At 41.9% G+C, this 144179-nt stretch overlaps 5 protein-coding genes across 14 annotated transcripts in view; all 5 read right to left on the bottom strand.

The window, feature by feature from the left end:
- Nucleotides 1-1967: 1967 nt before the first annotated feature.
- Nucleotides 1968-10384, bottom strand: LOC132973323 (probable polypeptide N-acetylgalactosaminyltransferase 8). Of its 2 annotated transcripts, none has more exons than XM_061036740.1 (11): nt 9923-10384; nt 7662-7911; nt 5986-6152; nt 5617-5800; nt 4708-4905; nt 4326-4440; nt 4047-4232; nt 3370-3507; nt 2984-3079; nt 2725-2892; nt 1968-2538 (listed from the first exon to the last, which is right to left on the bottom strand). In XM_061036740.1, exons 1-11 carry the CDS (start codon nt 10098-10100, stop codon nt 2404-2406), a joined length of 1815 nt encoding a protein of 604 aa, XP_060892723.1. In that variant the 5' UTR covers nt 10101-10384; the 3' UTR covers nt 1968-2403. The 2 variants fall into 2 exon arrangements, 1 of the variants encoding a protein (XP_060892723.1); XR_009672981.1 differs by having other exon boundaries at nt 2400-2538; nt 2725-2873.
- A 1550-nt stretch (nt 10385-11934) lies between these two features.
- On the bottom strand, nt 11935-19307 carry ndufa9a (NADH:ubiquinone oxidoreductase subunit A9a). The gene is made up of 11 exons (XM_061036754.1): nt 19201-19307; nt 17517-17690; nt 15813-15910; nt 15580-15671; nt 15284-15425; nt 14648-14750; nt 14482-14552; nt 13547-13623; nt 13036-13131; nt 12318-12384; nt 11935-12210 (listed from the first exon to the last, which is right to left on the bottom strand). The coding sequence occupies exons 1-11, from the start codon at nt 19253-19255 to the stop codon at nt 12040-12042; spliced, it is 1146 nt and encodes a 381-aa protein (XP_060892737.1). The 5' UTR covers nt 19256-19307; the 3' UTR covers nt 11935-12039.
- Nucleotides 19308-66944: 47637 nt separating this feature from the next.
- On the bottom strand, nt 66945-106594 carry dyrk4 (dual-specificity tyrosine-(Y)-phosphorylation regulated kinase 4). 8 transcript variants are annotated; one of them, XM_061036714.1, is made up of 15 exons: nt 106449-106594; nt 105822-105891; nt 78080-78163; nt 75980-76132; nt 75605-75755; nt 75215-75378; nt 73896-74032; nt 72706-72846; nt 71137-71275; nt 70902-70983; nt 70258-70430; nt 69696-69756; nt 69393-69522; nt 69036-69217; nt 66945-68645 (listed from the first exon to the last, which is right to left on the bottom strand). In XM_061036714.1, exons 1-15 carry the CDS (start codon nt 106478-106480, stop codon nt 68365-68367), a joined length of 1980 nt encoding a protein of 659 aa, XP_060892697.1. In that variant the 5' UTR covers nt 106481-106594; the 3' UTR covers nt 66945-68364. The 8 variants fall into 8 exon arrangements, with proteins under 8 accessions (XP_060892697.1, XP_060892702.1, XP_060892700.1 ...); XM_061036719.1 differs by lacking the exon at nt 75980-76132 and having other exon boundaries at nt 106449-106593; XM_061036717.1 differs by lacking the exons at nt 105822-105891; nt 106449-106594 and adding an exon at nt 95613-95769.
- Nucleotides 106595-108926: 2332 nt separating this feature from the next.
- Nucleotides 108927-124998, bottom strand: wfdc1 (WAP four-disulfide core domain 1). 2 transcript variants are annotated; one of them, XR_009672982.1, is made up of 7 exons: nt 124488-124998; nt 113181-113376; nt 112925-113008; nt 111747-111887; nt 111252-111311; nt 111097-111159; nt 108927-111011 (listed from the first exon to the last, which is right to left on the bottom strand). XR_009672982.1 is itself a non-coding variant. In XM_061036761.1 (7 exons), exons 1-6 carry the CDS (start codon nt 124581-124583, stop codon nt 111098-111100), a joined length of 630 nt encoding a protein of 209 aa, XP_060892744.1. In that variant the 5' UTR covers nt 124584-124998; the 3' UTR covers nt 108927-111011; nt 111097. The 2 variants fall into 2 exon arrangements, 1 of the variants encoding a protein (XP_060892744.1); XM_061036761.1 differs by having other exon boundaries at nt 111261-111311.
- Nucleotides 124999-134556: 9558 nt separating this feature from the next.
- The window catches only part of si:dkey-246g23.4 (uncharacterized protein LOC559426 homolog), a 20456-nt gene continuing 10833 nt past the window's right edge, over nt 134557-144179 (bottom strand). Inside the window, exons 2-6 of the mRNA XM_061036751.1 lie at nt 141505-141774; nt 140763-140906; nt 139985-140673; nt 139138-139378; nt 134557-135102 (exon numbers count right to left, since the gene is read on the bottom strand). Coding sequence (XP_060892734.1) covers nt 134924-135102; nt 139138-139378; nt 139985-140673; nt 140763-140906; nt 141505-141739 — 1488 coding nt within the window. The 5' untranslated portion in view covers nt 141740-141774 and the 3' untranslated portion in view covers nt 134557-134923. The remainder of the gene's footprint in view (nt 135103-139137; nt 139379-139984; nt 140674-140762; nt 140907-141504; nt 141775-144179) is intronic.

Raw genomic sequence — 144179 nt, 5'->3', positions numbered from 1 at the left:
CATTTCCTTTTTTCCAGATTTTAACCTCGTGTATTCATTCCTCATCTTTCCTTCATCTTTCAGTTTTTCTGTCAAACCCTTGACCTGCTGCTGCACAACAAAGTTATTTTGGCTCAGGACCTGGTTGATACTCTGCTTGGTCGCACATTTCTGCTCAAGTTGGTCTTGATTTGAGATGATCAGACTCAGTTCCTTTGCCTTCTTCTCGAGCGCAGTATTTTGCTGACTAAAGGTTTTGTTCTCATTTTTTGTCGTCTCATATTCCTCTTCCAGTTGTTTACTGTCCTTAAGTTTACTCTGCATTTCTGTAATTTCTTGATGCAAAGCAGTATTATTATTCTTAAGGAGTTCCTTTTCTTTCCGAGCAGCCCTGCATTTTTCCTCCAAGTCGTTTTGAGCCTGGAGTTGACGGCTCAGGCTCTTCACTCTGCTTTCAAGGAACTTGTTCAAATTGAGGGCTGTTTTTCTATCGGCTTTGAGTACTCTATATTCCTCATCTAAGTCTTGGCCGTTTGTAAGCTTCATGGTGAGCTCGCTTATTTGGGAAGTCAACAAGCTCCCGTGTTGATTTATGGCCTCCCACAAGATAATAATCATTTGCTTATAATTCCACTTGATTGTTTTTTTATTTTTGTTTATCCTACATAAATGTATTAAAACTAAGTGTTATAATCATAAGCTGATCCATCTATTTGACAAAAGACATACTGTATAATTCCAGACAGTTAAATTGTAATTATTGGAAAACGGTTGTTAAACTGTCTGCACAAATTGCTTAACATTTGCTTTGATTTTATGCAGTAGGCCCTAGCGGAAATCAAAAAATCTGTAGGACACTGATTATGACTTCAGTAGAAATGTAATAATTTTGAGGTGTGCTTTTAATGGAGATACAGTGGATTCTGTTAAAGTGTCACTGTCCCATATTATTCATTGTTAATTGCCCTCCAATGCTGTTACAATTTCCCCAAAAATCAAAAGAATAATGCTGAAAATCAAGTCATATATATGTTAGGCAAGCAGCAACTTCCGGTGTTGAAAAATGAAGCCAATGTCATGTGGAAGTGCAAAATCCTGCAGTTCATTGAGTGTCAGCTTCAGGCTGGCTTCAGGAACACCGGAAGCCACATACACACCACAGGCAAAACAGCTGTTTTTACAGCATAAATAAACATGTTTACAGCCTGGTACAAAAAACAAAATAGGTCTGATTAGTTATTGTCATCACTGGCACACACTGTACGGGGGGTGCAGGTCGATACCATGGACTTACAGTCTATGGTTGATACTGGGTGGTGCTGGGGCTAAAAGTATGACTGCAGTATTGGTGTAGCAGCATAGCTTTGATTGATATTCTTTATTTCCAACATGTAAAAAAACAACAAAAACAATAGCTGTAGTTAAAAATATGTAGAAAACAAATACAATAAGTACACAACAAAAGAAGGAAAAGTCAGTCGTACTCGTTCATTTGCTCATACATTTTAAATGACTGAAAAGGAGTAGGAAGAAGTTAAAACTGATTTAATAATTTTAACTCAACTTGATTGTAATTAATTATACAACATACAATAATACATAAGTAGTATCAAATAAACCCACAACTAATATATGAAACTGAATAATTACAGACGAATCTGCAGTGTATATGATGATCCTTCCTCATCCCTGTACCTCATCTACATGATTTATTTATATTCCTTTTTGAACTGGATGACATTCCTTCTTTGCTTCAGATCTTCACTCAGTTTGTTCCACAGTTTCACATCACATCTTGACAAACACAAACTTTTCAGTGTCGGGCAGATACTAAATTTGAATGCCCCCTTAACTTGAATCCCTTTTCTCTTTGACATGGGAGTGACTGTAAAGATTGCAGCTCCTCTGTGAACTCAGTGCAGCCTGCCTGAACTCCCAGGTGTCCCTCCATTAACCAGAAGCCTAGCAGTTCACACTTTGACTGTCTGTTAGCCAGCACCAAAAGTTTATTTCCATCCATCCATCCATCCATAATTTACCGCTTTTCCTGTTTGAAACAGCGGGGGCTGGAGCCGATCCCAGATGTCACTGGGCGAGAGGCGGGGTACACCCTGGACTATTCGCCAGTCAATCTGAAATATAGAGACAGACAACCAGCCACACTCACATTCACACCTATACGGGCAATTTAGAGTCACCAATTACGAGCATGTCTTTGGACTGTGGGAGGAAGCTGGAGTACCCGGAGAGAACCCACACATGCACGGGGAGAACATGCAAACTCCACACTGAGAGGGTCCTGTCAGACGGGGATTCAAACCAGGAACCTCCTCTCTGTGAGGCAACAGAACTGATCACTGTTCCACCAAAAGTTTCTATTTCATCATGTTGTCAATACCTTGTTCAGTGTTCAGTTTACTTGAGCTAAAAACTTGTGAAGAGATGCTGGATCCTCCAGCTCTGTCCGCTGCACTGCTGAATTATGAGAGCATAAAAAAGGTTTTCTCCCTGAGCGACCTCAAGACATCTCTGGGTCGCTTTGTTTCTGATGGCTTCACCCTGCAAATGTGTCATCAAGAGAGAGCAGCTTTTAGATGGATGCATACGATGATCTATAACATTTGAGCCTGTGTATGGGTTTAACTTTTCTAACTTTTTTTTTTACTTATAAGCACTTGTACCTGCAAAGATGCAGCAAAAAAATAACTGAAATAACAACTTAATTGCTGCCAGCTGACATCTTACCTGTTTGAAGTCCCAATGCATGTGAAGCTGGTTTTGTTTGGCCACCTGGCAGTCCTGCAGGGTGGGATAGCTGCCTGAGCCTGGATCCACCAGGCAACGGTTGTTGTTGTATTTGTGAGATTTCAGTCCCCCGATGATGATTTCACTTTCTGTGTTGTAGTAACAGAGCTGGTGAGAATGAAAAGTTAGAATTCAATCGTCTGATTTATTGTTATCATAATTTGAAGGCTCACTTATTCTGCTCATCTTCATGAGTTACCTGTGGCTGCATGAAGTTGCATTCATACAGGATGGGGATGTTTCCTGGAACAGCTCCCTGGTCCACACAATACTTCTTAAGAAGATTGTTCTGCAGCTGTACAGATCAGGACGGTGTTAAGAGAGGGATTGAATGACGCGTGTGATCTTTATTGAGGACTCAGTAGTAGGACGTTGTATTGCTAAATGTATTATACTCATGAAACATAGAACTCATTTATTATTGTAGATCTTTGAAACCTGATTCATGATCCTGAAATCACTGCACAAATAAGTCAGGTTCACTTATCTAACACTTTTAAATACATACACAAATACATATTTAAAGTTTTTTTAATTTATTAAAGTATTGCATCAGCAAATTAGTGATGTGAAAATGGCCCTTACCATACCATACCCTAAGATGTTATCCCATTTTTCCAGACTGGGATAAACATTGTCCCGGTACCACTGGAAGGGTTTACATTTCATCTTCTCGTTGAGCTCCTTCCTCTCCGACACGTCTCCGATGTCAATGCCATGATTCTACGTGTCATAAACCAGAAGGTGGAATAAACAGTACAACATCTGAGTCAATACGTTTGGTAATGCTCGCTCGAATGGCAGCTTTTCATGTTAAACTTGCTGATGTTTCATTTGCTGCTTTGCCACACATCGGATTGAGAGGAGTGAACTGCAGGGCTGAATATCTTAAAATAAACTGTGTATTTGTGGGTTGTTATTTGTACATTTTATTTAAGTGTGCTGTTTAATCATCATGTTTCTGCTGTCTGGCTTTTGCGTCTGAACAAATCTTTCAATGACTTTATTTAGCTGTATTTATTTTTGCCACAAAAAAACGATTAGGTGGGGCCCCTGATAGGCTAGCCGTTATGTAGTGCTCCACATGTACAGAGGCTTAAGTCCACATCACTGAGGCCGTGCGTTGGAATCCGACCTCGGCCCTTTGCTGCATTTCGTCCCCCACTCTGTGCACCTGACGCTCTTCAGCTGTCCTATCCAAGGGAGGCAAAAAGGCCCAAAAGAAACTTAAATTCATTCAGGAAATAAATCATTATGCCAACCTTGAGAGGAAGGTTCCAGGCAATGATCACATTCTTCTTGTAATCATCCATCCAGATTTCTGCAGCCCTTAAGGCATTTCTCCTCATCGCAGAGTCCAGATCAGGTGCATACGGTTTATATGCCCTCTCAACGTGGGCGACCCTGGAGCAAGGCACGACCTCGACACTTCCTCCACACAGCCACACCTGTGCAGTCAAAGCAGAGGTCAGGGGATTGTTAGTGAAGAAGCAGATCTTTAACCTTTTACTCCTCAAGATGTGTTTTTAACAACTACTCACACGAATCCCAAGTTCAACATTTTCTCCCCCGTAAACTGTCATCCCTCCATCAAGCCCGCCAATTTCTCCAAGGAAGACTCTGTCTGCGGCAAAAATGCCCATAACAGAGGGGCTCCTGAGAAAGAAGGTTTTAGTTTGGGATAAGATCAGGTGACGGCCTTTTTATATTATTGATAAAATCAAGATTAAGATAAATCTCAAGAGTAAAGTTAAACCAAATTGATGAACATAACATCACTGCAAAAACTCAAATCTTAACAACTATATTTGTTTAATTTTCAGAACAAAACAATGCTTTCTTCCTCCCTCACAAATCTAAAATACCTTTTGTCAAAGTTTATTTTTTTAGGACCAAATTCTAATGAGAATGTATTCAACATACTTCCCAGGCCGAGATTCGTCATCCATCTTATACCACTCTTTGCCAAAGCTCTCATACATGCACCACAAAGCCCAGTCAAAGCCATGAGACGCTGGGATGTATCTTTCCACATGAAGGTCATCAAAATGGACCTTGTCAAACACAGGGGACACCACCACTGTCCTGTCCGCTTTGATCCTGGCCAGCAAAGGTTCTGCCCTGGAGAGGACGCCAGAGAGTAAACAAGAGTTATAACCTTCGGGGGACGTGCTGAAATGAATCTGTTAGAGAATTGTTTTAGTATTTAACCCATGTAAGAAGTACACAACATTTTGAGTAGCAGTAACCAGGGAATATAATGAGGAAAGAGCTAAAGCTAGATCATGAGTGTGATAGTCTGTGAATAATGAGCTCACCAGTACTTGACAGTAACAATTAATTATTTTTTTACTTGCCCACTTTCTATTCTTGTTTGTCCTTAAATAAAGTGATGCATCATACTCGTACTACTTATTTGCAACCTATTTGGTGCAACTTCTCCAGACGACTTAAAAAAAAAAAAAACATCCATGCATTTTTTTCTTCCTGGCTCGACTATTCTAATGCAATAAAGTTCAGGCATTGAAAGGCTTTCAGGAGCAATGGTAAATGGACTTGAGCTTATATAGTGCTTTTCTAGTCTTCTGACTACTCAAAGCACTTTTACACTGCATGTCACACCTACACATTCACACACTGATGGTAGTGATCACCATGTAGTATCATCCATCAGAAGTAACTAATCCCATTCATAGCAGCGGGAGCAATTGGGGCACATCGGACATGTTGCCCAGCTGGGGATCGAACCCTCGACTTTCCGGTTGAGAGGTGACAACTGAGCCACAGCCGCCCCCATTATAAAGTAAAGTCATTGTATTATTTGACCCATACCATCCCTCTGCGACTTCAATATGGGCATCCAAGATGGCAACAACATCCCCTGAAGCGTGCTCACAACCCGTGAGCCTGGACTGGGACAGGCCCATTTGACGGTTATGTCGGACTTTCTTAATGAGGCCAGGCTGCTCCTTGTGAATCTCGCCTATGTAGTTTTCTAAACCTTCTCCAAGGTCATCTGAAAGAATAGATCACAGTCAAATCTGTGAATTAAGGTCTACAGATGACTTCTTAGATAACATTTACAAACATCTACAAATGCAAAGTAGCAGAGTGATTAACTGAACAGAAGTGATCGGTGCTGATCAAAATTATTCTGACATTTTAAATCATGCTTAATTAAAAGTTCTTTATTATACTTACTGTAAGTGCTGTAGTCATCCACCAGGATGATTTCCTTCAGCAGGTGATTTGGAGTGCGGTTGATAATACTTCTTATAGCTCTTTGAATGACAGAGAGAGCCTCGTTTACGTAGATCAGCACCACGCTGACATTCGGCAGGGTCTTCGGGTATTTCTTTGTCCAACATCTAAAATGGTGTGAAACGTTAAAAAAAAAAAAGTCACTCTTCTACGGTGGTTGACAAGCACAAACACGTTGCAACGGTCCAAAAGTTTTGCATTTGAAGAGATGGGGTGCAAATTCAGAAGTTATGCAAATTCAAAAACACATAAATTACAGGTTTGAAGATGCTCTGAGAGCTTTCTTTCCTCTGTTTTGGCACATGTTCAAGTCTTTAGCCTCTTTTTAAAGCAAGCTTTAAACAATTGCTTGAAAACAGCCTCCATACATGCGCACACACCTACCACCGCGCCACCAGCTACACCATACTTTAAATCAGTAACACCCCAGAAGTTTTCTGATTGAGAGTTGGTCTGTGGTCAACACCTGCAAACACACTGGAACTATCCAAAAGACGTGAGTGAGGAGAAATGGGCTGCACATTCATAAACATTGCCAAATTAAAAGCATGATCATTAGTCCAACACTTAGGCAATCATGCTGCAACTGAAACAAATCCAGATAAGAACATGCAACAGCAAAATGCTGCATATCCTATCATCACAATGGAAAAGCTGACGGCCTGCAGAGATTCTACTTGGAACTGTATTTTAAACATAAATTACTAGAAAATAATTGATCACAGGGGACGTAGTATTGAGGTGATTAACTTGCTAGGTTTGGCTCCAGAGATCCAAGGGATCTTGAACTCCCACTCAAGGAGAACATCTATTCTAATTCTACCATCACTGTCGTCACTGTAGTCCCAGGTACGCCCACCTTTGCCCTGATCGGGAAAACATGGAACTCCCTTCCGTCTAAACAGAACATCTAGTTAGAGGAGTAAACACACCACTAGTTTTTAGTTTTGCTAGTTGTGCAGCTAACTGAGCTAACAGCATCCACACTGAGCATGGATGTTTAATTTTACAAAGCTACCTGTCCATCAGAAAACAGTTCTCCATAAAATATGAGCTGGTTTGAACAAAGTCAGGAACATAAGTTGTGTATCTTTTTGTGCATGTTGTGTTTTTGCACAGCAGTCAGAGAAATTCTGCTCTGGTGGTGTTTCTGATCTTAATGTCTGATAATCAATAACCACTTAGTGATCCCATCAGGCCCTGAGTTCTTGTGTGGTCATGCAGACTTTTCCTGTTGCACACACTGTTTGCTTATTTGCAGTGCTTGCTGGTAATGCATTTGTTTGGGCTTTTTTTTTGCTGCAGGTTTAAAAACCCAGCCCGATTCTAACGATGCACTTGTTTTGGATGGAGGTGGCACTTTTGCATTTGCAACGTTTCTTAATATGCAGCTTGTTTCTCTTAAAGAATATATTTTTTACAGTTCGGTGAGATTGCAGCCATCGTACAATTCTTAAGCAGCGAACAACCAGGGTTGTATAAATTGTTTAAAAAAAAATAGGAATCTTGAGCAAATTGTAATGTTTGTTTAAAGAGGGTTTTAAAGAGACCTAAAATGTGCCAAAAAGCAAATGAAGCCACGAAGAGCATTTTTTAACCCGTGTGAAAAAACTTACCTGCTATCCCTTGTCTCTGGAAGCTTCCTGTCGAGTGGCAGCTGATTACTTAGGAAGACGTTGTATCCATAGAGATGAAACAGAGCTTCAGCCTCTTTCTGCTCCTGCTCTGACAGGCCGTCACCCCACTTTTCAAACAGGATGGAGTCGGGATATAACTTCGGAATCACAATCTTCTGTTTTTCTTGGCCCACACTTTTAACAAGTTCTTTGGTGGAGCTCTTTTTATCAGATTCTTCTATCAGCTTTGCTTTGGTGGCAATGTTCATAAAAAGAGAGAGAAATGAAATGATTTAATGGATGTATGGATGAATGGATGGATGGATGGATGTGCTCTCTCTCTATCCATGACAGATTATAAATGTTGTTCGCTTTATGTTTTTCTATTTAAATCACTGAATTGTTTCATTCTACAAATGCTGGACTCAATACACCAAATATTTAGGACATCGATATCGGCTCCCTCTGCATGCCAGATATCCAACTTAAACTAACAAAAGAACTCAACAAACGTATCTGACAGTTCGACCAGGCAATTTGTGGAAATTAAAATAGATTACTCAGAGATACTTTTAGTGTACCTCCTTTCACTAAAGGTGCATAAATTGTAGCTGCGCTGAACTTGTTTGCCAACAACATGACAGAATATGTCAGCTATAGTATTGTTAGAAATATGTAGAGTTGGAGGAAAACTGTGATTACACAGAGTTCTGGTTCAAAGGAAACATTTTTTAAAGCTGAATTAATGAAATAAAGCACTGCAGCGATGTCCGGTTTAATCCCCTTATCGGTTAAATGAGGACAGTCAATCTGACAGTTGTAAATGGTAAATGGACTTTTCTAGAGTCTTTTCTAGTCTTCAGACTACTCAAAGCGCTTTTACTCCGCATGTCACACCTACCCTTTCATATCCATTCACACACTGATGGTTGCTATGTTGTGAGACCATAGAAGTGCCCACGTTCAGAGTCCCCACGTGTGCCAAGTCTGATCTGATTGGTCGGCCTGTCGGCTCTGCCGTAATTGGTCAGTCGCTCAGCCACTCTGGCTCCGAGGGCCGGGGAGCAAAAACATTAGCACCTTAGCACTACTGTGCTACGGCATATCATGGGCGTGCTACAGAAGTTAATGGGCGTGCAACATGAGCTGCTGGGCTTGCCACAACGAGCCAATGGGCTTAGATCAGTGATATCACACTGACAATTTTTTTTCGAGGGGGGCTAGAACCGAGCGTTACATGCAGCCAGCTAATGCTACAGCTAACAGGAGGAGGTAGGAGAAGCCGCGTTTGAAATTTTGCAAATAGATGTGCCTAAACATGCACAGGACACTTGGAAAACACACTAAAGAGCATATAAAACCAGAAAAGGCATAATATGTGTCTTGCCCAAGGACACATCGGACATGCAGCTGCAGGAGCTGGGGATCAAACCCTTGACCTTCTGGTTGAGAGACGACGACTCTACCAACTGAGCCACAGCTGCCCCTTGTTGTAAAATGTTCTTTGAGATAAAAATGTTCCTTGTGAATGTATCATTTATTAAAATTTTCCAGCTTTGTATACAGTATGTATGCAACTGAACTTACAATGTGGAGCTCATTTATTTCAACTTGGATATTTTAGGACAAAAGAGGTCCGACACCTGTATCTATTTCGCTAGGATGTGCGCACACTCTTTTAGCCGAGTGACTCTTGCTTGTAGACGTAGCCCCAAACTGCAGGGGCCCCATAAAATGCCCTAAAAAAATTCAAGTTTAATAATTGTTCATCTTTTTATTATTTAACTTTGTGGTAAGTTATTATGTTTTAAAAAAGAAACACCTACGCAAAAAATATAATCATAAGAAAGGCTAATTCATCTATAACTCTTGTCTCGGGGCCCCCTCCCCCCTCCGGCTGCACTACATGAGCTATTCCATGATGCACAGCGTGTTTAAGGAAATGATTGACACGGCATCAAAGGTGACAGAGAGAAAAGAGACGAGAGTGAGAGAGGAAGATAGTGACTTAAAAACAACAGTATACATTCAGTACCCACTGAAGAAGGCTCCCCAACCCACTTTTGGGTCCCGACCCATCAGTTGAGAACCATTACATCAGCCCAACAAATGCAGGAGGGCCACCAAATGACTGAATGTGAGTGTTCAGTACTTTCTGTTTAAGGTTCAATCAATCGAATTCATGTTGAAAACATCACTGAGTCAGAACTTTGAAGAACACCCTCGACTCTTATTGAGGTTACTTCTGAACATGTACTCACCCAGCTTCTTCAGGGTGCGTTCAACCCTGTCCAGTTTCCTCTCCAAAACGTCATGACGGCTGGAGTCCGCTTCTGGAGAGGAGCTGCCTGATTTCCAACTTGCAGTGGTGAAGATGATGATGTATACAACGATTAGAAGGGATCCAACAATTCCACCTTTTAGCAAATACGTCTTCATCGTGAATCACTTCACTGTCACTCTGTCTTTTATGGCGACAACTTTACCTTTCCACACTTTACAGCTTGAGCTGCATGAGAGGGAGCGTCGTCTTATCTGAAAGATAACACTTTTTACGTCTACCTAATGCTGCTTTAGTAATTATTTCAGTTTTCATCTGCTTAATGCCTGAGCACAGTTCAATGAGGCTTAAATAGAAATGGCATCAATACCTCTTTTTTCTTTAAATTGCACTACATTACTGAGATATAACCAGTTACTGTACCTCACTTAAGGGTAAAGAGGCAGACACACAGACACTATCGTCTAACAATATAACAGAGGTTTCAAAGTACACATCTGTATTTGCAGTGCCTCCAAACCACCCTTTGAGCATGTCTTATTGTTTTATGACCTTTGATATTATTAGCCCATCTATCTTCAATGGCAGGTATATTAAAAAAAGTATCTGTACCATGACTGCCACTGCCCTTGGACACATTTAAAGCAAGTTAAAGTCAAGCCTCTTACCTCTGTTTATCTACACATAGTCAAGTCTCTTAGTTATTGTTATTTACTTCTTACTTCAATCGTAAAAGGGCTTTATGTTTATCGGCTGCAGTTTTCTGTTGGGAGTACTCAAGGAGCTTTTCACAACTGGAAACCGAGTTTTGCTCATTTTTCCATGCAACACTTATCCATGCTCTTTCAGCCTTTAGTTTGATTTCTACATCTTTTTCTTTAAGTTTGGAATAGTTTTAATGGAGAATAAATATTCCCCAAGCAGCAGCATGACACCCCAACTCCACACTTCTTGATGGTTTCTTTTTCCTACCTATTACTTAAAACTCTGATTTAAAACTTTAACTTTAAAAAAAGTGACAATGCACGCGGTAAAGGAAGTGTGAAGGTAACATTTTATCTGAAGGAGTGCAGCGTGAGTCCACGCAGGGAGAATGTTTCATACTCATCCGTTCATGTCACTCCCTCCGTCTCTCGCTCAGGTGATCAGCAGGAGCGTTTCGTCTTTAAGAACATAAAGGCTTTATATGTGATTTTTTGATCCAGCAGATGTCGCCCTTGAGCACCAGCATGAAACCAAAACAACTTGCGGTGCTTTGTTGTGTTAGCATGCTAATGCTAGCGATCTTAATTATGCTCGTATCTTCACACTGCATGTAAATTTACCTGAAATGAGCGTGATCTAGAAACACAGTTAAGCAGTGAGTACAGTATGTTATTCTTCTTTTCTCTAGTCCCTCAATTAAACAACTTTTATACGTGAGGGGAGGAGTCAGCCAGCCGTCCCGGCGATGTAAACAAAGTGAAGATAGGACTCTGAAAACTCTGAAAACATCACAGACAGTGGGACTCGGGTGTTACACTCATTGTAGACAGTCATGACTCAGAGTTATTTTCAGAGGATATACTTGATTTCTATTACATTTAAGTGTGAAAAATCACATATTAAGCCTTTAACCAACCACATTCTGCCACGACCGACCTCTATCGACCAATCATCCTGCTGCTGACATTATAAAAATCTGTACTCTCTTTCGCTGTCAGTTTGATCGCTGTGAACCTCCTACTTCACCCCAGTAACCTCCATTCCATCTCTACAATGCTGTAGTCCAGCACCTCAGAAACCCACTCCTCATTACATCCTGCATACTTCCATCACACCCACCACTAGTGTCTAGACTACATCAGGGGGGTCCCCTATCCTGCAGTGAAGACGTATTGATGGAGTCTAATCGACAAAGACATTTCGCTGTTATTGTTGTTTAATTGTTCTCTCATAATTAGGTCTCTGATGTTTGAAATATATGAAACAAAAATAAAAACAAGAAAACTCTTAGAGGATATTTTTTTCATTTATTTACAGAATATAGTTTAAGAGGAGTTGGACATACTGACATCCTCTGGCTGCCAATGTGATGTTGGGAGGTTGTTACAGGGTTTAATAATTGACGGTCTTGGCTGGCTTTGTCTCGTCCAGGTCAGCCTCCAGGTAACGGAATCTGCGGTGGCGGCGCAGAATCTCAATGGCTCTTTGCTCTACAGTGGTAGGAGTGATGCCAAGATCCTCCAGACCAGGAAGTCCCGGGTACTTCATGTCTGTAAGGTGAAACTGTAAAACAAAAACACAATACAGAACAATGATCTACTTGGTATCTTTAAAGGTTAGATCACGTGATCGTGTTTTTTATTGTTGTACTAAAGTCTTGTTTTTATTACCCTTTCGATTTTGTCGGGGGTCGTCCATGGCTCAAACGGGTTCATTGCGAAAAATTGAGCGACAATGCTGGGGGGAAAAACCAGATCACATTAATTCATAAATTATTGTAATGGACCAATTTTGTATTTTTTTTTTTTGGATCAATGCTGATGTTGATCACTCTCTGTCCTTATTTGTGTCAGGTTCAAGTACATCCCTGAATTCTGTGTTTTATATGTTCCATCAGCACATAAACAACAAACATGAGGTGACAAGATACACATTTCTGCAGAACATGAAAAAGTATCAACTCCAGAAACTAATCAGACCCTGTGTGTTTCTCTTAAAGGAACAATCCATAAAATATCTACTGGATTACATCAGAAAATGACCTACTCATCAGACATTAAGGAAACATGCTGGCTTCTCTGACAACAATGCAGCAGCCATTATGTCCTCCTTCTAAGTTCAGATTCTGGTCTGGATTTGTTTTTACCAGAGAAGGTAGGTGGTTTAAGGCACCCCCACAAGGCCGATTTGGAGGAGAAGGGGCGGGGGGAGACAGCTCTCTCCAATATTTGAAATGTGGACTGCAGTACCCATTTCAAACACTAGGTGTCAGAGTTACATATTGCTCCTTTAGCCATTTTTGTAGTTCAGAGCTCGACAGAGTGATCCATTCAAGTCAGTTTTATCTAAAAGATGTAACTAAAAAAACAAACATGTAAATGCACTTACTGATAGAGTGGGCGGGGCAGGGGGTAGGGCAGAAAAGACCTGTGTGCCACAGCGTAGATGTACTCTACCAGGTCATAGAGGAGGTAACGGTTGGGACTAGAAAACAAGAGGAAAAGTTAGAACTTACCATAATGAATGCATCCAATAGAAAATACAAGTTTTATTCAATTTACATTTTATCACAGATAAATATACAGTGCCCATTAACCTAAGACATAACAGTAGTTATTCATGTAACTTAGAGAGTAAAGGACCCTGACGCCTGATTCTACTGCATTTTTGTAAATACAGTCATTTAAATAAAAGTTAAATTTACTTTTAGTGTGGATGGTTTTCTAACTGATAAACCTGTAAAAGCAAAACTATTTAAATCACATCATCTTTATCCTGAGGGTCATCCCGACCTCGACAATATTTGCTCCAACTCTGAATAACTTAGTTATCTATGCTTTTGCAATGTCAATGTTTACTGAACTTTATGGCATACATTAATAATATGCTAACCACCTACCCAACTAATGCGTATGTCTTTCCATTAGCGTCAGGATCTCTGACAGCGTTGATAATGGCCTTGGCCACATCCACCACCTGTGGGAGAAAAGAGACAGCTCAGTTGATTTCATGTTGTTCTGTAGAAACGTGTTGTTTTCTTGAGATAAAATGGGACTGGTGTAAACACAGAGATTGAACACTGTGGCCACTGTAAAAGTTTTAAAACTTACAATGGAACTCTAAACTTTGAATCGGACACAAGTAAACATGTTTGAGGCTTGTTATCTTGCAACACTACAACTACTGAGAGTAGTAGTTTTTTGTCTTTGCAATCAGTTTCTCTTCTGCAGGCAAGGATGGCTTCATTATAGAATCAAAACAAATAACCTCTGTGATTTTACAACCAGCAAACCTCTAATTGTGTTGAGTTATTTCTAGAAGTTTACACTTCTTTAAAGGAGATTTATCATGCTCACTTTCACCATTAATCATGTCAGAATGGGACACTTGTTGAGTAGTGTTGGGAGATGTGCAGCCCAAAAATCTCTTCAGTTATCTGATACTGGCGTCAGCAAAATCCCTAAATTCATCCTCCGCCTGAAGCGGTTCATTTCAGCTGCCGTCTCTTAAGGCCCCCCTCTCCACCTCCCCACTTCCCTCCAATATGCCAGCTCTGTTTGCAGTTGCAGGGAAATTTAAATGAGCTTCCGGGTGAGTGTGTCTTTGAAAGAGCTGCCAGGGTGAGCGTGTCCAATAACTTTGCTCTATGCTTTGCTCTGATACGTCGGCAGAACCTGACGTCACTTTCTGGCCATGTCTCGCAAAGTTCATAACATCTCGCTCAGAGCAGCAGGAGACCACAGCAAGGGATTTCGCCAACAACTGTGGCCGGGGTTTAGTTTGGACATGCAACATCATAACATTATATGTATGTCTTCCTCCCAGAAAACTTACATAAACAGGCTGCTTCACAGTCTTCTTCCCCATGCCCATGAGTGGAACAGCATTCCCAAACCAGCGCATGTCTGAAAAAGATTTCAAGTTAAATATTAGCATTAGTGTACCAGGCATGTGATTGTCAAAGGATGACAAAAAAACAAACACACACAAACTGTCTTACTTGCGTAATAGTTGAAGAATCGGTCCTCCCTCCCAAAGACCTCAGAGGGCTTCATGATGATGGCATCAGGAAACTCATCCCGCACTGCTTGCTCTCCTACAGCCTATGGTTAAAGGAGAATTATACACAATGCTGAGCTGAGTTCTTTAAGATGAACCTTCCTTACCCTTTAAGATACACTATAGCGCAGTGACGACAATGACAAACCAATGAAACTCTGGACAGATACTTGTGGTAAAAATTATAAATATATGGTGATAACGATTTAAATTTACAGTCCCACATCACACGATCTAACATCACAGGCAGCAGAAAATGTATGAGGAAAACAATGTGAAATTGGGAGCTTATCTGCAAAGTGATGGCATGGTAACTATAATCTGTCCCATAGACACACAGTTCTGAAGACTGGCACACTGCGGTCAGCACACTGACCCACTTCAGAGCAGCAGCTGAAGATCCGAGGCTTGTTGGAGCTGCTTTTGTACTTGGATAACCTTTAATAATCAAATGCCAGTACTCAATGTGAAAACTACTTAAAATAGCCAACCTTAGTATGCTTATAACAAACTAACACCCAATTGTTTCTGTGAGTGAGTAAGAAAGATCTGCATTGCATCATAAAAACAGTCATACCTTATTCCTCAGGTATTTGGATGTGCTGCGGATATCAGCATTGAGGTGAGACATGTGAATTAACTTTGTGACGCCGGCCCCTCTAGCTGCCTTGGCGATCTGCTGTGGGATGTTCACAAAGACATCCTCAAAGCTGTAGTTCCTACAAACAAAGAGAAACATATTTGCATGTCATCTTACAAAGCTGTTCAGCAACATCTGCAAAAACCAAGCCACCTTGAAATTATATTATATGCAAAAGACAAAATATAAATGTCTAAGATGCTTTCAGACATTTTTCGAGCCTTCAGGTATACCTCGTCTCCCACTCTCTGCCCACAAGATTGATGACAACATTGGAGTTCTCCAGCGCCTGCTTGATGGAGTCTTTGTTCCTGGCATCCCACTCCTGCGGCAATGAGGCAACACCAACAGAACATTTTAACTCCATTAAAGGCTCTTAATGTGTATTTACATGTCGACTGGCGATCTATCATCAACAATTGTTGTAACATTTCTGCAAGACGCTTTGTGTCTGTCTGGAGCTTACCATGAAAATGATTTGCCCCAGATCACCCATGGGCCTGAAGTACATGATGTCATACTGATCATTGCGGTGAGGGATTATGATCTGAGAGCCCATACGACCTGAAAATTAAGTAAAGAAACAACTTTAAACCACATCTTTTAATCACAAGGAAAAGGCTACACAAGGCTGGCTTTCAATAGCAGTGATCAAACTACTGATGTCAGTCATTGAGTTCTATAACCAATATCTTCACCTATGTATACCATCTTCCACTTTAACTACTATATTTATCGACATACATATAAATGAACATCATTAACTGAATACAAATGAAGGTACGACAGTGGCAATGCCATCTAACATGCTTGCTTGCTTCACTTGTTAAACTGTGTGGATAAATCGAGTTTCTAATAATTTTGTGAAAAAGGTTCCATAAGTCCTGGCTGGGCTGCTGACTACCCTTTGAACATGATTTATTAACATCCTTTATGTATGAAAGTAAGTAAGTAAAGTTTATTTATGAAGCCCTTTTTACAGACAAAGGTCTCAAAGTGCTTTACATCAACAAAATACTACATACATATAATTTAAAAAAAGGAACAAACGAGGAGTTCATGGACCGACACAGAATAAAATCTGGCTATGACCAGGAATGATATTTGGCAAAGTAATACATAGATTAATGGGTAGACTGGGTGGACATGATTACCAATATGCCTGTCTAAATATTGACATTTTTAGCGGCTTTTTGAAGGACTCAGTCAGTAAAAACGTAACTAGATAGGCAGGGAATTCCAGAGAACTGGTGCTATGATCACCACGAGTCATAAAATGTGTCTGTGGGACAGACAGCAGGTGTAAGGTGTTGGACCTTAGCGAACAGTTTGGTGAATACAGGTGAATGAGTTCTGAAAAATCTTCTAGGGCTTGACTATGAAGAGCTCTGAAAGTGAGGGTGAGATTTTAAAACTTTATCCTACAAGCAGCAGGGAGCCAGTGCAGAGATTTCAGTAAGGGAGTGATGTGAGACCGTTTGTTTGACCTGGTGAGTCCTCGAGAAGCAGCATTCTGGATTAACTGGAGACGATGTTGGGATATCATGTTGACATCATCCGAGACCACACTTATTAAAGGAAGAATGTGCAACATTTTACGCATAAATATCCCATATATATCCTCTGTAACAGTCTCTCTGAGTCATGACTGTCTACAATGAGTGAGAAGCGTGAGTCGTGCCAGCTGTTCTGTTGTCAGTGCAGTGTTTACATCATATTTATGAGTTAACCAAAGTGTGCTAACATTAGCCTGCTAACACAACAATGCAGGAAACAGGCAGGTGCAGGTCGAGCAAAGGACGATTTTGTTCGCCCCTTGCGCTTAATGGTCAGTGTAATTTATAACTCCTTCGTGCGAATGCGAGTGGAGAGGGGTTGGAGGTGTGCCACTGGAGGAGAGCGGAGGCTTCAGAATAGTTATGGTAAATTTGGTTTCATGCTGGTGCTCAAGGGCGAGTCGACATCTACTGGATCGAAAAGTTGCACATTCTTCCTTTAATCAATAAACATAACATAATGAAATGTTTAATTCCTAAGATAACCTTTTCATGGAAATTGGAAACAGGATGTGATTTTAGCCAACTGTAGCTTGTAAGAAAAATACACACGTTGACTGAAAAATATTAAATAAAAAATAGCATAGATGTATAGGATAGATTTATTTTCCCACCCAGCCTGTTGACGACATATCGACCCAGAAATCCTGTGGCACCAAACACTGTTGCTGCTATTCCACTGGAGGAGGAGCGTCCTCCTTTCCCTTTGGGGACGACAGCATGGTGCAGTTTCCTCTGCTGGACTGTGGAGACAGAGGCCGCTGACAGAACAGCAGGGCAGCAGCTACCTGTAGAGAAGAGAGGAACCCAAGCAGCATTTGATCAGCGCCATGCAAGAAGTGCTAATTTGCTGCATGCTGAAACTTCTAAAACAATATATCCCCCCTTCAGTATTGTTAACACTGTATTTTTTTTTGTAGAGGTATTTATTGCTATAGAACAGGGAACGACCTTGTGATTAGTGTGGCATCAGTGTATGAATGAATGTGCAAGAATATGAATGATATGCAGCATAAAAACTCTACATACAACATGTTTTAAAAGGATACAATCTCTGAAATGTTAAAGATCAATAGTACTGAAAAGTAACAAAGTTTTAAAAATTACATTTGCACTGTTTAGGTATCAGTCATTTGTACAATTGAGTCAGTGTGCAGGAGTTTAACAATTAAAAGCAAGAGACATTAGGCAATGATGTGCATACAAAATGATGAGAATGGAGGGAAAGCTCCTGTTATTTCCAATTCCATCTCTATAAAAAGGAAATAATCTTCAGAAAATGTAAAGGGGTAATGATGGTTTTGAAGTGTCTAAAAATATAAATTCTTGTTGGTGTTTTTTGTTTTGGATTTTGAAAATTTCAACAAAAACAAATCAGAGAATCAAAAAACAGAGTACTTTGAGTTTTCTGATGTATCTTTCATCACTAGAAGTACACTGGTTTACAAGAGCATTTTATGGGCTAAAAATGTTCTGGGGGAGACCTCCCAGAACAAATTGTAAATTGTTATCACCTCCTGATAAAATCGTGATTGTGATATTTTTTCCTCATGACAGAGAATAAAGTATTTCCACTTGTCAGAGGACTGAGAGGGAGCTGGCTGTGGGCTTTTCTTCTACTATTGACTGGTGGATAGAAATGTAAAACAAAACAACAGGAGCATGAGGGCATGTAAAGGATGAATGCATCTTAATAAATCTTGAAAGGAGACCTCGAGCTGTGAGAGTGGATAAACTCTGCATGATATTAGATTTTAAAATCAGTAAGGTTCATGTTATTGAGTAAAATATAGGACATAACGTTATTTGAATGGTATCAGATCAGTCAGTGACACAACTAAGAGACCGTTCTTTTATCAATTCACAGTGACAACCTTTCAAAGCTTTATTTACATTTCTTTTAAAGCAGAAAGCGTTGAAAGCTAAGACTGTCAAAGACGAGAACTGGAGAAATGACAGCCAAAGCTCAGCTCAGCTCCCATATTTCACTATACTTTAATTATTAACGCATACACTAACAACTATATTCAGGTGTTTGGATGTCCAGGTAACATATTTAGAAGAATTCATGAACACTTTAGTGAGTTATAGCTCAAATTTTGAGCTATAACTCGCTAAAGCCCTTGCTAGCAGTGACTAGCTAGCCGAGCCTGTTAGCAAGGTCACTGGAGCAGAGTGTGCGGTCTAACTTTGCGCCTGCGCAGAAATTACACGCATGTAAAGATTAATAACATATAAACAGTTTGGACTAAGACGTTTTTGTTATTATGAAATGTCCGCTGTGTTGACGGTACTCACTTGAAATCTTTGGAAGGGCACTCACAGGACGGCTAACCAGCGCCAGGGCCGCCATCTTTCCAACTACGGCATTACGTGATGGCCAAAATACATGTCTGTCAAATCACCGTGCTTGGCTTGTGGCGCACACATCATGGCGAAATAAAGAAGAAAAAAGGTCAAATTAATACAATTAGCCTATACAACACCTAACTTATATGAAAGACTTTCGAATTAAATAAAATGTATTTTTTATTTTTTATTTTTTTAATCTCTTTTATTAGGCAATTTATTGAACATGTTAATATAATACAAACACAAAATAAAAAGTATAAGCAATAAGAAAGGAAAAAAAAACCTTAGCAACAAATAAATAACTAAAATAACACGTTCATGTTCAAAAGGGATAGGAAGAAGTTAAAAACGTTTCTGGTCCTACCCCCTCTTATTTTATGCATTATTCACAGAAAAATAAAAAAATATTTTTTCATCCATCAGTGTATGATGTTAAAAAAATTAATTTTTGGACAAAATAATAAGAAAATAATGGGAATAAATGAGCCAAAACCGTCAGACAAGAAATAACAAAACAGAAAACAGAAAAACAAAAAATCACTGCTCCAGTTCATATTCAATATCTTATTCCTGAAGAGTTTTTTGTTTGTTTGAATATAGTGTTGCATTTTTTCAGCTCATCATCACAGTTGTTCCACAGACTAACACCCTTTGTTGTTTACTTACCTGGCCCTTTCTTAATAACACAAAATAGGCTACTGTTGAAACAGAATAACCTGCTAACCTGTTGTCGTTGTTTTTTTTTCATTTTTTCCTTCACAAATCAAAAATAAATCAACAATACCAAAGAAAACAGTCAAATACAATCATCACAGTGTTAGAGTAACTCAATAAATTAATAATTTCCCATAACTTTTTCTTTATACATCCTTTTAAATTTAGTAATAGTTGAGCAGCATTTTAAGTGAATATCTAGAGAATTAAATAACTTAACTCCATTTACTGAAAAACCCATTTGTTTTAATGAAGTGCGGCTATATTATGAAGCTATATCCAGTGGCGATTCTAGAGTCTGTTGGGGCCCTATAGGAAAAAAAATATTGGGGCCCCCTCAAACCATTATTATGTCTGCCAGTGTCCCGACACTCTTCCTCTTTCTTTTTTCACACCCAGACAGATCATTCCTTTTTATTTCACTAACTTTTGTTGGGAAACTTTGATTTGAACTTATGCATGAGATGCTAAGCAAGGCAAGACAGTCGGTGCTGTCAGATGGGGCCCCTTAGGGAGGTTTCCTACTGTCATTCCAAACTTGAACATTTTGAGCCACTGCTGTGGTTTAAAGTTTGTTAGCCCTTGGGGGCCACCTACTGGCCTGGCGTCCCAAGCAGTTACTCACCCTGTTTTGTTGACAAGCAGCCCCTCTTCACATATTTGTGCTCACAGTTAGGGTATTTTATTCATGGCGGTAACACATCTTGGCTAATTGTATTTGTATTTTATTATTTATTTATTGAGTAATACAGGAAATAACAAAAGACAGTAACAACATTATCATGTTATTAGAAAAGAATACATCAAAAAGAAAAACAACAACAACAAATGCTGTAAGTACCTTGAAAAAAATCATTAGACAAAAAAAAAATACATAGAGTCCACTCAATAAACCCATAATTTAAACAAAATTACCAGAAAACAAAATACTTTTAAGGGTTATTTAATCACACTTTTCAAACATTTTTTTTTCCATTCTGTATCATCTCGTGCTACTTTATTTGAGCTTGTGGCGATTATTTTTTCCCACTTTATTTTTCAACAAAGACTGGATATCGATTTATTGATATGCAGAATGATGGTATTTGGCTTCATTTGTCAATAGATGTCTTGGTGATGTGGAAAGGGTTACAATTTGTGTCTAGGGCCTACTTTGTTCTTTTGAATTTATTTAAACTAATCATATTTTATTTGTAATACAACTCACTAGCCTATTTGCTGTTTTGTTTGGGCTGTTTCACTGCACCTTTAACGACACAAATGTCTTATTCCTTGATTACTTGCACAAGTGGCTTTATGCCAGCGATCATAATAGGGATGAGCCCAACTATTGAGCTACACATATCTGCCTCACAGTTTTTCAGCTGACTTTGAATGATCAGTCTGTGGTTCTCAACTGGTGTAGCCTATAGGACCCAACTTCTTCATGTTAAACGCCCCACAAAGTTCTGACATTTTTTAACCAATTACATTTATTTAATGTGTGAGTGCAACGTGTACGTCAGATGGTACACAGCAATGTGACAAAAAAAAAACTAAAATGTTTAAAAGCTCATCCAAAAGTGGAAGCCCTGTCTGTCAGTAGTATATCATGGTGCAATTGATGGCTGGAAACATCATCTTGACAGCAAATGAGAAAATTCATAATGTGATGATATTTAGAATAAAAAACATAATATAGTGTGAAATGTAATGTTTGATGATTTCTAGTTGTATACAAGATGTTACGACTTGGCACAAAAGTAAGGACCCAAAAGCAAGACTCCGAACACAGAAGCACAATTTAAACAGTTATTTAATTGTGCAACAAAACTAATAAAGGAGCAAGGGGAAGGAGTGTTCAAATCCTCTTGGAGAGACGGTGAGTGAGCAGGCAGGCAGGCTAGCGATCAGGCAGACAGACACGAGCATGTAACACAGGATCACTAAGGAAGAGAACACAGAGGTTAGTGTTTGGGCAAACAAGCACCACACAAGCATGAGTTCACACAGAACTATAAGTTATACGGAGAGATATACTCAGGAGACGAGTGGTGAAAGACCAGGGTAGATACAGTTTGATGATGAGGGGTAGATTGTCTGCACCTGGGCTGCCTGTAGAGATAACCACGCCCACCTGCACTCACTCACACACAGCCCTCCAGACACACAGGGCAGGAGAACAGAAGAACTTCTGACATTGAGGCATGATGAAGCCATGTGGGAAAAACATGTACTTTGTTTGAGTATGTCATTTAATATAAAAGTAATCAGCACTCTTGTGTGCGGTGAATCTTCTCATTTGCTGTCAAGTTGTTTAAAAAGGTATTCACTGACTCTTTGACAGGTTTTTTCCAGCACAAATTCGCGACCCAATGAAAACAGCTCCTTGACCAACTTTTGGGTCCCCACCCATATGTTCAGAACCACTGGTAAAGAGTTGTCTCAACAGGTGCTTTATAGTCTGTCAATCTTGTATCATGATGCTTTATTATTTATTTTACTTTATTATTATTATTTATTTTTTAAATAATTAGTATTTGGAAATATTAATGTACAATAACAATGATAGATATACATATGTGTATTTTACATTTAGATTTTTTTTTGTGTAACAAACACACACCTCCCTCTCTCCCACTTCACCTACCAGGAACAAAGGACCCATCTATTGAGGAAGTATGAGGATAGAACAGAAGACAACCACGAGTGAGGTTCTACTGAGGCTAGAGCCTCCACCACCAGTCTCTGCTACACACCACAAGCAATCACTTGCTGCCCTAGCCAAGGAAGTACTAATCCTCCTTCAACTTGGACTTTCTGGCAGCATGGTGTAGTACCAGCCTATACATCCAGCCACATCCACTCCACACGTTTTGTCTCAGGCCGAGCTAAACAAACTGGTAGCCAGGTATGTTGTGGAGGATATGCTGCCATTATCGGTTGAGTCGGAGTCATTCAGAGCACTAGTTGCCAAAATACCGGTCAGAGCAGGGGTTGGCCTGCCATGTAGAAAGACGTTCGCGAACTACATAGACTCCCAATATGCTCAAATGAATGTCGAGCTCAAACAGACATTTGAGAAATTGGAATATTTGTCTACCACAGCAGACATCTGGACTGCATGTAATAAGAGTTATCTCGGCGTAACGGCACATTGGATAAATCTGCAAAGCATGGAGCGAGGTAAGGCAGCACTGGCATGCAGGAGGTTCAAGGGACGCCATACACATGACAAAATTGCAACGGAGCTTGACAATGTCCACTCTTCCTATGGCATATCACACAAGATCACGACAACAGTCACAGATAATGGCTCAAATTTTGTCAAGGCCTTCAAAAGGTACCAGCCAGTCGAGCAGGATGACTCTGATGATGACGAGGATGAGGTGATGTTTACCAACATCAGTGATGCCTTGCAAACCCCTGTTGTGTTTGATGATGATGATAATGAAGTTGTGATCACTTTGCCGCCACATCAGAGATGTGCGTCACACACCCTGAACCTGGTTTCATGCACTGATGTTGACAAGTGGTTACTGTCAACACCAGGAACAAAAGCGGTTTACAGAAGTGCTACCACAAAATGCACAGGGTTATGGAATAAGGCTAGTCGGTCAACGGTGGCCGCAGAGACTGTGCATGATGTTATTTCAAAGAAGCTGTTAGTCCCATGCACCACAAGATGGAACTAATTTTATGATGCCCTGGCTCGTATATGTGGGATTCCTATGGTTGAGCTGAACACCATCTCGTCCAAGTTCGGATTGACAGCCATCACAGAGCGAGAACACCAGTTCATTAGGGAGTACTGTACGGTCATTGCCTTAGACATTCTTCAGGGAGAAGATCATTGTTACCATAGCACACTCCTACCCACACTGGAGACACTGATATTCAAGACCATGCAACTGAAGAGTGGCCTGCACATCCTAATTGACCTTCCAGAGGCAATTGTCACAGTAAGAACTTTAATTTATTTTAGATCTTTAACAAATTGCCCAATAATTTAATTTTATTGATATAGATGGATGGGAAAAGTTAACTCTATTCTATTCTAGCCTAGCTTTTACAGTTATGATACCGGTATTAGGACTATAAATGATGGACCTTCAAAGCCTTGTTGTAAAGAAATAGAATGTATAGGCATTATTTCAAAATGTATTTAACATATATGGAAAGAAATATAGGCTAATGTAAAATTAAATATATATAAATATGCTCATAATCTATTATGCTCTCTCTCTCTTTCTCTCTCTCTGGATAAAGAGATACAGATAATATAATATGGACTTTGCCTCCTTATGTATCATTTCAGGCAATCAAAACAAGATTTGCAGAGGTGCTGGAAAGCGAGGATGCTGTCTTGGCTGCTGTGACTCTGCCCAAGTTCAAACTACGTTGGCTGCGGACACAGGACAGGAAGGACAAGGCCAAGGCAAGTCTGCTGGAAGAGTGTCGGAAAATTGTCCTGTACCAAGACCAGCAAGCAGGTACCAGCCCACCAACACGCCACCTCACCACAGACTCTGCCATAGAGGATGAGTTCTTTTCCTTTGAGGATGAGGATGACACCTCTGCTACTGCTGAAAGTCAAGTCGCAGATTATTTCAAATCAGGAGAACAAGGGATAGACTCTCTTAATGGATTTGCACTGATAAAGAAAATTTCACTGCAGCATAATGCAGCCACTCCATCCAGTGCCCCAGTAGAGAGACTTTTTAGCCTGGGGAAGCTAGTCTTGACTCCAAAGAGGAACAGGCTCTCTGACCAGAAGTTTGAGAAGCTTTTGGTTTTGAGATACAACCACTGGTTCAATGGCAAGAATGGATGGATGGATAGGTAGATAGGGTGGCTTGGATGGACGGGGAGAATGGAATGATGGTTGGATGACTTGGTTGGATGGATAGATTAATGGATAGATGAATGAATGAATGTTCAGGAGCTAAAGTTGGATACAGTATGTCTACCTGTTGTCTGAAGTTGTGTTGCATCTTATTACATTTGCACTAAAAAGAGTGTATATATTTTTTTGAATACATTTATGGTACATTGCTTAAAGAGCATAATTTAATTTAGATTTATTTGTTGGCTGGCTGCGGCCTCTTGAGGTGAGATTGTCAATGAGAAAGTCATAGAGATTTATTTTTAATGTATTTTTTGTTGTTCATGTATTACCTGTTTATATTTGGATGCCTTAGTTTTGCTATACATTGCACTTTTCAGTAATATTGAAAGCACTTCATATTGTTACAATGTTCTACTTTTTCGAGGAAGAAAATACTTGAAGTACAGTATGTCTTCCAGTTGTCTGAAGTTTTTTTAATTTGCACTACAAAGAGTGAATATATTTGTTATTTATTTTTGGTACATTGCAACAAATATAATTTAATTTTGCCTAGTTGTGGCCTGTTGAGGTGCAATAAATATTAAAAGTTCCAAAACATCTATTATGTCATTTTTACAGATCCACTATATAAACATAGTAATTATAATATCTACAATAATACATGACATTTGATTGGAGGCTAGTCTCACTTTGTCCCACAGCAACATAAAATAGTTTAGATTTGTGTAGACTGTTTCTGTTAATTATTGATTGTATTAAGTGTCCATTTCATTATAATATTCAGATTTATCATAAATAATTGAACATGCACATGTATTTTAAATTCTGTTAAAGAGGGGTGGAGGTGGGGTCCACATTCTTTGACACATTTGAGCATTTAAAAATGTACTTGAAAGTAACGCAATAGTTACTTTCCAAAGTAACTAGTTACTTTTATAATTTGTTACTCAGTAACTACTTTAGTTACTTTTTGGGAGAAGAAACTAGTAACTGTAACTAATTACTTTTTTAAAGTAACTTGCCCAACACTGATGAGCAGCAGCTGTCATTACAATTCTGCAGATTAAAGCAGAAGCTGTAGGTGTCTTGCAGAGGCTAAAGTTGAACGTTTTGGCCACATTTGCCAGGAAGAACTGCCTTTGGTCAAGGAGACTCCAGGTTTGTTGCAAGCACAGCCTGAACCTCCATCTTTAAATGGCCAAAATCTCTGGTTGCAGGCAGTAGCAGTCTATTGTTGGCAGGGGCTGGAGGTGGATTTCTTGACACTGTTATCCACAATCCATGAGTGGCGGTGGTTTGCTGTACTTTGGAGGCAGGGAATGGAGGTGTGGATTCTGGCTAGAGCTGTCAGGCAAGAACTTGTAGCCACTTCCATTCAAAGGTTGTGGCCCACAGCTTTAGCTAGAGCCTCCACCACCAGTCTCTGCTAAACACCACAAGCAATCACTTGCTGCCCTAGCCAAGGAAGTACTGCTCCTGCTTCAACTTGGACTTTCTGGCAGCATGGTGTAGTACCAGCCTATACATCCAGCCACTCACAGTCACTCCAAACATCAGCTCTCCCGCAGACGATTTGTGGATGTAGCAGTGTGTCCATTTACAGTCTCTGTCAACAACTTACCGCTACCACCTTTACAGACGGCTATAGATTTTGGAAAAAAAGCTGCTGTCAAATCCCCCTTTTGAAGCCTCAGTGACGCATGTGCAGTCTGCACACTTCCTCTTCTAACCTGCACACTTACCTTCAATTTGTGCCAGAGACACCAGCTGTTTGTTTGTGTCAAGCTGGACATGAGCAGCAGCTGTCGTTACAGTTCTGCAGTTTAAAGCAGAAGCTGTGTCTTGCGGAGGCTAAAGTTGAACGTTTTGGCCACATTTGCCAGGAAGAACTGCCTTTGGTCAAGGAGACTCCAGGTTTGTTGCAAGCACAGCCTGAACCTCCATCTTTAAATGGCCAAAATCTCTGGTTGCAGGCAGTAGCAGTCTATTGCTGGCAGGGGCTGGAGGTGGATTTCTTGACACTGTTATCCACAATCCATGAGTGGCGGTGGTTTGCTGTACTTTGGAGGCAGGGAATGGAGGTGTGGATTCTGGCTAGAGCTGTCAGGCAAGAACTTGTAGCCACTTCCATTCAAAGGTTGTGGCCCACAGCTTTAGCTAGAGCCTCCACCACCAGTCTCTGCTAAACACCACAAGCAATCACCTGCTGCCCTAGCCAAGGAAGTACTGCTCCTGCTTCAACTTGGACTTTCTGGCAGCATGGTGTAGTACCAGCCTATACATCCAGCCACTCACAGTCACTCCAAACATCAGCTCTCCCGCAGACGATTTGTGGATGTAGCAGTGTGTCCATTTACAGTCTCTGTCAACAACTTACCGCTACCACCTTTACAGACGGCTATAGATTTTGGAAAAAAAGCTGCTGTCAAATCCCCCTTTTGAAGCCACAGTGACGCATGTGCAGTCTGCACACTTCCTCTTCTAACCTGCACACTTACCTTCAATTTGTGCCAGAGACACCAGCTGTTTGTTTGTGTCAAGCTGGACATGAGCAGCAGCTGTCGTTACAGTTCTGCAGTTTAAAGCAGAAGATGTGTCTTGCGGAGGCTAAAGTTGAACGTTTTGGCCACATTTGCCAGGAAGAACTGCCTTTGGTCAAGGAGACTCCAGGTTTGTTGCAAGCACAGCCTGAACCTCCATCTTTAAATGGCCAAAATCTCTGGTTGCAGGCAGTAGCAATGTATTGCTGGCAGGGGCTGGAGGTGGATTTCTTGACACTGTTATCCACAATCCATGAGTGGCGGTGGTTTGCTGTACTTTGGAGGCAGGGAATGGAGGTGTGGATTCTGGCTAGAGCTGTCAGGCAAGAACTTGTAGCCACTTCCATTCAAAGGTTGTGGCCCACAGCTTTAGCTAGAGCCTCCACCACCAGTCTCTGCTAAACACCACAAGCAATCACTTGCTGCCCTAGCCAAGGAAGTACTGCTCCTGCTTCAACTTGGACTTTCTGGCAGCATGGTGTAGTACCAGCCTATACATCCAGCCACTCACAGTCACTCCAAACATCAGCTCTCCCGCAGACGATTTGTGGATGTAGCAGTGTGTCCATTTACAGTCTCTGTCAACAACTTACCGCTACCACCTTTACAGATGGCTATAGATTTTGGAAAAAAAGCTGCTGTCAAATCCCCCTTTTGAAGCCTCAGTGACGCATGTGCAGTCTGCACACTTCCTCTTCTAACCTGCACACTTACCTTCAATTTGTGCCAGAGACACCAGCTGTTTGTTTGTGTCAAGCTGGACATGAGCAGCAGCTGTCCTTACAGTTCTGCAGTTTAAAGCAGAAGCTGTGTCTTGCGGAGGCTAAAGTTGAACGTTTTGGCCACATTTGCCAGGAAGAACTGCCTTTGGTCAAGGAGACTCCAGGTTTGTTGCAAGCAGAGCCTGAACCTCCATCTTTAAATGGCCAAAATCTCTGGTTGCAGGCAGTAGCAGTCTATTGCTGGCAGGGGCTGGAGGTGGATTTCTTGACACTGTTATCCACAATCCATGAGTGGCGGTGGTTTGCTGTACTTTGGAGGCAGGGAATGGAGGTGTGGATTCTGGCTAGAGCTGTCAGGCAAGAACTTGTAGCCACTTCCATTCAAAGGTTGTGGCCCACAGCTTTAGCTAGAGCCTCCACCACCAGTCTCTGCTAAACACCACAAGCAATCACTTGCTGCCCTAGCCAAGGAAGTACTGCTCCTGCTTCAACTTGGACTTTCTGGCAGCATGGTGTAGTACCAGCCTATACATCCAGCCACTCACAGTCACTCCAAACATCAGCTCTCCCGCAGACGATTTGTGGATGTAGCAGCGTGTCCATTTACAGTCTCTGTCAACAACTTACCGCTACCACCTTTACAGACGGCTATAGATTTTGGAAAAAAAGCTGCTGTCAAATCCCCCTTTTGAAGCCTCAGTGACGCATGTGCAGTCTGCACACTTCCTCTTCTAACCTGCACACTTACCTTCAATTTGTGCCAGAGACACCAGCTGTTTGTTTGTGTCAAGCTGGACATGAGCAGCAGCTGTCGTTACAGTTCTGCAGTTTAAAGCAGAAGCTGTGTCTTGCGGAGGCTAAAGTTGAATGTTTTGGCCACATTTGCCAGGAAGAACTGCCTTTGGTCAAGGAGACTCCAGGTTTGTTGCAAGCACAGCCTGAACCTCCATCTTTAAATGGCCAAAATCTCTGGTTGCAGGCAGTAGCAGTCTATTGCTGGCAGGGGCTGGAGGTGGATTTCTTGACACTGTTATCCACAATCCATGAGTGGCGGTGGTTTGCTGTACTTTGGAGGCAGGGAATGGAGGTGTGGATTCTGGCTAGAGCTGTCAGGCAAGAACTTGTAGCCACTTCCATTCAAAGGTTGTGGCCCACAGCTTTAGCTAGAGCCTCCACCACCAGTCTCTGCTAAACACCACAAGCAATCACTTGCTGCCCTAGCCAAGGAAGTACTGCTCCTGCTTCAACTTGGACTTTCTGGCAGCATGGTGTAGTACCAGCCTATACATCCAGCCACTCACAGTCACTCCAAACATCAGCTCTCCCGCAGACGATTTGTGGATGTAGCAGTGTGTCCATTTACAGTCTCTGTCAACAACTTACCGCTACCACCTTTACAGACGGCTATAGATTTTGGAAAAAAAGCTGCTGTCAAATCCCCCTTTTGAAGCCACAGTGACGCATGTGCAGTCTGCACACTTCCTCTTCTAACCTGCACACTTACCTTCAATTTGTGCCAGAGACACCAGCTGTTTGTTTGTGTCAAGCTGGACATGAGCAGCAGCTGTCGTTACAGTTCTGCAGTTTAAAGCAGAAGATGTGTCTTGCGGAGGCTAAAGTTGAACGTTTTGGCCACATTTGCCAGGAAGAACTGCCTTTGGTCAAGGAGACTCCAGGTTTGTTGCAAGCACAGCCTGAACCTCCATCTTTAAATGGCCAAAATCTCTGGTTGCAGGCAGTAGCAATGTATTGCTGGCAGGGGCTGGAGGTGGATTTCTTGACACTGTTATCCACAATCCATGAGTGGCGGTGGTTTGCTGTACTTTGGAGGCAGGGAATGGAGGTGTGGATTCTGGCTAGAGCTGTCAGGCAAGAACTTGTAGCCACTTCCATTCAAAGGTTGTGGCCCACAGCTTTAGCTAGAGCCTCCACCACCAGTCTCTGCTAAACACCACAAGCAATCACTTGCTGCCCTAGCCAAGGAAGTACTGCTCCTGCTTCAACTTGGACTTTCTGGCAGCATGGTGTAGTACCAGCCTATACATCCAGCCACTCACAGTCACTCCAAACATCAGCTCTCCCGCAGACGATTTGTGGATGTAGCAGTGTGTCCATTTACAGTCTCTGTCAACAACTTACCGCTACCACCTTTACAGATGGCTATAGATTTTGGAAAAAAAGCTGCTGTCAAATCCCCCTTTTGAAGCCTCAGTGACGCATGTGCAGTCTGCACACTTCCTCTTCTAACCTGCACACTTACCTTCAATTTGTGCCAGAGACACCAGCTGTTTGTTTGTGTCAAGCTGGACATGAGCAGCAGCTGTCGTTACAGTTCTGCAGTTTAAAGCAGAAGCTGTGTCTTGCGGAGGCTAAAGTTGAACGTTTTGGCCACATTTGCCAGGAAGAACTGCCTTTGGTCAAGGAGACTCCAGGTTTGTTGCAAGCACAGCCTGAACCTCCATCTTTAAATGGCCAAAATCTCTGGTTGCAGGCAGTAGCAGTCTATTGCTGGCAGGGGCTGGAGGTGGATTTCTTGACACTGTTATCCACAATCCATGAGTGGCGGTGGTTTGCTGTACTTTGGAGGCAGGGAATGGAGGTGTGGATTCTGGCTAGAGCTGTCAGGCAAGAACTTGTAGCCACTTCCATTCAAAGGTTGTGGCCCACAGCTTTAGCTAGAGCCTCCACCACCAGTCTCTGCTAAACACCACAAGCAATCACTTGCTGCCCTAGCCAAGGAAGTACTGCTCCTGCTTCAACTTGGACTTTCTGGCAGCATGGTGTAGTACCAGCCTATACATCCAGCCACTCACAGTCACTCCAAACATCAGCTCTCCCGCAGACGATTTGTGGATGTAGCAGTGTGTCCATTTACAGTCTCTGTCAACAACTTACCGCTACCACCTTTACAGACGGCTATAGATTTTGGAAAAAAAGCTGCTGTCAAATCCCCCTTTTGAAGCCACAGTGACGCATGTGCAGTCTGCACACTTCCTCTTCTAACCTGCACACTTACCTTCAATTTGTGCCAGAGACACCAGCTGTTTGTTTGTGTCAAGCTGGACATGAGCAGCAGCTGTCGTTACAGTTCTGCAGTTTAAAGCAGAAGATGTGTCTTGCGGAGGCTAAAGTTGAACGTTTTGGCCACATTTGCCAGGAAGAACTGCCTTTGGTCAAGGAGACTCCAGGTTTGTTGCAAGCACAGCCTGAACCTCCATCTTTAAATGGCCAAAATCTCTGGTTGCAGGCAGTAGCAATGTATTGCTGGCAGGGGCTGGAGGTGGATTTCTTGACACTGTTATCCACAATCCATGAGTGGTGGTGGTTTGCTGTACTTTGGAGGCAGGGAATGGAGGTGTGGATTCTGGCTAGAGCTGTCAGGCAAGAACTTGTAGCCACTTCCATTCAAAGGTTGTGGCCCACAGCTTTAGCTAGAGCCTCCACCACCAATCTCTGCTAAACACCACAAGCAATCACTTGCTGCCCTAGCCAAGGAAGTACTGCTCCTGCTTCAACTTGGACTTTCTGGCAGCATGGTGTAGTACCAGCCTATACATCCAGCCACTCACAGTCACTCCAAACATCAGCTCTCCCGCAGACGATTTGTGGATGTAGCAGTGTGTCCATTTACAGTCTCTGTCAACAACTTACCGCTACCACCTTTACAGATGGCTATAGATTTTGGAAAAAAAGCTGCTGTCAAATCCCCCTTTTGAAGCCTCAGTGACGCATGTGCAGTCTGCACACTTCCTCTTCTAACCTGCACACTTACCTTCAATTTGTGCCAGAGACACCAGCTGTTTGTTTGTGTCAAGCTGGACATGAGCAGCAGCTGTCCTTACAGTTCTGCAGTTTAAAGCAGAAGCTGTGTCTTGCGGAGGCTAAAGTTGAACGTTTTGGCCACATTTGCCAGGAAGAACTGCCTTTGGTCAAGGAGACTCCAGGTTTGTTGCAAGCAGAGCCTGAACCTCCATCTTTAAATGGCCAAAATCTCTGGTTGCAGGCAGTAGCAGTCTATTGCTGGCAGGGGCTGGAGGTGGATTTCTTGACACTGTTATCCACAATCCATGAGTGGCGGTGGTTTGCTGTACTTTGGAGGCAGGGAATGGAGGTGTGGATTCTGGCTAGAGCTGTCAGGCAAGAACTTGTAGCCACTTCCATTCAAAGGTTGTGGCCCACAGCTTTAGCTAGAGCCTCCACCACCAGTCTCTGCTAAACACCACAAGCAATCACTTGCTGCCCTAGCCAAGGAAGTACTGCTCCTGCTTCAACTTGGACTTTCTGGCAGCATGGTGTAGTACCAGCCTATACATCCAGCCACTCACAGTCACTCCAAACATCAGCTCTCCCGCAGACGATTTGTGGATGTAGCAGTGTGTCCATTTACAGTCTCTGTCAACAACTTACCGCTACCACCTTTACAGACGGCTATAGATTTTGGAAAAAAAGCTGCTGTCAAATCCCCCTTTTGAAGCCACAGTGACGCATGTGCAGTCTGCACACTTCCTCTTCTAACCTGCACACTTACCTTCAATTTGTGCCAGAGACACCAGCTGTTTGTTTGTGTCAAGCTGGACATGAGCAGCAGCTGTCGTTACAGTTCTGCAGTTTAAAGCAGAAGCTGTGTCTTGCGGAGGCTAAAGTTGAACGTTTTGGCCACATTTGCCAGGAAGAACTGCCTTTGGTCAAGGAGACTCCAGGTTTGTTGCAAGCACAGCCTGAACCTCCATCTTTAAATGGCCAAAATCTCTGGTTGCAGGCAGTAGCAGTCTATTGCTGGCAGGGGCTGGAGGTGGATTTCTTGACACTGTTATCCACAATCCATGAGTGGCGGTGGTTTGCTGTACTTTGGAGGCAGGGAATGGAGGTGTGGATTCTGGCTAGAGCTGTCAGGCAAGAACTTGTAGCCACTTCCATTCAAAGGTTGTGGCCCACAGCTTTAGCTAGAGCCTCCACCACCAGTCTCTGCTAAACACCACAAGCAATCACTTGCTGCCCTAGCCAAGGAAGTACTGCTCCTGCTTCAACTTGGACTTTCTGGCAGCATGGTGTAGTACCAGCCTATACATCCAGCCACTCACAGTCACTCCAAACATCAGCTCTCCCGCAGACGATTTGTGGATGTAGCAGTGTGTCCATTTACAGTCTCTGTCAACAACTTACCGCTACCACCTTTACAGACGGCTATAGATTTTGGAAAAAAAGCTGCTGTCAAATCCCCCTTTTGAAGCCACAGTGACGCATGTGCAGTCTGCACACTTCCTCTTCTAACCTGCACACTTACCTTCAATTTGTGCCAGAGACACCAGCTGTTTGTTTGTGTCAAGCTGGACATGAGCAGCAGCTGTCGTTACAGTTCTGCAGTTTAAAGCAGAAGCTGTGTCTTGCGGAGGCTAAAGTTGAACGTTTTGGCCACATTTGCCAGGAAGAACTGCCTTTGGTCAAGGAGACTCCAGGTTTGTTGCAAGCACAGCCTGAACCTCCATCTTTAAATGGCCAAAATCTCTGGTTGCAGGCAGTAGCAGTCTATTGCTGGCAGGGGCTGGAGGTGGATTTCTTGACACTGTTATCCACAATCCATGAGTGGCGGTGGTTTGCTGTACTTTGGAGGCAGGGAATGGAGGTGTGGATTCTGGCTAGAGCTGTCAGGCAAGAACTTGTAGCCACTTCCATTCAAAGGTTGTGGCCCACAGCTTTAGCTAGAGCCTCCACCACCAGTCTCTGCTAAACACCACAAGCAATCACTTGCTGCCCTAGCCAAGGAAGTACTGCTCCTGCTTCAACTTGGACTTTCTGGCAGCATGGTGTAGTACCAGCCTATACATCCAGCCACTCACAGTCACTCCAAACATCAGCTCTCCCGCAGACGATTTGTGGATGTAGCAGTGTGTCCATTTACAGTCTCTGTCAACAACTTACCGCTACCACCTTTACAGACGGCTATAGATTTTGGAAAAAAAGCTGCTGTCAAATCCCCCTTTTGAAGCCTCAGTGACGCATGTGCAGTCTGCACACTTCCTCTTCTAACCTGCACACTTACCTTCAATTTGTGCCAGAGACACCAGCTGTTTGTTTGTGTCAAGCTGGACATGAGCAGCAGCTGTCGTTACAGTTCTGCAGTTTAAAGCAGAAGCTGTGTCTTGCGGAGGCTAAAGTTGAACGTTTTGGCCACATTTGCCAGGAAGAACTGCCTTTGGTCAAGGAGACTCCAGGTTTGTTGCAAGCACAGCCTGAACCTCCATCTTTAAATGGCCAAAATCTCTGGTTGCAGGCAGTAGCAGTCTATTGCTGGCAGGGGCTGGAGGTGGATTTCTTGACACTGTTATCCACAATCCATGAGTGGTGGTGGTTTGCTGTACTTTGGAGGCAGGGAATGGAGGTGTGGATTCTGGCTAGAGCTGTCAGGCAAGAACTTGTAGCCACTTCCATTCAAAGGTTGTGGCCCACAGCTTTAGCTAGAGCCTCCACCACCAGTCTCTGATAAACACCACAAGCAATCACTTGCTGCCCTAGCCAAGGAAGTACTGCTCCTGCTTCAACTTGGACTTTCTGGCAGCATGGTGTAGTACCAGCCTATACATCCAGCCACTCACAGTCACTCCAAACATCAGCTCTCCCGCAGACGATTTGTGGATGTAGCAGTGTGTCCATTTACAGTCTCTGTCAACAACTTACCGCTACCACCTTTACAGACGGCTATAGATTTTGGAAAAAAAGCTGCTGTCAAATCCCCCTTTTGAAGCCACAGTGACGCATGTGCAGTCTGCACACTTCCTCTTCTAACCTGCACACTTACCTTCAATTTGTGCCAGAGACACCAGCTGTTTGTTTGTGTCAAGCTGGACATGAGCAGCAGCTGTCGTTACAGTTCTGCAGTTTAAAGCAGAAGATGTGTCTTGCGGAGGCTAAAGTTGAACGTTTTGGCCACATTTGCCAGGAAGAACTGCCTTTGGTCAAGGAGACTCCAGGTTTGTTGCAAGCACAGCCTGAACCTCCATCTTTAAATGGCCAAAATCTCTGGTTGCAGGCAGTAGCAATGTATTGCTGGCAGGGGCTGGAGGTGGATTTCTTGACACTGTTATCCACAATCCATGAGTGGCGGTGGTTTGCTGTACTTTGGAGGCAGGGAATGGAGGTGTGGATTCTGGCTAGAGCTGTCAGGCAAGAACTTGTAGCCACTTCCATTCAAAGGTTGTGGCCCACAGCTTTAGCTAGAGCCTCCACCACCAATCTCTGCTAAACACCACAAGCAATCACTTGCTGCCCTAGCCAAGGAAGTACTGCTCCTGCTTCAACTTGGACTTTCTGGCAGCATGGTGTAGTACCAGCCTATACATCCAGCCACTCACAGTCACTCCAAACATCAGCTCTCCCGCAGACGATTTGTGGATGTAGCAGTGTGTCCATTTACAGTCTCTGTCAACAACTTACCGCTACCACCTTTACAGATGGCTATAGATTTTGGAAAAAAAGCTGCTGTCAAATCCCCCTTTTGAAGCCTCAGTGACGCATGTGCAGTCTGCACACTTCCTCTTCTAACCTGCACACTTACCTTCAATTTGTGCCAGAGACACCAGCTGTTTGTTTGTGTCAAGCTGGACATGAGCAGCAGCTGTCCTTACAGTTCTGCAGTTTAAAGCAGAAGCTGTGTCTTGCGGAGGCTAAAGTTGAACGTTTTGGCCACATTTGCCAGGAAGAACTGCCTTTGGTCAAGGAGACTCCAGGTTTGTTGCAAGCAGAGCCTGAACCTCCATCTTTAAATGGCCAAAATCTCTGGTTGCAGGCAGTAGCAGTCTATTGCTGGCAGGGGCTGGAGGTGGATTTCTTGACACTGTTATCCACAATCCATGAGTGGCGGTGGTTTGCTGTACTTTGGAGGCAGGGAATGGAGGTGTGGATTCTGGCTAGAGCTGTCAGGCAAGAACTTGTAGCCACTTCCATTCAAAGGTTGTGGCCCACAGCTTTAGCTAGAGCCTCCACCACCAGTCTCTGCTAAACACCACAAGCAATCACTTGCTGCCCTAGCCAAGGAAGTACTGCTCCTGCTTCAACTTGGACTTTCTGGCAGCATGGTGTAGTACCAGCCTATACATCCAGCCACTCACAGTCACTCCAAACATCAGCTCTCCCGCAGACGATTTGTGGATGTAGCAGCGTGTCCATTTACAGTCTCTGTCAACAACTTACCGCTACCACCTTTACAGACGGCTATAGATTTTGGAAAAAAAGCTGCTGTCAAATCCCCCTTTTGAAGCCTCAGTGACGCATGTGCAGTCTGCACACTTCCTCTTCTAACCTGCACACTTACCTTCAATTTGTGCCAGAGACACCAGCTGTTTGTTTGTGTCAAGCTGGACATGAGCAGCAGCTGTCGTTACAGTTCTGCAGTTTAAAGCAGAAGCTGTGTCTTGCGGAGGCTAAAGTTGAATGTTTTGGCCACATTTGCCAGGAAGAACTGCCTTTGGTCAAGGAGACTCCAGGTTTGTTGCAAGCACAGCCTGAACCTCCATCTTTAAATGGCCAAAATCTCTGGTTGCAGGCAGTAGCAGTCTATTGCTGGCAGGGGCTGGAGGTGGATTTCTTGACACTGTTATCCACAATCCATGAGTGGCGGTGGTTTGCTGTACTTTGGAGGCAGGGAATGGAGGTGTGGATTCTGGCTAGAGCTGTCAGGCAAGAACTTGTAGCCACTTCCATTCAAAGGTTGTGGCCCACAGCTTTAGCTAGAGCCTCCACCACCAGTCTCTGCTAAACACCACAAGCAATCACTTGCTGCCCTAGCCAAGGAAGTACTGCTCCTGCTTCAACTTGGACTTTCTGGCAGCATGGTGTAGTACCAGCCTATACATCCAGCCACTCACAGTCACTCCAAACATCAGCTCTCCCGCAGACGATTTGTGGATGTAGCAGTGTGTCCATTTACAGTCTCTGTCAACAACTTACCGCTACCACCTTTACAGACGGCTATAGATTTTGGAAAAAAAGCTGCTGTCAAATCCCCCTTTTGAAGCCACAGTGACGCATGTGCAGTCTGCACACTTCCTCTTCTAACCTGCACACTTACCTTCAATTTGTGCCAGAGACACCAGCTGTTTGTTTGTGTCAAGCTGGACATGAGCAGCAGCTGTCGTTACAGTTCTGCAGTTTAAAGCAGAAGATGTGTCTTGCGGAGGCTAAAGTTGAACGTTTTGGCCACATTTGCCAGGAAGAACTGCCTTTGGTCAAGGAGACTCCAGGTTTGTTGCAAGCACAGCCTGAACCTCCATCTTTAAATGGCCAAAATCTCTGGTTGCAGGCAGTAGCAATGTATTGCTGGCAGGGGCTGGAGGTGGATTTCTTGACACTGTTATCCACAATCCATGAGTGGCGGTGGTTTGCTGTACTTTGGAGGCAGGGAATGGAGGTGTGGATTCTGGCTAGAGCTGTCAGGCAAGAACTTGTAGCCACTTCCATTCAAAGGTTGTGGCCCACAGCTTTAGCTAGAGCCTCCACCACCAGTCTCTGCTAAACACCACAAGCAATCACTTGCTGCCCTAGCCAAGGAAGTACTGCTCCTGCTTCAACTTGGACTTTCTGGCAGCATGGTGTAGTACCAGCCTATACATCCAGCCACTCACAGTCACTCCAAACATCAGCTCTCCCGCAGACGATTTGTGGATGTAGCAGTGTGTCCATTTACAGTCTCTGTCAACAACTTACCGCTACCACCTTTACAGATGGCTATAGATTTTGGAAAAAAAGCTGCTGTCAAATCCCCCTTTTGAAGCCTCAGTGACGCATGTGCAGTCTGCACACTTCCTCTTCTAACCTGCACACTTACCTTCAATTTGTGCCAGAGACACCAGCTGTTTGTTTGTGTCAAGCTGGACATGAGCAGCAGCTGTCGTTACAGTTCTGCAGTTTAAAGCAGAAGCTGTGTCTTGCGGAGGCTAAAGTTGAACGTTTTGGCCACATTTGCCAGGAAGAACTGCCTTTGGTCAAGGAGACTCCAGGTTTGTTGCAAGCACAGCCTGAACCTCCATCTTTAAATGGCCAAAATCTCTGGTTGCAGGCAGTAGCAGTCTATTGCTGGCAGGGGCTGGAGGTGGATTTCTTGACACTGTTATCCACAATCCATGAGTGGCGGTGGTTTGCTGTACTTTGGAGGCAGGGAATGGAGGTGTGGATTCTGGCTAGAGCTGTCAGGCAAGAACTTGTAGCCACTTCCATTCAAAGGTTGTGGCCCACAGCTTTAGCTAGAGCCTCCACCACCAGTCTCTGCTAAACACCACAAGCAATCACTTGCTGCCCTAGCCAAGGAAGTACTGCTCCTGCTTCAACTTGGACTTTCTGGCAGCATGGTGTAGTACCAGCCTATACATCCAGCCACTCACAGTCACTCCAAACATCAGCTCTCCCGCAGACGATTTGTGGATGTAGCAGTGTGTCCATTTACAGTCTCTGTCAACAACTTACCGCTACCACCTTTACAGACGGCTATAGATTTTGGAAAAAAAGCTGCTGTCAAATCCCCCTTTTGAAGCCACAGTGACGCATGTGCAGTCTGCACACTTCCTCTTCTAACCTGCACACTTACCTTCAATTTGTGCCAGAGACACCAGCTGTTTGTTTGTGTCAAGCTGGACATGAGCAGCAGCTGTCGTTACAGTTCTGCAGTTTAAAGCAGAAGATGTGTCTTGCGGAGGCTAAAGTTGAACGTTTTGGCCACATTTGCCAGGAAGAACTGCCTTTGGTCAAGGAGACTCCAGGTTTGTTGCAAGCACAGCCTGAACCTCCATCTTTAAATGGCCAAAATCTCTGGTTGCAGGCAGTAGCAATGTATTGCTGGCAGGGGCTGGAGGTGGATTTCTTGACACTGTTATCCACAATCCATGAGTGGTGGTGGTTTGCTGTACTTTGGAGGCAGGGAATGGAGGTGTGGATTCTGGCTAGAGCTGTCAGGCAAGAACTTGTAGCCACTTCCATTCAAAGGTTGTGGCCCACAGCTTTAGCTAGAGCCTCCACCACCAATCTCTGCTAAACACCACAAGCAATCACTTGCTGCCCTAGCCAAGGAAGTACTGCTCCTGCTTCAACTTGGACTTTCTGGCAGCATGGTGTAGTACCAGCCTATACATCCAGCCACTCACAGTCACTCCAAACATCAGCTCTCCCGCAGACGATTTGTGGATGTAGCAGTGTGTCCATTTACAGTCTCTGTCAACAACTTACCGCTACCACCTTTACAGATGGCTATAGATTTTGGAAAAAAAGCTGCTGTCAAATCCCCCTTTTGAAGCCTCAGTGACGCATGTGCAGTCTGCACACTTCCTCTTCTAACCTGCACACTTACCTTCAATTTGTGCCAGAGACACCAGCTGTTTGTTTGTGTCAAGCTGGACATGAGCAGCAGCTGTCCTTACAGTTCTGCAGTTTAAAGCAGAAGCTGTGTCTTGCGGAGGCTAAAGTTGAACGTTTTGGCCACATTTGCCAGGAAGAACTGCCTTTGGTCAAGGAGACTCCAGGTTTGTTGCAAGCAGAGCCTGAACCTCCATCTTTAAATGGCCAAAATCTCTGGTTGCAGGCAGTAGCAGTCTATTGCTGGCAGGGGCTGGAGGTGGATTTCTTGACACTGTTATCCACAATCCATGAGTGGCGGTGGTTTGCTGTACTTTGGAGGCAGGGAATGGAGGTGTGGATTCTGGCTAGAGCTGTCAGGCAAGAACTTGTAGCCACTTCCATTCAAAGGTTGTGGCCCACAGCTTTAGCTAGAGCCTCCACCACCAGTCTCTGCTAAACACCACAAGCAATCACTTGCTGCCCTAGCCAAGGAAGTACTGCTCCTGCTTCAACTTGGACTTTCTGGCAGCATGGTGTAGTACCAGCCTATACATCCAGCCACTCACAGTCACTCCAAACATCAGCTCTCCCGCAGACGATTTGTGGATGTAGCAGTGTGTCCATTTACAGTCTCTGTCAACAACTTACCGCTACCACCTTTACAGACGGCTATAGATTTTGGAAAAAAAGCTGCTGTCAAATCCCCCTTTTGAAGCCACAGTGACGCATGTGCAGTCTGCACACTTCCTCTTCTAACCTGCACACTTACCTTCAATTTGTGCCAGAGACACCAGCTGTTTGTTTGTGTCAAGCTGGACATGAGCAGCAGCTGTCGTTACAGTTCTGCAGTTTAAAGCAGAAGCTGTGTCTTGCGGAGGCTAAAGTTGAACGTTTTGGCCACATTTGCCAGGAAGAACTGCCTTTGGTCAAGGAGACTCCAGGTTTGTTGCAAGCACAGCCTGAACCTCCATCTTTAAATGGCCAAAATCTCTGGTTGCAGGCAGTAGCAGTCTATTGCTGGCAGGGGCTGGAGGTGGATTTCTTGACACTGTTATCCACAATCCATGAGTGGCGGTGGTTTGCTGTACTTTGGAGGCAGGGAATGGAGGTGTGGATTCTGGCTAGAGCTGTCAGGCAAGAACTTGTAGCCACTTCCATTCAAAGGTTGTGGCCCACAGCTTTAGCTAGAGCCTCCACCACCAGTCTCTGCTAAACACCACAAGCAATCACTTGCTGCCCTAGCCAAGGAAGTACTGCTCCTGCTTCAACTTGGACTTTCTGGCAGCATGGTGTAGTACCAGCCTATACATCCAGCCACTCACAGTCACTCCAAACATCAGCTCTCCCGCAGACGATTTGTGGATGTAGCAGTGTGTCCATTTACAGTCTCTGTCAACAACTTACCGCTACCACCTTTACAGACGGCTATAGATTTTGGAAAAAAAGCTGCTGTCAAATCCCCCTTTTGAAGCCACAGTGACGCATGTGCAGTCTGCACACTTCCTCTTCTAACCTGCACACTTACCTTCAATTTGTGCCAGAGACACCAGCTGTTTGTTTGTGTCAAGCTGGACATGAGCAGCAGCTGTCGTTACAGTTCTGCAGTTTAAAGCAGAAGCTGTGTCTTGCGGAGGCTAAAGTTGAACGTTTTGGCCACATTTGCCAGGAAGAACTGCCTTTGGTCAAGGAGACTCCAGGTTTGTTGCAAGCACAGCCTGAACCTCCATCTTTAAATGGCCAAAATCTCTGGTTGCAGGCAGTAGCAGTCTATTGCTGGCAGGGGCTGGAGGTGGATTTCTTGACACTGTTATCCACAATCCATGAGTGGCGGTGGTTTGCTGTACTTTGGAGGCAGGGAATGGAGGTGTGGATTCTGGCTAGAGCTGTCAGGCAAGAACTTGTAGCCACTTCCATTCAAAGGTTGTGGCCCACAGCTTTAGCTAGAGCCTCCACCACCAGTCTCTGCTAAACACCACAAGCAATCACTTGCTGCCCTAGCCAAGGAAGTACTGCTCCTGCTTCAACTTGGACTTTCTGGCAGCATGGTGTAGTACCAGCCTATACATCCAGCCACTCACAGTCACTCCAAACATCAGCTCTCCCGCAGACGATTTGTGGATGTAGCAGTGTGTCCATTTACAGTCTCTGTCAACAACTTACCGCTACCACCTTTACAGACGGCTATAGATTTTGGAAAAAAAGCTGCTGTCAAATCCCCCTTTTGAAGCCTCAGTGACGCATGTGCAGTCTGCACACTTCCTCTTCTAACCTGCACACTTACCTTCAATTTGTGCCAGAGACACCAGCTGTTTGTTTGTGTCAAGCTGGACATGAGCAGCAGCTGTCGTTACAGTTCTGCAGTTTAAAGCAGAAGCTGTGTCTTGCGGAGGCTAAAGTTGAACGTTTTGGCCACATTTGCCAGGAAGAACTGCCTTTGGTCAAGGAGACTCCAGGTTTGTTGCAAGCACAGCCTGAACCTCCATCTTTAAATGGCCAAAATCTCTGGTTGCAGGCAGTAGCAGTCTATTGCTGGCAGGGGCTGGAGGTGGATTTCTTGACACTGTTATCCACAATCCATGAGTGGTGGTGGTTTGCTGTACTTTGGAGGCAGGGAATGGAGGTGTGGATTCTGGCTAGAGCTGTCAGGCAAGAACTTGTAGCCACTTCCATTCAAAGGTTGTGGCCCACAGCTTTAGCTAGAGCCTCCACCACCAGTCTCTGATAAACACCACAAGCAATCACTTGCTGCCCTAGCCAAGGAAGTACTGCTCCTGCTTCAACTTGGACTTTCTGGCAGCATGGTGTAGTACCAGCCTATACATCCAGCCACTCACAGTCACTCCAAACATCAGCTCTCCCGCAGACGATTTGTGGATGTAGCAGTGTGTCCATTTACAGTCTCTGTCAACAACTTACCGCTACCACCTTTACAGACGGCTATAGATTTTGGAAAAAAAGCTGCTGTCAAATCCCCCTTTTGAAGCCACAGTGACGCATGTGCAGTCTGCACACTTCCTCTTCTAACCTGCACACTTACCTTCAATTTGTGCCAGAGACACCAGCTGTTTGTTTGTGTCAAGCTGGACATGAGCAGCAGCTGTCGTTACAGTTCTGCAGTTTAAAGCAGAAGATGTGTCTTGCGGAGGCTAAAGTTGAACGTTTTGGCCACATTTGCCAGGAAGAACTGCCTTTGGTCAAGGAGACTCCAGGTTTGTTGCAAGCACAGCCTGAACCTCCATCTTTAAATGGCCAAAATCTCTGGTTGCAGGCAGTAGCAATGTATTGCTGGCAGGGGCTGGAGGTGGATTTCTTGACACTGTTATCCACAATCCATGAGTGGCGGTGGTTTGCTGTACTTTGGAGGCAGGGAATGGAGGTGTGGATTCTGGCTAGAGCTGTCAGGCAAGAACTTGTAGCCACTTCCATTCAAAGGTTGTGGCCCACAGCTTTAGCTAGAGCCTCCACCACCAATCTCTGCTAAACACCACAAGCAATCACTTGCTGCCCTAGCCAAGGAAGTACTGCTCCTGCTTCAACTTGGACTTTCTGGCAGCATGGTGTAGTACCAGCCTATACATCCAGCCACTCACAGTCACTCCAAACATCAGCTCTCCCGCAGACGATTTGTGGATGTAGCAGTGTGTCCATTTACAGTCTCTGTCAACAACTTACCGCTACCACCTTTACAGATGGCTATAGATTTTGGAAAAAAAGCTGCTGTCAAATCCCCCTTTTGAAGCCTCAGTGACGCATGTGCAGTCTGCACACTTCCTCTTCTAACCTGCACACTTACCTTCAATTTGTGCCAGAGACACCAGCTGTTTGTTTGTGTCAAGCTGGACATGAGCAGCAGCTGTCCTTACAGTTCTGCAGTTTAAAGCAGAAGCTGTGTCTTGCGGAGGCTAAAGTTGAACGTTTTGGCCACATTTGCCAGGAAGAACTGCCTTTGGTCAAGGAGACTCCAGGTTTGTTGCAAGCAGAGCCTGAACCTCCATCTTTAAATGGCCAAAATCTCTGGTTGCAGGCAGTAGCAGTCTATTGCTGGCAGGGGCTGGAGGTGGATTTCTTGACACTGTTATCCACAATCCATGAGTGGCGGTGGTTTGCTGTACTTTGGAGGCAGGGAATGGAGGTGTGGATTCTGGCTAGAGCTGTCAGGCAAGAACTTGTAGCCACTTCCATTCAAAGGTTGTGGCCCACAGCTTTAGCTAGAGCCTCCACCACCAGTCTCTGCTAAACACCACAAGCAATCACTTGCTGCCCTAGCCAAGGAAGTACTGCTCCTGCTTCAACTTGGACTTTCTGGCAGCATGGTGTAGTACCAGCCTATACATCCAGCCACTCACAGTCACTCCAAACATCAGCTCTCCCGCAGACGATTTGTGGATGTAGCAGCGTGTCCATTTACAGTCTCTGTCAACAACTTACCGCTACCACCTTTACAGACGGCTATAGATTTTGGAAAAAAAGCTGCTGTCAAATCCCCCTTTTGAAGCCTCAGTGACGCATGTGCAGTCTGCACACTTCCTCTTCTAACCTGCACACTTACCTTCAATTTGTGCCAGAGACACCAGCTGTTTGTTTGTGTCAAGCTGGACATGAGCAGCAGCTGTCGTTACAGTTCTGCAGTTTAAAGCAGAAGCTGTGTCTTGCGGAGGCTAAAGTTGAACGTTTTGGCCACATTTGCCAGGAAGAACTGCCTTTGGTCAAGGAGACTCCAGGTTTGTTGCAAGCACAGCCTGAACCTCCATCTTTAAATGGCCAAAATCTCTGGTTGCAGGCAGTAGCAGTCTATTGCTGGCAGGGGCTGGAGGTGGATTTCTTGACACTGTTATCCACAATCCATGAGTGGCGGTGGTTTGCTGTACTTTGGAGGCAGGGAATGGAGGTGTGGATTCTGGCTAGAGCTGTCAGGCAAGAACTTGTAGCCACTTCCATTCAAAGGTTGTGGCCCACAGCTTTAGCTAGAGCCTCCACCACCAGTCTCTGCTAAACACCACAAGCAATCACTTGCTGCCCTAGCCAAGGAAGTACTGCTCCTGCTTCAACTTGGACTTTCTGGCAGCATGGTGTAGTACCAGCCTATACATCCAGCCACTCACAGTCACTCCAAACATCAGCTCTCCCGCAGACGATTTGTGGATGTAGCAGTGTGTCCATTTACAGTCTCTGTCAACAACTTACCGCTACCACCTTTACAGATGGCTATAGATTTTGGAAAAAAAGCTGCTGTCAAATCCCCCTTTTGAAGCCACAGTGACGCATGTGCAGTCTGCACACTTCCTCTTCTAACCTGCACACTTACCTTCAATTTGTGCCAGAGACACCAGCTGTTTGTTTGTGTCAAGCTGGACATGAGCAGCAGCTGTCGTTACAGTTCTGCAGTTTAAAGCAGAAGCTGTGTCTTGCGGAGGCTAAAGTTGAACGTTTTGGCCACATTTGCCAGGAAGAACTGCCTTTGGTCAAGGAGACTCCAGGTTTGTTGCAAGCACAGCCTGAACCTCCATCTTTAAATGGCCAAAATCTCTGGTTGCAGGCAGTAGCAGTCTATTGCTGGCAGGGGCTGGAGGTGGATTTCTTGACACTGTTATCCACAATCCATGAGTGGCGGTGGTTTGCTGTACTTTGGAGGCAGGGAATGGAGGTGTGGATTCTGGCTAGAGCTGTCAGGCAAGAACTTGTAGCCACTTCCATTCAAAGGTTGTGGCCCACAGCTTTAGCTAGAGCCTCCACCACCAGTCTCTGCTAAACACCACAAGCAATCACTTGCTGCCCTAGCCAAGGAAGTACTGCTCCTGCTTCAACTTGGACTTTCTGGCAGCATGGTGTAGTACCAGCCTATACATCCAGCCACTCACAGTCACTCCAAACATCAGCTCTCCCGCAGACGATTTGTGGATGTAGCAGTGTGTCCATTTACAGTCTCTGTCAACAACTTACCGCTACCACCTTTACAGACGGCTATAGATTTTGGAAAAAAAGCTGCTGTCAAATCCCCCTTTTGAAGCCTCAGTGACGCATGTGCAGTCTGCACACTTCCTCTTCTAACCTGCACACTTACCTTCAATTTGTGCCAGAGACACCAGCTGTTTGTTTGTGTCAAGCTGGACATGAGCAGCAGCTGTCGTTACAGTTCTGCAGTTTAAAGCAGAAGCTGTGTCTTGCGGAGGCTAAAGTTGAACGTTTTGGCCACATTTGCCAGGAAGAACTGCCTTTGGTCAAGGAGACTCCAGGTTTGTTGCAAGCACAGCCTGAACCTCCATCTTTAAATGGCCAAAATCTCTGGTTGCAGGCAGTAGCAGTCTATTGCTGGCAGGGGCTGGAGGTGGATTTCTTGACACTGTTATCCACAATCCATGAGTGGTGGTGGTTTGCTGTACTTTGGAGGCAGGGAATGGAGGTGTGGATTCTGGCTAGAGCTGTCAGGCAAGAACTTGTAGCCACTTCCATTCAAAGGTTGTGGCCCACAGCTTTAGCTAGAGCCTCCACCACCAGTCTCTGCTAAACACCACAAGCAATCACTTGCTGCCCTAGCCAAGGAAGTACTGCTCCTGCTTCAACTTGGACTTTCTGGCAGCATGGTGTAGTACCAGCCTATACATCCAGCCACTCACAGTCACTCCAAACATCAGCTCTCCCGCAGACGATTTGTGGATGTAGCAGTGTGTCCATTTACGTTCCCTGTCAACAACTTACCGCTACCACCTTTACAGACGGCTATAGATGTTGGAAAAAAAGCTGCTGTCAAATCCCCCTTTTGAAGCCTCAGTGACGCATGTGCAGTCTGCACACTTCCTCTTCTAACCTGCACACTTACCTTCAATTTGTGCCAGAGACACCAGCTGTTTGTTTGTGTCAAGCTGGACATGAGCAGCAGCTGTCGTTACAGTTCTGCAGTTTAAAGCAGAAGCTGTGTCTTGCGGAGGCTAAAGTTGAACGTTTTGGCCACATTTGCCAGGAAGAACTGCCTTTGGTCAAGGAGACTCCAGGTTTGTTGCAAGCACAGCCTGAACCTCCATCTTTAAATGGCCAAAATCTCTGGTTGCAGGCAGTAGCAGTCTATTGCTGGCAGGGGCTGGAGGTGGATTTCTTGACACTGTTATCCACAATCCATGAGTGGCGGTGGTTTGCTGTACTTTGGAGGCAGGGAATGAAGGTGTGGATTCTGGCTAGAGCTGTCAGGCAAGAACTTGTAGCCACTTCCATTCAAAGGTTGTGGCCCACAGCTTTAGCTAGAGCCTCCACCACCAGTCTCTGCTAAACACCACAAGCAATCACTTGCTGCCCTAGCCAAGGAAGTACTGCTCCTGCTTCAACTTGGACTTTCTGGCAGCATGGTGTAGTACCAGCCTATACATCCAGCCACTCACAGTCACTCCAAACATCAGCTCTCCCGCAGACGATTTGTGGATGTAGCAGTGTGTCCATTTACAGTCTCTGTCAACAACTTACCGCTACCAACTTTACAGATGGCTATAGATGTTAGAAAAAAAGCTGCTGTCAAATCCCCCTTTTGAAGCCACAGTGACGCATGTGCAGTCTGCACACTTCCTCTTCTAACCTGCACACTTACCTTCAATTTGTGCCAGAGACACCAGCTGTTTGTTTGTGTCAAGCTGGACATGAGCAGCAGCTGTCGTTACAGTTCTGCAGTTTAAAGCAGAAGCTGTGTCTTGCGGAGGCTAAAGTTGAACGTTTTGGCCACATTTGCCAGGAAGAACTGCCTTTGGTCAAGGAGACTCCAGGTTTGTTGCAAGCACAGCCTGAACCTCCATCTTTAAATGGCCAAAATCTCTGGTTGCAGGCAGTAGCAGTCTATTGCTGGCAGGGGCTGGAGGTGGATTTCTTGACACTGTTATCCACAATCCATGAGTGGCGGTGGTTTGCTGTACTTTGGAGGCAGGGAATGAAGGTGTGGATTCTGGCTAGAGCTGTCAGGCAAGAACTTGTAGCCACTTCCATTCAAAGGTTGTGGCCCACAGCTTTAGCTAGAGCCTCCACCACCAGTCTCTGCTAAACACCACAAGCAATCACTTGCTGCCCTAGCCAAGGAAGTACTGCTCCTGCTTCAACTTGGACTTTCTGGCAGCATGGTGTAGTACCAGCCTATACATCCAGCCACTCACAGTCACTCCAAACATCAGCTCTCCCGCAGACAATTTGTGGATGTAGCAGTGTGTCCATTTACAGTCTCTGTCAACAACTTACCGCTACCACCTTTACAGACGGCTATAGATTTTGGAAAAAAAGCTGCTGTCAAATCCCCCTTTTGAAGCCTCAGTGACGCATGTGCAGTCTGCACACTTCCTCTTCTAACCTGCACACTTACCTTCAATTTGTGCCAGAGACACCAGCTGTTTGTTTGTGTCAAGCTGGACATGAGCAGCAGCTGTCCTTACAGTTCTGCAGTTTAAAGCAGAAGCTGTGTCTTGCGGAGGCTAAAGTTGAACGTTTTGGCCACATTTGCCAGGAAGAACTGCCTTTGGTCAAGGAGACTCCAGGTTTGTTGCAAGCACAGCCTGAACCTCCATCTTTAAATGGCCAAAATCTCTGGTTGCAGGCAGTAGCAGTCTATTGCTGGCAGGGGCTGGAGGTGGATTTCTTGACACTGTTATCCACAATCCATGAGTGGCGGTGGTTTGCTGTACTTTGGAGGCAGGGAATGGAGGTGTGGATTATGGCTAGAGCTGTCAGGCAAGAACTTGTAGCCACTTCCATTCAAAGGTTGTGGCCCACAGCTTTAGCTAGAGCCTCCACCACCAGTCTCTGCTAAACACCACAAGCAATCACTTGCTGCCCTAGCCAAGGAAGTACTGCTCCTGCTTCAACTTGGACTTTCTGGCAGCATGGTGTAGTACCAGCCTATACATCCAGCCACTCACAGTCACTCCAAACATCAGCTCTCCCGCAGACGATTTGTGGATGTAGCAGTGTGTCCATTTACAGTCTCTGTCAACAACTTACCGCTACCACCTTTACAGACGGCTATAGATTTTGGAAAAAAAGCTGCTGTCAAATCCCCCTTTTGAAGCCTCAGTGACGCATGTGCAGTCTGCACACTTCCTCTTCTAACCTGCACACTTACCTTCAATTTGTGCCAGAGACACCAGCTGTTTGTTTGTGTCAAGCTGGACATGAGCAGCAGCTGTCCTTACAGTTCTGCAGTTTAAAGCAGAAGCTGTGTCTTGCGGAGGCTAAAGTTGAACGTTTTGGCCACATTTGCCAGGAAGAACTGCCTTTGGTCAAGGAGACTCCAGGTTTGTTGCAAGCACAGCCTGAACCTCCATCTTTAAATGGCCAAAATCTCTGGTTGCAGGCAGTAGCAGTCTATTGCTGGCAGGGGCTGTTATCCACAATCCATGAGTGGCGGTGGTTTGCTGTACTTTGGAGGCAGGGAATGGAGGTGTGGATTCTGGCTAGAGCTGTCAGGCAAGAACTTGTAGCCACTTCCATTCAAAGGTTGTGGCCCACAGCTTTAGCTAGAGCCTCCACCACCAGTCTCTGCTAAACACCACAAGCAATCACTTGCTGCCCTAGCCAAGGAAGTACTGCTCCTGCTTCAACTTGGACTTTCTGGCAGCATGGTGTAGTACCAGCCTATACATCCAGCCACTCACAGTCACTCCAAACATCAGCTCTCCCGCAGACGATTTGTGGATGTAGCAGTGTGTCCATTTACAGTCTCTGTCAACAACTTACCGCTACCACCTTTACAGACGGCTATAGATTTTGGAAAAAAAGCTGCTGTCAAATCCCCCTTTTGAAGCCTCAGTGACGCATGTGCAGTCTGCACACTTCCTCTTCTAACCTGCACACTTACCTTCAATTTGTGCCAGAGACACCAGCTGTTTGTTTGTGTCAAGCTGGACATGAGCAGCAGCTGTCCTTACAGTTCTGCAGTTTAAAGCAGAAGCTGTGTCTTGCGGAGGCTAAAGTTGAACGTTTTGGCCACATTTGCCAGGAAGAACTGCCTTTGGTCAAGGAGACTCCAGGTTTGTTGCAAGCACAGCCTGAACCTCCATCTTTAAATGGCCAAAATCTCTGGTTGCAGGCAGTAGCAGTCTATTGCTGGCAGGGGCTGTTATCCACAATCCATGAGTGGCGGTGGTTTGCTGTACTTTGGAGGCAGGGAATGGAGGTGTGGATTCTGGCTAGAGCTGTCAGGCAAGAACTTGTAGCCACTTCCATTCAAAGGTTGTGGCCCACAGCTTTAGCTAGAGCCTCCACCACCAGTCTCTGCTAAACACCACAAGCAATCACTTGCTGCCCTAGCCAAGGAAGTACTGCTCCTGCTTCAACTTGGACTTTCTGGCAGCATGGTGTAGTACCAGCCTATACATCCAGCCACTCACAGTCACTCCAAACATCAGCTCTCCCGCAGACGATTTGTGGATGTAGCAGTGTGTCCATTTACGGTCCCTGTCAACAACTTACCGCTACCACCTTTACAGACGGCTATAGATTTTGGAAAAAAAGCTGCTGTCAAATCCCCCTTTTGAAGCCACAGTGACGCATGTGCAGTCTGCACACTTCCTCTTCTAACCTACACACTTACCTTCAATTTGTGCCAGAGACACCAGCTGTTTGTTTGTGTCAAGCTGGACATGAGCAGCAGCTGTCCTTACAGTTCTGCAGTTTAAAGCAGAAGCTGTGTCTTGCGGAGGCTAAAGTTGAACGTTTTGGCCACATTTGCCAGGAAGAACTGCCTTTGGTCAAGGAGACTCCAGGTTTGTTGCAAGCACAGCCTGAACCTCCATCTTTAAATGGCCAAAATCTCTGGTTGCAGGCAGTAGCAGTCTATTGCTGGCAGGGGCTGGAGGTGGATTTCTTGACACTGTTATCCACAATCCATGAGTGGCGGTGGTTTGCTGTACTTTGGAGGCAGGGAATGGAGGTGTGGATTCTGGCTAGAGCTGTCAGGCAAGAACTTGTAGCCACTTCCATTCAAAGGTTGTGGTCCACAGCTTTAGCTAGAGCCTCCACCACCAGTCTCTGCTAAACACCACAAGCAATCACTTGCTGCCCTAGCCAAGGAAGTACTGCTCCTGCTTCAACTTGGACTTTCTGGCAGCATGGTGTAGTACCAGCCTATACATCCAGCCACTCACAGTCACTCCAAACATCAGCTCTCCCGCAGACAATTTGTGGATGTAGCAGTGTGTCCATTTACAGTCTCTGTCAACAACTTACCGCTACCACCTTTACAGACGGCTATAGATTTTGGAAAAAAAGCTGCTGTCAAATCCCCCTTTTGAAGCCTCAGTGACGCATGTGCAATCTGCACACTTCCTCTTCTAACCTGCACACTTACCTTCAATTTGTGCCAGAGACACCAGCTGTTTGTTTGTGTCAAGCTGGACATGAGCAGCAGCTGTCCTTACAGTTCTGCAGTTTAAAGCAGAAGCTGTGTCTTGCGGAGGCTAAAGTTGAACGTTTTGGCCACATTTGCCAGGAAGAACTGCCTTTGGTCAAGGAGACTCCAGGTTTGTTGCAAGCACAGCCTGAACCTCCATCTTTAAATGGCCAAAATCTCTGGTTGCAGGCAGTAGCAGTCTATTGCTGGCAGGGGCTGTTATCCACAATCCATGAGTGGCGGTGGTTTGCTGTACTTTGGAGGCAGGGAATGGAGGTGTGGATTCTGGCTAGAGCTGTCAGGCAAGAACTTGTAGCCACTTCCATTCAAAGGTTGTGGCCCACAGCTTTAGCTAGAGCCTCCACCACCAGTCTCTGCTAAACACCACAAGCAATCACTTGCTGCCCTAGCCAAGGAAGTACTGCTCCTGCTTCAACTTGGACTTTCTGGCAGCATGGTGTAGTACCAGCCTATACATCCAGCCACTCACAGTCACTCCAAACATCAGCTCTCCCGCAGACGATTTGTGGATGTAGCAGTGTGTCCATTTACAGTCTCTGTCAACAACTTACCGCTACCACCTTTACAGACGGCTATAGATTTTGGAAAAAAAGCTGCTGTCAAATCCCCCTTTTGAAGCCTCAGTGACGCATGTGCAGTCTGCACACTTCCTCTTCTAACCTGCACACTTACCTTCAATTTGTGCCAGAGACACCAGCTGTTTGTTTGTGTCAAGCTGGACATGAGCAGCAGCTGTCCTTACAGTTCTGCAGTTTAAAGCAGAAGCTGTGTCTTGCGGAGGCTAAAGTTGAACGTTTTGGCCACATTTGCCAGGAAGAACTGCCTTTGGTCAAGGAGACTCCAGGTTTGTTGCAAGCACAGCCTGAACCTCCATCTTTAAATGGCCAAAATCTCTGGTTGCAGGCAGTAGCAGTCTATTGCTGGCAGGGGCTGGAGGTGGATTTCTTGACACTGTTATCCACAATCCATGAGTGGCGGTGGTTTGCTGTACTTTGGAGGCAGGGAATGGAGGTGTGGATTCTGGCTAGAGCTGTCAGGCAAGAACTTGTAGCCACTTCCATTCAAAGGTTGTGGTCCACAGCTTTAGCTAGAGCCTCCACCACCAGTCTCTGCTAAACACCACAAGCAATCACTTGCTGCCCTAGCCAAGGAAGTACTGCTCCTGCTTCAACTTGGACTTTCTGGCAGCATGGTGTAGTACCAGCCTATACATCCAGCCACTCACAGTCACTCCAAACATCAGCTCTCCCGCAGACGATTTGTGGATGTAGCAGTGTGTCCATTTACAGTCTCTGTCAACAACTTACCGCTACCACCTTTACAGACGGCTATAGATTTTGGAAAAAAAGCTGCTGTCAAATCCCCCTTTTGAAGCCTCAGTGACGCATGTGCAATCTGCACACTTCCTCTTCTAACCTGCACACTTACCTTCAATTTGTGCCAGAGACACCAGCTGTTTGTTTGTGTCAAGCTGGACATGAGCAGCAGCTGTCCTTACAGTTCTGCAGTTTAAAGCAGAAGCTGTGTCTTGCGGAGGCTAAAGTTGAACGTTTTGGCCACATTTGCCAGGAAGAACTGCCTTTGGTCAAGGAGACTCCAGGTTTGTTGCAAGCACAGCCTGAACCTCCATCTTTAAATGGCCAAAATCTCTGGTTGCAGGCAGTAGCAGTCTATTGCTGGCAGGGGCTGTTATCCACAATCCATGAGTGGCGGTGGTTTGCTGTACTTTGGAGGCAGGGAATGGAGGTGTGGATTCTGGCTAGAGCTGTCAGGCAAGAACTTGTAGCCACTTCCATTCAAAGGTTGTGGCCCACAGCTTTAGCTAGAGCCTCCACCACCAGTCTCTGCTAAACACCACAAGCAATCACTTGCTGCCCTAGCCAAGGAAGTACTGCTCCTGCTTCAACTTGGACTTTCTGGCAGCATGGTGTAGTACCAGCCTATACATCCAGCCACTCACAGTCACTCCAAACATCAGCTCTCCCGCAGACGATTTGTGGATGTAGCAGTGTGTCCATTTACAGTCTCTGTCAACAACTTACCGCTACCACCTTTACAGACGGCTATAGATTTTGGAAAAAAAGCTGCTGTCAAATCCCCCTTTTGAAGCCTCAGTGACGCATGTGCAGTCTGCACACTTCCTCTTCTAACCTGCACACTTACCTTCAATTTGTGCCAGAGACACCAGCTGTTTGTTTGTGTCAAGCTGGACATGAGCAGCAGCTGTCCTTACAGTTCTGCAGTTTAAAGCAGAAGCTGTGTCTTGCGGAGGCTAAAGTTGAACGTTTTGGCCACATTTGCCAGGAAGAACTGCCTTTGGTCAAGGAGACTCCAGGTTTGTTGCAAGCACAGCCTGAACCTCCATCTTTAAATGGCCAAAATCTCTGGTTGCAGGCAGTAGCAGTCTATTGCTGGCAGGGGCTGTTATCCACAATCCATGAGTGGCGGTGGTTTGCTGTACTTTGGAGGCAGGGAATGGAGGTGTGGATTCTGGCTAGAGCTGTCAGGCAAGAACTTGTAGCCACTTCCATTCAAAGGTTGTGGCCCACAGCTTTAGCTAGAGCCTCCACCACCAGTCTCTGCTAAACACCACAAGCAATCACTTGCTGCCCTAGCCAAGGAAGTACTGCTCCTGCTTCAACTTGGACTTTCTGGCAGCATGGTGTAGTACCAGCCTATACATCCAGCCACTCACAGTCACTCCAAACATCAGCTCTCCCGCAGACGATTTGTGGATGTAGCAGTGTGTCCATTTACGGTCCCTGTCAACAACTTACCGCTACCACCTTTACAGACGGCTATAGATTTTGGAAAAAAAGCTGCTGTCAAATCCCCCTTTTGAAGCCACAGTGACGCATGTGCAGTCTGCACACTTCCTCTTCTAACCTACACACTTACCTTCAATTTGTGCCAGAGACACCAGCTGTTTGTTTGTGTCAAGCTGGACATGAGCAGCAGCTGTCCTTACAGTTCTGCAGTTTAAAGCAGAAGCTGTGTCTTGCGGAGGCTAAAGTTGAACGTTTTGGCCACATTTGCCAGGAAGAACTGCCTTTGGTCAAGGAGACTCCAGGTTTGTTGCAAGCACAGCCTGAACCTCCATCTTTAAATGGCCAAAATCTCTGGTTGCAGGCAGTAGCAGTCTATTGCTGGCAGGGGCTGGAGGTGGATTTCTTGACACTGTTATCCACAATCCATGAGTGGCGGTGGTTTGCTGTACTTTGGAGGCAGGGAATGGAGGTGTGGATTCTGGCTAGAGCTGTCAGGCAAGAACTTGTAGCCACTTCCATTCAAAGGTTGTGGTCCACAGCTTTAGCTAGAGCCTCCACCACCAGTCTCTGCTAAACACCACAAGCAATCACTTGCTGCCCTAGCCAAGGAAGTACTGCTCCTGCTTCAACTTGGACTTTCTGGCAGCATGGTGTAGTACCAGCCTATACATCCAGCCACTCACAGTCACTCCAAACATCAGCTCTCCCGCAGACGATTTGTGGATGTAGCAGTGTGTCCATTTACAGTCTCTGTCAACAACTTACCGCTACCACCTTTACAGACGGCTATAGATTTTGGAAAAAAAGCTGCTGTCAAATCCCCCTTTTGAAGCCTCAGTGACGCATGTGCAATCTGCACACTTCCTCTTCTAACCTGCACACTTACCTTCAATTTGTGCCAGAGACACCAGCTGTTTGTTTGTGTCAAGCTGGACATGAGCAGCAGCTGTCGTTACAGTTCTGCAGTTTAAAGCAGAAGCTGTGTCTTGCGGAGGCTAAAGTTGAACGTTTTGGCCACATTTGCCAGGAAGAACTGCCTTTGGTCAAGGAGACTCCAGGTTTGTTGCAAGCACAGCCTGAACCTCCATCTTTAAATGGCCAAAATCTCTGGTTGCAGGCAGTAGCAGTCTATTGCTGGCAGGGGCTGTTATCCACAATCCATGAGTGGCGGTGGTTTGCTGTACTTTGGAGGCAGGGAATGGAGGTGTGGATTCTGGCTAGAGCTGTCAGGCAAGAACTTGTAGCCACTTCCATTCAAAGGTTGTGGCCCACAGCTTTAGCTAGAGCCTCCACCACCAGTCTCTGCTAAACACCACAAGCAATCACTTGCTGCCCTAGCCAAGGAAGTACTGCTCCTGCTTCAACTTGGACTTTCTGGCAGCATGGTGTAGTACCAGCCTATACATCCAGCCACTCACAGTCACTCCAAACATCAGCTCTCCCGCAGACGATTTGTGGATGTAGCAGTGTGTCCATTTACGGTCCCTGTCAACAACTTACCGCTACCACCTTTACAGACGGCTATAGATTTTGGAAAAAAAGCTGCTGTCAAATCCCCCTTTTGAAGCCACAGTGACGCATGTGCAGTCTGCACACTTCCTCTTCTAACCTGCACACTTACCTTCAATTTGTGCCAGAGACACCAGCTGTTTGTTTGTGTCAAGCTGGACATGAGCAGCAGCTGTCCTTACAGTTCTGCAGTTTAAAGCAGAAGCTGTGTCTTGCGGAGGCTAAAGTTGAACGTTTTGGCCACATTTGCCAGGAAGAACTGCCTTTGGTCAAGGAGACTCCAGGTTTGTTGCAAGCACAGCCTGAACCTCCATCTTTAAATGGCCAAAATCTCTGGTTGCAGGCAGTAGCAGTCTATTGCTGGCAGGGGCTGGAGGTGGATTTCTTGACACTGTTATCCACAATCCATGAGTGGCGGTGGTTTGCTGTACTTTGGAGGCAGGGAATGGAGGTGTGGATTCTGGCTAGAGCTGTCAGGCAAGAACTTGTAGCCACTTCCATTCAAAGGTTGTGGTCCACAGCTTTAGCTAGAGCCTCCACCACCAGTCTCTGCTAAACACCACAAGCAATCACTTGCTGCCCTAGCCAAGGAAGTACTGCTCCTGCTTCAACTTGGACTTTCTGGCAGCATGGTGTAGTACCAGCCTATACATCCAGCCACTCACAGTCACTCCAAACATCAGCTCTCCCGCAGACGATTTGTGGATGTAGCAGTGTGTCCATTTACAGTCTCTGTCAACAACTTACCGCTACCACCTTTACAGACGGCTATAGATTTTGGAAAAAAAGCTGCTGTCAAATCCCCCTTTTGAAGCCTCAGTGACGCATGTGCAATCTGCACACTTCCTCTTCTAACCTGCACACTTACCTTCAATTTGTGCCAGAGACACCAGCTGTTTGTTTGTGTCAAGCTGGACATGAGCAGCAGCTGTCCTTACAGTTCTGCAGTTTAAAGCAGAAGCTGTGTCTTGCGGAGGCTAAAGTTGAACGTTTTGGCCACATTTGCCAGGAAGAACTGCCTTTGGTCAAGGAGACTCCAGGTTTGTTGCAAGCACAGCCTGAACCTCCATCTTTAAATGGCCAAAATCTCTGGTTGCAGGCAGTAGCAGTCTATTGCTGGCAGGGGCTGGAGGTGGATTTCTTGACACTGTTATCCACAATCCATGAGTGGCGGTGGTTTGCTGTACTTTGGAGGCAGGGAATGGAGGTGTGGATTCTGGCTAGAGCTGTCAGGCAAGAACTTGTAGCCACTTCCATTCAAAGGTTGTGGCCCACAGCTTTAGCTAGAGCCTCCACCACCAGTCTCTGCTAAACACCACAAGCAATCACTTGCTGCCCTAGCCAAGGAAGTACTGCTCCTGCTTCAACTTGGACTTTCTGGCAGCATGGTGTAGTACCAGCCTATACATCCAGCCACTCACAGTCACTCCAAACATCAGCTCTCCCGCAGACGATTTGTGGATGTAGCAGTGTGTCCATTTACAGTCTCTGTCAACATCTTACCGCTACCACCTTTACAGACGGCTATAGATTTTGGAAAAAAAGCTGCTGTCAAATCCCCCTTTTGAAGCCTCAGTGACGCATGTGCAGTCTGCACACTTCCTCTTCTAACCTGCACACTTACCTTCAATTTGTGCCAGAGACACCAGCTGTTTGTTTGTGTCAAGCTGGACATGAGCAGCAGCTGTCCTTACAGTTCTGCAGTTTAAAGCAGAAGCTGTGTCTTGCGGAGGCTAAAGTTGAACGTTTTGGCCACATTTGCCAGGAAGAACTGCCTTTGGTCAAGGAGACTCCAGGTTTGTTGCAAGCACAGCCTGAACCTCCATCTTTAAATGGCCAAAATCTCTGGTTGCAGGCAGTAGCAGTCTATTGCTGGCAGGGGCTGTTATCCACAATCCATGAGTGGCGGTGGTTTGCTGTACTTTGGAGGCAGGGAATGGAGGTGTGGATTCTGGCTAGAGCTGTCAGGCAAGAACTTGTAGCCACTTCCATTCAAAGGTTGTGGCCCACAGCTTTAGCTAGAGCCTCCACCACCAGTCTCTGCTAAACACCACAAGCAATCACTTGCTGCCCTAGCCAAGGAAATACTGCTCCTGCTTCAACTTGGACTTTCTGGCAGTATGGTGTAGTACCAGCCTATACATCCAGCCACTCACAGTCACTCCAAACATCAGCTCTCCCGCAGACGATTTGTGGATGTAGCAGTGTGTCCATTTACAGTCTCTGTCAACAACTTACCGCTACCACCTTTACAGACGGCTATAGATTTTGGAAAAAAAGCTGTTGTCAAATCCCCCTTTTGAAGCCTCAGTGACGCATGTGCAGTCTGCACACTTCCTCTTCTAACCTACACACTTACCTTCAATTTGTGCCAGAGACACCAGCTGTTTGTTTGTGTCAAGCTGGACATGAGCAGCAGCTGTCCTTACAGTTCTGCAGTTTAAAGCAGAAGCTGTGTCTTGCGGAGGCTAAAGTTGAACGTTTTGGCCACATTTGCCAGGAAGAACTGCCTTTGGTCAAGGAGACTCCAGGTTTGTTGCAAGCACAGCCTGAACCTCCATCTTTAAATTGTCATAATATCTGGGTGCAGGCGTCCTTTTCCAGCTTCTTTCATCAACTTTCTACTGCCAGAGAAAATCTGCCATATCCCGCATTTCAAGTTTCACACTTGTCTGTCATATTTTCCCAGCCCCAGCGGGAACCTCCACTTAAAACCTTGCCAGAAAACTGTAGCAACCATTTCAGTCCACAGAGTGTAGACAACAGCTGCTGCCCTATCATCTGTTCAGAGTCCATCTTAACAACCAGAAGCTTCCAACTCCTCTTGTAACTGGCATGTGCAATCGCTTCCACCAAACAACGGATGTTGATCACAGCTACAACCAAAACCTTCACCAATATCCTCTTCCAATTTTCAATGCAGCCTTCTACCGATGAGTTTGGATTAAAGTTTAAGACAACAAGCAATCTACACACGTCGTTTTCCAACATGCACACTTACCTGAAATTAGTTCCTGAGGTATGTCTAACATCATTTCAAAATATAATTCAGTGAATTTTTTCTTCTGGGTCCTGGCTCAGTTATTAATAACAACCAGCTCAAAAATATAATATTGAATTTAGTTCCATGAAGTGGAACACAAATATACAATTTAGGCAGATTCTGCATTGACTAAGATTGGTTAGTCTAAACCAGGCATGGGCAAACTACGGCCCGCGGGCCATATACGGCCCGTTGGGCTTTTTAATCCGGCCCGCCAAACTTGTCCAAATTATATTATTATTAAATTAAATTTTATTATAATTAAACCTTGTTCGTTTTCCCCTGTAATGCCCACGTTTCCCCAATAGATGGCGCACTTCAGAGTGTGGTGTATTACTCCCTTCTTCACTTTTTCGCTTTGCCCTATGAACCTGTATGAGCCCTTCTGGAAAAACAAGCGGATCAAAGAAAAGAAAAGTGGACAGTGAATGCCGAGTGTTTAATACGGAGTGGACAACTAAATATTTTTTCACTGAAGTCCGATCAAAGGCTGTATGCCTGATATGCCAAGAAACTGTCGCAGTTATCAAAGAGTACAGTATCAGCCGTCACTTTGCAACGAAGCATGCTAACTACGCTAGCAAGCAGTCCCCGCAAGAACGGGCGGCTGCGGCTCAGAGGTTGAAGGCTAATTTACAGACTCAGCAACATTTTTTTCACCAACAAACTGCGATTCAAGAGTCAACTACCAAGGCAAGTTTTTTGCTGGCATTCAAATTAGCAAAGGCTAGCAAGCCTTTCTCCGAAGGCGAGTTTTTAAAAGAATGCATGATAGAGACAGCAGGTCTCTTGTGTCCGGAGAGCCAAGGCCAGTTTGAAAAAATCAGTTTATCACGCAGGACTGTGACTCGCTGTGTGGAACTGATTGATGAAGATATAGCCAGCGAATAAAACAAAAAGGCTGAGTCCTTTAAGTTATATTCACTAGCGCTGGATGAAAGTAATGACGTAAAAGACACTGCTCAGCTCCTCATTTTTATCCGAGGGATTAATGACAGCTTTGAGATAACGGAGGAGTTTTTGACCATGGAGTCCCTGAAAGGAAAAACGCGAGGAGAGGACTTGTATAACCAGGTGTCTGCTGTCATCGAGAGAATGAAGCTACCTTGGAGTAAACTTGCCAATGTCACAACGGATGAATCACCAAATTTAACTGGAAAACATGTTGGTCTGCTGAAAAGAATCCAGGATAAAGTGAAAGAGGAAAACCCTGACCAGGATGTTATTTTCCTTCACTGCATCATCCATCAGGAATCTCTGTGTAAGTCTGTATTGCAGCTTAATCATGTCGTGAATCCAGTTGTAAAACTTGTTAACTTGATACGAGCAAGGGGACTTCAGCATCGTCAGTTTATTACGTTCCTGGAGAAAACTGATGCGGCTCATCAGGACTTACTGTACCACTCTCATGTCCGCTGGTTAAGTTTGGGCAAAGTGTTTCAACGAGTGTGGGAGCTGAAAGAGGAGATCAGCGCATTTTTGGAGTTAATGGGGAAATCCGACAAATTTCCTGAGCTAAGCGATATACCTACGTATGTGAGCAGACATTCAGCGTCATGAACATCAACAAAGCCCCTCACAGATCCAAGTTAACTGACCAACACCTCGGATCTATCCTGAGAATTACCACTACAAAACTAACTCCAGACTTTAATGCACTGGCAAAAAAGGGAGATCAACAACACTGTTCCCACTGAAACTGAACGTGAGTTTCTCTACTGTGTTTATTAAAATTTAAATTAATTAAATGAATGCATTTGGAAATCAATTTGTACAATGAGCCTTGCATATTCATGCTTTGCTACCTGTTAAAGGCCAAATCCTTTCATGTAATGGCTTTTACATGTCATTTATATTAGTTCACACAAACACTCCATCCATCTGTTCCTGGCCCGGCCCCTCTGTAAAATTTTAGAACCCATTGTGGCCCGCGAGTAAAAAAGTTTGCCCACCCCTGGTCTAAACAATCAGAGATCAGACCCTTGTGCTTTAAACATCCTTCCCGGAATGTGTTTTCTTCCACACTTTGCACATCACTTTATCAAATCAGTAATGCAAATCAACTTGTTCTTTGCGGTTTACTCTATCTATCTATCTATCAACAGGAAGAGTCAAGATCAAACGGTACCTACCTTCAGTGGATTCAAAATATCAACAAGGTGGGCTGTTACATTTTCCAGGTAAAAATATCTGGAATATAGTATCCGTTCTCACGGGTAGCTCTCTATCAGAGCTCAAGTGAAACTTTTATTTAAACAGGATCTCAACATATTTGTATTATATGTTAAATGTGGAATGTTTTTTTAAGAAATATAAAGCCAACCAGCAAAACAATGTAAACAAGGTCCAATGGGTTGTTGACATGACATGGCCTTTTCATTATCACAAGATAACAATTCATATAAATAGAGCTTTTATTATTTAAAATGCAATAAATGGTTGAACATTACCTTGTTACGTGAAGTTGCTGTTATTAAAGCTGTTGTGTTTTTAGATTTTTTTATTCTTTTGAGCCAAACTTCAAAATTGTCCTCTGGCGTGACTGTCACCATCATGCTTCTATATTTACAACTTATATAATTTAAATAAAAAGGATACATCTTTTGATAAATACCCTTGGCATGATTCTACAATTGTCTAGTAGTTGGTAATTACGTTTTTTTCCATTTATTTTTGTAACTCTAAGACATCAAAATCCATGTCCACTAGTGTGACAGCACATCCTGATTTTAAATCAGGAAATTTTACTCTTAATTTATTGAAAGGACCCAATTTAAAGGCATGTTTCTGAAGTTCTCTGTGGAGCTCATGATGTGCTCATTGTTTGGATCAATCTAAAAATCATTGAAATATTGAACTCCATTCCTTATCACTATAAAGTGTCCAGTTTTTTTGTCCTTTGGTGTGACAGCCCTAAATTAACATTTTAAGTTAAAAAAAAGTTTATAAACTACAGAATCATGGGAAGTTATATAAATGTGTCTTGCTTACTGGGTTTGACTGGTTAGCTAAGAATAACACACTCACAAACTGACACTAAAGGCCAGAACATCCTTTAAGATGACGTTAAATGTCTTCTGGTGTGACACCTTTTTTCTCCAGGGGACAAAAATGCCACACAAGAGGACAAAGCTTCTATAAAAATTATTTTAAATAGTAAATTAAGATTTCTTTAAAACGTTTTAATCTCTTTTGACTCTTGTAGTGAGTTTGGAACAACATGGTAACATTTGTTCAAGTATCTCCTCAGATTTCTTAAAAATAACTGGAGCGTGTTTAATCATCGCAAACGTGTATTTAAAATGTTGTTTTTCACACTTTTTTTGAAACTGAAAGAGCTAAGGAGGGGAATTAGTGAGAGAGAAAGGACACCAAAGAGTTAACTATATCAGGGATCCACGTAGAATAAAGTTAGAGAGCTGATGCACAATAAAAGATACACAAGTGTTCTATATAACCCTCTAATAGTCAGAAAGTAAAATATTGTCCAACAGAAAAAAAGTTAAAACATAAATCATATTATTGTTATTACTGTAGGGATATAACAGTATGATACATTAAGTATTTTAATGGATTATTGTGTTCTACATCGAACATGTTAACACATTATCTGGAGAACAATGTTGATATTAGTTTTTATTTTGTAAGATATGTTTTAATGTATTTCAAGAGGTAATCTCTTTTCTTTCTTCCTTGAGTTATAAAACAAACAACAATTTAATAAAATAATAATGACAAAACTTTCATTTTTGTCCTTATGACATAATGTCCTACGGTGTGACACAAAAAAGAACCCAAAATTCACTGAAATATACCCCATAAAGCTGTTAAGAATCACATTAAGGGAAATTTTCAACTCTAGCTACTAAAACTGGTACAATTTCAATAAGTTTGAAAGAAAAGCAGCAAATTTGACTTTAATTTATTGAAAAAAATCCCACAGGTCCAACAAGTCATGGTGAGAAAATTGATTTCTCATAATTCAAATTAAGAAAAATCTGTCTAATGCTATTTTTAAGCTATCAGGTTATTTTTTTCTAAAACTGTTGCATGTCACACCATATGACAAATGTATGGGGCAGAGAAAGCATTCAAAAATATGTGAAAGAACTGTCAAAAAGTGGGGATTATTTATATTTTCTCAAATATAAGACTTCACTCAATATAAGTGTTAATTTTTGCAGACAAATGTTTTTTTACAAAAATATTTTGTAAAAAAACGGTTGTGTACAAAATTATAATGTTGAGGGAAGTCTGATATTTGAGAAAATATAAATAATCCCCACTTTTTGACAGTTCTTTCACAGCTTTTTGAACGCCTAATCTGAATTGCACCGTAAACTTGTGTGACATTAAAGAATTTCAGAAACAAATAACCAGATAGCTTGAAAAAAGCCTTCGACAGATTTTTCTTGATAGTAAGACACTTATTTTCTTAGTACGTTTGTTATTTAATTTGAATTGTGAGAAAATAATTTTACTCATCATGACTTGTTGGACCTGTGTGATTTTTTTCAATAAATTCAAGTCAAACTTTGCTGCTTTTCTTTCAAAACTGCAAGTTAAACCATATTTTAAGTAATTCAAATGAATAATTTGTCTTAATACGATTCATAACAGCTTTTTTTTTGGCTTTTGGCTTCTTTTATTGTGTCACACCGTAGGACATTATGTCACAATACAGGACAAAAATTGAATTGATTTTACAAGGTTTTATTAGTAAAGGAAGAAATAAAAAAGATTACCTAGTGAAAAAAAATAAAAAAATATCTAAAAGTACAAAATAATGTCAACATTGTTCTCCAGATAATGTGTTAACATGTTCGATGTAGAACACAATAATCCATTAAAATACTTAATGTATCATACTGTTATATCCCTACAGTAATAACAATAATATGATTTATGTTTTAACTTTTTTTCTGTTGGACAATATTTTACTTTCTGACTATTAGAGGGTTATATAGAACACTTGTGTATCTTTTATTGTGCATCAGCTCTCTAACTTTATTCTACGTGGATCCCTGATATAGTTAACTCTTTGGTGTCCTTTCTCTCTCACTAATTCCCCTCCTTAGCTCTTTCAGTTTCAAAAAAAATGTGAAAAACAACATTTTAAATACACGTTTGCGATGATTAAACACGCTCCAGTTATTTTGAAAAAATAGTAGAAGATACTTGTAAAAATGTTACCATGTTGTTCCAAACTCACTACAAGAGTCAAAAGAGATTAAAACGTTTTAAAGAAATCTTAATTTACTATTTAAAATCATTTTTATAGAAGCTTTGTCCTCTTGTGTGACATTTTTGTCCCCTGGTGTGGGAAAAAAGGTGTCACACCAGAAGACATTTAACGTCATCTTAAAGGATGTTCTGGCCTTTAGTGTCAGTTTGTGAGTGTGTTATTCTTAGCTAACCAGTCAAACCCAGTAAGCAAAACACATTTACATAGTTTTCTATGATTTTGTTGTTAATAAACTTTTTTTTACTCAAAATGTTAATTTAGGGCTGTCACACCAAAGGACAAAGAACTGGACACTTTATAGTGATAAGGAATGGAGTTCAATATTTGATGATTTTTAGATTGATCCAAACAATGAGCACATCATGAGCTCCACAGAGAACTTCAGAAACATGCCTTTAAATTGGGTCCTTTCAATAAATTAAGAGTAAAATTTCCTGATTTAAAATCAGGATGTGCTGTCACACTAGTGGACATGGATTTTGATGTCTTACAGTTACAAAAATAAATGGAAAAAAACATAATTACCAACTACTAGACAATTGTAGAATCATGCCAAGGGTATTTATCAAAAGATGTATCCTTTTTATTTAAATTATATAAGTTGTAAATATAGAAGCATGATGGTGACAGTCACGCCAGAGGACAATTTTGAAGTTTGGCTCAAAAGAATAAAAAAATCTAAAAACACAGCAGCTTCATTAACAGCAGTTTCATGTATAACAAGGTAATGTTTAACCATTTATTGCATTTTAAATAATAAAAGCACTATTTATATTAATTTTTATCTCATGTGATAATGAAAAGGCCATGTCACCTCAACAACCCCCAGATATAGCCTATTTAATCTTTTTTCAATGAGTTTCTCAGTTTGTGTTATTCTTAGCTTTCTTGTCATTCACTGTAAGTAAGACATATTTTATTTATAGCCTAATAATCTGTAGTTTTGTAGTTTTTTTTTACCTGCTTTAAACTTACGTTTTCAACCAACAGTTTTCAGACCAAACATAACCAAACTGAACACTTCATGAAGTTTAAATATTTAAATGATTTTAAGACAAAAAAAAAAAACAACCAATGAGACCATCACGGCTCCACAGAGCCTCAGAAAAATGCAATAATTAGGTCCTTTAGGCCTATATAACTTTTTACTCATTAGCCTAAACAAAAAACGGAACAAAAATATTATCGCCTTTAACTGAATTACTAAATTATCCCAAAGGTATTAATAATAGTTTTATGGCCTTTTTAATTTAATCATTTATACATGTTGCTCCACATAGAGCCTCAGAAAAATGCCAGAATGAAGTCCTTTAAATAACTTTTTACTCTTAAACAATTTAACGGAAGAGAAATATTATTTCCTAGACTAATACTTTTGATTTAATCAGTTTTAAATGTTGTAAATGGTTGAAAAATGCTGCTGACAGTAACCCCGCGAAGTAGGATTTTTAAATTTGGCTAAAACATGTAGGCTAAAGATTAGTCTAATAACACAACAATTTAAATAGCAACAGGTCGTGTAAAACAAAGCAATATTAACATGTAGACCTCCTGCAAACTACCACTAACTATGTTAATTTATGTTTCTATCTGGTGACATAAAGTCAACAACACTTTGGACCTTTGCTTTACATGTCAGCTTGTGTGTTTTTCTCTTTTCACTTTATTAAAAAGTGTATTTGTCAAGTAGAAAATAAGGGGTAAATATTTAAAGACAATTACCTTTGTAATGAGCAGATAAACGTCCCCAGTCCAGTCTTTTTAAAGGTCTATGGTCCTGACAGCATCGTGACGATGAACACGGTCAAAATGTTAAAATCCCACATTTTCAAGATGAAAGTTTTTAGTTCGAGTCTCGTCAGTCTCTGGGATTCTTTATTCATCGTCCGGAAGGAAAAAGTCCTCAGTTGAAGCTTAAACTTTGAAGAAATCGTCGAGTGAAAGTCGTGAAACACATTTCTTGGCTGTAGAGGATTTTGTTTTTGTTCGAACTGTGATATGATGTAACTAAGAGACGCACCTGGATACGGACCATAGCAACCGTGGAATGTTCAGCCTCCGTTTTGTGAGCCTGAGTTTTTACGTGAGTCTTATCTCACCTCTGTGATCTAAAGTTTCTCTATATGAGCCCATTGCCCCCTTGAGGTTTTTATGTCGTTTTCTCGCAGTCTTTAAAGAAGAAAGAGCACATGTTCACCACATAATGGATATGCGCGTCTGCGTTAGTGAGAGGCCCGGTGCGCCTTTTACGCACTTGGCGCAGCAAAGGTTTTATTCATCATTTCTTTATCTGACACGTTTTCAGGAGCAGGGAGGATCTAGCAGCAGTGGGCTAACCTTCAGTGCTTTCTTCTTATCAGGCAGGTATGCTGTTGATACACACACAGATTTTAGCTTTGAAAAACATCAATTCAAAGATTGTTTATGCTGGAGATTTGTTGTGGGGCATCAAGCTTCAACTCAGTTGTTTATTTTTTACACAATACATTTAAAAAAAGAAGGCTAAAGACAACCACCAATCGAGGAAAACAGCATTAAAGCTGTACAACATATAAACGAAATGTATTTAAAATGAGGAAAATTAGTGCTTGAATCTGATTATTGCCAAAAGCGATTATTAATACAGTAGCCTATTATGTAGAATTGAACATTATCCAAATATAGAAAATTTTCAAGGAATTAAAAATCCAAATGGTAGATTTCGACTGGTATTTAACTTTTGTCTTTGAAGTTATGATTGGAATAAAAAAAAGTCTCCTATTATTTCAAACAGATGTCATTTGATTCACTTAAAAAACAGAGTTCTGGTGGTTAGCTCTCAGTTATGAGATGCAGATGAATGAGTTTTAATGCACTGACTTGATGATTGAAGCACTTCATTCAGGCATTGAAGCCCTCCAATCAAAGTAAAGAATGAAAGGTAAAACATCAAACTTCTGTACAAGTGAAAACAAGGCCCATTGATGCTGTAACTTCAGTAATTGTACTTACATATTCCAGAAGTGAAAAAAATCAGCTTTGTTTTTCATGTTTTAACATGATAACACTTGTTTTTAATTTTTCAAGTTAATAATTGACCCAACACTGTTTGAAATATTGGCTTTAAGAAGTATTTAGTTTATTACTCCACATGGTGGTGCTATAACTTTAAAAATGATGAGTGAACAATTTAGAAGACAGTAAAAGTAGTCCGCACATCAGAAGCCGCTCCAATTCAATTCAATTTAATGGGAACATTACCACCTTTAACGAGGGCCCGAAACGTTACAGGTGGTATTTTTCCCATTTAATTAAATTTAAAAAAAGTTTATTTTAAAGTGGTCTTAACACTCTGTCGTATATAGATGCAAAGTGAAGACTGCAGATGTTCATGAGGGGGGTGAATTTAATCTGAGATGTCATGATTAATTTGTAAATGTAATAAAAGACTTTAGATTTAATTGTCTTTTTAATGATTCCAGATTCCAGTTTACATAGTTATACTTGTTTTAAAAAAAATTACAGGATATCATTATCACACTATATTTCAATTTAGGAACCTCCATGATCCTTTACATCAGATGACAACATTACATGATGAATATTGATAACCACACCATTGAAGATAAAATGATGGAATATGAAAACGTTTGATTTCTTTGAAACAACTTTTTATTTAATTAAAAGAAACATAAAAATACATTTGCACTTTTCTCATGACAGCTACAATCCGCCCTCTCTGCGTCTCTGGAAGCTACGCTAACAGATAGCGAGGGGCAGCGGTCTATCTTCTGTTGGCGACTATACAGACATTAATCAACAGTAAAAAGAGGATCGATAATAAAACATTTGATTTTGTTTCATAACATCAGAGGATTCTGTCCAATAAATGGATCCTGTGGTAGGAAAGTCTGAACCATGGGAATCCAACAGTTTCTAATCCGAGTGTATGCACGTGATAGTAAAGTGCAACTTTTCTAATACTGCAAGGCACAAACTATCAATATCAGGATTGTCTTGTTGTTTCTAATACAAAAATAATATGAATAACACAGACATACAAAATGTTGTCATAGAGAAACATCACAACAAGTAAAACCTTGTCTAACCTCTCCACAAAGATCTGAAATGTTTTCTTAAAGTATGTTTTGAATTACACAAACATTGGAAAACAGAGCAGGAATATGTACAACCGATGGTATTACAAACTCACATGTGACGTGTGGTGAATTAAATTAATCAACGGATATGAAACACATTTCATAATAAACAAGTGAAATCACTTATAATCAACATCTCACCAACTACGTTCTACGCTTAAAAACAACGACAATCAATTTGTTAACTTAAAAAAAACATTTTTTGGCTCAGCCTTTATTGCACACGATTGTTCTTATCATCATCACCATGATTTAAATAACGCTAAAATGTCTAAAAGAAAAAAAGGTGTTAAAGCAAAAACTACGAGTTTATCAGCACATGCACTTTTTTAAATATGGAGACTGAAAAAAAGGTTAAGTGTTCAAACTCAAACCTGTTTTAAAGATGTCAATGCACAGCAAAGATTGGGTTCCATACATAACATAGGAGACACTGAAAGCTAAAAGCCTGAGGTTTTTTTTTAAGCTGTTTGATCTCCACTCAAAATGTGCATTCTCCTGATGAAGATGGTGTGATGTCTCCAAGTCTGACACGTTTAATCAAATACCTGCCTGCAAATGCGTCTTCACATTTCTACTAAACATGTAATAACTGCTTGATTTACTTCTCTGTCATATACAAATCACTTAAAACAATAAACAGAAGATTTCCTCCTCAGCGTGGAGAAAACATTCACTGGAGCGGATTTACAACATGAAAGCTCAAGACTCAGGCCTGACATCTCCAACATGTTGTTCTGTGATTTTGTGACGCCACAGAGCCGCCATGTTTGTGGCAAAGAAATTAGAGTGTGAGCAGGCCCAAACTAAATGTTCTCAACTCAGTTGCTCACAGGTGAGAAGAGGATAACTGAGTCTGAGTAACTCCATTTCCCATTTGTCATGAATGCAGCATGGTCTCTGTCCCTGTTAGATGATAGGTGGTAAACACTGAGACGGTTCCTGACTCTCTTTTCCCTCCGGGCCTGATTCCTCCTGAGGTTTGATGATGATGTGTACCGGCCTCTCTCCTCCTCCCTCTTGTGGCTCGCTTCCTGTGGAGAGTTTACCCTCACTCTCACACACTTCCTCCTCCGCCGAGGCCCCGATGGGCCGAAGACGCTCGGCGGGGGCCATCTTTGTTCCACTCGATGAACTGTCTCTCTTGATGAGCTTGTCATTAGTGCTGCTGTCGGAGCTGACCTTCTCTCCTGTACCACGGAAACAAAGACATGAAACATCAACTCAAGGTGAGCACAAAGGTAATCTAAAGGTTTGTCTGCAGCTTCCTTCTTTCCTATTTTCATTCTGTTTTTTTACTTTAATTGTTATTCCCTGCATCCCAAAGTAATTCGGGGAATGCAACGCAGAGAGAAAATAACTATTTACTTGATGTACGACTTCATTAGCCTGTGTGGAGGTGAGTCATTTGTTTTAGTTGTGGTTTCAGGGAAGAATGTATGCATGCCCGTCATTTTGTAAGTCATATAGCTGTATGGAGAGTCTTCTGTTTGCTCTATTTCAGCTGCTGTATGTATAACTTTTGCTTGTGTGATTAGTATCAGTATGTCGTGGGTATGAGAAGCGATGAGTCCTCTTACCGGGCTTGCTGTTAGACTGTCTGCGTAAACTGTGCTCGCTGCTGTTTTCTGTGTTGGTCGAACTGTCTGAAGACTTCTTCACCAACGGCCTCGTTCTCGGCCGGACTTTGTTGAAATTTCCCTCCAGGATCCACTCGTGCTGCAGCCCCTCATCAGGAGTCATGCGCTTGGTTGGATCCCAGCTGAAAGGAACAGACGACTTTAGTTTGCATTTGATAATCAATCTTTAATAAATCACCAATAAAGCCACATTCAACTGAAAGGTCAGATCTTGTTTTTATGCAGTTCATTGTAAAAGTAAGACAGATGAAAGCGAAGCCTGTTCTTGTATTGATGTTTAGTTTATAGTAAACATACCTGAGGCAGCGTTCGATGAAGTCTAAGAACAGAGCATCATTGGTTTTTAACACAGCTGACAGCTCCTTCGAGTTGGGTCTCCTCTTCTTCCCTTTGCTGTTTGTGATGTTCCGGGGGTTTCCTTTAGAGTCTGCAGATCATCAAACAATACTGATTTATCATTACAGTAGATTATCTCTGTAGCACAGTAATAGTCCAGTTATTTATTTAACTATAGATGACTTTAATAACTGTATATATTGGTAACACTAAACAATAGTAATTAATAATCTCTAAAATACATCTAAATACATTATGTCTCACCAAAGAACAGCCTCCTCCTCGATGCAGACTGGACAAAATCATTTGGAGGCATCCCAAGAACCTGAAAGTTAAAACATCAGGGCATGTTAACACACATAAAAAAATAAATAACAACAAGAAGTACGTTCAAACAGGAAGCCTGAAAAAGAGGTGAAAATTACGCCTTATTTTGAAATTCCACAATGAACGGTGGACTTCTGTTTGGATTTCAACTTGACAGTAAGAGGCTTTTTGGTAGGTCTTGGCTTGGTTAATATGCAAAAAGCGATTCATGCAACGAAAATAACCTCAATGGGGAGGCCTTTTTGAAAATTTCAAGGGGGCGCTGTTGAGCCATTTGGCGCAATTTGTTTACAGAAATGCCAAAATATATTTTTTTCCACCAGACCTGATGACCACCCTAATTTTGCTGAGTTTTTGGGTACGTTCAGGCCTTAAAAAATGTGATTCATTGGGGAGAAAGAATAATAATAGTAATTCCTTGCATTTCAAGAGGGTCCTCGCACCCGTTTGGTGATTGGGCCCTTACTAATGTGAACACATAATCTCTTCCACGTCTTACCTCCATTATGCAAGCTATCTGCTCCACTTCGCTCTCTCCGGGGAAGAGAGGATAGCCCGTATAGAGCTCAGCAAGGATGCACCCCAGACTCCACATGTCAATGGCCATGCTGTAGTTGTGACCCAGGATGACCTCTGGAGAGCGGTAGAAGCGACTCTGGATGTAGGTGTACACTGAAGAAAAACAACAGAGCCCCATTGTGTTATTAGTGGATGAACTGAGAAGAGATAAATGCGCAACAGAAGATCATCTTGATCCTTCTCTTGAAAGGAGGATGGTTGGAAGCAGCAACTTGGGGTTAAGTGTCATGCCCAAGAACACATCGTACATGTGGCTGTAGGAGCTGGGGATCAAACCCCCAACCTTCCATTGAGAGACACTCTATCGACTTTAAAAAATATATATCGGGAAAAATCGAATTGATTCAATATATTTCACAGTTGAGATCTGTTTTCTCTATTTAAAAACATTGCTACAAATTAACTACTGTTGTTATTTACCTTTATGATGAAAGAAAAAACTGTATGTATGATCTCTATTTATGTATTTTTTAATTCTATTGTAACTGCAGGACAGAGTCCAAAACAAATTTCCCTTTTCGGAAAATAAAGTCTATCTTATCATATCTTATCTTATTCTCTGACCTCTTTGTTGTTCATAGCAGCTGGATCCAAAGTCAACCACCTTGATGTTCCCCGGGCCTCTCTGAGACAGAAGGATGTTCTCCTGTTTGAAAAAGCAAAAAACATTCAAACACTCTAAATGTAAAGCTGCTGCAGTTTAGTACTGCTCCACAAGATGGAGCTAAGTTCACAGTGTACTTCTTAGTAGTGAGTCTAATGTGTAAAATGTGTATTGCAGAAAAGCCGTTTTCCGTACCGGTTTGAGGTCACAGTGGATGATCTTCTCCCTGTGCAGCATCTGCAGGCACCTCAGGAGGGCATGAGTGAACCGACGGATGAGAGCCAGACTGAAGCCCTGGAAGTTGTTTTTTTTAATGAGCTCGTAAAGGTTCACCCTGCAGAAAGAAGAAATGATGTTTGTTATTTTTGCTTTTCTTAAAGATTCTGTGAGGTACCAAGCTAACACCCCTGTAGACAAAGTGCAACAACCCTAGACAGTCTAAAACACAGACAGAGTCTCAGTGAACTCATCCCTCGGGTTCTTAAGTGGTGTTCAGAAGCGCAATGATGGCAGTCACCATGTTATTAATGTTATCTCCACCTAACTTGCCTTTCAATTAGTCCAGAAACTGGAGAGAGGTGGAGCTGAGGCGGGGGAGCCTTTAGCCTCCTTGCACACAGCTCTCTCTCAGTCAGCTCAGCCATGCACTTAGTTATGCAAATGTAAACATACATTGTAGCCTTAATATGACATATTCAACCCTGGTACAGTTTTTACATTTGAACAATTGGTCCTTTTTTAAAACCAAGATGTAAACATGTTTGTTTCTGCTGTAAAAATGGGCATTACAGGAGATCTAATGGGGATTCCTTGGCTTTTGCAGCCAGCCTCAAGTGGTCACTCGAGGAACTGCAGTTTTTTTTTGCACTTATGCATAGTTGCCGCTCTGATACATCTTAACTTTGATGATTTTGTCCTGTACATATGTAAGGAGTAAAATCCTCCTGCTGTAATTTAACTGTCTAATGTTCCACTCAATCTGAATCTCTCCGTGGATGTGTTAAAACTTCCGTCTACTCACTCCATCTAACCCCTCACCTGGTGGCAGTAGTAACAGACATTAAAAAGAAAACACTGAATCTTGTCGCTGATGGTCCTGTTTGGTTTTGCAGGTCATACTGAGGCATGGTTATTATAGACAAATTGGATTCACCTCGTCTTTTCCTCTATATATACTTGTTATGCTCAGGCTCTTCTAGGAAGCTGGAGAGCGCTCAATACAGATTGACTTATATAAAGACAGCACCACATTAAGAGCGTCTCCATATCCCTCAAATAAACGCTCTGAAAAAAGAAGGCTGCTCAGTTTGACACCTCACACTACCCCTAATACAACACCTGCTGAGTGCCAGGGTTCACACTTGAACATAATCTATATGATGCTCACAGTCAGAGGGAGAGACTCAGGGTGTGTCCTCCTGCTTCTTGCTACATGTGATGAGCATTAACTTCTTTAGATTGTGTAATCGGAGCCTTCACACCATGAAGCAAGAAAGGGTAAGAGATAGGGCCCCAATCAAGGCCTTAACTAAAGGATTCGGTGACAGTAATGTTAGACAAGGTGGCAGAGCAAGACGTCCTCTAAAGGTCATTCAGCCAGGGTGACACACAAACCTATCCCCACTTAAATAGATATCAGTTGCAATACATGTTAAAACACAGACGCCTTAAGGTACACAGGGATCATTTAACTCCTGATTGACCAAAGCATAGAGATGAGTAAGAAGCTCCTTAACCATGCAGCATGTGAGCGAGCGCACTGACCCGAGGAGCTCGAAGGAGATGCAAAGATGATTCCTGAAGTAGAAGTACTCCTTCATGTGGATGACGTTGTGGAGGTTGTCTTTGTCTTTCCTCTTTATCACGTCCAGGATCTTCAGCTCGACCAGAGCCTGGTGATGAAACCTGAAACAGATTCACAGGAAGTGTTAACACACACTGAAATACAACATTATACCCATAGTTTAAACATCATGAACAGTATTTATACATTTTAAGATAAAAGGGGGGCCAGAGTAAATATTAATATGTTCCTAACAAATCAGCCTGAAGCAGACATACATCCATACATTTATTTTACTCTGTTTTCCTGTGATGAAGGGTCATTTCCATTAGTTTTCTCGAGGTCCAGACTTATTTATTTAAATCTTGAAATAATGATGCTTGTTTTAAACAAGTTGATTTGTGGAGAGCTCAAGCAAACGACAGAAAATTGTTTGTTTTCACAGGACAATCTGCCAGTTACTGAGAAATAAGAAGAGTTCTTGAAAAAACAACCCTAATTTACTCGTTATCAGAGGGAAACGTAGTCAAATAAAATGTATGGATTGCATGTCTGCTAAGGGGTTCGGGGACTAAATAAAAAGATGATGAGGAACTTTTTAAAATATATAAATATCATTGCGGTTTGTTTTCTCTGACATAGATTTTTGCACCACTTAAATCCCCAGACATTGGTGAAATGTGACCATTTACAATCCTCCTCAAGGTAAGATAAGATCGCCCTGCACAGTTCTATCAAGGTGCTGCTTTGGCAGTTTGCACCCTTTTTGTTTCCTGCATTATTGAAGAAGGCAGAGGTGACTCCTGCTTTAAACCTGCACGACTCAGAGAGTCACTGCCAGCGTGATCTGCGGCGTAAAGACAGGTATGAAAACAGAATGATGTGCTATCTTCTGCCATGCTGAATCAGGAGCTCAATCATTTTAACATGCAAACTGATCCTGTGCTGCAGACATGATGTGGGATAAACTCATGATACAGTATCAGATGTCAATGAATAGAAAAAAATCCTCTTTTATTGTGAAAATATTCTATATTCTTTAAAGCACCTTGTGATGTACAGGGTCATTTTAATCCAGGCATAGTAAAGGATGTATTATAATGTGATGATTTCCACAAATGACAGTCAAACTGCTCCAAGTAAATAATGAGATTGATCAGTGATTCATTACCTTTTCTTGTTGCGTATCATCTTAATGGCTACAAGTTCATTAGTCTTGTGGTCGAGACATTTCAGGACCTGCCCAAAGGAGCCTTTCCCGATCACTTCCAGCACTTCAAACCTGTAGGCAATGTGGTCATGCAGCACCTGGAGAAGCAAGAGGAACTGTCGTTAATAAATGCATCAAGAACATTTTATTGATGTACAACTCTGACCTACAATCTCAACTGGACTAATGCTTCACTGTCACTGTCACTGTCACTGCAGAACAGAAATATGAGTCTAACCCTTGGTCAGTCACTCCGCCTTTGACGGCTCATTACATATTGTCTATGAAAAAAAACTGCCTGTCAGTCACCTGATTTACACAGGTCAGTTCAGCCAGGTGTCACAGGGTCTGCTGACCTCAGATCACTTTATTGTTTTCAGTGTTTAACAAAGGATGATGGGGAAAATGTCTGCAGCTGATGGATTAAGGTCAGGCAGAGACATGTGGTCACACACAGCTCCGGTTAGACAGATGGAAAGCCGGCCTGAGCATGTGTGTGTGTTTTGTTCACGTGTTTGTGTGTGTGTGTGTCAGTGAGTACAGGAATACTTATGATCGTGTGTTCCTGTTTTGATACTTCTTTTTTGCTTTAAAGGATTTCAATTGTTTGCTTTTTGCAGTTTTCTGTGGTTTGTGCGTTTCACATGGACAATCATGAGGCCTTTATAGAAACATAATACCGATCTTAAATACACCAGTTATTGACAAACCTCTAAGTATACTAGTAGTATTTCTTTTGTATATTTCTATGAGCCATAACATTTTGGAATGTTTTTCATCATTGTACTATTATTGGATTCATAACTGTGTCATCGTTTTTAATTGAATTCTTCATTTGTTTCATTATTAAATATCATCCTTCTCCTGATGTGATTCAGAAACTGCGTTTAATTCATAATTTTTAACATATATATTTTTTTTTCAAACTGTGCCCTTTAAGAGAGGTATTGGGTTATTTTGGGACCAATAAATACTTTTCTCGGGATGCAGGATTTTTGCATATATCTATTTCATGACTTTTTGGAAAGTTGTAAGACTTATTTATACTCAAAAAGCTTGTGAATGTTTTACTTTTTGACATCATGAAAGAGCTTAATGGCGCAATAAACAAACAGTCCCTGCTTGAAACTTTTTAACTACACAACTATTTTTTTATAGTCCCTGCAATGATTTATTATTAATGTGGTTGTTTTGATCTGCACAGTTCTAACAGTTTAATGGAGTAAATCTCAGGATAAACACAGAAATGGTTTTCTTTAATTCTCCATCTAACACTTTACCCTGATGTAGCTCCCATGCTCGTCATCATATCCTGAGTTCTGCCCTGAACCCTGGGAGCCCTCGATCTTCTGAGAGCCCAGACCCAGGAACCAGATCTCAGAGTAGTCCATGATTTCCTCCTGCTCAAACTCCGTCAGCCGATCTTGGAAGTTCTTCAGTGCCTCTGCAACAGGAAGTAAGAGGAGGAGGACGAGATGAGTCACTTTCATATTGATCACACCTCTTGCCAAGAGCAGAGGACTGTGAGCAACCGACATGAATGCCAGCAGGCTATTTTTACTGCATCAGAAGAATTAAACTTGTTATTTAGTTACATAAAAGTGTTGGATATCTTTAATAGATTCAACATGTAGAATGATGCCTCTCTTTTTTAATGTGATCGAACTTACCCGTGGGGGACATCGGTAACCTTTGGCCCTCGTACGACCTCTCCTTCTCCAGCTTGTTGCTGATTATCTTGCTGTTGCGAGGGACTGAAACTTTGTCCATCGTTGAACCAAAGCGCATGCTGAAAGGCTGGGTGGGCTTCGGCCTCTCATCCTGTAACAACAAGCACACGGGAAGAGGTGAGCCCTCTGTATGATGAGCAAACTATGGGTGTGGCTTTAATAATGTCTTAACAGTGAACGTTGTCCTTCAATCACTCTGCTAGTTCTCAGTTTTAAGTTTTAAAAGCTGCTCTTGAGAAATTCAGAAAGATACTTTAATGCAGGGAAAGTTCCTTCGGTAGGATGATACAGGCTGCTAATGTGTGAGAGTCTCACCGAGTGTGTCTGAAAGTTGTTCTGACCCCCTTTAATGGCAATCTGGGGCAGGATGTTGTCTGACTGCTGGTGTTGGTTTTTAGCATTGCTGACCACCACCTGCACCACCGGTGGTTCTAGCTGAGGTAAGGTCCCGACACCAGGTACAAACTTCTGCAAAGCACAAGGGACTGTTTTAAAGTGATTGCCTTAAGTGAAGAAAAAAAAACTCACACTGGAGACGTCACTTAAAAAAAAGCAGCATAAAAAGATAAAGATGAATAAAAATGGGTCACACAACAGAAGAAACAAGGTCACTCTGTTATTTAAACTTTTAAAGACAAACTTTGTTTCTTTAGTAGGGTGACTGAGATGAAGGGAAAGTGGAGTCTCATTTAGAATATTTAGGAAAATAAAGAAAAGTTTGCCAGCTTCCACAGCTTGAAGGCTTTGAAGAAAAGTTTCTGTCGGGAATATCTCGCTCTGCCTTTCAGCACAGAACAACAAACACAGAACAACAAAACCAAAGCAGCTACAGAGAGAGTGGGTCAGCAAGTGTCAAGTCTGAATGTATTATTCTTTTTACACTATAGCTACAAGCGTGTTACAGACCTCTTTCTTTTTTTCACCAGTGTGTGTTTGTGTCAGTTTTGGTTTGTATTCTCTACATCCCTTTCACATGCATTCTGTCTGTGCAGGCTCAGGTGACCGGGACCTCCAGCAGCTGGCGGCTGGAATTACTGATCAGGGTTAACGTGAAATGGGGACAAAGCCTGTGAGGCTGGGCCCTGACAGAGTCTGTCTGTGGAGGCTCGGTGGGGGAGGACAAGAGCAGCAACCTGCTTTTCTCCCACTACCACACTGCTTGCTCTGAGAGCACGATTACATGTGTCACAGGCTTGGCAGACTCATGATGATGGCGGTGATGGGCAAAATTAGACCTCTGTCCCCGGCCAAACTCTTTAGGGAAATATGAGATATCCTACAGACTCAAATCTATGTCAAGAGGGGCATCATAGAGATAGGTTGTCAAATTGTTCAATACTCGGGATACTTTTCGAGTCTTACTGTTTTTAAAATTGTTTTAATGAAAAATACAATCTAAAAGTACTGAAGCTGGAAAAAAACACCAGATCTTAATTCATATTTTCATCCAGAGAGAGAGAGAGAGAGAGAGAGAGAGAGAGAGAGAGAGAGAGAGAGAAAGAGAGCAGCACTTTCAAATTTAAAAAAAAAGCTAACACTGGCATTTCTCAAGTCATTTTTGCATATCATAAAGATGCAAAAGTTGTGTTATGTCTCTTGACAACAGGCAGACAGTAGAGGAGACATTGTCTACATTGCACAAATAAATCGGTAACATTTTAGAACCCAAACATTGCAAAAATATTTTTGCGATTTTAGAAAGTGTGCAGGAGTTTACCTGCAAGTTCTGGTGATTAAAATAAAAACATTTCCTAACATTGGATGCCTAAAGCTTCTTTTTTTGCTGCTATGGTTTTGAAACAGGTACCAAAAGCACTTGATCTTTACTAGCATTGTATCAGAGCTTAAAACTCTGGTTGGCGTAACAACCCTATTATGGAGTATATTTAATATTTATTTAGCTGCAATAGTCGACTTTTTAGCTGGAAATATTCAACGCAGAGGTGTCCCACATCGAGCATGCTGCACTGCAGCCTTGAGCATTGTAACGGATAAGAGACACAATTAATTCCTTCACTTTAATTATTAATAGCATTCCAGGATTAAAAAGGTTTGCCGATTATACAGTAGATAATTCAATTTGCTCTCACATGTTATGAGCTGCTGCAGGATCTTCCAACTTGGTTATGACGCATAGAGATAGCGCTAAATATAGCAACGAGCACCTGCCACAACGGGCGAAGGAAGTAAACACAGAAACGTGTTGCTACATAACTGGGGGGGGGGGTGTGCTGCTTCAGTAAGGTGAACATGTATCTGTGATGGTTACACAACATGACCACTTATGTGCATACAGATGTTAACAACTGGTTAGTGTGTATAAAAAAGGGAACAACACAGGAAAAGGTGGCTTTGTTCCTCTTTACAGTCTATGGTTTGTTCCTACAGCTGCTTGTTAATCTTGGCGGCGCTGACCTGTGAGCAGGGTCGGTTCGTTCCAAGACGGTTGCCTTCTGATTGGAGTCTGTGAGGGTGAGGGAAAGCCTCTGGTCGTGATGTCTGTGGGAGGAATCAGAGCATTTCATAAGATTAGAAAAATGAGCTGCTGTCATTTATGCACATTTTTCTATTTCTGTCATCATATTTCTGTGCAGTGCTCAAGCAAATAAAATGCATTAAATAAATCCTCTCCAAAGTCAGATTTAGTCCTCCTTTTACACTTCATGAGAGCAGTCCTGTTAAATAATAATCATGAAACTGCTTCTCGTGTTCATGCTGCTTGGAGAAACACAGCCTGTGGGCAGCTCAGCAACATTGCAGCCAGACGAGCAAAAATAATGCACTGTGATCCTAAAATAGATTGCTCCTGTAAAAAAATTAAAAAAAAACAGCAACAACGACCCTCTATAGTGCCTCTGCCAGTTTGAGCAGGTGGGTGAACATGTGCACACATCCATGTGTCCACCAGCAACTGTACACGTGCCTCAGAAGCCTGTGAATATCCCCTTTTCTCAATGTGTAAAAGGGAAGCGATGAATGTGGAGATAAAACAAACAGAGTTTCAGATATTCATGAAAAGGGACCACCAGTATTTTGGATGATTGTGCCTGCTTCTTTCTGTCCCCAAGCCAGCTTACATGTGCCGTACTAATCCCCCCGGGTGAGCGTGCGGCTTTGTTAAGCGCTAACATATGGGTGAAAAAAAAAAAGCTTAACCCCGTATGGGGATCTGTGCCACACTAACCCAGCCAGTCTGGCACACAGAGAGAGAGAGGAGGAGAGAGGGGTGAAACAGGCTGCATGAGGAGGCGTTTCCACAGGTGTTAGATGGAAACATCTCTAATCATAATCTCTAACGTTTCATTTGATCAGTGATCAGATCAATGAGACAGCAGTGATGTACAGAAGGGAGGAGGTGCTGAACTGGTTCAGCTTAAGTTGGGGATGAGACACTGAACTGGCTTCTTCTTACTGGTCATACTGGTGACATGTTTAAAGTTGCCTCATCCTGCAAACACTACTTAGCTTTTTTTCTTAGCTTTACCATTATATTAGGGGGGCGGGCTTTTTGTGCCTTTATTGTAGGGATATGATAGTGGATAGTCGGAAATCAGGGAAAGAATTCATTTAAGGATACCTTTCCTTTAAAAGTAACGCATGAACACCAAGATTCCTTCAAGTGTTTGTGTCGGCGTGTCGGCGTGTCCCCCCCCCCCCCCCCCCAACGCTGTAAACCTAGGGGAAACACTGAAAGCAGTCATGTTGCATCCCCGGAGCGTGACGAGTAACAGCAGGAGTCATGTAGGTCAATGTGAGCGACAGGTTGTCTTCTAAAACATCAAAACATCAACTTGCACAAATGAAACAAACATGAAAGAGGGTGTTGTGCAATGCACTCGGGAAATGAAATCAAGTTTCATGAATAATTAAACTGAGTGTGGACGGGGACTCATAAGTCAGGAGCGATAACTATACCGCTCTGTATGTGTGTGAGCTTGTGGGTCTCTCGAAGAGGTCAGAGCATCCAGGCAGCTTTGGCTCCTTACGGCCCCCCGCAGAGTCATTTGGCCGGAGGGTCAGCAGAGCAATAAAACCGAGGGTAAACATCAACAAAGTGTAAAAGTTGTGTGCACTTACACTATCAACTGTCAGACATGCATGTTTCCAAAGTGTAATCACACTGCACTGTAATTTTCATAGAAACAATCAAGTTGTTTCTGCTGGTTATTGAATGTGACCACATGGGAGGGATGCATGTTCAGTCAGTATGATCACTGACAATATGTGATTTAATGGTATCCAATAGTCCTGTCTTAAAAACAGTTGAAGAAGTGTGAAATTATTATTGAGATCCGAAAACAGCAAGGGTTAAATTTATATCGCTTTCCATGTAAGGTGTGAGAAATACAGCAGAACACATATAGACTTACAGAATCTGTCAGCGCAACAAACACTGGAATAAGTAGGCGAAAGAACGACTGAAATAGAAATGGATCCGATTTTTCATCACAACTTGGCATGTGGTCAGGAGAAAGGGGGCGGAATACAAAGTAGGAGTTTGAGTGGGATAACTCAAAATGTTTCAAACATGAGAATCAACTGTACATGTTTTTGATTGATCAGTATATTTAAAAATAAAAAATAAAAAAAAAGATATAGAATTGGGTTCCCTGTGGTTCATCCTTGTAAAATGATACCTGTGGAGCTTTTCACCTAAAATGGAATAAGCCTGGAGAGAAGCCCTGTATCTGGGCAAAATAAATTCCTATTCCATGGAAAAGCCAACCTGTCATCTCACTTCAGAAGGATTATACAGTGCTAGAGTAAGAGTGTGATAAAACTACATAAAAACCCTCTCAATAATAAGAACACCAGAGCAGCCCTGTAGGAAAACCATGAACAAACACAGAAAACAATTAAATGCAGAAAAGTGTTTTAACCAACAAACCAAACAACTTGCAAATCAAAGTCTCTCACCTTGTTATTTATTTCTGGCAACATTTTGTGTTTGCAGTGTGACTCTTTGCAGCCGTTTGACAATCCAAACACAACGGAGAGATTATAAAATCCAACAAAGAGTCATAGTATCCAACTCTGACAGTCGAGCCTGAAAACACCGGGAGCACTTTCCAAGAGTCCAACCTCGTAAAAGCAGACTGAAACAACACTGATGAGTAAAATCCCGATGACTGATCACATCCACACACCCAAACCTGCCATACTCCCGGTTTTACGCGCACGAGCTGATAGCGCTGTCGTCAGAGAGGAGATTAACGAGCGAAGCAAGCTGTTGAGGGTCTCTGCGCCTTGACGCGCACGCCGCTAAGACTCTGTAGGAGCCACCTGTTCAGGTTTCTGCCGCTGACAGCTGGGGCTTTCCCGATATAGATCTGTTTTTACCCGTTTGCTTTCGTCCACGTACACCACGCTGTGTGACTGATGCGCTTTCCAACACCGACGCTGCAGCTACAGAGAGGTTCACACCGACGCACGCACGTCGTGGCCACACTCTTCAATACATGTTATGTAGGCTGCTGAATGTAAGATGTACGGTGACCTACAGGTGCAATCACTCGGTATCGACAACGAAATACACGCAGCAAATTCAGAACGCAACGGCTGAACCTTGCTGCAAACTAAACATACCTGCTGCAAAGAGCAGAAACAGCTGCAATAAAATCAAATAGGCTATCAAAAAGACACAAGTCAAAATCACACATTCAGAAAACAACTGCAAATAAAAACATGCTGCAAATCTAGTCTTTTCAACTTTAGAGTTCCTGTCCTGAAGGGGTGCTTATTAAGACTGGATTTGCAGCATGTGTCTGTTTTCTGAATATGTGTGTTTTTTACTTGTATCATTTGTGGGTCAAAGCCCTATACGCAGCACGTTTGATGTTCATGCAGTTGTTTCAGATTTTTGCAGCATGTTTGTTTCCTTTGCAGCACGTTTCAGCCGTTGCATTTATTTTGGACGTTTGCAATTGCTTTTCAATTTCCAGCTTTTCTGAATTTGTTGCAGATTTTCCTTAACGTACAGTAAGTAATTTCAGCCTTTACTGAGCGCTTGCACCTGTCGGCCACCATCAAGATGGATCATCCGAACATTGGGCTCCAATGAAAAAAAATGATGCAATATCGCAAAAGAAACACGTTGTTTAAAAAGATGAAATAAAAAAACCAAATCGGACAATTCTTTTAAAATATGGTGCCTTTCTCAGAGTGTTCCTTTTAGCTCACTAAGATATAATGTGCACAATGTCAGGAGATGAAATTGAGTCGTTATCATGGGAAAAACCAGTGTTGTTAGCACAATATAACAAGATAAAGACGTCAAGATCTCAAGAAAAACAACTGGAATTTACAAGTAATCATGAGAAAACAGAGTAAAATAAAATATATGTGTGTAAGTCCATTAAGGGCTTCCATACAGCAAAATGTTGTCTTTTTCTTGTCATTACAGGTAGAAGGTGCAACTTTCTGATCCAGTAGATATCTCCCTTGAGCACCAGCAGGAAAACCCAAACAAACTTCTGTTTGGCCACACCTCCGTCATACTGAAGCCTCCGCTCTCCTCCACCAACACACCTCAAATGCCCCTCCACTTGTGTTCGCACGAAGGAGTCATCAAATGGGACGCACCATAATTAAGTACCATTAAGCGCTAAATTGTCCTCGGCTCGAGCTGCCAATGCTTGTGTCCAGCATTGTTGTGTTAGCAGGCTAATGTTAGCACACTTTGGTTAACTCATAGCTTCATCTTGCATGTACAATTAATACAAATTTACACGGAGTGACAGTGATCTAAAGACACTTATGTGACATCCAAATAAGCAGTGAGTATGTTATTTTTCTTTCTAGTCATTGACTAAAACAGCTTTATACACAAGGGAAGGAGCCGGCCATCCCGTCCACATAAACCTGATGTAAACACGACTTTGACAACAACACAGTCAGTGGGACTCGCGCTTCTCACTTATTCTGGACAGTAATGACTCAGAGAAATATTCAAAGAGGTTGTACTGAATTCCTGCTCTATGAGTTACTTTAATGATGCATTTATGTGCACCGCATAGCTTGAGTCCCACAAAACTTTAGAAAATGCTAAATCAGTCAGTGACAGGGCAGAATATCTTGCCAAATAATGTCATTTCGTATGGAAACACAAGCTCTGATCTGACCATGTGGGTCTCTCCAGATTTGAATGTCTGACTAAGAGGTCAAAGCAGGGTCAAAGGTTGAGTGAAAAAAAAAATGTAACAGTTAAATGTTGCTCAAGAGTCAGAGACAAATGAAAACCCTTCTGTTCTTATAAAAGTTGACGCCCAAGTCTTACAGAGTTGAGTTCAGATTTTAGTCGATGAAAAGCGGGCAGTTTTCTCAATCCAGGAGCAGGAAATATTGTGAAACACCGACCGATAACAAGATATTTTCAAGGTTGCCCGATGCTATGCAATATCAAAACTTAAAACAAGAAACCAGATGTAACAGCTTTACCACCCTGTTGGTATCCTGATGTAAATGTAACATGAAGACATTTTGTTTTCCTTTCAGTAATCATCACCACAGGGAGGAAACAACACGGCTGCCTTCTGTGATGAAGAGCAAATCAAATGAGAGTAATATGATTAGTTGATAGCTGTTATGCAACAGTGGTTTCCACTTCAGTAATCAGCCTCAGCTTTGGGACAGCATGAGATAAGCTTTGGAGGAAGCTGCTCCTTGTTCCCCGACCTGTATTTGCACTTGAGAGCTAAATCATTTAATGAAAACACTCACAAATGATGGACTTTAAATCACAGAAGCAAGAGCAGACTGCGCTGCCAATAAGCGTGATTGGCCCCTGCTGGTGGAGTGGCCCTTCAGGAAATTGGGGGGACAGAGAGACAACAAAGGGGAAAAGGGCAACACTCTTAGAGGTGGGAGGCTCCTTTAAATTTGAACTGATTAATAATGACAAGGGCAGCAGTGGGAGGCGTTCATGTTATACAACCTGGATTACAGCCAGGCTTTATAAGCAAGCTGCACCTCTGTGGTAAAAAAATGAAGAATCTTTTTGTCTCTATTTATTCAAATTGTAGAGGGGGTCAATTCTTAAACAATTTATCAATGTTTAACTTAGCCTAATAAAACATTTATATGAATACAGTATTATTAAAATGAATAAATCCTTGGATTTTTGCATAGTTAGGGGCGTGGCTGTGACCTCCAGGCTTGTTTATCCGACTGCTATATTTCACCTTACTGAATTTGACGATACAGCATAGTGAGCTAATAAGCACATAAAAAAGCACTGTCCGACACTACTCACGTGGTCTTGCCAGAACTGATGATGACATCGTTGGCAACGCACACTTAAAACCAGTGCTGGGCGCACGTCTGTTGATCTGTTAAACGTTATTATAAGCGTTCATTTTTTAAATCAATTTTAAACATGGATGTTAAATCTAAAACATGACTATCAGTCCCTGTTATTCTCCTTTTTCTTCAACTGATACATCTGCATCATGTGTTATGCAGGACATGAAAGGGAGAGAAATTAAAAAGTTCTGTTTCTACTTGGGCTCTCAATGGCTATAGTAGCCATAGCGATAGTGAATGGATGGTCCTGATTGGTCCAACAAGTGTCAATCTAAAGGTCAGAGAAGTAGCACAGAGAATACAGTTCAAAATTGTGAACAGCAGTGGAAATTTTGAAGCAATCCGTGGATCTTTACGGATGTAAATTAAATCTTTCACTGGTTTTGGATCATTGGGACCCTTGCAGATGCAGCAGGACGGTTCAATCAAAAAGATGTGTTTTTTTGCCAGTGGTCTGACAGATGTGAAAATTCGGGATGCTGTGTTGGTTGGACCTTGAAACGATTAACAAGGTTAGAATCACAAGAATGGCTTTCTGGGGATGTAAAGCATGAGTGATTAACACCGAACAGCAGTTGTGTAAATGACGATGATAATGAGAAAACACAGACAAAAGTCTCTATTATTTGTAGATTTAAAAGACGTGTGTAATTTTGAGTTTTCTAAGTCATCACAGCCTCTGAAGAACAGAAATCTGTTGACAAAGTAAGAAGCTGATGTGTCTGTTGTTTTATGACAACAACATTGACATTTATTTCAACTTCAGGTAATTGATAAAGGAGTGCTTTTCTAGTCTTCTGACTACTCAAAGCGCTTTTACACCACAGGTCACACCTACACATTCACACACTGATGGTAGAGACTGCTATGTAAAGTGACCATCAGAAGTAACTAATCCAATTCATACACACTTATATGCTGCCAACGAAGCAGTGGGAGCAATTCCGGTTTAAGTGTCTTGCCCAAGGACACATCGGACATGTGGCTGCAGGAGCTGAGAATTGAACCCACAACCTTCCAGTTAAGCCACAGCAGTCCCTATAGAGGGTTTAATAATAATACTTCTCACTTATTATTTGTACAGCACAACAAAATAACATACACCCTTTATAGTGTGCTACAGAGTGAGTAATGGATGATTTCAGACACAGCCAATCATTGGAGGGTATCAATGTGTCAGTCATATTACCTGGCTTGCTAGCACTTCCTGTGTTTCCTGTAACAGTTGTTACGTATTTTTTGTTAGTGGCAGCGAGTACATGTGAGTCAGGGTTGTTGACATGGGCTTTAGTGACGAGAAGACCGGTTATTTCAGGGAACATGGATGTGTTTTCTTTTACAGCTCTCCCTTCCAACTTGAGATGTTCTTGAACGAGAAGCAAGTTTGCTACGATCCAAAAAATCTCTAAGCTTTGAGAAAATATACCAAATCTCCAGCCTGCTTTGACCTTAATTTAATTCCATTTTCCTGGAAACAATTTTCCATTGTTGAAACCTACCAAAAACTTTTTTGCCAACCCCTAGTTCCCGTCCAGCTCCATCCATTCCTAATATGTTCATTTCTGGTGACCATAAAACCATCATCGCCATAATCATAATCCCAAATTTGAGGCTTTAAAAATGCCAGCTCAAACCACGGGGTGACGGACACTGGCTAAGTCCAAAATTTATGTACAGTATTTACTGCATACCAGGTTGTTATAATGCTGCGGTTACAACATGCTGCTGCTGTAATTCCACTTTTTCACTGCAGTATTTGAGTGAAAAGGTAAAGAGAGAATTTGATCAGTAAGATTGTTTGTAAAAAAGATTAAGTATAAAGATTCCTGAGATTTGGGGAAATACATACACTGCTTGCAAAGACTTACACCGTTTCCTAACAGCACATATTATGTTAGAGTTGGATATCGCGTCTCATCGTGCATGATCGCATGCTGGCTGTCCACACTGCATCTGTTAAATATATAATTCTTCTCTCTGTGAATTTCAGTTTCCTCTTGCATACAATTTGACATTTAGTGCTTTTTAGGAGCTGTTGACTCATGTTTTTCTCCGTTTTTGTTGACACAAGTCAAAGCACAACATTCACATCATGGATGTGGATACTGTTTATGCACTGTTATCTCCACTTTGTACAACAAGCTAACAAGCTTTGATGAGTGAGAAAAGCGTGTGTCCGTGCCATGTAGAGCCCCCGCCTTCCTCGTTCTCCATCTGTCTACGCAAGCGACCAAGAGGAAAATAGAAACAGGGTGTCAGGAAAAAAGGCACGCCGCGTCCCGCTGCTTCTTGCTGCGTCGTTCACCGGCAGTTAGGACACTCAACTAAGCAATAGATTAGGGCTGATTTTGTCGCTGATGCTTGCTCGCAATCAGAGGTGTCAAGTAACAAAGTACAAATACTTTGTAACCTTACTTAAGTAGAAATTTTGGGTATCTATACTTTACTGGAGTAATTATTTTTCAGCCGACTTTTTTACTTTCTACTTCTTACATTTTCACACAATTATCTGTACTTTCTATTCCTTACATTTTAAAAATAGCCTCGTTTCATTCCGGCTTGTCATCTTTAAAAAAACACAAAAAAAATAAAAAACCTATCCAGATAAATCGCGACATCTGGATAGAGTGAATTTGATTGTGGTTAGATGAGAGGTATAAACATATACCATTGCGACACCCTACTGGTTTGTACGCGATCCATCGCACCTGCACATGACACAAATCACGTCACAATCCAGCAAGGAAATAGCAGACGTATGTAGCCTAGTACGAAGATGTCCGTGGCAGAGACAACCATACAAGGGTAATTGTTACTAAGCCTGCCCTGGGGTACACCAATTTTCTTGTCCAGTTTTGTTATCTTACATCTGTTGACCTCACAGATTCCTGCAGCTAAGCTTGGATGTACATTTACATTCCAATAAAGGCTATTGATAACATGCCTCTGAAGACTTTTTGCACCATTACATTACTTATAGACAACTAGTCATCATATCTTCCTCTCCATGAAACACATGTTAATACTCAATAGTACACATATATGGTTCTTTGTGTATTTGCATTGTACTAAAATGCGTTAATTTTCAATGGGCATAAATGCGGATGAAGGTGCATCCCAAATTTTTCAACATTAACATTTTAATATAACATTATATTCATTATGGCCTTTAGAAAAATGTTATTTGGGGAGGTGGGGTAGAGCACTATAGGCCCCTGTGGCGCGGCCTAAGCTTTTGTCCTTAATGGCATTTTTTTCCCTTTACATTACTTTTACTTTTATACTTGAAGTAGTTTTGAAACCAGTACTTTTACACTTGAGTAAAAAGCTTGAGTTGATACTTCAACTTCTACAGAAGTCTTTTTAAACCCTAGTATCTATACTTCTACCTGAGTAATGAATGTCAATAATTTTGACAACTCTGCTCGCAGTTATAGGTATTAGGACAGACTGTAAGACGATATCATGTCAAATTGTAAAGCAAATAAACTGGTAGCAGGACATCTTCGCTTAGCATGAAGACAGGAAACAGAGGAAAACAACTAGCCTAGCTCTGACAAACCTTTACAAGGTTTTAACGAAACCTCTAAAACTAAAAATAATGCATACTCTATCGTTTTTATTTTATAAAGACACTTAAGTGTGCATAACGTGTTTTTACAAGTGTTACTTCAATGCTGGGAGCATTACTTTGAGTAGGCTGCACTGGTTTCAGTGGTGCTGTCAGGATTAAATTTCATACTATACACAAAAACCATTCCAGTGTGTGTAAGACACCTTAATCCTTGAGGTTCCCACACGCACTGACACGATCATCAGTGTTTGGGCGAGCCAGAGAAAGAGAAAGACAGTGCACTAACGCCCATACAGCACCAAAATTCAGGTTAGCTGTTATAGTAGCAAGAAAACTGGCCTTTAAAACAACTACCAGCTTAATATCAGGAGCACTGACTGTAGCATTATATACCCTTCAAGCTATTCCAGAGGAACATGAAGTAAAAGTCAGCATTAAGCTTGAATCTATAGGCTGCAACATGTTCACTTTGACAGAGTCAGACGCCCTTTTCAAGTCATCAGCCTTAAGAAAGCCGATGAGTTAACGCACTGTGGATGGATGCTGTGGTGTGAGGAGAGTGTTCTGGGCTTTGAAAACACTAACTGTGGATATATGCAGTCTTAGATTGCTCCATTATGGACAAGCTGGCTGCTGCCTTCTGTCGTACAACTAATAGTTAGTAAAATCAGCAGACTATGTGCAAGTATTACACTCAGCTCAAGCTTCAATGCAAAGTTGCTTTTTATTTCCAAAAGCCTGCAAAATGTTTAATTGTTTGTGTTTGCTCCTTTCTATACTGTATACAATAAACATAATTCTGCATAGCTAGCTTCACAGTTTAGTGCCAGAAAGGTACAGACGACCGTTACGATACTATTTATGTTACAACAATCGTATGCTCATGATCATATGTATTTGCGTCATGATGTTGATATGGTGAGTGGATGCAGCCAAAGGCCACAACTCAAGAACAGAAAAGAGGAAAAATAAAAATTGTTCTTATTGTTCAATATTACTGCTAAGCTAAGCTAACTCACTGTCTGTATCGCATAAGGATGTATGTACGAGGGTGATATCAGTCTACTTATTTTAAAGTAAGACTAAATCAAAAATGCATTTCAAAAGTGACAGACTTTCCTTCCATGTTGAAGCATGCAGAGAAAAACAAAAAGGTCAAGTCACACTTTAGCTTTAAACTACACTGTACAGGAGTGTGTTGTAGAGGTCAAATACATAATTAAAGTGTGAGCGAGTCAGCAACCGTAAACCATGCCACAGTTCATATGGGAGAGTCATTATGCTGTGCATTTTGTCACCCCGGTGAGAAGCCGCTGAAGCAAAACAATGCAGATACAGTATACATCACCATGACAACCAAGTATCAATGAAACAAAGCGTCACCGTTTCTGTATAGCCATAACAAGGAGGGATGTGTTTTCAGTGAGTAACGCTCAATGTTCAGAGTGATCTGAAGAGGAAATAAAAACATAAAAAGAGAGAGAGAAAAAAGTCATATGTGGAACCTGTTTTGCCTTTTTTGCTTCCAAACATACCTCGGGTTGGACCCTCCTGTTCCGGCCCCAGCAGCAGCAGCCCTGAAAGAGGCTAAAAGCACAACAGGCAGGTGAAGTCCCGTCTTCCCACATAGCACACCTCCCCCATGCTGCCAGGACAACACCTGAAGTCCAACTCAGCTTCTAGACATCATTTCCAACCAGAGCCAGGCAGTTTACCAGCAAGTCAGAGATCAGATGGACACGCTCTAGATCGAAGTTAAGGATGGTGACAACGATAGCAGGGCTGCATTTCCTCCAACTTATTGATTAGGATCTGTATCAGGACGTTGCTCCTCGACTCCATTGTGCCAAAAGACGATTCTTGAAGTTAACAGAGCTTTGATGCCATGAAGTTTACATACAGAGACTTTTCATTGTCATCTTCAGATGTGTACAAATTAAAAATCAGATCTTCACAAAGTTTGTCACCTCTCTCCCCTACACTCTGCACTCGTCTGCATCATATTCTCACATCTTTGCTTGAGATCTCAGTGCGTCTTCGTCACTCTTTATCTTCAGGTTCCTCCTAACTCTTTTTCTCTGCTCCAGGACACAGACAGCATAGAAAGGCAGCTGCAGACAGACAGAGAGAGGATGCAGTTGCTTTGTGAGGTTGCTATAATCGGTGAGGGGAGTGCTCTCTGTCTTTGCTGCGACCGATGACGTACGGATGGGACTCAACAAGGGACTCATCTTGAGCCGGAGACAGCAGCAGGGGCCTGGCACTTAGCTTCCTGTTAAAGGGGGCCTCTGGGAGTGCAAGTTGGGAGAAGGGTAGGGTGGTGATGGGACTATAGAGAGGGAGACTGGTACAGTAAAAAAAAACAGATCCTATGATCCTCCCAGGAGAGCTCATCATGTGGCTGAGGAAGTCAGACAGCAGGGAGGAGGAGCAGCTCCAATGAACATCCCATGAGCTTCTATAGACAACTTTCCTCTGCCTTCTCACTTGCCACTGTATCTTAGAGACAAAGCCAGCAGGGCTGTCAGGTTCTTATCCCCCCCTCCATCTCGTCTACCGTTCTGCACCTGCTCTGTCGCTGCCTCAAACCCCTGCGGGATGCTACAGTCATGCTGACAAACAGCGCGTATAGCTGAAAGCTTATCCCACCACGCCCCGGCTGCTCCTGGCCTCCTGCCTGCTGCACACAGCAGCAGGGAGCTGCAGAGTCCACAGCAGGACCGGAGATATAAATGGAGTATTAGATTTATACTGCTGGTAGTCAAAGGAGAATCAAGTAATTACCTCTCTGCACCTCTTCATCAATGATTTAATGATTGACCTGCGGTACCAAAAAGATAAAATTCTGTTTACAGTTGCCAGGTAGGTTAGAGTGCAGCATTTCATTTTAGATGTTTGCATTCCAAAGCACATGTCCTCTTAGAGACTATCCTTTCTTACATTAGTTCTGCCCTGCAACCAAAAATAAAACCGGTAAATCACCCTGATTTGGTGACAGGGAAAATGTTGCTATTTCTGTAGCATCGAGCGACAGGCTGCTGTATTTCATTACTGCCCTGTCAGCCTGACTTGACACATTTATGACAGTGTGAGCTGCCGCTGCTCTTGTTTCCGTGTCAGAGGAAGTAACAAAGTTAAAGTACTTCTAAACTGTATTTAATGGGAGATCTCAGGCATTTTGTTTATTCCTTTATACATTTGAACAATGATTCACTCCACCCTTTGAAGCAAATGTAATTTCCAATTCTTACATCTTTAGAAAAAACAGGCTCATTACTCCATCTTTTACACATTTTGAAAAGATGTATGGATTATTGCAGATTGCATCACTGCACACATTTTTACCAACATCTGACTTCGACCTAAATAGAGAGAACAATTAAACCTTACCAATTACTCTGTGTGCATCCAGGGAATGGCTAAGCCCTTCCTTTCTTAAACAATAAAGATGTGAAAATGACGGAGTGCTTTAACTGCAGGAACCTAGCGTAGCAAACACCTAACAGTCACAAGAAAACAACACAGTATCTCTAAATGGGATTCTGCGCTATCTCTTCAATCGCTACAGATTGAAGAGATACTAAGAAACTAACTTCGTATCTCTCTCTAGCTCTCTCTTGTGAGAAGTGTTAACAGCTCTACTTGACGAGTTCACACAGCAACCTTCAGCTAAAAAGTCAGTTAGTCTCAATACTGTTGGGTAAAATGGCTGAGGCTTAGAGACGGTGGAGGACGATTACAGATGAAGCTAAGAAGAGATAAAGAGTTACTGAACAAGAAGCTGGACTAGAGGAAATATTGGATCATGTCAGTCGATATTGGTGCTTTGGCTTCTCGTGTCTTTGTCTGTGTTCTGTCGTGATGTGCTGACGGCAACAATAGCTTGAAACGAGGCTGTGCGTGTCTCCTTTCAAATAATGCTCTCAGTGCAGAATCATTTTGAAACACCACTACTCAGTGCATTTCCACTGTAAGAGACGGGAAGCATGTTAAGATTTTAGAGGAAGCATTTCTTGAAGTCCCTCTTCACCATCCTCTGCTAGTCAATAAATGCACTTTGTCTATCGGGGGCAGAGGCAGAACAGCAATGTGTGTGTTTTATGTGTTGGTTGGCGCCAACTTGCATCAAACTGAAGTTTAAGTTTAAATTATGGTGATTTGGGATGCTAATTCTGTTAGCTAAATATGTGTACACATTCAGTAGATTCAATACATAGATTTGTGTACCTTAATAAGCCTTTTTTAAAAAGTACATGTACTTTTATTGAATGCATTTTTCTTTTTACTTTTTTCCCTGCCTCCTGCATATGTTTTTTTTAAACAGTTTTAAATCAATGCCTCTCAAACCAGCTATAACTAAGTCATTTGAGCTGCTGTTGGCCTCCAAAGGCCACACCTTCCCCACGAGTGTAAACCATCAGGCCGTGTCCAGAGAGCGAGCAGCAGGTGGTTGGGCAGGCTACACTAGGCCAGATGAATTAAGGAGCAAATTAGCTCCTCTCAGAGGCCATAGCCTGGTGCCTTACATTCTGATGGGGCTCTGGCTAATTGCTGCCAGCTGCCAAACAAGGCACACGAAGCGATTTGAGCTGCCAGCCAAAACAGACAGTATCAGAGTTTCCCTCCATTTGGCAGAGAGGACTGTGGGTCGGTTGACCTGGCTGGCAGGTGGACCGCAGCATCTGCACTTTTTAGCTTCTCAGTGACAACGTGACAGCATGTGAGATGTGGGTCAAGTTCACGAGTTGACACAAGCGAATACATTAACAGACATGGAGGCAATTATAGGCTTAACTATGACTTACACGTGATAATTTATGGTGCTTAGCGGGTGGACAGTTAAGAAGTACAGATAAAAAGTGTTTGAGGTTTCGATGCATTTGCTCTTTAATCTTTCTAAGCTCAGAGGAAAACGAGGGAACAATTCCCTTTAACGGTCAGTTCTCTGCCTGTTTATTCATCTGTTGTAAAGAATATTTCTCAGAAACTGAAACCTCTGCTATAAATAGTTTCTTGTCTGAGCAGTTTCTGTCCCACAGAGGGTTCATATTTGCACAGAGGCGACTGACTCAGCTAAAGTACTGTAACAATAGCAGCTGACAAAAACCGGCTGTCAGACAGTGTCTTAAAGGAACATCCAATAAGTTGTAAATGTAGAGTGATTATAATAAAGTCGAACTGTCAGTATTTGTATGATTACTCTTATTCTAGGTCAAAATTAATGCAGGATTGTGTGTGTGTGTGTGTGTGTGTGTGTGTGTGTGTGTGTGTGTGTGTGTTTCTTTGTTGCCCTTAATTTTGAGGGCACGTGAGTGTAGATTGGAGACAAGGCTGAAAATAAAACGGGGCTGGGGCCAGACCAAATCCCATTAGCCAGGTGGAGAGGCTCATCCCCCTGCGGTGAAGAGACAACCTCCTTCATTCATCCTGTGACCAACAACTGTGACGGTTTGATTGTAGTGAGGTCTGAAGGGGCTGATGCATCAGCCACAGTCCTGCTTTGAACTGTATACAGTATGTTTGCAGCATAGCTTCAGTTACAGGACATGCAGTACTGCTGCCACATATAAATACACAGGGTGGTGTTCACACTTCAGATGATATGACATGTCGCTGCTGGGTGAAAGCAGAAATACAAGGCAAGGTGGCGCTCTCACTCACTCTGCATAAATAGCTTTTTTTAAACAGTATAAAATAAACATGACAAACACTCCAACTACCATTTTATATACGACAACGTAGTTAAAAAATCATTACTTTTATAGTTATCTAAACCCTTGGCTACAACAGTCAACAGGACTTGACTATAAGCTGAAGTCAGAAGAACGAGTTGATTGGCTGATGCTGAAATGAATCTTGAGCTGCAGTTCTTGTGGTTATAATTTTCTCAGTGACATAGGCTCAAGATTCAAAATCTTTATTTGTCACTCTTCACATAGACTGAACCGTATATAAATAACGGACCGAGCAAAAGCCTGAGGTCTCCTGAGGTAAGTAAGACGTGAAGTTAAAAAAAAAGAAGTGGGAGTAGCGGACGAAGCAACAGAGTCCGCCTCACGATGCTATAATGAGAATATTTGACTTTATATTAATGCTACATGTAGTTCAACGGAATCATATCATACAAAAGAGCGGATGCACACTCTCTGCACCGTGCAGGAGTTATAGTATATAAACCTCACTATCCCCTCCCATTGGCTCGAGGTGAATTCTCCTGATTATAGCCCTAATACATAACAGTTGATAGTTGATGGGTCAAACTTTAAAATAAAAGTGCACTTCAGATAAATGTTTCTCAAACATTTATTTCTCTGTTAACGAAAGCGGCTCCTGCAGCACTGTGTGCACCAGGTTGGCAGAGTCCAGCAGAAACGGCTGGAAATGTAAACAACCCTGGTCCGTGAGTGATTTTTTTTTACCTTGAGTATCTGCTTCAAACCGGCACAACAATCGGTTCTGCTGTGGACTGTAACTAACCGTGGGATTTTTGCCTTTTTGACAGGAAGTGAAAAGTGTATTTTTGTTAGGGGCTCTTTAACCCCTACAGCACAGACTCTGCAATATATCTGCAATGTTTTTGCGCATGTCTCTAAGATATTCCTACTTAGTGTGGTCCAACTGAAGGAGGCTGAGGAACACAGTCCATTAGTAAATACAGTCTATATCAGACAGACAGGCAGTGAAATGCAATGGCAGTACTGCAGGACCATGCAATAAAACACTCAAGCATTATATCCGCAAGACACGTTAAAAAAATGATTATTTTACAAAAATGTATTCCTCTACAAAACAAAAGTGCACATATAATAAAACTGATGCTTAAAGCCTTCCACTGCTATGCACAACACACAAACATGATGATTCATTTTCAGAGTATGATTCATCTGAAGGTGATGCAAAACAATTGTTCAGTAATTTTTGTTCAGTATGTGTTTGTTTCTCATGGAGAACCTCTGTATGCAATGTCATTGTTTCAGTGTGTGTGCTCCTGCAGGTGTGTTTGCGTGGGGGCTGTTGATGGAGGTGCAGGTGGAGGTGGAGGCTGACCTAGAACCGCATATTTGTGTCAACTGTGGCGGCCCAACAATACCACCTACACACAGACAACACATAATCCTCCTTCGCTCTGTGCTACGTGACAAATCATTTCATGTCCTGTGATAAACCACCATCAGACACACACAAGATCATCCTGTCTGTTTTTTTTTTATCACAGACCCAGACTGTCACCAAAATGACTAAAGGTCACGTTCACTTTATTGCTTGTGATGACTGAGACATGTTATTACAAAAAGCCCATTTCCCCGACAATGTGTTGGATAAATAATCCCTGTCCTTTTTTTGAGTAATCCTGTGAATCTATGAGGTGCTACGAAAATCACAACACTCAGTCACAGATGAATAATCACAGTTGTTTGTTCGACTTGGTCTGTACTCAGCATTATTCCTGCCTGATGCCTTCTCACCAACACTCCACTCATCTTTGGTTTGTTTGCATTGCAGCCATAAACAGAGGCAGCCTTTAAAGAAACATAACCTGGGAGAACATCACTCATACAACTGGAATGGGTTTTTTTGCAAAGCAATTCCTTTCCCCACATTCAGTAATAACCTGCCTTCATGATTATCCGAGTGATCGAAAACAAAATCATTTTTCAAATATTTGACGAAGATTCTGTGTAAGAATTCAGGTCAGACACTGAGGTATCTAAACATTTGGTCAAAAATGAGCTGATTACTTCATACTTCATTATTTCTTCCAACGTCTAAAATACAAAACAAAGCTGAGAATATTGAACGTTTTCATGCAGATATCACGAGGATTTAACTGATGGCTTCAACAGTTCCAGTGATGGGATCAGGTTTGGAACCCTAGTTTTTGCATCTGTTCAGTTCAGTTAATATTTCAGGAGAACATATTTAAAAAAATATTCAGAATTCAAAACTCGAACACAAAGGAGGCATCTTCATCTGCTTCATAAACAAGCCGCCCTCAAAACTGTCTGTGTAGTTTTCACAGCGGCTCAACCAGCTGGTTTTCTCTGCAAACTGCTGCAGCGTCGGAAGGCTTACCTCATTTAAGTTAGAAGTTTTTCCGTCCCTGGAGTGAGATCCAACCCAAGGCCCCATGTCCAAATGTTTCTGTTATTTTAATGAAGCTGAACATGAAATAAATGGCGTGCACTTGCAGCCGAGGCGGGTGTGTAGCTAATGAATCGCACAGAGTGTGTATGGGATTTCTCAAGCCTGTGTATTTATCTCCATAATCAAAATGTGTGTGTCATGGGTTTTGGTGCTAAATATGCTTGCAACACTGCAGGCATTAGCCCGTATCATGTACAGGTCAGGTGTTGACCTGAATGCCCCACACTCTGCCCTGCCAGGTCTGAGAACCCGAGGACCCGAGGATGGAGGGGACACACATGAGCAGCCGGGCCGGTGAGTGATGAAGGGCTGGTATCTCTGGCAGCTTCGAGGTCACACATCTTGTCCTCAAATGGCTCTGATGTTGCCCCCGTATAATGAATCATATCAACTAGGCAACACTGTGCAAATCATCCCAACGCATTATCCATTTTTAATTTCCCAGAATTCCCCCCTCTCTGTCTACCTTCAGTAAATCTTCCCGCCACTGCTAAACGCGGCTTAGTTACAGCTAGTGCATGACTGACTTGTTCCGTCACTGCCTGTATCCCCTCGGCTTGCCCTCTGAAACCTCTGTCTGTCGCCTTGGTCCTACAGGGGTGACGGGCAGAGGTGAGCTTTGTCACCCAGGTAAGATGAGCGTCGTCCGTCCTTCTTTTGACCCCATAAACACTAACTCTCCTGTCACCTTCCACAACAACCTCGCAAGGTGATCTGCTTTTGTCGCCACCTGGACACAAAAGCCCTGATGTCCGTGCTAGATTGACACAGACAATGCGCTGCCTTCAAATCGTAACAATTAGTGCAAATTAGAGCTAATCTGATGACATGTGCAGCAGATGTAGACAATGAGGACTGGAACGCTTGCTGTGTTTGGGTGCCAATTACAAGCTGTTCCACACAGTGTCAACAAAACACAGCGGATGGTCAGAGTCTGTAAAGACGATCCCTTAAAACTCCAACAGCTTTATTATCCGCGGCTCAGGTGTAATCTAGCGAGCTGGCTCCCAGGCCTCATGCAGCAGATGCTTCAGGGTTATACTGACACACTCTGGTCTGAGAGGCCAACACAGGTTAATCCTGATTATTCTGATCACTATGATGTAACACAATTATCAGCATTAATGTGAACTTAACTTCATGTGTTCATTTACATTTAACAGTGATTAAAAACAATCATTTATATTGCAGTGTTTTTCATTATCATCTAACTTTCTTTGAAGATTTAGTAGCAGTTTGAAAATGTAAATGTAAATTACCTGAGCACAGTATTATTAGATTTTTTAAACTTAATTTTGCAATCAAAGCAAAAAGTGTTATAAAACATCTTGCTGATGATCGGACTGATCTAAAATCAAACATTAATTAACAGGGGTAGGAATTACCACAGGCCCCACAATATGATATTATCAGGATATTTGAGTCACAATTAGATATTATTGAGATTTTAAACATTTTGCGATATGCTGAGAATTGCGATACAATATATTGCGATTTAACATTTGTAACTGCAAATTATGTCGACAAAAATAAACTAAATCAAGATCAATGTTTTGTCAAATAAGAAAAGATTCTAAGACTATTCATCTCACTTCAGTTTTTTATTTCTACACAAGGGGAGTCGAGCTCACAGACTGACCGACACTGTGATCAAAGTTAAACTCTGTAAAAGGCTTCATGCTCCTCACAATCTGAACTGTTATTTCAATCTAATCAAACTTGAACATATTTTTAACAATGCAACTCGTTCAAAATGAATTGTGCAACCCCTTCAGTGAATTAGAATTAGAAAAGCATATATGCTATTAATGTAATAAAAATATTGGAAGCAATGAGACAATATATAATATCACCACAGAATTTTTTTTTTACCCCACCTCTAGTAATTTAGACCTTTATCAACACCTTTTGATCTAGACAGCTTTACATTCCTATCTTTTTTGTATTGTGTTTTCATCTTCAGTTTTTATGACATTTTCAATTAATAAATAAATAAATTTATCTATCAGTTTATTTGTTACGGACAATACATGTAGGCATCGTTATCTAATTAAAGTGTGACTGATGCAACGTAAACAGGACTTCAAGCCATGGCTAACTTGCCATCCTTGTCCCTGATTAGGCTTTTAGGAAATAACACACATGATTGAACAACACTGTAAAGTAGACATAAAAACTGACAATTGTAGAAGACATAAGATAATCAGCGACTTAGATGCATTTTTTATCACAGGATCACAGGTATTAAGTCATGGCTGAAACAACATTATTCCCACACGTAAACTTACATAAGATCACAAATGTCTGTCGTATATTTCTACTTCCTTCTCTTTGTAATTTTATTTTATCCTTGTTGCATTCTCTATTAATAACTGAACTGTTTTTATTTTCTTCCTTTCCTTTTGATTTAATGCTTCAAATTAGCATTTAGCAAAAAACACTAAGAGCAGTGCATCTGGGACTTGTGCACAGTTAACTTGTGCTGGTTACAGCACCAATGTTACTGTATGTCCATGTCAAACAAATAAATAAATAAATAAAACAAGCAGTAAGAGGACACAGGCAGCAGATTGATAATGACTAAGAATAAGCATAAGGAACAATAACTGTAAAAAGAACTATGAACGAACAAAAAGAAAAGAGGAGTAAAATATATTGTGCTATAATTTAGTGTTCACAGATTTGCCTTTTCTTAAGACATTGTTTCACCTTGTTATTAAAGCTGTGGACAGCTAATTTTCTTTCTGATAGGAGGTTGTTCCAAATCTATAAGTAGGTTTTTCTTTCTAACTCGATTTCAAACATGGCTGTTTTTCTTTTGCATTTTGTCTAGTTTCATCCAAAGCTCAGGCAGGTAATTTCCTTATTTTAAAGCATGTTTAGCTCAATATCCTAAAAAGATGATAAACACACGTTTATACATATTTTAAAGCTTCAAAGGTACATTGATTGTATCTGCTTTAAAAACATCCTAAAACAAAGTAATGCATTATACTAATCTCATACGATCATTGTTGTTAGTAATTCAGCTACTTCACGACCATGCACATGCACTCTATGGAGTGTGTGGAGTAAACATTTGCAAATTGACTTAACTTGCAGGATCATTGAAATCTTATGAGCATCAGTGAGTCTTACAAGGTAACAGCAGCCGGATCCTCTTATATAAGTTTATTTTATTTATTATTTATTTTTTTATAAGACCTCACACATTATTACACAACACAGCTCCTGAGCCTGTATGGCGATGGAAGGAGCGGGTGCGACGGGGGAGGACGTTGGCTTCCCTGTTTAGCAGCTTGTTACTGCATGACTCACTGTTAAAGGAAAACAGACACCTACAGCAAGCAAGCCAGGCACTCATTAACAAAAACTCCCTGGGTGGCTGTTCACACAGCATTCTTTGCAAATCCAATTAATGTTTATCAGACTCAGGGAGTGTCTCCGCCCGGCTGTCCTCTCTGAGTGTCAACACGACCGCGAGGCTCCTCAGCATTGAAAACCTGCAGCATGAGAAAGCTCAGTGTCGGCAGTATAAAGCTGAACGCTGCCCAGGCTTTCACAGCCCTGTGTGGACCAGTGGGAGGGATACTAGTCATCCACAGCAGAGAGGATGCTGCATGCCTGTGGAGATTCACATGTCGAGAAGCACGGGCCATGTGACAACAAGCCAGAGGCGTATCTGTTTGCACACATGATGATCGCAAGAACATATAAATATGGATACAACTTGAGCTGCACACATGACAACACATGTGAACTCACAGACACGGATGGAGAAATAAGTGGAAAGTGGATTTAAAAGTATTGCATGGCTGGTGTTTTGAATTTCCTGCAACATTACATAAATGCATGTCGGGATGTTTGTGCAGCTGTGACGGCATGTCTTCATGGCAACACTAATGTAACATTCAACAAGTTTCTAATTAATCCATGATCTGACTGACTATCGCTCATAAAGAATATGGCATGACAAAGCTTAGTGAAATGCGAGCGCTTGAAGCTAAAACTCTGAAAATAACTTCACCATGGTGATCAACCTTTATGCTGAAATGGTAATTAATGGTATTCAAAACACCTGAGGCAGTGATGAATAAGACATAAAGTAGAGTGAGTAGGCTGTCATAGATGTAAATAAACTGGAACCATGGCAGGGTGAGCAGGAGGCGTCCTAGCTCAACCTGAAGGTGTTCCTCTTCTATAAAAACATCAGCTCATTACACAACACCCTGCTTATTAAGAACCAATAATCTGACACAAAAAATACAATCTGAAACCATTTTATTGATTAATAAATTACTTTCTTTCATCCGGTAAAACAGCCCGCTACATTGTACAGACGGAGCTTTGTCCATATCTTTGATTAACGCAACAGTTTTCATAAAATCGGCTAGGCCCCGTGTCCACCTAGCATTTATTTTTCTGAGCGGCAGCGTCTTTTTTCAATTGTTTTCAATGAGTAGAGAGCATTCACAGCAGCAGGCACGCCGTCAGAGGAAAAGTGCAGCACCCAGCGTCTTTTATCCGAGCGCTCCGCCTTTTATGCGGCTTTCAACTTTTCAGGAAGACGCTGTTGACTGTTCACTGGCGCTCTTTTCCAAATGTATGATATTCCCTGTAGTTTTGCCGCCTACGGATCGTGTCTTGGACTCATATCCTCTTCGCTCCGTGTCTGATCGGGAAATAAACTATCTAAAATAAAAAAAACATACAGTCGGTCATAAAGTGGCCATTGTCAACAGGCTGTTGTCATAGAGACAGGGACATGCAGCACTTCATGCAAGTACTCCTGAGCGCACAGCCAGCACATTTCTGCCCAGAAGATGGACACGGGGCCTAAACTTGCTGTTATCATTCACATAAAAACTGAATATTTCCCCTGATGGTGCAATGAGACAAGGTGTAGAGGTTTGCATCGAACAGCGCAGCACCTGTTCAAGGTTTTCTACCTCCTTGCTATCAGAGTCTGGTTTCTTTGCTGCTTTTGTCTCTTTTCAGACAAATGTGCAGATTTTAAAAAGACATTGTCTGTGTTGTAGTGGTTAGCGCTGTTTCCTCACAGCGTGGAGGTTCCTACTCCGGCTTCCTCCCTCAGTCCAAAGACAGGCTCGGTAGGATAATTGGTGACTCTAAATTGCCCGTAGGTGTGAATGTGAATGTGGCTGGCTGTCCGTCTCTATGTCATCCCTGTGATATAGGTTTACTCCGCCTCCTGCCCAACAACACCTGGGATTGGCTCCAACCCCTCATGACACCAAACGGTAAAAGTGGTACAGATAATGGATAGATTGATGGTCTCTAGAGAAACAACAGTCCTCAATGCTGCTGCTTGACCAATCAGAATCAAGTTTCCAAGAGTTAAGCTACTAGGTCTTTAAAGGAAGAAGATATCCTTTCTTCAAGGGAATTCGAGGAGACATTCAGTTATATTCTCTGTTGTTGAGAAATGCTAAACACACTCATCACTCATAGGCTGACATACACTCACATGCTCAAACAGGATCCTATGGACGGAATTGGGAGACATCAGAGTGAGAGGCTGCAGGTGAAAGAGCGCCTGAGCAGTTGGGGGGTTTGGTGCCTTGCTCAATGACTCCCAGCCCAAGTCCCTACAGACTGAGCTACTGCTGCCCACAAAAAGATGTTACACTACCTAGTCGCAATATAATGAAATTGATGCAAATATGCCAAATTAAAAATCGTTTTATAACACAATATACTTTGCAATTTACCCTCTTTTTCTTTAGGCAGCAGAGACCATGTGATAAGCAAACTTTCCAAAACCCTGAATAAAAAGTTGTTTAAGGTGACACAAAGCTATGTGCTCCAATGCCAGGCTGCCACTCTGTTAATTTAAAGGGATTTTCCAAAGTTGTGCTGTAGCTACATGTATTCATTTGATTTAGGGTTTGCTTTTTCTCTCAACAAAAGTGTCCAAAAGGTCTTTTGGAAGATATTTTCAGTGTCACTTTTATGAAAGAAATCAAAATGCTTTCTTCCATTAGTAACTATACAACCTCAAAACAAACAAAAGTATTTATTTAATTTATAAAGAAAATAAGAGAATTCTGCATTTCCGTTGTCAGATAATTAAAATAAATATCTTATGTATTTATAAATTTACTTTATTGCCATTCCTTTATAAAAATTGTAAAAAAAAACAAAAAACAACTACGGATGAACCCATATCACGATACAGATCAGGTCATGAGTTGATTGTGTCGTTACATCTCTGTTTGTTACATTGCAGCGAAATGCAATTTTCTGCAAGGCCAAACACCTGAGAATTGTCTGTTAAGACATATAAATACAGCTATCAACAAATACAAATATAATAACATGCAAAAATATGGAAAGGGTCAATGTGTGTAAATGCCATGTGCTGGGTTTGTTTGTGTTTGTTTGTGCATCATCATGTGTGTGTTAAATCCCACTTCCACCGTGTGTCATGTGTTGCCATCTGACCTGAGGCAGCTGTATTTAACACATCATAAATATAGTTAAGGTTCCAGCGATGTTGTTCTCTATATCAGCGCATGTGATATGTCTCCTGTCCAATCAGATTACTCGGGTGAATATAACTGTTACGTAATGTAATTTATAAACAGTGACTAACTCACAGTGAAAGGGCAGTGTGAACCCTGTGCTCTGTGACACTGATATCAGCCTCTCTCTCTCTCTCCCCCCCTCTCTCTTTAAATGACAGGCTTTAATTCAGGGGTCCGATAACAACAGGGGACAAAGCTGTGAAGAGAAACCCTATCAGGGGCAGGGTTCATCTGAATAAAGGGGCAGCCAATCCTTGTTCCTCTGTCTGAAGGGGTGAAGGCTCGGCCTGCAGGTGCAACGGACCGCCCACATGAACAACACTCTACTGACTCTACTGGTACTGATCATAAAGAGTGCAAAGAATAATCACCGTCATGAGCTAACAGTGTGTGGTAACATGGGTTTTATTCCCCACTGAGGGAAAAGGGGACCTTTTTGTTGAAAAATCCAAATATTGTATATTGCATAATATAGAACAGCCTCATGCTTAAAATAATACTGTCCTCACATGATTTCTTAACTGATTTATTATTATCGCCAATGTATTTGTGCCACTTAGACATTGTTCTCTCTGTTGAAGGCAGCTTTTGGTTAAAAAAAATATGACTGAAAATAAGAGATGTGGCGGATCTGATCTAATATCGGGTACGATATTGATGTAATTTAAATATCGGATGTCAGACTGACGGGGCCAATCAAGAAAATTTGGGCACTTTAAGCATTCTCAGCTCGCTCAGTTTCACTTTGAAGACATTCAGACTGAGCTGTAAGAAATGTCCACAAATCGTCTCCATGACGACGTTGAGACCAGATGGAACAGCTCAAAATCCAACATGTGGCTCCTTTCCTGCATGTCATTCCCCATTCTCTGACTCTACCCACTGCTCTATCTCTCCAATAAAGGCACAAAAAGCCCAAAAAGTTAATCTTTAAAGTAAAGTAAAGTAAAATTCTTACACTTCAGATTAAAAGATTTAATTTGAAAACCTGACAGTTGTGGCTGCTTCCTGTTTGTCTGTGAAGCCAGCACAATGCAATGTCGGGTTTAGCACAGCTTTGTGTAACCTCACACATAATACCAACAACAATAATAACACAATTAATTATGATTCAAAAATATCTGAATTAGTATCAGTATCGGTGCATCTGTACTGAAGATCTGTAATTTATTTTTAAAGCTTTGAAACTTGTGTACACTATCAATCTTTAAAATAACAGAGATTGTATCTGTTTAAAACACATCATATTGAAAAGTATCTTTGCGTTGAAAATGTTAACAACCTCAGTTGAAACCTGAGATGTAATCATGTTTCCTGCCAGTTTGAAGAAAAAAAAAGTCTATAGTTACAGTAAACATAGATCCCTCCGAGAGAAACCTTATCAGGCAAAACCCCTTCACATACACAAAGCTTCACAAAGTGTCCAAATGCATAAAAATCAAACATGCCCATGCAGCATAACAAACCACAAATCTACCGTTTGGAGGATCTGTTAAAAAAAGACGCTGAAATGTCAAAGGTGGACTTCCGAGGTGAGTCATCCAGTATTACGCAAGAGCTGGAAACATGAAAACACTCTGCCTGCTACGGTCTCCAGGCATTTCACATCTTGAAGGTTTGCGATGCTTCTGCTGAGAGCAGCTGCTTGCGTCTGTATTTCCTTATGACGCAAATGATCTTCATTGATATCCCAACTTAGTAAGAGAGAAAATCTTTTGAACCGACACCCTGAGCGAGGGGTCCTCTCACAGTAACAGCCTCAGATGCAAGGCTTTTCTATTATTCCCTGATAAATTGAAGATGTTTTTGGCATCATAGCCTGCACTGTTATCGCTAATTAGTGAGAATATACAAGTGATGGTTCCTTTTTTAGATGCTGACATTAAAGGAAATAAAGGGAGCATGCTGGTAAAAGATTGACCGACTCACCCTGAAGAATAAAGCTTTATTTTGCATTTTAGTCTGTGTAGATATGGCTTTCCCTGCCTCCATTTAATTCCTGCAACCGCTTTGCACAACTCTCCACCTCCCCATCACTGCCAAGATTTCACATTTTCATCAGCTTAATCATCTACTCAGCCTGAGACGACATCACCAGGCAACACGTCCAGCACCAGTGTCCTGACTACACAGGGGGAATTAAATCTGCAGCTGCTCATCTACATCTCCCTGCAGAGTCCAAGTGCAAAACACCTTTTGGCAACAATAAATTCCAGCCTCTAATCTGTTTATTATTAAGTTTTAATTTACACTTCATTTGCTTGTCTCTAATTACTGCAATGCAATTCCTTACATGTTTGACTGAACAGTAAAGTCCAAGCTTGGTTTGGATTTGGTGCTTTACCAACACGTGCAAAGAAACACAGAAAAGACGCCATCATTACATCCCGTACTCACATGATCTACTCTGTATATCCTCTCCATTCAGTTACTTCCTAATGAAAGCATCTCTTTTTTGTGGAGCCTGAATAAAGCCTGAGATCGGATAACTTTAGAGTTAGACAGACAGCAGTGTCCTTTGTAACTTTTCATATTAAAGAAACATAAAAAACTAATCTTCATTCCAAACGTTTTCCCTCTGGAGAACTCTCTTTTTGTCCACAGAGAAACTGACTGTATTGAAAGGGAAATGTCCTATAGTGGCTCAGTGAGCGAGATCCAAGCAGCTTTAAAACTCTCTAATCCATGCACACAGGAAGTGATAGTGTCCTCTGTGTTAACGTGTCATTGTAGTGCAGACTTATAAGTGTTGGAACTTTCCAAAAAGAGGACATCATGGCAGGGTTAACCCAGGCGGCATCAACACCAGATTCAGATATAGTATGAGGCCGTAAGTGGCCCTCTGAAGACGCAGGCCTGGTAGATCTGTCTCCTGAATTTTTCAAATAGTAAAGATGGTTCAGAGTGACCAGCCAAGAACATCACCAGGCAGAATATGTTCCCCCGTATATCACTTCTGCTGAGTGCACACAATAAACGAATAACATTAATTTAATGACCTGCAGATAAACACCAGGTGTAGGGTTGCTTACAGGAACACAGGGACATGGTTGCTGCTGTAACTTAGAACGATAAGATAGAAAATGATATGATGTACAAAAAGATGTGATATGTGTTTGGATAGGCCAGGCACAGCACGGCAGGACACAGCATGAAATGGCATGATACGAAACCATACGATACCGTACGATGCAACATGATATGATATAGAAAATGATGTGATTGGCTAGGATACGATATGATACACTTTATTTTCCCCTTGGAAAAAAATGGTGCACACATTTAGCAAACTGTACAATAGAATCCAAAAAAAAAACAATAGCAACCGAGATCTAATGTAAACCGAGAGGAACATACCAATGAAAAACAAAAACAATATATATTACACATTACCCATTTTGCACAAAATCTGCATAAAGAACCCAACATAAATATAGCTAAAGATAAGAAAAAAATAGAATATCATGACACTATTGCGCAATGATAATAATGAGCTGTAAGGCTGACCAAAAAAAAGACTTTACAATCCTTTTCTTTTTTTTCAAAACTACTGACAGATTAAATGAGCAATGAATCGCTTTTATCCTACCTTAATCAGCAGTGGAAATGTGCCTTTTCTCTCCTTTAATAGCGTATCCAGCTTATTTCTGGAGAAGTTTCTGTGCAAAAGGAAAATCTGAGTTAATTATAACTGCACATGATGCATAATAGAAACTATTCTTTGATGATATTGTTTCCATCACAGTTCAGTCATAAACATCTTTGCCCTTGACCTTGACTCAAATAGGAAGTATAGATCTAGGCTATAAGAGGCTGTTTAGTTTATAGAAAGACAGTCCGGGAGCCTTTTTTATTTGCATTGCATAAACTACACTGACACCTTCTGGGCAATATTTAGTTTGTCTTAAAAACACACACAAACACCAAGCTCTGTTTGCTTTATAGAGGTGTTAAGTCATTTAAACTGTTTTAATCGGTGCAAAACTACCAACAGGGTTGATCTTAAAATTCGGTAAGCTTATTATTTAAAGATTGATCATTTGTTTTAGGTGCCTAAAATAATAAACACAAGCCTAATCGATATTTACTGAACTATTGAAGAATTTTAATCAACAGGTTCTCCTATTACATGGACTCGTCTTTAATAACAGAGCTTAACGCTAAGCTGCGTTGTGACACATTTATTCCACACAGACACATAAGAGACTAAACTTACCTTCTCTCTGATGATTTGTTTGGCGCGCTCATGATGATTAAATCAACAGGGTGGCAGTGAGGAGGCGGTCAAGTGCGACATGTCCAACCGATAGACAACATGTCCAACTCACAGCTGACAGCCTGCGTGAAGAGCGTCACAACCTCCGTTTCATCCCAAACACTGTGTCTGCTCCACTCACCGCAGGGGCTCCCTGTTTCTCTAACGCAGCTTTCATGCAGGTACATGCCCGCTTATCTGTGCGCGTGTGTGTATGCGAGAGGGGGGGGGGGGGGGGGGGGGGGGGGCACAAAGCGCGAGATAAAGGAAGAGAAAGACACCCACTGTGCTATACATTTCTCACAAAGCCTGGTGCAGGTAAACATCACCGCAACAAAATATTCCTCAATTACGCTTTATAACTTTAAACTTCAAAAGACAAACTTCATGGGCTGGTTTAAAAGTGAAAGCATGCAGAGGGGGGCCAGAGGTGTGAAGTGCGCACACTACTCAATGACCAGCATTTTTTTACACATTATATGTTCACTAACTATGATCTACTTTACTAACAATGAAGTATCAAATAACAGTGATATTTAATCCTCTTAGATAAATCTGAGGGCAAACTCTTAGTTAACGGCCTATTAGCTAGTCATGTAGAATAAGGTAATAATAAGTGCTCAATAATGACCAATGAGCAGCCAGTATTCTACTAATTAGCATGCTAATGAGCGACTAGTTAACAGTGAATATTGACCTAAGTACAAAAGCACTTAGGCCTTTATAAAATAAGTTTTTCCATCGTTCTCAGTCTGCCTGTGATTTAAAGCTGAACAGCTGAGGAAGACACGAGTGAGCACTCAGTGTATAACCTGTAATGGATATATCGTGAATCTTTTATGAGGGATTTGTCTCCCTAATGTGAAATTAAACTCTCCTGTAACCCCCTTAAAGAAAACAAACAGAGCTCCCCTGATGACTCTGATGGTACTGAATACTGAGAATGATGCTGTGCAGTCATATTACTAAACTAAGATGTTGAATATGAATAACTGGCTGAAATGTCATTGTTGAAGTTAAAGCCTGTAGGCCTTCATTTTTATGAATTCATGCCATAGACTGTAAATATTAATGGTAGAAGCCTGAGTGACATCAGCCATCTGTTCCTGCAGGGGGCTCTAGAGGCTCATCGGCAGCAGCCGCCATGCTGGAAATCCTGTCTCCCCCTAACTTTCAGTCAACCTAACGATCGACCTGCAGAACCTCGACGATCTGCAGGATTTTGCACTTCTGCATTGGCTTAATTTTTCAAGACCAGAGGTTGCCGTTTGATTCATGCAAAATCTTTACAAACGCTTTAATTCATTTACCGCCTCTCAGCCAAAAGCCTTTTTTTGCACTTCTATTTCACCGCAGACTTTTTGACTTGTAAAAATTAAAAATTGGGAAAGTAAAGAACAAGTTTATTTTAGAGAGAGCTCTGTTCAATTCTATATACTCTAAGCTGTGTCAGCTTATGAAAGATAGAAAATAAAGTCATTAAACTTGACATTTTACACTGTGACAAAGTGAAGTGCAGAGGTCATGTAGGAGATGTAGAAGGTGAGCGTCTAATGACCCAGGGCTGACTTCTGCCTCTTTACGTTCACAAACAGTAACAGGGCACCTCTATCAGATGCTTCAGATGTGTCAGCCAAGAACATCACTAGGCAAAGTATGTTCCCCTGTAAATCACTTGTGCTGAGTGCGAGAAACCAACAAAATAACATTAATTAATGAGCTGCAGATAAACACAGGGTGTAGGGTTACAGCCACATATGCTGAAGTGGCTTAAGCCTGGCACACTGAAAGGTTTTTAAACAATTTAAACGTGTGAACAACCCCACACATGATGACAAAGAATGACAGATTTGGGCATTGATTCTGTGTTTGCATTTGTTACATTAAGGGGCTTTGATCTGAGACCCCTTTTTCCCATGATACCCATAGGTGGAAAAAAGTTATTCTTTACCTAAAATTCTTCATGCTGTAGGCTACAATTAATGGTCACATATTATCCTCCTTTTCAAGAAGTTTAAAAAAGTCTCAGAGGTTGCCAAAAACATGTCTGTGAAGTTTCTTCATATTAGTAGGATCATAATATACTTTTTCCTAGCACTGCCTTTATATGGTAGAATTAAGAACCAAATCAAGGCAATAGTGCTTAAGTACAGTACAGTACAGGACAACTAGGCCTAGTCTGAGAGCACCCTTAATGAATGGCCTTTTAGCTGTAGACTATGGTCATATAGAATAGGGCACTAATAAATGCTCAATGATGACTAACAAGCAGCCAGTATGCTACTTATTAGCATGCTAATACATAACAAGTTAATGGGGAATATTGTGAAGTGTGTTACCAGCCTTAATTATCTTTTCAGTTGCTTGACATTGTTAAAATATGTCCTAAATCCTGTATATGTTGCAGACAACAGACAAAAAAAATCACACTTTGCAGTCTAAGATTTCCAAAATGTTTTTATTTATAACAAGATTACAGCACCAGTCAGAAGGCAACATTCAGACATCACTTTATATCTGCACACAGAGAATGGTAACAGTTTCTCACCTTCAGCTTATCATGTGACCAGCTTATTGTTCTGAGAGTATCGGCAGCAATGAAACGTAGCACCATTTGAACTGAGACAACTTGAGGAACAGCAGAAGCAAAGTAAGCTGGAGGATAAAAACAGAGTAACTTTGACCAATTTTAAATATCTGCTTTGTGCGTATGAGCCTTTTTTTGTTGTTTGATATGAAGTCAAAAATAAAGTATTCAGTGATAAATAATAAACTGCATGGGTAGATTTTAGTTGTATTACTTGTTCCATACTTCACTTCTATAAAAAATCCCAAATCATCAAATTCAGTATCACTTGCATGTAGGCTTATCTGTTTTTATGGTTTATCACAGGTAAGTCAAATATGCCTCAATCTGTCTCAATTGAATTACATATTTTATCATATTTAAAGCTCCTGCAAAGAGTTTTGTAACGCATTATGAAACAGACTGAAATAGTTTCTGAAGCCTCTTTATAACCACCAAAAGGAAACAAAATCATCAGCCAGAAGATTGACGATTTGTACTTTTTTTTGAGGGGGAAGAGGAGAAGATTTTCAGCATCCTGAAGAAACATCCTTTCTTTAACATTTTACACAGCAATTATTCACAATAAGTAATACGTTTGATTGCTAAAGAAAGGAGAATGAGATTTTTGGACTACCTACTCATTTACAGGACAAAATCAGTGAAGAGAGAAATACACTGCTTTGTCAACATGGGGCACCAAAATCATCACAAACTGAAAGTTCCTCACAGGAGTTTTAAAGGTCACATATTACACTCCTTTTCAACAAGTCTCAGAGATTCTCAAAACATGTGTGTGAAGTTTCTTGTTCTAAATCCACTCTGATCCTGTATTTGATCATGACTATAAACCCCTCTATTTCAGCCCTGCTCAGAACAGGCTGTTTCTGTGTCTGTACCTTTAAATGTAAATGAGCTGTGTCTGACCACGCCCCCTCTCTGGAAGGGCTTGGGCTTTCATGCACCATGCCCTATTGTTTATGGTAAGAAGGCGGACTCAGAGGGCAGAACAAATACCTAGCTGTGGGAGTGTCACCCACCTGGGGGACGGGTTACTGCCCTTTGTGATGTCACAAAGGGAAAATCTCGAAATGGCCTGTTTGAGCACACATTTTCTGAAAAGTGGAGCAGGCAAAAGACAGAGAGGATGGACTTTTCTCATGACTGGGGGGTTTGCAGACAGACTTGGGACACAAGTGTTAGAGAAACATGGTTTGCACAATATGTGACCTTTAAGTAGCACCTATATGATGATCCAAATATTTAAAAACATCAAAACACTAATATGGCAGTTATGTTTAAATCAGGTCTATGAGTTGTTATTCTACAGATTATAAAACTACATTTGGATTTGATGAAAGAAGCAGAGAAATTTGGCTGGAATTTGACCTATTTTTCAATGAAACCTTCCAGAGTAAAGATCAGGAAATTCGAACTGTTTCCTTTTGAGAATAAGAGAGACAGATGAGTGAGAGGCCATATGGTTCTGATTTCCTCTGTTGACTGGCCTTAGAAATACCCAGTGTGTTTGTGTGTGAGAATAAGAATGCAGTGAAGGGCGGGAGATGGCTGCAAAGTGAAAACATGACATGACTTAAAAAGGCTCGAGTTTCCTTTTTCCTTCTGAGACATTTGGAAAATAATCTTTGGTGCAAACTCAGCTCACCTCTCGTCTGCTCAACCATCATCATCCTTTCACAAACACCAGACAGAGAAGGGAAATAAAAGGAGCACTCATTTCTTTGGCTGTTTACTGTACGTTTGATTGTCCTTTGAAGGATTTTGCGATGGCACCAACTGCAAGAGAGGCTTTTACGAAGAGGAGGTAGCCGCTGTAAGAGTTAAAACAAAGGTCAGGTGTGGTCCTGGTTCAGGTGTGATGAGAGCAGATTGATGAGGAGTGTGCTGATGTCTGAGGTTGTGTTACGGTCGTCGATGAAGCTGAGGTCAGGGTGGATCTGAGCGCAAAGAGATGAAATAAAAAACATAAGGCTTGTCCTAAATGGAGGTTTGAATGAAAGTTCAAAGTGGCTTAAAACATACTTTATCCCTGCAGGTGCTTGTGATGATGTTTTTCATAGCCGACTGCATTGTTAGAACTGGTACCTGTGAGTGGAAAAAAAAACATCTTAATGTCAGGCAGATTGATGCTATTTGTAGGTGAATAATAGTGCCGATTTTCTAGCTGTCCACATTACCTCACTTACCCAAGTAGTCCTTGTAGTCCTTGAAGTATTTGTGCCTCAGACCCCGTCCATCTGAGGACAAAAAGGACAAAATAAATGACATCTGCTCTTAAAATCATGAAAATTGCTCTTTTAACTCTTGCTAACATTACACTGAATAGAAACATAAAATAGAAAACAGCTTGAGGCGCACATCATAGATTGAGTTTGTCTTCTGTGCTGCCAGGTCATTCCAATTTGTCTATTATTTATGGGCCTATTAACAGGAGAGACTTGGCATCTAACAGCATGTAATCTGCCAAAAGAGACCCAGCCAGACTGAAGGACGGCTGCTGGCACTGCCTCACATCCCGGCTTAGTCCCCTGGTGCTTTTTAAGAGCACAATCTTTTGAGGGGGAAGTTCCATTAAGAGCAGATGAAACAGGGAGTAAGTTAGGAGCATTACACATCTTTTAAGATCTGGATTCAAAGCCAAATCGCAATCAAAAGGTTTCACTCATACATACCAGAGTTGGCGCGTTGCTTGATGCACTGTCCTCTGTTAGGGATTCCAGCAGCAGGGTTTCCTTGGTTGATGATGTGGCACTCGTAGCCTGTGGGACAGTGAAGAGGCTCGTCTCCATCCTCTGTTGTGCTGCAGGCCTCAGCTAGAAAATAAACACACTGTTCAACACAAAGCATGTGCATGAAGATGGGTTTATCTGAGGTTTATTATTATTCATTCTTTGGTTTTGTTTACATCCCTTTCCTCAACCTCCCATGTCTGCTTCTCACTAGTACTTCTTGGATTGATTTTCTTTATTTTCTGATATGAATATCAATACTGCAAACTTTGTAAAAATCTGCAGAAACCTTTATTCACGGAAGAATTTTGGCTGTTTTCCAGTCAAGGCAAAGACAAGATGCTCTGCCCTTCAGTACATCTTTGGGATCTGTTTTATGTGAGTCTATACTGAGAAAGTGGCAGGAAAGAAAAATGCTTGGTGATGTGCTAATGATATATTAATGTTGGGTCTTTGTATATACAGACAAAATAACAAATAAAGATTGATTGTTTGGTCGATTGATTGATTGATTGACTGATCATTCTATTTTTCCAGGTTTTTCTCCCTAGGTATGACTGTTAAATGTAGAAAAAGTGAAAATGTACTGTGTTAATCTTAAGGATGGATACCTAAATGTGACTTTAAAGGAAGAATGAGCAACTTTTTGATCCAGTAGATGTCGCCCTTCAGCACCAGCGTGAAACCAAAACAAACTGCTGTTTGGCCACACCTCAGCTATACTGAAGCCTCCGCTCTCCTCCAGCAACACACCTCCAACCCCCCTCCACTTGCGTTCGCACGAAGGAGTTATGAATTATTTAATGCACCTTTAAGCACAAGTGCCTGTGGCCTTGTATTGTTATGTTAGCAGGCTAATGTTAGCATACTTTGTCGCACATTCTTCCTTTAACTGCTATTGTTTTAAACTTATGAAAGCTTTTCATTGAATTATAAAACATCCATGATTTATCTTCTGCAATACCAAAAATAATGACCAAGATATTCACTAATTCTGCAGTAAGCAGTGCACTCAGTTTAATAGAACCTGAACTGTTCTGGTTTACAGACATGCTATAAATCTGGAGTTTTGAGTGTTTGTTTGGGACTGCAGCGACTGGTTAAGTGTGTTTTAAACTCACCCTGCAGAACCTCCTCGGGACCGTCCAACAGCCAGCCGTTTCCCCCCAACCACCGAGGTTTGGGCTGCACCAGCCAATCCAACACTGTTCACAACACACACACATACACAGCGCAATGAAATACCAATAAACAATGTTTAAAAGAGGGGAAGAAACACTTTCACAGAATGAAAAAGCTAGCACTGTTAAGTAAGAGTTAAAAACACAAGGTTTTGTCCAAGGTATCTGATAAGTAACTAAACCCTGCTGCTCTGACCTGGTGGTGGCTGGACTGACTCCAAGCAAGCGTAGATGCAGCCATTGTAGCAGCAGCGTTTATGGCGCTCACACTCGGAGTCTGAGCGGCAGCCCGGCACCTCGCACGCTCTCTCTGGCAGCATCTGTGGTGGTGGTGGACACCGGTCATTCTTCTGGTGCTGTGTGGACTGGGGGTGGTTTTGGTACTCATAGTCCTGAGAGACAGAAGAAGAAACAAATGTAAAATAAATGAATGGAGGATTGCAGATGTGGTGTGTTTATATCCTCCCTCCTTCTCCTTAAGGATGGTGTCCATGCCCTACCAACTGTGAGCCGAAGCTCTGGGGAAAAGCTGCAAGACAATCCAGCAATCCAGTTGAAGTATAAAGAAGCTGAAAGTGAACAGCTGCAGGGATCACTATAAAAGAAAGGTCACATAAGTCAACATGGAGCGACATTAAGCAAATTGTAAATGGACTGATGTCAGAGGCTGCTAGGTAAAGTGACCAAGTGACGAATCCCATTCATACACATTCAAACACAGAGGACTTAGCAGCAGGAGCAACTTGGGGTTCAGTGTCTTGCCCAAGGACATGTCGCTGCAGGAGCTGGGGATTCAAATCCCGACCTTCTGGTTGAGAAACAACCGACTCTACCAAATGAGCCACAGCAGCCAGATACAACCACATGTTAAATTTGGCTGGTGATGGGCTATTTGGACTATTGAAGAGAGTTTTCAGTTTTGCTATTAGATGCAATAATAAGTGTTGTATTGACATTACTGTGACCTTATAACGACAAATTATGTAACATATAGCCTAAAATGCACATGGCTTACCCCAAGGTAACTGAATGCTGTTCTTGGTTTTCTTCCAAAAAACATTAAAACATGCGTTCTACTGTTCACGCTGTAAAACATGATCTACTCATCTACTGTAGATCGTAGTCTGTTTGGTGTTAGAAAAAACTCTTACTGCTTTCAGGATGAAGGTTTTTGATTGAAGCAGTATATCATGTTAAGAATTTGATTGGCTACAAAAATGTGAGTCATGGGCACAGTCACGTGCAATTGGCCGGAAATACAAAGATTACAAAAAAACAGGTGCCTCCTTTCAACTCAGGCTCTCATTGGCTACCATAGTCTGGGAACAGTGAAGAGAAGGCCTTAATAAGCCAAATGAGGGGTCCATCAGAAGGTCAGAGTGCAGCCGCCATTTTGATGTATCGCAATCAAAAAAATCATTCATAAATATAGATGATATATATCGATGTGAAAAGAAAATACAGTGGGATATCAGGCAAAGCCTTGGCAAATTGGAAGCAACTTGTGGATCTTTATGGATGTAATGTGTGTGGATTAAATCTTTCACGGAAGTTGGATCATGGGGACCCTTGCGGATGAAGCAGGGCGGTTTTGGAGTACTGTGATCAGGAGAGTACAGTAAATCTTCAAATGGTAAGTCAAAAGACAGTAACAATCACCGTTTTCAAGTTGAGCAAGAATTTTTAATGCAGTTTGTGTTGCTAAAAGGCAACACTTAAGATTCTGATCCGGATGTCCTTGCACAAACAAGTCAATCACAAATAAATACAAATATAGCATTATGTTAAACTCCATTAACACTTTTTATAAATCTTTTGCGATCCAAACTGAAAAAAAAAAACCCTTAGTGAAATAATGTACTTAAAAAGCAGCAAACAGATTGCGTTTGTCAAACACTAGAGGGCAGCAAAGGATAGACATGATCTCTGTCCTGCACGGCAGAGCCACAGCAAAGACATGAAGGCTTGAGTATGCATGCCTGCCTGCTAACGTCTTGACCTGGATTGAGAAGCTGGTTCTCAGTGGGAACAAACACTTCCCACTGAGATGTAGAAGAGGGGAAGAAAGTAGGCCACAGGTCCCTTAGCCAATAAGAAGACACACTTCACACACTTTGGCAGCTTTGGCAACTTTAAGTGTGGACCTGCATGCACATTTGCACAACACAGCACTGCACATGTTTTACAGTGTTGCTGAGAGGATGTCTTTTTGCTTTCAAAGTATAACGTAACAGGATCTGTATGACAGCCATGGTCCCTGTAGTTTAATAGCTTTTACCAAGCTGAAAGTCTTCTCTGACTCTTGCTGATTGCTTTGGACATATGTGAGTTTATACTCTTTCACAATGTTAGTATCAAGTTGCACAAGGTTTGTGGCGCAGAATAAGCAGTCGTTCATTGTTCTGGGTTATTTACACATGGGAAATATTACCAACCAAATCCCAAGAAGCACATCATCAGCCTTTGACTAAACATTCCCTCGTATTTTCTCATGCTCTCTGGATTTTCTTTTGTTTAACATGCTGATGTGTGATCAAGTTTCATGATCATTTCACTGCTTACTTCTCACTGCTACAAACACTAATTAACAAAACCGACACACTGGTCTCCCATCACTTACAGAAACCCAGAAAGAATATAGCAAAGACCTCTAAAGGATGTTTTGTCATGCAGGGTCGATCCTCTTGAGCTTCCTGCACAGAAGGTTATATGTAGCTGTTTGGCTATTCACACAATTATTTCCCTTCCAAGTGAAGGACAAATGTGTCTTTTCATTTTTTTTGACATAACTTAAAGATCAAGTAAAGTCCTCTGTTGAGAAGTTGCATTTACGGTATTTTGTCATACTGTATGAAGTAAGCTACACAAGCTGCATCACTGAAGAGCAAGCACAAGCTGCATCATTCTTTGTTTCTGAATGTTTATGTTTTAAGTCGTGTGTGGGTGACTTTCTCTGACCTTCCAGTCCCAGCCATTCATTTTGGGGGGGCACACACAAACACACACACACACACACACACACACATAGAGAGAGAGAGGCACTGGTGTTACTTGTAGGTGACTAATTAGAGCCTGTGGGTTGCACAGGGTCATTAAAGCTGTGCTGTTTGTTTGGCAGGCTCGCTGAGAGCTCTTACAAACCAACCAGAAAAATGAAAGCAAATGTTTGGCACTGTGTTGGTATCACTAACTGTACGTGGGTTCACTTTTAAATACCCAATAACTTCTTCTGGGAGCTGATATCTTGGAGGCTCCTTTAGGGTCTCGTCGAACATAGATCCAAGCTAAGAAATATATCGCTACTACTACAAGGGCAGGTGTGTGAGCTCGCCGTCTGGCTGAATCTTCTAGTGTGGGTTTTTTGGAGGATCGGTTGAAAGTGTCCTTATGTCTGTGGTTTCCCACTTTTTAAAAATCAGTTAAGATTTAAAATCGTCTACTGTATAGCCAGCCTACGTCACATTTTAGCTTCCTCAGCTGGTTGTGTTGGTCGCATTAGAAGATCCACAGCCGGCGATAGTTTTTTGGTGCAACGGTCAGGAAAAACTATAACGACAGATAATACCGGTAGTTACTTTTGCATACATGCCTCTATACACATCGACTGCAGACCTTTACTCTTCAGTCATGTCTCTCAGAGAGGAAATATTGGTCCACCAGATACAGTTACATCTGTGAATGAGGCCTACAAAGCCCGCTGTGATTAGATAATGACATAATGACTACAACCGTCTCCTCTTATCTCACATCCGCTCCTCAAGCCTCCTGCAAACGTCTGAAGTGTGCCCTTCCTGTTTATAACTGTGTGTTCATTGTGAGTTTTTTTTATCCACATGAATGTATAGTAATAGCTTATATGTGTTTACTTTGCATTTTCCTACTCCTGTCATTTAGCTCGTAGTGTAACGGCATCACTCTTGATGCTCCTCTTGTTCCTTCTTCCTGTGCCTTCATGTCTTTGTACGCCAGCAGCACCACCATGCCTCACATCCTGAGCTTTATCACACTATCCTGCTCATATCTCTCTGATGTCCCTCATTGTTTATTTACGCTCCTGTCTGCTGTGCCGCTCTCCTGTAGAGACACTGCCAGCGGGCCTGTGTGTGATGTTCCTGTCTATCTGTGGGCATGTTTTTCCTAACCCTCTCTCTGTCTGACACACTCTTACTGTCTCTCTTCCTCCTGCTGCTCCCCTTTCTGCCCCTCTATTTAGTGTTGAAAGAAGTGGCACGAGGGTGGCTTTAACTAATGACCCTCAACTGCTCTTTTATTCCTTCAATCTGTTTTCCTTGTCGCTCCTTTTAGTGCCTTTTGCTCTCTATTTTTTATGGGTTTTTTAACTGCACTGAGACTGGGCTGTTTATGGTTCAACGCAGAGATCTCAGACAGATACTGAGGTATTTTGCAGCCTTTGTACATGCACACAGACAAAGGCAAAAAAAAATCCATGAAACACACTCAGTAGCCGTTTTCACATATACACTCCGGATAATATCTAGATAATTACGGGAGGAGTCCTCCGGAGATTCTCCTGACCTGGCTGTTCACATATGCTCCTCACGTCTGGAGACTATCCCTGTCAGACAGGACGGGAGGCGGGGGGTCTCCTGAGGTAAGACGTGTATAAAAACAACGCGGAAGTAGCGGACAAAGCAGCAGAGTCCGCTACACGACGCTACAGTATGATGAGAATATCTGGCTTTATATCATGTAGTCCAAAAAAAGAGCTGAGAACAACATACTGGCAAACAGAAAACTTAATGCAGCCGTTTAATTACATGCACAGAGATCGTAGTGGTTGTGTGCAGACACTCTTTGCACCGTGCAGCAGTCACAGTATATAAACGTCACTCCCCCTCCTATTGGTTCGAGCTGAATTCTCCTGAGAATATCCTGCTGCGTTCTCACATCAGCCAACTGGGACTTTCTGCGGAAAAAATACTAGGGGTCTGGCAGGAGAAACTCCGGGTGACGTCCCAGTGAACAATTTGTCTGTTTGCGTTCACACATACAGCGCCCCCAGGAAATATCCTCAGGAGATTTCTGCAAGTGTGAAAACGTTAGATCTCAGATAGAGGCACACACTGCAGGGTCAAGGTTGTGCACAGGTTTACATAAACAAGGAAAAACTTTATACTTTAAGTGTCAACTCAAATGCATCATCTCTTCCATGACTACAGAATGAGGTAGCACACACAGCTCACATCTGACTAGCTTTGGAGTTGTCAGGACTCATTTACTGTCTCAGAAGCAGCATTCAGTTTGACAGCAAGATAGACGGACGTGCAGGGAGATGGAAACTCAGCGAGCTAACTGTGAGACAAACCCACAGCCTGTAAATCAGTCTGAGAGGAGAGTTTCAGTGAGTGATGAGAGGACATGCTGACAGACAAACAGGTAGATGCACAGCTGGGAGAGAGGAAAGAGTCCTTGTAACCCGGGGAACAGAGTAGTGTCTGACCTTGAAAAGGAGACGAACAGACTGAACATATGCAAAATGTGGTTTGTGACACAACAGGACAGATGTAAACTGATGTGAAAGCAGCTAATCAGTATTAGGACACAGTCAGAAAGCTGACTTCTGCCTGTCAGTCATAATCTGAGGAAGCAGGGAAGTCCATGATGAAGGTCCCAGGCTTGCACTCGGCTTGAACTGCATCTCTGAATTGATCGATTATAGATTGAAAAATGCCTGCAGTCTTACACGCTTTATTCCTCCTGATGCAACTCCAAAAACATCTCTGCTGCAAAATCCAATGTCTTAAACCGCAGAAGACCCAGAAAGGCAACAGAAAGGCAGAATTTAACGTGGAAACAAATTTATCTCTCTTGATAGTGTGCATGTTCTTGTTTTGTTCAGAACGGCCATCTCCTTCCATGTAAGTCCAGTACTCAGCCTTTTATTTTTTGGTTCTTTCAGTATTGTGCTTCAGACCAGCAAGCTCACATCATCTGACTGGGATTAGCCCTGTTTAGAGCTGCACACAGTTCACAGGACTACTGATAAACTGGATGACTGACTGACTACAATTATGTTACAAAAAATATAATAAAAGTATGGACACCCTAAGCAATCATGCATCCATACGTTGTATAGGCTACTATACTGTTGGATTCATTCTGTTTATTCATTATGTGATAATGAAACATTTCTATTTGTTAAATCTTGAAATCTTGAAAATGTACTTTTCTCAGTATCTCAGGATGCCAAAATCAGCTTTTTTTTAAATATAATTAAACGCACAATATGTAAATTATGCTGCCATGGGGCTCCCAATCAAAACAAGAACAAAAGATGACGTGGGAGCTGACGGGGAATCATGGGAGTTCTCTCTGCCCCTCCCGATGAAAATGAACTCCGACAAGACCGTTGTCAAGACGAACGGGTGAAACAGGCCTGAGGAACAGTTTACCGGCGACAAGCTGATGTATTTAAGTATAATTTACATGATGTTTTTATCACAGCAGCACATACAGCAACAGTACAGCAGCTTTCAGTATTCCACAAATTCTCACAAATTAAATTAATTTAGATATTTTTATGTAAACATTCTAATACATTTCTACATATTATAGCTTTAAATTATCATTATTATCATTTATTATTATCAAAAAAGATGCTAGACTTGCATCAGGAGGTTGTGAGGAGTACCAGATGTCGCCTTGAGTTTCATTCAATCTGACACACAACACGGGCTAAAACAACCTGGTCCCAAACCCTACGTCTGACTGATAGTGTTATAATCACTCTTATAACGTGTAGTCTGACCTCGCATTGGGTGTCACCTAACCAAAACTAAGATCATCTGCTGCATGGCTTCAAAATAACACATTTGCCTCACTGAACAGGCAGTACATACAGCTCTGTTGTGTCTTCAGTAGTAACCACAGGAAGTCAAACACTAGGCCAGCCTTTGAACAGGAAGTAAATCTGTTTTTGAGCATCTGCAGGGTCCAAGTCTTAACACCACCTGCAGTTCAAACAAACAGCCCCCATCACATCAAATCAATGAAACTGTAAAGATTTCTGCTGGCAGCCTCAGACACTGTTCAAGCTCACTGACAAGCCCAGGCAGGTGTGTGACCCAGACTGTGTTATGACTGTGTGAGTCAAAATAATCAGTTCTGTGTGTGTGTGTGTGTGTGTGTGTGTAATCTGTGCATCTGGAGCAGTGATTTCAGCAGTGAGGACAGATGTGCTTGAGGCCTTAAGTCTAGAAATATGTTTTGCAGCTGTTGGGTGAAATATTGGACTCTAAATTTGTCAGTTTCACTTTTGCTCACAGATCTTTGGATCTTATTACCCAAACTTCAATCAAAACTTTATGACCATCAGTTGTGCCTGTAAAATTTCATTACATTTTTTCCCAGGCACACGTTTTTACTTGCTTTGCTGTTCCTCGATATTCTTGAATGAAATGATCGCCATTTTGTCCAAATCAATATCTGCCAGAAAACAACGACATAAAGTCCTTGTTGTTATCATTACTGTCACGCCCCTCCTCTATTTTTTCTTCTACCTCCCACAGCCACATTTTCTCATTGATCCATGAAACATATTTGTCTTAAAGGCTGTAAAAGCAAAATCAGAAATTGTTCTTGAAACACACTATGTTGTAAAGGGGTTTCTGTAAACAAGTGGAAAGACTGAGAACTTTTTTTAGACTGAATAATGATTTAGGTTTAGGATTTAAGTTTTTCATAATTTTAAGGCTCAGGTTTTTGTTGGAGGGGGGGCACAAACCCCTATCACTAAAAGTATATAAAAGCAATAGGCTGCTGTTACACATTCTTAAGTTATTTTGCATGAATAAAGAATAAGCATTATGTGGCAGACTGAGAGGAACTTGGTAGACTCTTTGAGGTTAGTGTCCTCAGGTTCAGAATCTGATCCTGGCTCTGGAGGTTCAGACATGAAGGCCCGGACAGATCTGATAGAGCAGCCGGAGTAACCCTGCAGGTCAGAGTCAGGTCATAGCTGATTTTGACAGACCGGGTGTGCGTGGTGTCATCACAGCATCCCACAGTAGAGATTACTGCAGAATTTTTCATGATTTTTAATTTTATATACAGAGTACAAGTTCATTCCCTCTGGTGTGTATCCCTGTGTATGTAAGGCTTCTTCATAGTGGCAAATAAGATACATACTAGACTATAATTTATCTTTGTGTTTTTGCACTGGTATGTTAAGAACTTGATGTTATTTCTATTCGTCATTTCTTTTCTGGACATCATTTATTGTGATTGTTGTATTTTTACGGCTGCAGCGTGGGTGAAGACAACTGTGTCACTTTGTGAGACAATAAATTAATCCTGAATCTTGGACTTTACACTTTGCGATTTATTTTCATGCAAGTTTTCCTCTCATGCACATTTCCTACCTCTATACAAGCATCTCCCACAGCATGACATGTACTATTCGGTGGGCAGTTTGGCTGTCAAAGCCCAGGAGGAAATAAGTAGAGTGCTACTGCTGATCCCATAACCCGTCTGACCCAGAGGTCAAACTGAAACCTTCATGAGAGATTCAGAAAAAGGACGTTTAGGGTAAGCCTGACTGCATGTCTACAGTGATGTGATTACATCTCACTTAAAAAAGTGATACTCTAATCGACAAAGCTTGATTCAAAGATAGAAGAAAAACAGACTCGTCAGTTTACACTTTTTTTCCATAGCTTTCACCTGTTCAACAGTTTGTTCAGCAACAAAACAAAAAATCAAGTACAGGAAAATGGTACCTGTCATTCACTTGTCCATGTATTTATTTAGGTGATTAGTTATCATCCGATGAGTCTCTAAGATTCAACAGATTACATTTCTATTCCAAGCATTTTTTTTTATCCTATTGAAAGTATTACCGGATAGCAGGCTCATCTTAGTTTGTAATTTCCAAATTCAAGGTTTATTTTGATATATTTGTAGTTTTTTTTCCTAATTTATTAGTCCCTGAGGGTGCCTTTTCTGTTCTGTTTTTGTCATTCTTATAGGCCCAGATTACACACCTGCAAGGACAGGACCTGTGCTATAATGGAGACATGTGGGGCTGCTACACAGGGAGCGCACCAGAGCTGTTGGCATTCGGTGCCTTGCTCGAGGGGATGCTCTGCAGTACTTAGGAAGTGACCTGGCACCTCTCCAGCAACCAGACCAACTTCCTCTTTTGGTCCGCACAGGGACTTGAACTTGCAACCCTCCGGTTCCCAACCCAAGTCCCTAGAGACTGAACTACCTATTTCTTAATATGAAGAGAAAAAGGAAAAAAAAAAAAAAAGAGAGAGCATAAATTCGAGACAGGCACTGAGCCCGCTGGTTCCCCTGAGTTTGTTTTCACACACACTATTCCAGTGCCAATAGTCAGTCAGACTATAATTTGTCTCTCTGCACAACCCTAGTGTTATGGATAAAGCTGAGGGTGTGTGTATTTATGTGTTTGTGGAGGAGGTGGTTAAAAAAATGAACGATTGAAAGATGCAGAGATGAAAAGGTTCAGAGGGAAAGACACAAACTCCATCTGCACAGCAGTCTCAGCATGTTCCAATTACAGCAGCTTTGAAGCCCAGTCCAGCAGGACGTTTCTGTTGGAGAGCAGAGAAGAGATTTGAAGGAGGAGAAATCTGGGACGCTGTGCTGGGATGGGCTAGTGGATATAAAAAGCAGGCCAGGGAGAAGGTGAAAGGGTTGCTGTTTTCTATGAGAGAGGGGAAGAGAGTTGAAGGCTGCAAACAGACGAGGGAGAAGGGCCAACGAGGGCATTAACAGGTCGGAAAGTGAGAACATTGGAGCACGAGAGGTCGCAGGGTGATAAAGAAAGAGACGGCAGCACGCTACAGTGAACCCTTGTTAGAGATGATCAATCAGCCAAACTGAGCGGAGTTAACAAGCAGGGGCCCAGTCTGCAAGTTCAGTTCCTGCCCTAATAATCCTCAGTAAACACACACACATTCACAACACACACACACACACACACACACACACACACACACACACACACACACACACACACACACACACACACACACACACACACACAGGCCCAAGTGAAAAATCCAGTGTGCTTTTAATTTACTCATATGGAAACTTGAAAATCAGCAACTCATTCCAACTTGTCGCACTCAAGTTTCTGCTGCTCATCAAAACTGAAAAACTCTCATGATGAGTGTACATTAAAAAAAAAAATCAAAGATCAACTAAACGGTTTCTTTCCCACTGGTGACAAAGTCTCCAGATCCAGTTTAAGGCCAAAGGCATCCACATCTTAATCATGACCAAACATATGAAGTATTTAAAAAATTCCACTAAGTGCTTCAGTATTTGATAATTGACATTAGCAATGAAAAGATGAGTGATCTGCAACTTTAGCTCGATCAGTCTTAAAAAGTAGAAACAAAAAAACAGTACAAAATATTCTTAAAGCTCCTGTGAGGAACTTTCTGTTTGTGTTGATTTTGGCGCCTCCTGTGGACAAAGTCATATCAAATCTCTTTACAGATCTTATGCATAGGTATAGTGTACCTTTTGTAAGAATGCAATATTTTGTTTCATTCAAACAAATACCATAAAAGCTGTTTTTACACATACACAAAACTGTCACATACACGAAAATGTCCTGAAATGTTTGGATTGATTCTGAAAATGTTTGCCCTGAATTTTTCCTGGATTTTTTTCTGCCAGCTCCAAAAGTAAAATATCCACTTGTATGAATGCAGCAGGTTATATTCTGGAGGGATCAAGCGTGAGGGGAGTGATGACATACTGTGTCATGAAGTGAACAACAGGTGCAATTGTCTTGCAGGTAGGAAAGCTGCTTTATGCTCTTTTCTGCTCTTTGCCTCTCACTGCTTCCATGGTTGTGTCTGGTAACACATGGCATTAATCTAAAGGCACTACTGTCATCATAGTGTTGGACTTCATGCTTTAACCTGCCATCTTGGATATCTTGTAGACATTATGACTGAGACATGTTTTTAACGTCAGGTCAAGCCTCCTGAGAAAATTATACATCCTGAAGGACAGCTGTGAATAAAAACTTTAGACATTTTCTGTCCTGGTGTTTGTGTGAAAACAGCTCATGAGTGTGCTTTCGCAGAGCCAAGCTAGCCATTGCAAGAAGTTTTGCAGCCAGCATTTATGCCAAGCTTGTACTCATCTTTTGCCTGCATTATATTTAAAAGAGACATGAGGACGGCGCTGATCCAGAAACCCAGCAAGACATAGACTACTTTCAAAAATATTGCACTGATTTTGGAAGCACAATACTTTGATAATTTGACTGGTCTTTCATATCCTCCAAAGTGCTCACACCAGGTCACCCACCTCTCACCACAGCCACAAAACTGCTCTCCCTGTGTGAAACCAGCTCTCTGAAACAGAGCCGGTATTGTACTGTTAAGCTGTGAGCTTTCACCTACTTCCACTTTTGCAGGATACTTCCATAACCGCCATGAAACAGAGACAGGACCAGAATTTACACATAAAAGTCAAAGAGGGAGATTTGCAGTCTCACCTTGTGGTTGAGTCCTCTTTTCCTTATTCTTCTGGCATCACTTCCTGTGGACAGGACCAACAGGGACAGAAGCAGCAGCAGCACAGAGCCCGGCATGGTCTCTGTCCTGCACCCAAAACTCCAAACTGTTCCTCTCGTCTCTTCCTGTCACAACAAGTGTTCCTTACTCCTCTCCTTATTCCAAAGTTTGTCCTTTAAGTGTTAGCGGGTCCTCTGCTGTGTTGCTTTTCCAGCTGAAGCAATAACTCTCCGGTGCTCATGTGCAGCCAGAGATTACACAAGCCCTCTCCCTGCACCAGGACCTGCCTTTTTTTATCCGCCTGAGGAAAAGTACAGATCAGAATGACAAAGTAGAGGGAAGGAAGGGGAAAGTACAGAGGGGATGAATGGAGGCAGTGTAGGAAAGAAATTGAAAGAAAAAGGAGAATGGTTAGGGGAGCAGGAGGTGGGGAAGGGAGAAAACAGCAGCTGTCTGTGCATCAGTTGCTGAGAGCTGAACTGTGTGCTGGCAGTGAACGCACATGTCTCTGGGATGGGGAGTGGGGGGGGGGGGGGGTGGAAGGAGGGAGGGGAGAGTGTTAGAGAGGGCAGTGTGTGAGACCTCCCCTTTGCCCTCTCCTTGCATCTACCAGCACATCTGGTGATCCTTATGTGAATTTGACAGAGCTCTGTCAGTGTGCAGCGGGGACATATTTTATTTTCTGGGGTTTTTACTTTGCATGTTTTCATTGCGTGCGGTTTTGTAGGAGGGAAAACAAATGGCTCTGCTAATTGTTGGGTTTGAAAGTAGTTGTTGACTGCTAGCTTAAGAGTTGAAGCGTGCATGTAGACTATATTATTAACTGTTCAAGGTCCGTGTTTACATTCCTGATTTCTCTCAGTGATTTACACACCTGAATGTGTGTGCATGTGTGTGTCCGTGTGTGTACAATGTGTTTGCAGAGGATGCAGCGTTATTTCAGTGCCACCGACCCTGAAAGAATGAGAGCATGTGGCGTTTCAGGGAAAGGGGCCTCTCTATCTCTTTCTCCATCTTGTGCTTCACTTCTCTTCCTTTTTGCAGGATTCCCCTCTCAAACTAGGACATTTTCTCCCCCTGATCACCCCTCCCACCTTACCCCTAGATCTTTCTCCCCTTTCCCCCCCTACTCCCTCCAGTCTCAGTGTCTTGCACTGAAAGGGAGAAAGAATGCTAAGCCTGCACAAATCTCGGTCATTATTAGTTTTACAGGAGCAGGGCTCATGTCACTGGGAGGCCCTGGCTTCACTTACACAAAAGGCAGAGTAAAGAGTTAGAGCGGGAGAAAGGAGAGACAACAGAAAGGGGGTGTGTGTAGAGATAGTGGAGAGGGGGGGGCAGTGGAATAGATTGCATGAACATGTGGGAAAGCACAAGAGTGCTACTAATTAATGTTTTCTGGTATCATTATAACGATGCTGATGTTCTTAAAAGGACCTTAGGAGCAACATTGTCAACTTTAGCCCTTCAGACTGCATTTTCGCAAAAGTGCCATAATGAGGCTCAAAGGTCATCACGTCTTTGTACATTCATATTCACGCTGTGATATTGGTGTCCCAGTCAATTATTTCACATTGCGTTTTTAACATTTCATAAGAATGAAACAGCGAAATCTCCAAAAACACACAAAGTCAAACAAGAACAAACACAGCGCTACGCTCCCCCGTTGGCTCAGCTGATTCTGATCCTGTCTCGCCCCTGTAACATCTCTGTTACCTATGAAGACGGTACAGAGGGGGCGGGATCATCCCACCGTGACATTCAGATTGAAGGCGAAACATCACAGGGATGTAAAAAAAAAACGTGCCTTGAAACGGCAGTCTGAATAGGGCTTTTGTTAACTTTGCAAGAGAAAAGGCTTCAGGATGAGTGGTTTTAGGGAATTTGGCGCTTACAGGCTGCCATTTTAAGGCGGAATACTTACATCCCTATTACGCCTCACGTGAAATGTGCTGCTAATGTGGGGGCGGCGTCGTTCTTCGCCTGATCTGCCATCACAGGTAGTGACAGAGGCATGATGAGGGGAACAAGCTGGCTTTGTGAAACGTATAGGAGCTGGCGGGGCAAAACAGCAATGTGTGTGTGTGTGTGCATGCCTGAGTGTGTGTGTGTGTATGTGAAGCTCCCACTGTGTGCTCACACGCCATGCCCCTTGTGCTCGTCTCTGCATTCTACAATGCGATGTGAATTCACAAACTGGGACAACATTCAGACGCTGTTTGGGATGCAAAGTGTAAGAACAAAGGCGTAATGATGGCGGAACTTTGTTATGGTGCTGTTGCAGAAACACAATCTGTAAGCAGCTATTATCTTAGCTAACATGTAACTCAACAAAATAATACTAAGTTCTTAAATAACTGCTCCCCAACAGGCACATGGTAAGAAGATGGTTTGACATGCTAATATTTGTAGTCTGAGTTTGAGCAGACAAATCTATCCCTTCAAGTTTTGTGTCAGTCTTCACATAGTTAGGAGGAAAAAACACCAGACATGGAAACTCTCCACTTATCAAGTATCACTCATACATTTACATTTACACAGAATTAGGAAATCTATATATTCACAGTCCTGTCGTTTCTATGTGTTTGCTAGACTAAGATTGAATTATTGTTTACTCAAAGTTCAAGAATATTTCTACTTAAAGCTTTCTAAAACAAAACTAACACACTAAAACCTAACTGCTGGTTCAAACATTTCAAGAAAATATTGAAACAAGTTGTCCAATATCACTTTGCCATAAGGGCTTTCACAATCACCATGCTTTGGATTCAAAGATTATCTGAGCTTTTGCAAACCAACAAAAGAGAACACAACACAAAAAAGTAAAAAATCATGTTCGCAATAAAGGCAAACAATGTGTGTGCGATAAAAGATTAGCCTGGTATCATCAGTTGAAAGAAGAGAGAAGCAAAACAAAATCTGGACTCGGCCTTGTGTTGTCTCATTATACCACACCCTGATCTTTTCCTCAGTCTTCCAACAATTAATGGTCTAATGGGGAAAAAGTCCAGCTGCAAGATTTCTCATCGTAGACAGTGTGCTAATATCCCCAGACATGTTCTCACATACATCATCCATAGCCTGTCTCCTCTCTAAATCTGGAATGTATACATGAATATTAAATACAGCACACAGCTGTATTCATGAACGGGGTGAGGGGGGGAAACATTCACACATTCTTCAGCTTCATGCACACTCGTATACTGTACATGCAATGCACACATAAATCCAAAGCAAAACCAAACAGCTGTATTTAGCCTGGACCAAACATCTAGCTTAATTTATGCATAAGAGAGAGAACAGGAAAAAATGTACCAAAAAAAGAGAGAAAAAAGTCTGCCAAAAGACAATCAGTCTTTATTAGAGACAGAGATTCTTTTCATCTTTATTGGGCGTTCTCTGTAGGCAGAGACACATTGGAGCTGTTTCTGCAGGGTGGAGTTTCAGAGTCTCAGAGGGCCTCATATGACACGCTTATACTCTGCGATGGTCCAGATTAATTCCAGTCTGATTCATGACAAAATAGTTGATAGCTGTCCAGGGATGGATGTGGCTCAGTGATCAGGCAGCTCCCCAGCCACATACGACAATTACACATTTTATACAACTGGATGGGAATTTATGCCCCGCATGTGTTTCATAATAAAATCCAGCTCCAGCATCTGGACAGAATATGAGATCTTTGTAGACTGACAGAGGTTTATGCAAATCAGTTTAAGGCATTTGGGTTCAGTGTCTGTGTGGTCAAAACATTAATAAAGTGTTGTATGTTTAAATTGATGCATTTATTGTATCTCTGAGTAGATCAACTTTAGTAGTTGCTTCTGTTAATTACAATAGATCTAGAAGAAGTAGAAGCTGGAAAACAAAACAAAAAATCATCATATAGGCAGCTTTCTAAAACTCTGTACATAAGCATGGACGAAGTCTTAGTGCCAAGTGGTTTCAGAAAGGCTCTTTGAAAGCTCATCCAAGGCGGTTGAAATATCGGAAATGCTGACTCTATCAAACTTTCTGTCAATCTTAACAACGACCAAGGGGGTGAAGCTAAGGTGGGCTTAGAGCCTCCTGACAAACTACAACAACTACAATATGTCCGCCTGCAGTCAGATCAATCATTCCTCTAATTAAGCATAATTCAAATCTGTCTTAAAGTTATGAAGAAATAATGTTAGCATTAAAGATTATTTTTGCTAATAGAATGTTTTTTATGTTGCTTCCTCTGGGGACCTTGAATTAATGAAATTCATTTTACAGTTGTTGATTTCAATCCCAAGGTGGTGCTAGAGCGCAGCATTGCGGGTGTCATAATACATTTAATTTCCCGAAAGGATGCATCCGAACCATACTGCACAAAACCCGAGAGTTAGTATCCATGCTGAAATGTTCAGTCTACTGAGGTGGATGCAAAAAATGTCCACAGAATGACCCCGAGGGTTCAGTCTACTGAAACCCCCTCCTGAACAGTCTGCACTCCATACTGAACTGTGGCTTTTCAGAAAGGGCAACAGTCTATGAGAAACGTTGGCTGGAGTGCATGTTAATGTTTAGTGTGTTGACTTTAATAAAGAAACCTGTAAGCAAGGTGAAATTCCTCAGCTGTGCTGTCTAATAAAGACAAAGAGACCAAAATAAAAAAGTTGAGACCAAAGAACTTGAACATAAAACGCTGGATCAACCACCTGACCAACAGATGGTCACCCTCTTAAGAGACACATTAGTGGTTTAGGTAAAAATACTTAACAAAATAAAAGTATGGTTTATAGATTTATAAATGAGACTGCAGCAAAATAAACTAACAAGGTGAGCAGGACAATAATCATTTAAATACTTATTAGCACACTTCTCTGGTGAACCGCTGCTGTGTCAGTGTGCTGAACCGTGAAGCAGACGCCTGTCAAAGAAATACTTTCAAATTAGGGCTGTCAGCTGGGGTCAGAGGTCAGCCTGGGGAGTCAGAGGTTAGCTGTGATTGGTTGGTGAACCACGCTGCTGGATTTGGAGAGGTATAAAAGGTGTACTTACTGGCTGTTACGTCCAAATACTTTAATTCTGCTTTTCCAGGAAGTAGAATCAATAACTGTAGAAATAACTTGTTTATACTACGTCTGTTTTTTTCTTTCTGTGAATCCATCCTGCAGTGTTTTGCCAAGAGAGAAAGGACTCCCATCTCCACAGTTTATAATAAACTTGTTATGGTCTTGAAAAAGCGACTCTACAGTACTTTTCTCCGTTTGATGTTCTGTATATCAATAGCTATAAAAGTCTAATTGGCTCATTTTATTGCCTCTCCTGTCTCTCGTTTAAAAAGGTCAGAGAGGGATAAAATACGTCCCAGAAATCACTTTTAATGAGAGTCTGATAGAAAATAAACCCCAAGCAACAAATCTCCAGAGAAATAGGCAGATCAATCTCTGACTTATTGGCTGTTTAAGTCCGTGACAGGGTGTGTGTTTGTCTTGTTTATCCAGTGTGGGGCACACACACACACACACACACACATACATACAGCATGGAGTCACAGACAGTATGAGATTGCCCTGTGGATTTATTTAACTATAAAAACACAAGGAGAGTTTTATGGCGACAGATACATTCATTCAGAAATTGAAAAGTTTCCAAACTTGTAAAGCAATCCAATTATGTTCCTCCACATCTTTACTCTTTGTAGACATTTTTGTGAGATGTCCAAGATGATGTGATGTAGCTTCTAAATGCCTTAATAAATACTTTTGTTTAGCATGACAAGCTGGCTCTAGTGGATGAAAAGGTACAAGTATGAAAGATCAAGGGAGAAAACAAAGAAACACAGAGCTAAAGACAGAGAAAAAGATTTGTAGTCCAAGTCCAAAAGAGGGTTGTTAGAAATGATTGACAGCAGACAAGGAGGGATAAACGCAGTCCAAACATCTGCCTTCCTTCTGTGTCCTTTCTCTGCCTCCCAAATCTAAAATCTAGTGTACTTTAAGGAAATCTGTTTGTTTACATGAACAGCCGTTGCTCAAACGTTTGAACTAAAAAGAAAGCCACTAAAAGTTTCAGCAACTGCTGGTCGCAGATCGCTTTCCACAAATGAGTCTGGTTCTTTTTTCTTTTAAAAATTTATTTTTGGGCGTTTGTGCCTTTTATTGGAGAGATAGGACAGTCGATAGAGTTGGAAATCAAGGAGAGAGAGAGTGGGCAATGACATGCGGGAAAGGAGCCACAGGTCGGATTCGAACCTGGGCCGCCCGCCTGAAGGACCACAGCCTCCACACAAGGGGCGCACACCAACCACTGCACCATCAGCTCCGTGTGGCTTTTTTAAATTTCTATATCATTATCCTTTTATCCTTTTAAGGCCTTAAACATCACAAAGTCACTTCACAGTTCTCTGCCCTCTCATTTATTATTTATCATTCTAGTTTCCTTTTTTCTCTTTTTACTGCTCTTTCCTCCCCCCCCAATGCTCCTCCTCTGTTTGAAGTTACCTCCTTGTGCTATCTTATTCCAACTTTCTCCCAGCTGGTTTCTCCTCTTTCGCTGTGCACTTATCTCTTTCCCCCCTCTCTCTTGCCCCTCATTTCTGTGTTTCCCTCCTCCCACCTCCCTCCCCTCTCCTCTTCTTCGTCCTGCTACTGAACACTTTGAACTCAGGTAGCTGTGCGGCATTCCTCAACATGACCCTCGGGAGCAAGGCTGGCTTAGAAAAAGTTAGAAAAAAAAAGAACATTAAAAAAAGCTATTTCACCGGGGGGGTCGAAGCGGGCGTGAGGCGCTTCAATAAGCGCTGTTGACTTCAAAGCTCTTCCTGTGTTTGCTGCTTTATTGGAGTTGATGTATAAAAGGTCAAACATAGACAGTGCCATATCCTCCTGCTCCTCCCTCTGTCTCCAAACACAAAAGCACAGCAGATGCTGTACTGTTAAAAAAAAAGATGAAGGTAGCCTACTGGTCGGAAAAGTTAAGCCGTAAACCTGCAATCTTTATTCTTGCCAATAGGCGGCATTTCTGGACAGGTTGCTGCTCATGAGAGTCCCTCTCTTTGTTTTAGATGCGGCAGCCTTCAAGATAAAAATGAAGCTAACGCAGAAGTGCAAAAACCTGCAGTTTCCTGAGAGTCTGATTGAGGTCCACTGCAAAAAGTCCAGGACACACATTCTTAAAAATGTTCTTTTTGACGGCAGAATAAAACATTCTTACAGCATATTCAAAGATCAAGTTTGGTCTGAAAAGCTCATGTCTTCATCAGCACTCTCTGTACTGGGTAATTTCTTGTTTATAAGTCTTCCATTTTGGTTTTTGTGAAGAATAATAGACATGCATAAATCGAGGTGTGGCTGATCTGACTGACATGCAGGGCACATCAGCTTCTGCTCCTTGCCTGTTGCTATGCTGACCAAAAGCTAGTTTGAGACAAAATTTCCAACATGGCAAGGGCCTTCGTTGGGCTTCAAAAGTGCGCTTCAGAAACCAATGGGTGATGTCACTGAGTATGTCCATGTTTTACACCGTCTATGTTAAAAACACAAATCTACAAAACAATGGTTATACATCATATTATAGAAAGTTAAAACTTGCCACTATCACCGTTATAGGAAATGTGTGACATTAGTAAAAGGACACTCAAGAAAAATATTTGACAGTATTTTATTTTGCCAAGCATCAATGGAACTTAAAACCTGTTCAAGCATTGGCCTAGCTTTCCCATAATGCAACTTTGTGGTGAGTTTTATTTTACCCATGGCCCTTTTAGAAAGCTCTACACCTTTGCTTATTCATGCATATTATTAAAACTGAACAAAAAATTGTATTCTTAAGAAATATTTTTTTTTCTTAAAGGAAGAAGGTGCGACTTTTTGATCCAGTAGATATCGCCCTTGAGCACCAGCATCAAACCAAAACAAACAAACTGCTCTTTGATGACACCTCCTCTATTCTGAATCCTCCACTCTCCTGCAGAGACACACCTCCAACCCCTCTCCACTCACGTTCACATGAAGGTGTTATCAATTAGATCGCACCATAATTAAGCAACATTAAGCGCAAGCAGCGGATCGAATTGTCCTTTGCTCGAGCTGCAGTCGCCTGTGTCCTGCATCGTTTTGTTAGCAGGCTAATGCTAGCATACTTTGGCTAGCTCATAGCTTCATATTACACATTAATTGACGTATGTGACATCCAAATAAGCAGTGAGTATGTTCTTCTTTTCTCTAGTCCTTGACTAAAATAGCTTTATATGCAGTGACGTCCCGTCCATGTAAACATGATGTAAACACACACTTGATTTCTGCTGTATTTTTGTGTGAAATATTGCACATTCTCCCTTTCATATTTCCCAATAAAGCTCTTGATCACTATTTTGACATCATCATGACGGTATTTTCAATGTTTTGAAAACTCTCTCCAGAGCCATCGTGGACATCATAAACATTTTTTGTAAAGAGATATTCCTCACGTAAGTTTTTGTCTTTAATGGTGTAACTCAATATCTTCATGTTTTGTTTCTTGCTAAGTCATTTATTTGATGTGCAGCAGAGTAAATAGAGGTTAAGAGATTTCAGATCTGCAATTATACGATCAAACGTCGTCCTGTATCAAGAAACAGAAGATTTCAGGTTCATTTGAAGGATTTCAAACCTGTCATTATTTTCTGCCCCCCGTCTTTGATAATAGGTGGTCTCTTCTCTCTGCGTTGCTCTCAGTGTGTGTGCATCTGTGTGTGTTTGTGTGACTGTGGTTTTAATGTTGAAACTCAATGAAAGGTGGATTATGTCTGCTATATCAAAGCTTTTAAGTAGTTTTGAGACCAACTCTCGTGTTGTGGCAGGTTTTCTTTTCCACTGTCTCTCTCCTTTGGTGTGTGTGTATAAGATCTGTGTTAGTGTGTGTTGACGCCATGGTGGGCCACTGTTTGTAAACCTCGTGTTGGAGTTTGTTATTGCAGATTTATGCAGAGTGACATGATTGTTTGTTCATGTTATAAGCACAGTACACCAGACGGGGGATGTTTATCTGCTGCTTCTCGTTGGTTCGGGTTATAAAAGCTTGTTTTCTCGATGGTTGCACATACCAAACATTCTGCAGCAGAGCAGAGGGGGAAAAGGAAGAAAAAGCTTTTTAACTGGCTCTCAGGCTGCATTGGGATTGAAAATCACTGAACCGTTTAGACGCTCTGATGTTGGTTCAGCTACTTAATTCAACATTTCAGACTTTTTACTCAACACGCCTGCACATAAATGATCACACATCATATTGTATTCTGTATATTTCACTTGCAGCATCAAAAGGTAATGCATTCAGTCTGAAGACTGAACCAAAAACTTATGCAACTTCCGTTTTTTTATTGGTTCACTTCCCGTAAGTTTTCTGTCTAAACATTATATCTGGACCAGTCAGCTCATTCCTTCAGTTTTTTAAAGATATAAATGCAGCTTCAGTTGCTTCTCACTAGAGGGCAGAATAGTCACATTTTAAATCTTCAGCCCAGCATCTCTCCATATATATGAATCACTCTCCCATTAATTAAGAAGAGAGGGGCAATTATATTTAATTGAAAAAAGAGTGACTTTACAAAAACACAGGTAAATCAAAAGCTTTTACTTTTCAATCAATTCATGGAAAATAGTTCAAACTCATAATTTACACACATTTTCACAGTAGTTACTTATTTTTTGTATAGCTGCTATTTTTTTATTAGGAAAGTAAAGAAATTGTAATATGTCTGTCTATAACCATGTTCAATTGATACCAGAGTAAAAATACATTTTTATCAATACAAAACTAAAGGATGGGTGAGCTGATGGCCTTTAGTAGTTAGGTTGTGCCCAATGTGCGGAGGCTATCGTCCTTCAAGCTTGCTGCTCCTTTCCCACAAGTCATCCCAGACTCTCTCCCTGGTTTCCTGATGTACTATATCCACTGTACTATAAAGTAACGGCACAAAAGCCCAAAAATGCATCGTAAAAGAAGGATGAAAAGGACAAAAACTTAAGTTAAAAATTATATTGATGGTAAGCTTTATTTAAAAGAAAAAAAGAATAATATGGTTTTTCCTGCAAAATAAAATATCTAAATATATTTTTGTTGACTAATAAAAATAGCCAATGGACAAAAAATGCACCTACAAGAACTGATCATATTACTTATATTCAGGTGAATAAACAGACACACACTTGCCTGCTCAAGCCATCACTCTAGTATTCTTTTGTACAGTCGTATATTTCTGAAAACACTTGAGGTTTGATTTGAAAGATTTTTTTCTGTTCACTGCTTCCCATTGATGATAAAGATGATGGATGAGCTTCAAACGTTGACTTTTGTTCCTACTGGCAGACTCTTCCTCTGGTCATCATAAGAGATCGGGAAGCGGACTCCGAACTCCAAACTATCCACACGATCACAGACAAACACTCAGCGGTTCATTCTTTTCACTCATTCATGTGATGTCCAGCTCTTTGGCTTCAGCTCCTGACGTGCTGTTGGTCTTGGTGGTTGACCTCTGACCCCTGCGGTTCATCTGATGCAGGAGGAGCAGGAACAGAGCGGAGACGATGAGAGCCACTCCTGCCATGATGAACCCCATCCCGTAGTCACTCATCTTGTCTATGAAAAATCCTAAAGGGAAGAGTGTGTGTGAGTGAGCTTTAGCCTGCAACATCTTCTTTTAAACCTTTAAGTCTTATTAAAGCATTTATTTCTGACTGGAAACATCTCTGTCTTACACACAGTAAAATCACAACTCTGCTCCCTTCATTTAAAGACAGATAGGTATGATCAAGGTAAGGAAACCGAGGCAGAGATGAGGAAAAGAAGGAACACTCATTTTGTCCTCAAGCAGTAAGTGCAGAGACGTCCTCCTGTGAAGGAAACATAATTAGAACGCTTTGATGAATCCTCAACATCCGTCAACGGCCTCCTCTTCAAAATGAGCAAAGAGCTGAGCGCTACAGTAAATAAGTGAGAAACAGCCCCGGTGTCAGTGGGAACATGTAAAGTTATAAATAGAAGACTGCCTTCACTTTAACAAGGTCTTCACTTTGTTTCAGGTCATTTTCAGGCCTTTAGCCTGATCTTCATCTTCGTCATCATGAGATGATTCACAAAGCATTGAAACCCCATGTTTGATTGAAAACAGCACAAAGATGACATATCAAATGTTGTAACCGATAAATGTTATTGATTTTGGAAAATTATGTGCCTGTTTTGAGAAGTTGGGACATTGGGAACAGAAGAAAGGAAAAGTTGTGAAATGCTAAAAACAACTTATCGAACCACATTCTGGACAAACAGCATGGCTCTGAAGTGAAAGAGTCCGGGTGCTAAACTTGTTTGCCTTCAGTCCCCTCGGTCCGCATTGAAAATGTTTGAATAATTATTAAAGAGTCAAAACCGACTTATACTAAACGTGTCTACAGAGACTCTGTCCTCTGTCTTTATTTACATGTTTTGTTTTTGTTCACAGGAGATGTTTCTGGGCGGGGAGCTGGTGTGTTTCCACCAGCCAATGACAGCGCTTAGGTGAGTTCAGGACTGAAAATTCAGCGATTAGATGCAATTCAAACTGGCAGATTTGGCAGGCGTGGACGTATAGCGTTGAGGCGAAATGCTGAGCGGATAAAGCTTGTTCCAAAACGAGGTTTGACCTTGTGTTGGCTTTCACCCGCGGACGTGGAGTTGGTCTGCTTTCTGTTGGACAGGCAGGTGAAAAACACTGATGGTTAGCTTAGCGTGCGGTAGTATGAGCCCAGGAGGAGGGGCCTAGTTTGAAGCTGCAACGTAAAATGCTACTGACTCCACCTATACGCCTAGAATAAGACAAAGGAGGGGCTGTTGAACAAATACTGAACCTCCTGTGAGGAATTTTTTATGTTTTGTCAATTTTGACGCCCCTTGCGGACAGAGGGGTACATTGATCTCTTTATTGGTATTGTCCTGTACATCAAAACTCCATCCTGTATCACTGATTGTGAAAATGTTTCTTCAGCATGCTGAAACTCTTCCTGTCTGACACCTACCCCCCCAGAAATAGTTAGCATTAAAAAGTACAAAATACAAATAGTCCATCTTCTGACTCATGGTCTTCTTTGAGTTTGGTCGACATAAAGAGACATCAGTAATAATTCTGTTTCATAACCAGTTAAAAACTAATCAGGAGCTTTAAGCACAAATGGGAAAATATTCAACTTCCAAAATGACACAAACTGATCTCCTCAGTACCCAAATTGAGGAGGGATAAACTTGGCCCCGTCCCAACGTGTGTGAATTGTGTAGCTGGCATCACATTTAAAATAGGCACATCATTTTCTCAGTTTTAACATTTGATATTTCGTCTTTGTACCAGCTATTTTAACATATGCATTATTTTAAAAGCATCACATTTTGTGTTCATGTAGATTTTACACAACGTCCCACTTAATCATGAAGTGGGGTTGTAACTTCGGGGGGCAATCCTGTAATCGACAAAAGAGGTATTAAGGAGCTAGTTAAAAGTAAACTAATGGGAATATTACATTTTAAATTAAGAATGAGGAATAGACGGGGAGAGGAAAAAGTATTGTCAGCCATTAAAACAAAGGACACACTTAATACAGAATTATAGAGTGAAGTGTTGAAAAGGAAAAGTTGGGGTTCTTTTTACAATCTTCTCCTCTCTACAAAATACCATCTTGGAAATCTATGAATACCATCAAATGAATCCAAACCACAGGTATTGTGAACATGTTGTTTTCCTCCTCTGTTGGAGAGGGATCCCAGCTGATTTATTGCAGGTTTATCTCAGAGGCGGGACACTTTCTGGCAGGAGATGCTGTGCCCGGGTGCCAAAGTCAAGCTGGATGATTTTCAGGCTTTATTTACTGCCATTGTTTAGAGTCGTGTGTAAAAAATGGGTCATAACCTCAGTAATCAGGTTCAAATGCTTGCTGGTGTGTGGTGCTGTGGGTGGTGTGGCTGAAAACGTTTGCACACAGATAAGGCAGAACAACAAGACTTTCATTCTTCTGAATGTGAGAAATTTTACCTGCATATATTGTACAATGATAGTTTAAATATATTAGCACAGAAGCACACCTAGTTATTACGTTACTTTATCAAAAATAAGCTAAAAAGTAGAGCTAAAGGGAAGTAGCTAGCTTGCTTAAAAGGAACACACTGATAATGTTTTCGTTATCATAAATGTACCCAACATTGTTTATGTTGTACTCCTGTCTGTGTTGTAACTTTCTCAGCTGGTGCAACACCTTACACTTTAGTAGAGCGTAAACTGTCATGAGGTTGAACTGACGTACACACTAGGCTACGTTTAAAACACAAGTACTTGTGCAACCTGGTACTGGAGTCAAAAATGTCCCCAATTTCTAAGAGGGGACAATAAGGTGTATCACATCGGACTGACACACATGATTCAGGCTGGCTCTCTGGAAGTCTCCAGAGAGTCTGTTTGAGTCCCCTTGAGGACTGGGTGAATTAGGGACCAGATGATTTAACTGGAACACTCCAGAAAAGTCTGTACCATGAAGTCCAGACATCAAGGTGGATGACAACACTTTTGATTTACTGCTGCCTTCCTATGAGTTCAATCCATGTATTTATTTAATTTAATTTAATTTAGTTTATATTTATTGACTTTTAAGGGATCCTATATTTCATTATTTTAACAGATTTAGTTGAATACCTTCTTTTACTTAATTCTTTTAATTTAGTCTTTTTTTTTATGCCTGTTATCATATTTTCTTTCTTTATTTTTTTTATTTCGGTGTCTATATTTTGTCCTATATTCTTTTTACTGCTCTTACTGTTCCTAATGTAGTTTCCACTCTGTAAAGCACTTGGATTTGCTTTTTGTCTGAATGGTCCTCTTTAAGAAAACTTGCCTTGCCTAAAGTTAACATCACCAGGTCAGTGTTGCTTACATCGTTTGTTTCTGCTGACCCCTAGTGACCAAACAACAATCTGCGACGAGACCGAAATGAAAACATCCTTTTTTTACAAGATGTTTTGGATCAATCCACTCCTTCTTTAATATGGTGATACCTTGTCTTCATGTTCTGTAGGACACGGTGTATGAATATGGACAGGTGTCATGTGAAGCAGAACGGAGAGTCAGTCGGGAAAAATGAGAAAATAATCTATGGGAAGCAATCAGCTGTGAAATTAACACAACCATAAAGAAGCATGATATTATAATTTCCGCACAGTCGCTCTCTGAATAAAAAGATCCTGTGGGATGGATCATTGACAAAATTCACGATTAATTGAAGGGCGTCGCTGCATGTCATGGAGGTGTAAAAATCTCATTTTGGTTGAATGGGCTCACTGAGCTGTGGTTACAATGCAGAATGATGTATAAGCACATCAATTGTGTGAGATTTAATGTGCTGAAAGAAAAGGCTGACGCAAATGACTCTCTGTAACCTTGAGGAAATTATTACTAAGAGAAATGTCAAAGTTCTGTGAATTAAAGTCTGCTCTGTTCTTTTTACTTTCTGCAGCGTCTTGTATATTTTTCCAGCTTGCAGGCAGTCATCATAGAGGAACAGATCTTAGGGAATTTTACAGCAACAACTCAGTGCTGAGATCCATTTCTCTCTGATATGCACAGTAGGTACATTCAGTACTTGCAGTTGACTATCAAAGCATTTTTTCACTCACCAGCGATGGGTGGTCCAAGCAGGCCTCCGCTGCTGCGTATGAGCATGAAGAACCCCAGAGCACTTCCCAGCCTGTGGACGCCCACGACCTCAGCCAGCACGGTGATGTGGATGGCGACCGTAGCACCGTACACCAGACCGTACGCTGCGCTGAAACCGGCCAGCTCGGGGAATGAGGAAGCCAGGGGACAGAGGAGGAGCACGGTACCCAGAAGGATCACTGTGGCTGTCAGCTGCTGCACCTGGTGGGAGCAAAGACACAGGAGACAGATGGTGCGTCAGCTGTTTCACTTACTTTCAGACACTTTTCATGCAGACAGAACATTTCTTCTTCACAGGATCTGTTTGACATTATGGGAATCTGTCATTTTCTCTCTCGACAAGAGTAAGACTGAAACTATTGAAGCTGAAACCAGCAGATGAGTACCTTAGCTTAGCATAAAAAAACAGAGGTGAGGGAAACAGCTATCCTCCCCAAAAGTCTGTCTTATAGGTACATGTACTGAACTATTTTTTGGAGTCCAGCAGCTTTTTTTTGTCCCTTCTAAGTATACAAAATTATCTTTAGTCAGAGCCAGACGATGTCTCCCCCTAGCTAAAAGCCTTAATGCTAAGCTAGGCTAAATGCTAGTAGCAGTGAGATTATATACCATAGAAATATAACAGGGATATCATTCTTCTCACCCACTCTTGACAAGGAATCAAAACAAACATTACCCCAATTTAAACCTTTCCTACTTGCAGATAATGCTACCAGTGCAGATATATTGGCAATGTCTTTGGTGCAAGAATTGCAAATGTAAGATTTATTTTGTTGTTGCTTAGGTTAAAAATTAAACTCCACTTACTGTCTCGACCAGTCTCAGGTTTGCCACCCAGCCAAAGGACACCCGTCCAAACAGGTCCAACGCTGCAGAGATGGACATGAGTGCAGCCGCCCGGTATTCTTCAATCCCTTTACTACGAGCATACGGAACCAGGAAGAGAGCAGGCGCAAAGAAACCCAGGGCAGCAAACAACCCAAACATCGAGTAGACCATAAATTGAGGATTTGTGATGAGGGTGTAATCCACATAGCGAAGGATCTTGGTCCTGAGTTCAGCTCTCTTACTCGTACTGTTGTTCGAGTCTGTCGTGGTCTTATTAGGTATCCCCTTAGAGTCCTGGAGACAGGCCTCAGTTGTCTTGTGGTTAACAGAGCTTCTGCTCCCTAGAGGCCCCTCATTGTCCTCTTTTGGTAGCAATTGCAGGGACAGGCTCTCCTCCTCTGCTTTGACCTCACACATCAAATCTGTGGTGGCTTTAATGGGTCTCAGCAGCACCCCACACACACACAGGTTAAGCTGTAGTGCACCCAGGATTAACAAAGCACCCCTCCAGGAGTAACTGTCAATCAACAGCTGACACATGGGTGTGAGGAGAAAGGTTAGGATGCACTCGCCAGCGCTAGCCAGGGCGTTTGCAAATGGACGCCTCTTCTCAAAGTACAAGCCCAGCATGGTCACTGTGGGGGTCCATGTCAATGCATAGCCCAAACCTGCAGGAAAAAAAGGCAAATGGTGGATATCTATGTGGATGTTTTCTTAAGTTTGTTTTGGAAGTGTGTGTTTGCATCGAAACAACCACCATTTAGGAACCCCACTGTTAAGTAGAGTTCAATCACATTACGAGAAAAAGACCCAAACATCACTCCCAAGCTGCTTATCAGTCCTCCCATTATCACCACAGAGCGATGGCTGTAATGAGTACTCAGAGCAGATGCTACAGGAGCTGCAAAGGGACACAAGGGATATTCAGTAATGATCCTAATCAGGACAATATTTTGCAACGATATAACAACAGTTTTGCAGCACACTATTTAATTGTACATAGCTGTTTTTTTAAGGATTTCTTTTGGCCATTTTGATTTTATTAAATCATAAAAGCTGAAGAGAATAAACAGGAATAATTTATTAAAGAGAAAAACCCTAGTGTCTTTGAAATATCTCTTTAGATGTAGAAGAGAGCCACCTAGTGGTCAGAACAAGAAGTAGACTGTGCAGAGCCATTTGAAGCAGTGGTTCTCAACTGGTGGAGTCTCAGGACCCACCAGCTACTCCTTCTTGAAAAACTGGACCCAAATTTCTGATATTTTTCAATCAGTCACATTTTAGATAATAAAAAAATCGTGCAGTTTGGACCTTTTATGGTACAAAGCAGGATAGAACATAAGTAACTTAACGAAACAAAAAAAAATTAAGCGCTTAAGTTCCTTCGAAACCCACTTTTAGGTCCTGACCCACCAGTTGTAAACCACTGATTTAAAGAACTTAATGCCAAGGTAAAATAAGTTAAAGACAAAATGAACTGTAAAGAAAAAGATATTTACCCATAGTGTGAAAGGTAGCCACAGCAATCGATGTTATCCAAGATGTTCCTGTAGCCGTGGTTTCAAAATGTTGGTGTATCTCAACATAGAAAACACCGAAGGCCTTAATGACCCCAAACGTCAACCCATAGACCAGGAAGCAGGCAAGCAGGACGAACCAGGCGTAGCCTCCATCAGGTGCAGCTGCTGGTCTTTCAGGTACCCTCGTCCTCTGAGCCTTCACAGAAGAGTCCATGTTTATCTGAGCTGGTGTCTGCAACACTCAGATCTCTACGGGACGAGACGACTACAAACTTACTCAAGCAGCTGACAAAATGTTTTTGTTGTGAACTCTTTCATTGTTATTATTTATTTATCACTTGCTAGATGTCTTGTGTGAATAAAAGTAACATAAAAGAGGAAAGACAAACATCTAGACGAAAGACAAATGCTAAAAAATGCTTTGTTCTCGTAGAAACTGTTCACGGAGGTGTTTGTGGTCTTTTTATGAAATGGACTGACCTATTAAGAGTCCTTCTCATTTACTGTAATTTATTTGCCTGAATTAAAGAAAAAGCTGTTGTGAGGGATTTTTGTGTTTTGTTGATTTTGGTGCCCTCTGTGGACAAAGAAGGTCATGTATCTCTCTGCTGCTCTTGTACTGTACATGGTGTAGGTAGTATTTCTGGAGAAAAAAAAATCTATTCTTTATTTTAAATTTCTAATATGCAATTAACTTTGGCATGGAAATATTTTAAAATGGCTGATTGAGCGTGCTGATAATCACCTCATGTGCATTAAAATAACAATATAGAAATCATAAAATTGATCTCTGATGGATTCGTCAAAATTCATTTTGGTCTCTTTCATTTCTTCTCTCCATCCTTTTTAGTAAAACAATCCCCCAAGATGAAGAAATACGTTTAATGTTTTCAGGTGAAGTGATTTTTTTCTTAAACTGTTACTTGAAGTCGCTCCAACCAAAAATAAAACCCAAAGCACATGCCCTGAAAACTTTCATTTTAAACTTCAAACAGCACATTAACTCAATAAAGATAATATAAAGAGATAAATAAGAACAATAGTGCATTCATTACTCTGTGTCCTTTTGTCTTTAACAACAAATAGCAGAGCCACAGCTTCATTCTGACTAGTGTCATAACCTCACATGTAGGTTGTCTTTCACATATATGGAGTTTTTGATGATTACTATCCCAATAAGGAAACTTCACATTTGAACAAAGTGTTTAAATCCAGAGGGAAATGTTGTTCTTTCTCTGAGTGTGAGTCTAAATTCTTAAGTCTGCTATAAACTAAACATTCAAGGAAACAGATTGTTTTCATTTGGACCAGGCTGGATGAAAATCTCAAGAGAGTTCCAGGCCTGTAAAAATATTTCCAGGAATCGGACATGACATTAAACTTGTTCATCCATCTTCATTGAAGCAGAGTTGATCTCTCATGACAGACGCGGTTCTTAGAAATCTCACACATGCACAAGGAGGTAAACACAACTCTGCTTAGATCTGCTTACAGTTAGAAACTGATAAAAATGTCTTTCCTCTGTTGCTTTTTGTGAATTTTGAACCACAGAGAGCATAGTTAATATACCAGGATAAAATGTAATTCCTTTTTCTGTGCATGAAAATGCAACACAAATCACAATTCTGGCTTTTTAATGCAGTGTTTGTGTTAAAAAACTGCTTAAAACTTTTGAAAATAATCAGAATATTTAGAACTAAAGAAACCAATCTCTTTGAAGCTAAAGATCCAGATCTGGATCAGGAATCCAAAAGGTCACAACACAAGCAAAAGAGTCTCACAACATAATGCACACTACAGTCTAAAGACTGCACACACACACATAACATCAGTAAAATCATATTTCTACCTCACCTGTTGTGATTAAATTGACGTCATACTGCAGTCTGGCTCTCCAGGCTTGATGCAGTATCAGTACCTGAGAGCAGTGGTTTCACTCGCTCCTTAACACATGTGTTGGTTATGGTGTCACTCAAACAGCAAAAGGTGGCACATGCCTGGCAGGTACAGTTCTGAGAAAGCACGTTCAGTTTATTGAGTGCTCTGGTCAAACGTGAGCCAGACGAGGCAAAGAGAGCATAAGCAGTGCACAGACAAAGAGACAGAATGTTAGACATTTAGAAATTGTTTTTACCTTAAATGTTGAAGGTTACATGTGCTGTGTTGTATAAAATCCCAGGCAGGAGTTCTGGTGAGCACATGTGCACACGAGCAGTGACCTGCAGAGACCTTTGCCACCACTTTCTTTAGGGTCATGCTGTGTCAACACACTGACATCGAAGACATAAGCAGGGCAAAGTTTCTTCTACGGTTTTGTAAGCTTTTGTGTAACCGTAAGAGCAGCTTTAAACGGTAACTTCTTCTTCTCTCACCACAAGTTTCCAACCCTCAGCATATTCAGAAAACTCAAGATGACAGCAAGAGTGTGATCTGTACCAACACAATAATAATACCTTTATCTAATATACGCTATTCAAACTAGTTCTTTATCATGATATTGATCTTGGCTCCAATTGACTTTTGTCCAAATATGGATAATCATGATATACTGACCAAAACTTTCTTTTCTGTGGACATGTTATTCTTTACATCTCGGCCTGCATGCATGTAAAGCCCACTGACACCCTAGTAGATCATTCTATTGTCTAAATCTT

Source organism: Labrus mixtus, chromosome 4, assembly GCF_963584025.1.
Source record: "Labrus mixtus chromosome 4, fLabMix1.1, whole genome shotgun sequence".
Taxonomy (NCBI): Eukaryota; Metazoa; Chordata; class Actinopteri; order Labriformes; family Labridae; genus Labrus; species Labrus mixtus.
The sequence above is the reverse complement of the archived record's forward strand: the minus strand, read 5'-3'. Positions and strand labels throughout refer to the sequence as shown.

What these genes read in the sequence shown, in the direction of transcription:
- ndufa9a (XM_061036754.1), bottom strand. Translation starts at nt 19,255, where the DNA reads ATGGCGGCCCTGGCGCTGGTTAGCCGTCCTGTGAGTGCCCTTCCAAAG. An exon ending in GGCAGAGAGTGGGAGACGAG is followed by an intron (nt 15,426 to 15,579) that starts GTATACCTGAAG and finishes CTTTGTTTGTAG; the next exon opens with GAACTACAGCTTTGAGGATG. An exon ending in CTGTGAAGCAGCCTGTTTAT is followed by an intron (nt 13,624 to 14,481) that starts GTAAGTTTTCTG and finishes TTTCTCCCACAG; the next exon opens with GTGGTGGATGTGGCCAAGGC.
- LOC132973323 (XM_061036740.1), bottom strand. Translation starts at nt 10,100, where the DNA reads ATGAAGACGTATTTGCTAAAAGGTGGAATTGTTGGATCCCTTCTAATC. An exon ending in ACGCACCCTGAAGAAGCTGG is followed by an intron (nt 7,912 to 9,922) that starts GTGAGTACATGT and finishes TTGCCACCAAAG; the next exon opens with CAAAGCTGATAGAAGAATCT. An exon ending in ATGTTGAACTTGGGATTCGT is followed by an intron (nt 4,233 to 4,325) that starts GTGAGTAGTTGT and finishes TTGACTGCACAG; the next exon opens with GTGTGGCTGTGTGGAGGAAG.
- dyrk4 (XM_061036714.1), bottom strand. Translation starts at nt 106,480, where the DNA reads ATGAGCGCGCCAAACAAATCATCAGAGAGAAG. An exon ending in TTCATCGAACGCTGCCTCAG is followed by an intron (nt 69,218 to 69,392) that starts GTATGTTTACTA and finishes TGTTCCTTTCAG; the next exon opens with CTGGGATCCAACCAAGCGCA. An exon ending in ACAGTCTAACAGCAAGCCCG is followed by an intron (nt 68,646 to 69,035) that starts GTAAGAGGACTC and finishes TCCGTGGTACAG; the next exon opens with GAGAGAAGGTCAGCTCCGAC.
- wfdc1 (XM_061036761.1), bottom strand. Translation starts at nt 124,583, where the DNA reads ATGCCGGGCTCTGTGCTGCTGCTGCTTCTGTCCCTGTTGGTCCTGTCC. An exon ending in AAAGAGGACTCAACCACAAG is followed by an intron (nt 113,377 to 124,487) that starts GTGAGACTGCAA and finishes TCTGTCTCTCAG; the next exon opens with GACTATGAGTACCAAAACCA. An exon ending in TCCCGAGGAGGTTCTGCAGG is followed by an intron (nt 111,888 to 112,924) that starts GTGAGTTTAAAA and finishes TTTATTTTCTAG; the next exon opens with CTGAGGCCTGCAGCACAACA.